The sequence below is a fragment of the Cololabis saira genome, chromosome 3 (genome assembly GCF_033807715.1).
Source record: "Cololabis saira isolate AMF1-May2022 chromosome 3, fColSai1.1, whole genome shotgun sequence".
In the NCBI taxonomy this organism is placed as follows: Eukaryota; Metazoa; Chordata; class Actinopteri; order Beloniformes; family Belonidae; genus Cololabis; species Cololabis saira.
Window position 1 is genome coordinate 52,814,932 of NC_084589.1, and position 106,514 is coordinate 52,921,445.

At 46.4% G+C, this 106,514-nt stretch overlaps 2 protein-coding genes across 2 annotated transcripts in view; one reads left to right on the forward strand and one right to left on the reverse strand.

The window, feature by feature from the left end:
• Nucleotides 1-6,328: 6,328 nt before the first annotated feature.
• LOC133440515 (collagen alpha-6(VI) chain-like) lies at nt 6,329-77,510 on the forward strand. Its single transcript, XM_061717788.1, has 42 exons — nt 6,329-6,393; nt 25,165-25,254; nt 29,314-29,922; nt 31,654-32,241; nt 34,977-35,549; nt 38,889-39,343; nt 40,372-40,537; nt 41,817-42,377; nt 43,201-43,747; nt 45,625-46,214; nt 47,808-48,133; nt 49,523-49,775; nt 51,365-51,717; nt 53,475-53,553; nt 55,114-55,259; nt 57,358-57,450; nt 57,534-57,587; nt 57,667-57,738; nt 57,812-57,838; nt 57,935-57,979; nt 58,870-58,923; nt 59,390-59,452; nt 59,584-59,649; nt 59,817-59,870; nt 60,494-60,529; nt 61,287-61,412; nt 63,175-63,237; nt 63,344-63,406; nt 63,474-63,524; nt 63,622-63,657; nt 65,873-65,935; nt 66,036-66,098; nt 66,908-66,943; nt 67,097-67,133; nt 67,212-67,223; nt 70,048-70,541; nt 71,846-71,942; nt 72,114-72,770; nt 72,854-72,941; nt 73,491-73,660; nt 75,151-75,348; nt 77,031-77,510. The coding sequence occupies exons 2-42, from the start codon at nt 25,179-25,181 to the stop codon at nt 77,204-77,206; spliced, it is 8,316 nt and encodes a 2,771-aa protein (XP_061573772.1). The 5' UTR covers nt 6,329-6,393; nt 25,165-25,178; the 3' UTR covers nt 77,207-77,510.
• A 4,849-nt stretch (nt 77,511-82,359) lies between these two features.
• Nucleotides 82,360-106,514, reverse strand: part of LOC133441201 (phosphoinositide 3-kinase regulatory subunit 4-like) — a 35,825-nt gene continuing 11,670 nt past the window's right edge. Inside the window, 18 exon segments of the mRNA XM_061718603.1 lie at nt 82,360-82,530; nt 83,105-83,225; nt 84,224-84,312; nt 85,877-85,977; nt 86,055-86,186; nt 88,250-88,461; nt 89,773-89,937; nt 91,999-92,164; nt 92,233-92,511; nt 92,546-92,689; nt 92,836-93,040; nt 93,231-93,434; nt 96,314-96,459; nt 98,909-99,082; nt 100,189-100,410; nt 101,075-101,209; nt 101,356-101,766; nt 106,108-106,315. Of these exon segments, the coding sequence (XP_061574587.1) occupies nt 82,360-82,530; nt 83,105-83,225; nt 84,224-84,312; nt 85,877-85,977; nt 86,055-86,186; nt 88,250-88,461; nt 89,773-89,937; nt 91,999-92,164; nt 92,233-92,511; nt 92,546-92,689; nt 92,836-93,040; nt 93,231-93,434; nt 96,314-96,459; nt 98,909-99,082; nt 100,189-100,410; nt 101,075-101,209; nt 101,356-101,766; nt 106,108-106,315 (3,285 nt within the window).

Sequence of the window (106,514 nt, forward strand, 5' to 3'; positions counted from 1 at the left end):
TAAAGAAGACAAAAAATAAATAAGACAAAATATGAAATGGACGTTTCACATTCTAGAATGTTTTTGATAATATACTTTATAGTTATAGTGTTTTATATGCCTAGTCCCGTCTAAAATAAACTTTCATTTGATTTGATTTGATTTGATTTGAACAATGTAGGACCAAGTCCATCTGTCTTTTATTCTCTAGGGTCATTTATGCGTTAAAGCACGACTTTAAACAACTTCCATGCTTGAAAAGCTGAAAGTAGAATCATATCTGAGGTTATAGTCGCCCGGGTGGTGATGAACATCTGGAATAACTTTAAATGTTCAAACTTGGACTTCAGTACATTTTTCTTTAAAAAAATCTATAAGATAACAGCAGACTTTCAAAATAAAAGTACCCAAAGTGTGACCTCTTCAGTAAAACAACAGGGAGGTTTAAAGATGTGGAAAAGGACTTAATTCTGAGTTGTTCTGCTGACAGTTTGCATGTGCAGGTTGAGCTCTGGGGTTTGGAGAAAAAAGTTAAAATTTCTTGAATAGAGTTGAAATGTTGAGAAAAAAGGCGAAATTTCAACTTTATTCATGGAATTTCGACTTTATTCTTGAGATTGTATTTCAACATTAATCTCGACATTTCAACTTTTTTCTCAATTAATTTATGCGTTAAATCATTTTAAACTTTAAACAGTCGCCCGGGTGGTGATGAACATCTGGAATAACTTTAAATGTTCAAACTTAAGACTTATGTACATTTTCCTTTAAGAAAATCTATAAGATAACAGCAGCCAAAAGTATGCAGACTTTCAAAATAAAAGTACCCAAAGTGTGACCTTTTTTAACTCTTCAGTAAACAGGGAGGATGAAAAAGGACTTAATTCTGAGTTTCTCTGCTGATGGTTTGCATGTAGATGTGCAGGTTGGGGTTTGGAGGGGTTCTTGGGGGGTTTTTGTTTTTTTTTGGGGGGGGGTCCTGTCTTTTGTCTGTTCCGGAGACGAGTCTGGAGTTATTTACGCGGTCCGGGTTCATCAGGATTATCTGAGGTGGTAAAAGCTGCTGGAGTTATTTACGCGGTCCGGGTTCATCAGGATTATCTGAGGTGGTAAAAGCCGTCGTCGGTCGGTATTTCAGATGAAGGGGAGACAGTTTAACGGCCCGGAAACATCTGCAGCCGAGTGAAGATCAGAGCCTTTGTTCAGGAACGGGGGGATATGAGGACGAGGGGGTTGGGGGTAACGAGGATCTGGTTCTGGGTCTGGGTCTGGTGGAGGGAGAGGAGACCCTCCAGCTGGTCCATCACCTTCACCAGTGGAACTGTGGGTAGAGTCTCCTCTGCAGGGGGTCTGGACTCGGGGGGGAGTCCCAGTGTCTCCTTGAGGAATGTCCCTCCAGGAGGACCAGAGATCAGATCTGACAGATGACAGATGACAGATGACAGAACGCCTTGGTATTCCCCTGGACCAGCTGGGGGAGGGTCTCTGATGTAGGGATAGATGTAGAATTGGATGGAGGGATGAGGGATAGGTAGGTGGGTGGATGGATAGATGTAATAATAATAATAATTAAAGCTGCAAGCAGCGATGAACAGGAATGGGAACAGGAAAATAGGAACTATGAAATATGGACCCATCAGATGAAGGGTACTATAATGATCTGATTGGTTGTTAACTGTGGTATAATGATCTGATTGGTTGTTAACTGTGGTATAATGATCTGATTGGTTGTTAACTGTGGTATAATGATCTGATTGGTTGTTAACTGTGCTATAATGATCTGATTGGTTGTTAACTGTGGTATAATGATCTGATTGGTTGTTAACTGTGGTATAATGATCTGATTGGTTGTTAACTGTGGTATAATGATCTGATTGGTTGTTAACTGTGGTATAATGATCTGATTGGTTGTTAACTGTGCTATAATGATCTGATTGGTTGTTAACTGTGGTATAATGATCTGATTGGTTGTTAACTGTGATATAATGAGTTTATACCACGGCCTTTCAGGATGACTTTTTTCCTGCCATTTTGAGAGTGGATTTCTTTTTCCTCCGAGTTATTTGCATCACAAAAGCAAGATCCAACATGAGCGCTAGCGCCGTATGGTTCAACGGGTTGAGCCGGTTGAGGAACCGGTACCAGAACCAGAACGGCTGAGATCTGTGGGGTTTACTTTTAAAATACTCAGACGACAAAGAGAAAATCTGTCATGAAGTTTAGACTGGTTGGTGAGATGTGTTTAGCTCCAGGAGCTGCCTCTTCCTCCTCCTCCTCTTCATCATCCTCCTCCTCGTCTGTTCATCTCAACGTTCGTGTCAAACAAAAGCCGGGAACGTTTAAACACATTAATCCAGTTCTGTCACTGATGTTGTTACCAGTTACCAGCTTTATCTTCCAAGATAAACAGTTTTTGGTTCTTCTTAAACCAATTTGACAATTCTACATCACAATGGCTGCGTTCAGGTCTTGGGTTTGAGTCCAGCCCGGTCTGGTGAGACAGTCCCGTCCCGGGAGGAATGTCCTCCGTTTGGAACTTTGAAGAAAAGAGTTTATAAGAGTTTATAAACCTCTTGATAATGAAAACTCTTCGTTGGCACACACACACACACACACACCCACACACCACACACACACACACACACACACACACACACACACACACACACACACACACACACACACACACACACACACACACACACACACACACACCCACACACCCACACACCCACACACACACACACACACACACACACACACACACCCACACACACACACACACACACACACACACACACACACACACACACACACACACACACACACACACACACACACACACAAACACACACCAGGACCAGACCTGGATCAGTGTTTATTTACATCATTCCTCTGCGGTGCATCATAGATCAGCTGTAGGTGTGTGTGTGTGTGTGTGTGTGTGTGTGTGTGTGTGTGTGTGTGTGTGTGTGTGTGTGTGTGTGTGTGTGTGTGTGTGTGTGTGTGTGTGTGTGTGTGTGTGTGTGTCTGACAGCTACAGCCTTGTTTGGTCAGCGTTTACGTTTCCCGTAGCTCGGGACCGGCAGGACCAGCAGGGATTCAATTCAATTCAATTCAATTAACTTTTTACTTTATTTGTTGAACAGGAACTGTACATATTAATAGACACAAGTGTAAATATTCACGGTTGTAGCCAGTAATTTCCACCATTCGTCCCCGCGGCAAATTAATGCCAGACACAGAATCAGAACCAGGAGACAAAGGAGACGAGATATGACATCCATACCAACAAAAACAACATTAAAAGATACGACAGAAATATTTATTTATTTTCTATTTTTTTTGCGTAATTAATTCTTATCCTGCTATAATTTTATATATATTTATTTTTATTTTATTTTTATGTTTCTATGTTGGAGGGGTTAAAAAAAAAGGGGGAAAAAAAATCTTTGACTTGTGATTTTCTTTTAGTGATACTTGGTACACTACGGTCACTGAATGGAGTGATCTTTCTATTGGTTTTTTTTCTTCTAAATAGTTATGAAGATGTATGTACCATTGTTACTTTGGCTATTGATCTCAATAAAAAAAAAAAAAAAAAGATACGACAGAAATAGATAAAAATCATTAAGCAATAAAACATGTTACCATTGATAAACCGGTAATTAAGTGACCATAAAGTTAAAGTGCTAAGTGCTTTAGTGCTAGAGTTTGTAAAGTGCTAATGCTTATTGCAGGGATCCGGGCCGCCCCCCTTCAGAACCAGGACTCGTCTGCTGCGGTTCTGCAGGACCAGCTGATCCGGTTCTGGGTTCTGGGGAATCCCACAGTATTTTCATATTTCACCCCAAACAGAAACCAGGAGAGCTTTGAACGGGTCAGGATGTGGAACCGGAGGAGGATTAGCAGCTAATCAGGCTAACCGTCAGCAGATGAGAGGCATTATGGGTAATAAGAGATTGTCTGAGAGAACCGGGGTCTCTGACGAGAACGAGTCTGGAGAGACGGCGGCTCCATGTGTCACAGCCGATCTAAAGAGATTACAACCGATCTAAACAGATTACTCCAATTGATTTAAACAGATCACAACTGTGCTGTCCAGTGCTGGTTTTCTTCTGGTTTTACTGATCCAAGGAGACCCGTCTGGGAGCTCCAGATGTGGCGGTCTGAAGTGGTCTGAAGTGTTTCCAGGCAGGTGTTCTGGCGGACCCGGGACCTCTGAGTCAGTAAACAGCTGAGCCAGTCCTGCGCCGGCCCGCCTCGCCGGCCCGTTTATCTGAAGAGCTTTGTGTATAATTAGTGTATAAAGTTTATGAGAACTTCACAAAGTCTGCTGGCGCTGAGTCAGATTCTTGTGGAGGAGCTGGAATCCATCCTGACGGAGACGAGCCCGGGCCGACCGGGTCGACCGCAGACACCCTAATAAAATAAAGCTGCTATTACCGACTGTGTTCACAGAGAAATAAAGGTAATTACAAACCTGTGAGTGGAAAGATGTGGTCTATTTAGTCTAGTGTTGTTTCTGGGATTAAAGGGTTGAAATCCCCATAAACATTCAGCATGAAACGCTGAAACGTCGGGCTGGAAAAACGTCTGGATGCAGGAACGACAGGTTGCAGGAACATTTCGATTCAGGAACGTCCAGCTGCAGGAATGTCTAGATGTACAAACATCCGGCTGCAGAAACTTCCATCTCCAGGAACTTCTGGATGCAGGAACGTCTGAATGCGGGAACGTCTGTATGCAGGAACGTCTGGATGCAGGAACGTCTAGATTTAGGAACGTTGGGCTGCAGCAACGTCTGGATGCAGGAACGTTTGGATGCAGGAACGTTTGGATGCAGGAACATCCAGATGCAGGAATGTCCGGCTGCAGGAACGTCTAGATGCAGGAACGTCCGGGTGCAGGAACGTCTGGATGCAGGAACGTCCAGATGCAGGAATGTCCGGCTGCAGGAACGTCTAGATGCAGGAACGTCTGGATGCAGGAACGTCTGGATGCAGGAACGTCTGGATGCAGGAACGTCTGGATGCAGGAACGTCTAGATGCAGGAACGTCCGTATGCAGGAACGTCAGGATGCAGGAACGTCTAGATGCAGCAACGTCTAGATGCAGGAACGTCTGGATGCAGGAACGTCTGGATGCAGGAACGTCCGGGTGCAGGAACGTCTAGATGCAGCAACGTCTAGATGCAGGAACGTCTGGATGCAGGAACGTCTGGATGCAGGAACGTCTGGATGCAGGAACGTCTAGATGCAGGAACGTCTGGATGCAGGAACGTCTGGATGCAGGAACGTCTGGATGCAGGAACGTCTGGATGCAGGAACGTCTAGATGCAGGAACGTCCGTATGCAGGAACGTCAGGATGCAGGAACGTCTAGATGCAGCAACGTCTAGATGCAGGAACGTCTGGATGCAGGAACGTCTGGATGCAGGAACGTCCGGGTGCAGGAACGTCTAGATGCAGCAACGTCTAGATGCAGGAACGTGTGGATGCAGGAACGTCTGGATGCAGGAACGTCCGGGTGCAGGAACGTCTGGATGCAGGAACGTCCGGGTGCAGGAACGTCTGGATGCAGGAACGTCCGGGTGCAGGAACGTCTGGATGCAGGAACGTCTGGATGCAGGAACGTCTGGATGCAGGAACGTCAGGATGCAGGAACGTCTGGATGCAGGAACGTCCGGCTGCAGGAACGTCTGGATGCAGGAACGTCTGGATGCAGGAACGTCAGGATGCAGGAACGTCTGGATGCAGGAACGTCCGGCTGCAGGAACGTCTGGGTGCAGGAACGTCTGGATGCAGGAACGTCTGGATGCAGGAACGTCTGGATGCAGGAACGTCTGGGTGCAGGAATGTCCTGGTGTAGGAACGTCCGGCTGCAGGAACGTCTGGGTGCAGGAACGTCTGGATGCAGGAATGTCTGGATGCAGGAACTTCCAGCTGCAGGAACGTCTGGATGCAGGAACGTCTGGATGAAGAAACGTTTGGATGCAGGAACGTCTGGAAACAGGAACGTCCGGGTGCAGGAACATCCGGGTGCAGGAACGTCTAGATTTAGGAACGTCTAGATTTAGGAACGTCTAGATTTAGGAACGTCTAGATGTAGGAACGTCCAGCTGCAGGAACGTCCGGGTGCAGGAACATTTGGATGCAGGAACATCTGGATGTACGAACATCCATCTCCAGAAACTTCTGTATGCAGAAACTTCTGGCTGCAGGAACGTCCACCTGCAGGAACGTCCACCTGCAGGAACGTCCGGCTACTCGCGTTTGCGTCTCGGTGTTTTGAACCTCGGCTCTGATTTAGCTGTTGACGTTCACGACTTCCTGCGTTTTGTCTTCCAGGATCGTGGGAGTCCAGCTGTCGACCCGCTGAAGTGCTGCTGAGCCGGACGTGGAACCCGCGGCAGGTAAGGGGGCGGGACCGCTGCTTTCTCCTCCCACCTCCCGGCCAGTCTCGGTGCTCTGCCGTTGCCGTAGCAACGCCTGCACGTCTGCCGTGGCCCACGTGCGAGCAGCCGTGCTCCTTCTCAGGCCTTTTAAGTACATTAATCTGGTCCACTCCTGCGGAGGATGTTCCGTAATGAGGCCCTTCCTGTGGATAATTGTGATGTTTTCCCTGCTGGTCCTGATAGTTTCAGCCTCCACGATCACGTCTGGATCTGGAGGACGAGCTGACGGGAAGCTGCTCGGCGACGCAACGGGAGTAAAACCATTCAGGGGGACGTGCCGCATAACTCCATGAGTTATGAAGCCCGTCGGAGCGTCGGAGCCGCGGTCTAATTCATAAGTTGTTGTTCCGTCCCCCGGGATCTAAGTCACGACACCAGACTAAACAAATCAGACATGGTTCCTCCCTCCTTATCACGCAGACCAGACACCGGCTCCTCCAGTCTCCCTACACAAGTCCTGTAGAGGACCTGCAGGTCTGGATCTGGTCAGGTCTGAAAATGTGTAGAAAAAAGTCAAAATGTTGAGAAAAGAGTCAAAAGGTGGAGAAAAAATGTCAAAAAGTAGAGAGAAAAAGTAAAAATGTGGAGAGAAAAAGTCAAAATGTTGAGAAAAAAAGTCAAAATGTGGAGAAAAAAGTCAAAATGTTGAGAAAAACGTCAAAATATTGAGAAAAGAGTCAAAATGTGGAGAAAAAATGTCAAAATGTGGAGAAAAAATGTCAAAATGTGGAGAAAAAAAGTCAAAATGTTGAGAAAAGAGTCAAAATGTGGAGAAAAAATGTCAAATTGTGGAGAAAAAAAGTCAAAATGTGGAGAAAAAAGTCAAAATGTGGAGAAAAAAGTCAAAATGTTGAGAAAAACGTCAAAATGTTGAGAAAAGAGTCAAAATGTGGAGAAAAAATTTCAAAATTTGGAGAAAAAAGTCAAAATATGGAGAAAAAATGTCAAAATGTGGAGAAAAAAAGTCAAAATGTGGAGAAAAAATGTCAAAATGTGGAGAAAAAAGTCAAAATGAGGAGAAAAATGTCAAAAAAAAAAGTCTGGATCTGGACCCTAGTGGTCTGTAGAGGACCTGCAGGTCTGGATCTGGACCCTAGTGGTCTGTAGAGGACCTGCAGGTCTGGATCTGGACCCTAGTGGTCTGTAGAGGACCTGCAGGTCTGGATCTGGACCCTAGTGGTCTGTAGAGGACCTGCAGGTCTGGATCTGGACCCTAGTGGTCTGTAGAGGACCTGCAGGTCTGGATCTGGACCCTAGTGGTCTGTAGAGGACCTGCAGGTCTGGATCTGTGATTCCAGCTGGTGGTGAAGACGGTTGTTTTTACGCGGGAGGATAATTAGATAAATGTTTAAAACAACACACTGAACTCGTTAGAGTTGACAGTTTAATCATTTTGGGCAAACAAGAGTTTTTTTTCTTCAGGTTCAAGAGAAATAAATGTCAGTTAGGTCTCGACTACAGTTAAAGTATCGTGTTTACATCTAAACTACAGTTAAAGTATCGTGTTTACATCTAAACTACAGTTAAAGTATCGTGTTTACATCTAAACTACAGTTAAAGTATCGTGTTTACATCTAAACTACAGTTAAAGTATCGTGTTTACGTCTTTGTCGGCACATTTGGTCGTCCAAACAAAGGGCTGGTGGTTGTTTGAGCAGCAGCTGGACCAGGACCAGGACCAGGTCCAGGTCCAGAACCCGGTTTCTGCGGTGAGCAGGACCAGCGCTGGTCTTTGGACCAGGACCTGGACCTGGTCCTGGACCAGGACCAGGTCCTGGGTGGTTGGAACTATAACAGACTGTCAAACATTTCCACTTTAGTTAAGGATCTAGCTGTAACTGTAGCCATGAACAGTAGTTCTGTTTTAAACACTGCAGGGATAAATACATCCGTCAGCCGGACGTCCCAGTCCCTGGTATTTTTTTTATTTATTTTTTTATTTCACCTTTATTTAACCAGATAAAAACCCATTGAGGTCCAGACCTCTTTTCCAAGGGTGACCTGGCCAAGGAAGGAGCAGCACACGTCCACACACAAATAACAGCAATCACATAATAAACATTAAAATGAGAGTGCAAACTATTAGCGAATAAAGTGCAATAGTGGTGACTTCAATAATATGTAAAAACAACTTCAGAAATAATTTTAAATTTAAGAACACGGGCACATGTAGTTTAAAAACCCAGGCACTGCCGAAAGGATTCCCTTTGTCGTTTTTTCAGAAGTGAGCGGAAGGCTTTAAATGAAACAAGTTCAGGCATTTTCAGTTCATTTTGTAAGGTATTCCACGCAGACGGTGCAGAGAAACTAAAAGCTTTTTTTCCTGAGTTAGTCCAAACACGAGGAACAGCAGGTGCAAAGTGTCATTCGACCTTAAAGCATAACTGCTTTTAGTTCTCTGGAGAAATAAACATAAATAAACAGGAACCAAGCCAAGAACAGCCTTACAACCAGTTATGAACCGTAGAGCTCAGTGGTAGACAGGAGTCAAGGACTGTAGACAGCTGGCTGACGCACACATGTACACAACATCGCCGTAATCCAGAACAGGCAGAAAAGTAGCCGAAATCAGAAACTTTCGTGCTTTGAGGGAAAAACATGCCTTGTGGTATGGTAGTCCTGGTCCCTGGTAGTCCTGGTGGACACATGAATGTGTCTTTACGGGTCATTAAAGATACTGCATGTTGTTTTGGATGCGATAGAGCAAAACGGGAGACTCAAACACAGAGTTCAGGTCCAGAAAAACCAGGTTCAGAGACCGGATTTACTCCAAAAATGTCACTTTACTCCACTTTACTAGTCCATCCCCAGGCAGGTAAAATGGCAGGTAAAAACTCCCCTAGCGGGAGAAAAGCCTTAAGCCAAACAGTGGCAAGAAAAACTGGGGGGGGGGACGTCAGCAGCACACAGCAGACATCCACGTAGGCAGGTGGAAGCAGCAACGGGATGACCAGAGGGGGGACAGGGAACGCAGGCCAGCACGCAGCTCCCGAGGCTCCGGCCTGCAAACATGCACAAAAGAGAGAAAAGGGGGGCCGGCACAAGAAACTACAGGAACGATGGACAAAAATGATAGCTATGAGATATTTATAATAAATAAAAATGGAAATGGAGAAGAGAGGAAGGGAAGAGGAGAGGAGAAGAAGGGTGAGAGGCACCGCCCAGCGGATCATGTCGGTGCCCCCCTGCAGCATAAGCCTATAGCAGCATATCTACCACCAAGCTATATTTGAGACTAACTATTATAGTCTTGTTCTATAGCTGCAACTATGACTACTGACTCTAACACACTAGAGTTTACACTACCTAGAGATTTACCAACACCAGCTAGAGGTTTACTAAACACTAACTATAGGCTTTACTAAACAGAAATGTTTTAAGTTTAGTTTTAAAGGTGGAGGTGGTGTCAGCCTCCTTAACCCAGATTGGAAGTTGGTTCCATAGTAGTGGTGCCTGATAGCAGAACGCCCGCCCTCCAAATCTACATTTAGATACTGTAGGAACTACGAGTAAACCTGCACTCTGAGAACGGAGAGCTCTGCCAGGAACATAAGGCACTATCAGGTCTTGCAAATAATGCGGAGCTAAGCCATTTTGGGCTTTATATGCAAGTAATAAAATGTCTTGGGTTAGTCTTACCCCTGTTAGTCCATCTGTTAGTCGTCCCCTTGTAAGTCGTCCTCATGTTGGACCCTCCCTTGTTAGTCCAGGAATACCAGAGCGTGGGCCTGTAACAGACTACCGGACTGGTTTATACCGTCAGAACCGGAGAGCAGACGGTCCCAGGGAGCCCAGAATCTTCTTTGTGAAATCGATCCATGTTTCTTAGATTGTGTGAAGTTTTTCTGAACTGCAGAGTGAAGGATCATTAGCTTTTATGTTAACAGTCATTTCAGATTAGACTTAAAGCGTGAAGTGAATTTATTGCCCCTGATCTAAACGGGTGGATTCTTGCTTTGATCCAGCCTAAAATTTCAGGATGACGTCAACCTTTTTTCTGGTACTCCAGTCCACAGACTTTCGACAACAACTCATCAACAATAATTTGGCATTTTGCAAGTGGATCCCTTACCTCTGAAAGTTTAGATAGGAGTCGCTGGTTGTGCCGTTGTTCTGGAAAGAGGAGTTCCCATCAAAGGTCAATTGTCAATCCGGGTCACGGCAACAAATTGTTGAGGAATTTATCAAAACCAGTTCAGAAGTCCGCTTTGTGGTATAGTGAGTTTTTATTCAGCAAGCCGGCGGTGAGCAGACCTACACAGATCATGTCTGAGTTGGTGTGCCGACCCCGGGTGATTGTGTCTTGACTTTTTATACAGTAAGCTTCAAGGTACAGAAGGCAGGAAATACACAAACCAAGTGAGAGACAAAAAGTAATTTACAATCAGATGTGATCTGTGGCCAAATGGGCCTGTAACAGACTACCGGACTGGTTTTTCCCATCAGAACCGGATTGGAGACAGTCCCAGTGAGCCCAGAACGTCTTCTTCGTGCCTGAAATCAATCCACGTTTCTTAGATTGTGTGAAGTTTTTCTGAGCTGCAGAGTGAAGGATCATTAGCTTTTATGTTTACAGTCATTTCAGATCAGACTTAAAGCGTGAAGTGAATTTATTCCCCCAGATCTAAATTCTTGCTTTGATCCAGCTGGTCTCGCCCCCCCAAACCCCCCTCAAACCTGGACCGGCTCTCAGCTGACCCACTCCAGGCCTTTCCTGTTTGTGACATACCTTCACCGGCATTGTGATGTCATCGTGTTTGAACTCCGTTCCTGCCTGCACATGTATAGCAAACATCAGTAAACACATCTGCTTGCACTAAGTTTACGAACTCGAGCTCATATATGATGTTTAATTGCGGTTGATGGCAGGACTGCGGGACTTGGTGGGGGTTTGTTGGGGGGTTCGCGGGGGTGTTGAGGCCCCGAACCCATGAAACCATGAAACCAGAGACGAGGCTGTTTCCTATCAGCGCTGCTCCGCACATATGGCTCCATACGATCAGTGTTTAGATAAAGTACAGCGCAAACATCTGCCTTTCAAACACAGCAATCTGTAACGTCTCCTGGGAGGGAACGTATCCACGTAACCGAGGGGGGTGGGGTCGGCCTGGGAGGGAACCGTTGGAGTAACCTGGGGGAGGGGTCCGGCCTGGGTGTCCTCGCTGTGCGAACAGAGCGTTATGACAAGCAGCTGAGGTTGATGAGGGCTCCAACAAGAATGTATTTTCTTTTTCCCAGAGCTGGTGAACACATGTTAGTGTTTTAAAGGGGCGGTATAGATCCAGAAAACTGGTCCTGGTTCAGTTTCTGGAGGTTGTTGGGTCCCGTGTCTGTGTTGGACGCTGGTCCTCCTCATTCACAAGGGACTGAATGGACGTCAGATACCTGGACCACCCGGGTTCAGTTACGTCTGGATGGTTACCGACACGCCAACGGCACCAGAGATGGAGAAGATGTTGCTCTGTTGACGGACGATTGTAGGGTTAACTTGGTCTTTAGAGGTTTAACCTGGTCTTTGTAGGGTTAACTTGGTCTTTGTAAGGTCCTGGTTGGAGCTCTGTAGGGTCCTGGTTGGAGCTCCACAGGGTCCTGGTTGGAGCTCTGTAGGGTCCTGGTTGGAGCTCTGTAGGGTCCTGGTTGGAGCTCTGTAGGGTCCTGGTTGGAGCTCTGTAGGGTCCTGGTTGGAGCTCCACAGGGTCCTGGTTGGAGCTCTGTAGGGTCCTGGTTGGAGCTCTGTAGGGTCCTGGTTGGAGCTCTGTAGGGTCCTGGTTGGAGCTCCGTAGGGTCCTGGTTGGAGCTCCGCGGGGCTCCGGTTTCTCCCCCGTGGTTGCGTAGACACCCCTGCTCCCTTAGCCGTTGGTCATGTTTTCATTGCTTTCATTGTTTTGCTCGTTAAAGGAGCTTTGTGAGTTTCTGTAACCGCTGAATGTTTTGAGGACGGGGAATCCCGCCCAACATCTGGATCAGAACCGCCGTAGCTGCTCGGCGTGAGCCTGAACCGAGACCTTGAACCCTCGGAGAATCCTGCAGCGATGAAAAGCTGCAGCGCTGAAAAGCTGCTGATGTCACGGCTGCGTCTGATGGCTCCGTGAGACCGAACTGTCTGTTTCCATTTAAGTCACTTCGCGTTTCGACTCCGAGTTTCAAGGAAAAGTCTCTGTTGCTGCTTTTCCTCAGAAACGCTTCCAGCTGTCAGAACGCCACGTTCTCGTGTAGAAAAATGGTTTAAAATCACACACTTTGTTTTCACTTCTTTGCATTTACAGTTGTTGTGTCTCTTTTTAATCGCTGGGGGAAAAGTCTAAACAGACGGCAGAGAAAAAGCCCACCGGGACTGGGCCGGAGACGGGGCCGGTGAGGGGGAGAACAACTCCATTTTTGAAAAATTTCAATCTGTGTTTAGGCCTCGTCATAGCACTGAGTCTGCCTTATTAAGGGTGCACAATGATATTATCACTATCTCTTGATGCTGTTGAGGAATTTATCAAAACCAGTTCTGAAGTCCGCTTGTGAGTAGTGAGTTTTATTCAATAGCCGGCGGTGAGCAGCTGCAGACCTACACCGACGCGTGTCTTGGTTGGTGTGCTGACCCAGAGGGATTTTACAACAGGGTTTTTATACAAGAAGTTCAATCAACAAAAAGTAGGAATAAACAAGCCAAGTGAGAGACAAAAAGTAATTTACAGTCAGGTGTGATCATTCTGTTTGGAACTACCCCCTGAGGAGTCAGGAAGTCCATATATGGCATCTCCGTGGATCAAGTCCTCGTCTCTGCAGGAGCTGGAAGTCAAAGCCACTTCCACGGTGCCGTCCCAGCAGGGATTCAGGACGCCGGAACTTGCGTGACAATGTGTCTCGAGCATTGTATGTATGTCGTGACAATGGGCCCGATTTACTAAGATCCTAAATAAAGAGTACTAAATTGCGTGTGCACTGAAAAAGTTTGCGCGTGCTGTTGTTGTGTGGTTTGCGGGTGATCAACTAAGATTGCGTGCGCAATTGATAACAGGTGCAAACCGCAGTATTTAAATGAGGTGTTGCGCGTCTTACCTTTTGCGAGCGCAAAATGAAATTTGAGTTAGAGATATTAGTGGACGAGGCAAATTGTTGTGCCGTATTCAGCACCCCTGCCGTGAAAAGCACCCCCTCGTATATTCAATGATAAGTAGACCAAGAAAAAAAACAACACACTGACACTTCAATATATTTATATATACACACTCACACAAACACATACTTTGGAGTTTATATTATATATATTTACAAATATTATGGAAGACAACACAGTAAGCAGGCTATTAATTAATGACATCAATAACCATTTACCCGATTTTTGTTATCTGTGACTGTGATTGTGGGAAAGTATGACTATTGTGGAATCCATGAGCACATTTAAACATGAATCATTAACACAAAACTGGACGCTAAACAGAACGTGACACGGAATGAGAATATCATTTTTGTCAGACGAGGGGGTGCTTTTCACGGCAGGGGTGCTGAATACGGCACAACACTGGGGTATGACAACTGCAGAACAGGCGCACAATTGGAAACACTTTTTTCTCCATGAAAACACGTGATTTATTTATTATCACAAATACAAAAATGAATGTGCCTCCTGTGGCAACCTTTTGCTGAATAATACTCGATTTAACATTCAAATAAAATATTTCTCCTTTTGCATGTGGAGAATCCCCACCTCAGTCCTCAAATCAGGACCCAACAAGCATCCCTGCGTAATGCTGGGCAGATTAGCACCTTCCTTTCGAACGTATTAAATACAGACGCAATCACAATCCCCGCAATTACTTTTAGGCTTGGTAAATCTCATTGCGCGTGGTAAATGGACATATTTGCATTTTTCCCTCCCAGTATTTAGCGCTTTCTGGCGGGTACGCCCCATATTGATTATTCATCAGGGCAAAGGTACTAAATGAACAGCGTGTGCTATTTTGCTCATTTGAGAGACGCAGTCCTCTTTGCACGCTGTTAGTAGATCAGCTTGCACATTGGTTTGCGGGTGATGTCAAGTTTGCACACGTTTTTACGCACGCAAACCTTTAGTAAATCAGGCCCAATGTGTCTTAAGCAGGGGTGCAGGGGTATGAGGCTGGAACCCCTTGTGAGTCGTCTTCCCTGCAGGGGGTAGGAAGCTGGAACTTCACGTGACCATCTGTCTCGACAATGCCAAGTGCCCAGTTGTTTTAGTACTACAGATCTCACAGTAGCATTTGATACGGTGGATCACACATTCCTCCTGTCACGCCTGAACAATTATGTTGGCCTTCTGTACACTGCACTCGAGTGGCTTACTTAGTATTTTTTTATGATAGAACCTTTTCTGTGATGATTGGTGACTCCTGTTCCTCTAGTGCTTCTCTCTCTTGCGGGGTCCCGCATGGTTCTATTCTTGGTCCAAATCTTTTCTCTTTATAAATGTTACCACTTGGGTCTATTATAGCCAGGCACAATCTATCATTTCACTGAAACGCAGATTATCTGCAAATCTATCTGCCATTGAAGCAGAGATATCGATGCATGACGTTCCCTGCTAGCATGTTGCTAACATCAAGCAGTGGTCGGCCCAGAACTTCCTGCACTTATGCTGCGTTCCATTTACCTCGGAACTGGGAACTGGGAATGGCGTCACAGCCGAGTTATCAGCGTTCCAGTTACAAAGTCGGAAAACAAGATGGCCACGTCCACGAAAGCTGTTCTAGCGCTTGCCTTGTCCGAATACAAGCAACTTCTGGACAAATATGCTTTTCCTTCTGCAACTTTCCAACACGGTGGGTGAAGAGGAAACAGAAAGGAGCACAGCTCTCTTCTACTTCCTGTTTACAGCCGGGGCAGCCATCTTGGAATGTTAACTTGGGGGTGGTGAAGATTCTCCGACTTTCAGAGTAGGAAATCTCACTTCCAGGGGCGTTCCAGTTGAAAATTCCAACTCTGTATCGGAAATTCCAACTTCTCGAGGACAAATGGAACGCGGCATTAAACCAGGACAAGACAGAGTGCATTGTGTTTGGGGAAACTGTCACGACTAGCTTTGGCTTTGGCGCCTCGTCCTCGACTTTTAGTCCTAATGTCAGAAATCTGGGTGTGATTTTTGATAGTTTTTACAAATTTGACAAACAAGTTGATAACGTTTTTATCAGTTACGCCTCTCAGCCAAAGTGAAATCTTTTTTAACTCGTCACGACCTGGAGAAAGCTGTTCCCGCTCTAACCAGCTCCATATCAGACTATTGTAATGCTACATATGTTGGCGTCTCCAAGTCCTCTATTCAATTAAATTCAATTTTATTTATATAGCGTCTAATACAACAGAATCTCTAGACGCTTTCCAGAGACCCAGAACCAGAACATGAACATAAACCCCCGAGCAATTATTACATAAACAATGGCAGGTTAAAACTCCCCTAGTGGGAGAAAAACCTTAAGCCAAACAGTGGCAAGAAAAACTCCCCTTTAGGAGGAAGAAACCTGGACCAGGACCTGGATCATAAGGGGGGACCCTCCTGCTGAAGGTCAGACTGGTGGGTCAGGGACGTCAACAGCACAGCAGGCAGGTGGAAGCAGCAACGGGATGACCAGGGGTGGGGGCGGGGGCCGGGAACACAGGCCAGAACGCAGCTCCCGAGGCTCCGGCCTGCAAACATGCACAAAAGAGAGAAAAAAAAGAGAAAAAAAAGAGAAAAAAAAGAAAAAAGAGAAAAAAGGGGGGCCAGCACAAGAAACTACAGGGCCAATGGACAAAAATGATACCTATGAGATATTTATAATAAATAAAAAATGGAAAAGGAGAGGAGAAGAAGGGTATTAGCCTTCAGCTAGTGCAGAATTCAGCTGCCCGTCTCTTAACTGACACTAAAAGACGTGAGCACTCCGGTTACTCCAGTCCTCTGTTCACTCCATTGGCTTCCTGTCCATTTTACAATTGATTTTAACCCTTTAATGTTTGTTTTTAAAGCCCTCAACGGCCTTGCCCCGCCCTGTTTATCAGAGCTTTTAACGGAGCGTGAGCCTGGCAGGGCTGAGATCCTCAAACCAACCATTGTTGGGGGAGCCCAGGTCAAAGTTCAAGCGCTGGGGGGACCGAGCCTTTTCAATTGCGTGTGTTTTTATTCTGTAAAGCACTTTGGCGCATTTAGAGGTGGCTGTAAAGGGCTATATAAATAAAGTACATTTACATTTACTGGGCCGGACACGGGACCCGTGAGGGAGATGCTCGGCTGTGACTGGCGGTTCAGGGTCTGTTGTGGATCCTGGACCGGGTCCAGGCCTCCGTCAGCACCTTGAATCCTCCTCCAGGGCCGTTCTCCAGCCTCCTGAGAACCATCTGGGCTGGACGGGCCCCGGTTCAGCCCCGGTTTCAGCCCCGGGTTCAGCCCCGGGTTCAGCCCCGGTTCCAGCTCGGAGCTCTAAACATGGAGGCCCTTCATCATCTCCGCCGCTGCTACATCAAACGGAGCTGCAGAGACGCAGCTCTTGACTAAATAAAGGCAGGAAGTTCATGTAAATACAGTTGATGGATCCGTAATGCAGAGAGCTGGTTCTAATCAGCGGCGCAGCTGAGCCTGCAGTGATTAACCCTCCTCCCCCCCAACCCTCCCTTCCCTTCCAAACCCCTCCAGGCGCTGGCGGGTGATGAAGAGCAGCCTTAAACATGCCTGTGGAGGCGGAGAGGCCGAGACACATTCTTATACGCTCCAACACAAAAGAACTCTTGAACATTTTAAAGGTCCTTCTTTATTCAATTTACTCTCTAGGAATGAATCGAATTAAGAAAACAATGTTTCAAAGCTGGGCCAAAACCAGCTCTCTTGTGGCAGTTTTCCACTAGAACCTACTCAGCTCAACTCGGTTTCTTTTCCACTACAATCAGCAGCCGGAGAACAGTGTTGTCCATGAACGAGTTCATTTCTGTGACAACGTTGAACTGAACGCAAAATATTTGCAAATAAAGAACTTGAACTTGTTCATTCTGCAGATCAAGAACTGGAATTTGAGTTTCAGCTTCACTGTTTAGGTCCAATTATTACAGAATACATTTCACCACCAATAATTGGACCAGTGGAGAGAGAGACGTTGCAGACGCAGCGTCAGCGAGACGTCACATGATGATCCTGATCTTTATCTGCAGGAATTTTACACATCGTCTCCCAAAGAGTCCGACGGTAGAAATCTGACCTTTCTGTGACAATGATGTCTGAGAAAAGTGATCAGGAAAGAGCAAGAAGACCCAACAGCCCCGAACGAACGAAGGAACAAGCAAACGAAGGAACAAACGAAGGAACGAACGAAGGAACGAACGAAGGAACAAGCGAACGAAGCAACGAACGAAGGAATGGACGAAGGAAGGAATGAATGAAGGAACGAAGGAACGAACGAACGAACGAACGAACGAACAAACGAACGAACGAACGAAGGAACGAACGAAGGACCGAACGAAGGACCGAACGAACGAACGAACGAACGAACGAACGAACGAACGAACGAACGAATTAACGAACGAAGGAACAAACGAATAAAGGAAGAAACAAAGGAACGAATGAACGAACTAACGAATAAAGGAACGAATGAACGATTCGATTATCCATCTCATTTCAAAGGAAGAGAAGTGTGAGTCCTGTATTCCTGTTGTTGAGCCCAAGATGCCAGTTTTGCAGAGATTTGGAACCTTTTGTGTAGGAATTCAAATATAATCTTGTATATCGTTCCACCAGTCCTTAAGCATTGGGCATGTCCCCAGTATATGTCATATAGAGGCAGCACTTCCTTCGCACCTCCCGCAGGAGTACTGGTATTAACTTCCATTTATAGAGTTGTTGTGGTGTTCGTATAATCTTCAGCTGAATAAATCTGCTAGCCGTTTCTTTGTCGTTGTGTTAATGTTATTCAAACGTGAATTCCAATCCTCAAGAGATACATCCATAGCTCGGTCTCTTTCCCAGCGTTGCTTGACGTTGGACAAGGAACATAATTGTTCCTGTGGTCGATCACATATCTGAGGAGTTATAACTCTACCTGAAGTCGAGCCGATCAGCAGTTCTTCAATCGGGCTTCCCACGGGGGAGGTGAGCGGGATTCCCAACCATTTAAATAAAGCACTTTGCATTTGAGTATATCTCTAGAATGGATTACCTGGTAATTAGGGCCTTCGCACTGTAAGTGCGAAGGCCCGATTGTATCGTTAGGAATTGTTTTTCTCGTTTTTCTTCCGATGAAATGAGGGTCTTTTTTCCCCCTAAACGTGCCCCAAAAGTCACCAAATTTATCACCAAGCCAGGCCTGGTGATAAATGTGATATTTAATGGTTTGCATTAATGGGCGTGGCCTAACGGCTCAACAGAGCCCCCTAGAAAACTTTGTTCCTCAAGCCCCACAATACGGTTTGACGAACATGCACGGAAAATCGGTACACACCTGTATCATGTCACAACTTAAAGAAAAGTCTCTTGGAGCCATGGCCCAAACCCAACAGGAAGTCAGCCATTTTGAACATTTTCAATTAATCGTGTAATTTTGGCACAATTTATGCCATTCCTTCAGCAGTTAATACGGCCCGAACCGTAACGTGCACCCAGGTGTGTTACACATCAAAATGTGCATCTCCATCCTGCGACTACGCGCATTACTTTTCTCTTTCAAAAGCGTTACCGTGGCGACGCTAGACGCCAAAAAGCGCCCACCCTTCATCTGATTGGTCGATATTTGATAGTTCCTACTTTCTGCCAGAACTTTTGAATGGTTTCACATAGGGAGTCGTGGGTGGTGTCATCAGACTCTGTATTGAGTCCTTGATCTTTATTGGTTAAAATTGCACGCGCGAGGGCCCGTTCATCGCTGCTTGCAGCTTTAATTTATATTTATCCACGAGTTGGTTAAAACTAAAAAAGTGCTTTGGTTTCATCATCAAATAAATGTAAAATGTAGATTATTCCAGCTTTTTTTGCCAAATCGTCCAATGAACCGTTCTGCCTCCAATCAGAATCTGGTTATTATTCCATAAAGGAGCATGAGGGGATTTAAACAAGTCCAGATGGCTCTGTGTGTTTGTGCCACAATAATTTAGTGTTTGTGATGATAGCATGGCAGCTAGTAATGGAAGCTTTATAATAAATAACTCAGACCAGTTTCTATTTGGAACCGGCTACGTTTATCTCTTGTCTTAATATTTGGAAATCCAGCTCTTACATATTTCATATTAATAGCCCAGCAGTGCTGTCTAAAGTTGGGAGGAGAAAATCCTCCTCTTTTTGTACGAGTTTGTCATTTCTTTTTGCTTAAGCGATGATCCGAGTTTCCCCAAAGAAAATCCAAAATAAGTGAGTCAAGATCTCTAAAATAGAGATACATAGAATACATTCATACATGCACACATACACACACATAGCCACCCATACATATATATATATGCCCACACACACACACACACACACACACACACACACACACACACACACACACACACACACACACACACACACACACACACACACACACATAACCACACAGACATATACATACACGCACACACACACATACACACTGGCTTGTTCACCTGCATGCTTGCTCTGTAGTTTTTGGGGTTAGGTAGCAGTAGCTTAGCCTAGCCTAGCTTAGCTTAGACTGTGATCAGATCTGGAGATTTGGGTCGATTGCTGCTCGTGTTTTGGTCGGCTCCGTGTCGGTTTTGTGTTTTAGTTTGTGGTTTTTGTTGCAGATTTCCAGTGCTTGACGTGAGGCCTCCGTGTGTTCCTGCTTCCTGGATTGGCAGTGGATGTCACCCCCCCTCAAAAAAAAGCACCCTCTTCCTCTCCTCTCCCTCTGCTCTTCAGGTTTTTATACAAGCTAATGGACATTAGCATTAGAGATAGCCAGTTAGGTTAAGTTACAAGTTTGGAAAACGTTGTAACTGTTTCTTACCTTGCTCTACGCTGACTTTATTAATTCCAGCTTCACCATCACCACCTTTTTAAAATATTGGTGTAGAGAATCTCTGAGGCCTCTATTTTCTTCTTCTCTTCTTCTCTTTTCTCTTCTTTTCTGAGCACCGGACTTGTGCTGACCGGACATTTTGTCCATTCTAATGGTTCAATTAAATGATAACGTCAAATTCTGATCAGCGGCCAAACCATTTTAGTGTTGGGGGTTCTTGACCACAAGGACAATTAGGAAGAAAACTAATAACAAGCTTTTATGTAACTCAAATACTACATTTCCACAAATAGGCATATTTTGAAACATTTTGAAAAATGATTCCATAATTTAATGAGAATATTTTTTTTTTTTCAGTTCTGAGCCCCCCCCCCCCTACCCTGGGCCCGGGACAACAGATCCGTTTGTCCCCCCCTATTGGCGGGCGTGGGTATATATGTATTTATATTAAATATAGCAATAATGCACATATTTAGGCCTTAGGCTTTTACCGGCATGGTATCAACCATTAATATGTGCAGACAAGGTAAAAAAAATATATAAACCCCACAATAGTGGAAAAGCGCCAAACTGGGCCGAGTAGGTACTAGTGGAAAAGTGTCTGTCCCAAGCAGGTCTGGATCTGGACTTTGGTGGTCGTTCATTTCATTTATTGATTCCAGACATGTCAAATTGTTGTATAACAACGAATATATGAATCTATTTCAACTGAATGTATTAATAAATTCATAAATATTTGGATATTCGTCTGTATCCAGATGTGTGGTCCTGCAGAGATCTGTGCTGCTCGTGGAGGCCGAGGCCGAGATTAATGGCTCTTTACTTCTGTTTATTTAAGAGATTAACATCTGGCGACCCGTACGTGTAAACTCCTGCGTCCAAATAAGAACAGATGTGTTGGGAAGTGGGGAGCCCTGATGTTTCCACTGCTGAGTGAAGTTTCCAGCTCCTCCTCTTCATCAGCGAGGACGAGGAGGAGCCGGAGCTCGGGGAGGATTCTCCCTCCGGCCGGTCCCGCCGGGCCGGGATGTGGCCGGACGGCGTCTGCCGCCGCAGATCTCCAGGAAATGGAACCGGCTCGCCGGTAAACGTGGCCAGATGCTGCAGCTAAGCCGCTCTGATCCCCAGATACTGAATATTCATCACAGTCCTCGCAGCAGGAAGTGCTGGGTTCCCGTCGTTCTGCTCGAGGAACCGGTCAGGAACCAGTCAGGAACCAGTCAGGAATATATATATACATATATATATATATTAAAGTAACCTCATAGTTGTATCAACATCTGCATCTGACTGTTATATTAAAAAAGTACATACCGGTATTTGCCCATTAACATGTGTAACTTGAATTACACATATTTTTTTCTCTTAAAAATAAAATAGATTTTATTTTATTTTTCAAATGCTATCTTATTTTATTTCTTTACCAGCAGTTTGAATTTCCCCTTTTCTTTGTTAATTGTCTCAACACATTTTTATAATAAATTAATATAAACACATCTTAACAATTGAACAGTTTTGCAGTTTTTCTTTCTTCCCCTTATAATCTTATGCCCCCACTTTCTGTCGTTCAGTGAGAGAACTGAGCTCTAATTTCTCCTGCCAGGACTTTAAATCTGGGCTGGATGGTGTCAGGTTCTCATGAGAAGGTGCTCATTGATGAGCCTGGAACGATATTTAGTTTTATTTAGCTTCTCATCTCTGTAAGAGTCAAGCTAATTACTTACTAAGTAACTTACTAAGTTTTATTTACATTAATAAGTTGTCAGGACTGCGCGTGTCGGATTTCATCCGAGCCTGATCAGCTGAGACGGCCGGGCAGAACCAGCAGCTCTCTGGCCGCTGCAGCAGAGTCACTTTCCGATGCTTTTGCGAGCCCGAACAACAGTCCAGTCCAGCAGACACATCTACATGTACAATCCTTCAGCAGTAACGACGGAGCCGCCCGAGCGGCACCGACCTCCAGACCGCGGGGACGCGCCGGGATAAATGATCAGGCCGCGCTCGCTCGCTCTGGGCGCAGACCCAATTAATCGATCCCTGATCCTGGCGGATCTAAACCTACTCTGTGCAAAATGAAGGATTTTCTCTGTAAAGACACACCATTTCTCTTACTATTACACGTACAGCTAGCTGAGTGTCTTCTTCTCCTCATTTGGTCGGGAGTTGCTATGCAGTCCCGCGGCCCCCGCGGCCCACACGTACAAAACTGATTTTTTTTCGCGGCCCACTAGATGGCGCTCGCGGCCCAAGTGTGGGCCGCGGCCCTATGGTTAAGAATCACTGGTCTAGTTGGTTGTTTTTAGGGAGGGGGGGTCTTCCCCCCCGGGTCCTTCCCCACCCGGGTCCTTCCCCCCCCGGGTCCTTCCCCCCCCCGGGTCCTTCCCCCCCCGGGTCCTTCCTCACCCGGGTCCTTCCCCCCCCGGATCCTTCCCCCCCCCGGGTCCTTTCCCACCCGGGTCCTTCCCCCCCCGGGTCCTTCCCCCCCCGGGTCCCCCCCCCCCCCGGGTCCGTCCCCGCCCTTTACCGGCACCGATCCTGACACTGATGGAGTGATGCACGAGGGGTTAATCATTCCCTCCTGTTCCAGCGATGCGTTGGGCCGCCCGTTGCCGTGGTTACGCTCCTAACGTCCCCTCGGGGGAGACGAGTTTCAGGGAAGAGACTCCTAATTGAGGTTACTGTACTCCACGACCCAAAAACCGCCCAATTAAACTGTCTCTGCCTGAAATGATTTGAAAGTGTTGAGATGTGTTGAGACATCCAGAGAGTCGGCTCGGTGCGTGAACCGGGCCGGTGGAACATCTGGCGCTCCAACAATCCCACCATGTGTGAGCGCTCAAGCCCGGGACATTTTCATATTCATGCTGGAGACGCACGGGTGGACTTTTATTTGAGAAATAAAAGGTTTGATTTGTTCCAGAACTTCTCAGGTTTCAGCGTCAGATCTGGATCAAGTAAAGATTTACGTCCACACCCACGAGTCACGGGAAGGTGGTGATGGAGCTCTGGTCTAAATAATAATAATGATAATAACAAATAAGAAGGTGGTGATGGAGCTCTGGTCTAAATAATAATAATGATAATAACAAATAAGAAGGTGGTGATGGAGCTCTGGTCTAAATAATAATAATGATAATAACAAATAAGAAGGTGGTGATGGAGCTCTGGTCTCCAGCTGGTGACATCAGTACCAACCCCCGCAAAGAGCGCTAACAAAGTTACTTTGAAGAATCTCTTAAATACTGACCGTTATTTTGAGATGACGACCAAGGTAACTACCAAGATTCAGATTCAGACGACTTTATTAATCCCTTTGGGAGGTTTCCCTCGGGGAAATTGACAACCAAGTTGACGAACAAGTTGACGACTAAGTTGACGACCGAGGTAACGACCAAGGTGACGACTCAGGCCACGTTTCCACATAGCCGGGTATTTTCAAAAACGGATATTTCCCCCTCTACGTTTTGACGTCCTGAGGACGTCCTACACCAACATATGTGGACATACTCAAGAAGGATGCCGGGGCCCAGAGTACCAGCGAACTGGAAAGTTGTATGGAGAATCGGGATGACTGGAGACAACGATGGACGGCTCGTCTGAGGACGACCTAGTAGTAGTAGTAGTACGTTTTGAAAAATTCCATCGTTTACACGAGATCGTTTTCAAAATCTCTTCATTTACACGAATCCGCATAAATACGCTGTTAAGGTGCTATGAGCCAATCAGAATCCTGGAAAAAACATCAACAAATGACACGTGTAACTTCCAGTTAAGGCTGATTTAGGGTCCCCGTTACACCAACCCAGAGCCTACGGCGTAGGCTACGCGGCGACGCACACCGCACGGCGCATCGCAGCGTACCCTACGCCGTAGGCTCTGCGTCGATTTAACGCGGGACCATAAATCAGGCTTTACTTCCAAGATGAACGAGAGTCTTTGGTTTGGAGTGACAGAGAAGTGGAGTTACTTTTAAGTGTGACGTTAGAATATAAAACAGGTAAAATACAAGAAAATATTGACGGTTACAAACTAATTGTAACCACAGGTGTCACTCATGACGCTGGTGACGTTTCTGTCTCATAATGTGACGTTCTGAAGAATAAATGTCCGTTTCTCTCCGTTTACAAGCAAACGTGGAGACGGAGGTTTTAAGAATCTCCACTTTGGCCGGAGTTTTCAGAAATGATGGTTTTTGGAGACTTTGAGCTTCGTTTTCGTGTAAACGAACGGACAAAACGCATCAAAACACCAGCGTTTTTGCTACGTGGAAACGGGGCCTAAGGTGACGACCAAGTTGACGACCAAGTTGACTACAAATGTAACTACCAAGGGGACAACTGAGTACAACAAAGCCTTAAAAACGATGCTACAAGGTTTGATAAAGTGTTTCATTCAAGTTTGATCCCCTTGTCAGTCTCAATGAAACAGTGGTCGTAGTATTTCCCTCTCTGGCTTGGGCCGGTATGTACAGAGATGGAGTAAAGCTGGTGCCCACCTTTACGGAAATGTTACGGAACGTCGCTATGGAAGCGTCTAAAGACGGGTCAGGTATTTTCCTCCAGACCTCGACCGGAGCAGGATGAAGGTTTTAGTGAGGAGACAGTCTGAGGTCAGGAGTTTCTCTGAAGCATCAGGCTGCTCTGACTCGTTGTGCCGCTCCGAGGGCGTGACTGTCGCGGTTTAGAAGCGTTTTGAAGTTTTGCTTTTATGTCTAGAACTGAGCCGTTGCCCGCTGTGCCGGTCCAGATGCTCGGCAGATTTACAGATCTGTGTGTCTGTGTTGCAGGAAGAAGTTCCAGCATGGAGGGGGGGCGGAGCCTGCTGCTCTGCCTCGTCACGGCGGCGTGTTTCTACGGCAACGCCGCCCAGAGGACAGGTGGGTGTCGCCGTCGGCTCGGCTTCCCGAGTTTCCCCTCACCGCCACCGCATAACCACCACGCAAACCACCACCCTGGCAAAACCGTCACGGCGCTCACGCTTCAGCACCAACGCTTTAACGTTCACTCCAGTCCAGACCCGAGACCACCAGGGTCGCCCTCCCGGCATGGACAAGGTTTTTACTAAATAAAGCCTGTGTTTTACTAAATAAAACCCCGGTTTTACTAAATCAAACCCCAGTTTTACAAATTAAAACTCTGGTTTTATTAAATAAAACCCCAGTTTTACTAAATAAAAACTCAGTTTTACTAAATAAAACCCAGATTTTACTAAATAAAACCCAGATTTTAAGGGCTGTTGTGGTGGGAAGGGGCCGTTTTAGCAGGAACGGTTTTTTTTAGCGGGAGCGGGTCGTTTTAGCGGGAAGAAGTCGTTTTAGCGGGAAGTCCTCGTTTTAGCGGGAAGGGGTCGTTTTAGCGGGAAGGAGTCGTTTTAGCGGGAAGTCCTCGTTTTAGCGGGAAGTCCTCGTTTTAGCGGGAAGGAGTCGTTTTAGCGGGAAGGGGTCGTTTTAGCGGGAAGGAGTCGTTTTAGCGGGAACAGGTTGTTTTAGCGGGAAGGGGTCGTTTTAGCGGGAACAGGTCGTTTTAGCGGGAAGGAGTCGTTTTAGCGGGAAGTCCTCGTTTTAGCGGGAAGTCCTCGTTTTAGCGGGAAGGGGTCGTTTTAGCGGGAACAGGTCGTTTTAGCGGGAAGGGGTCGTTTTAGCGGGAAGGAGTCGTTTTAGCGGGAAGTCCTCGTTTTAGCGGGAAGTCCTCGTTTTAGCGGGAAGGAGCCGTTTTAGCGGGAAGTCCTCGTTTTAGCGGGAAGTCCTCGTTTTAGCGGGAAGGGGTCGTTTTAGCGGGAACAGGTCGTTTTAGCGGGAAGGAGTCGTTTTAGCGGGAAGTCCTCGTTTTAGCGGGAAGTCCTCGTTTTAGCGGGAAGGGGTCGTTTTAGCGGGAACAGGTCGTTTTAGCGGGAAGGAGTCGTTTTAGCGGGAAGGGGTCGTTTTAGCGGGAAGAGGCCGTTTTAGCGGGAAGGAGTCGTTTTAGCGGGAAGTCCTCGTTTTAGCGGGAAGTCCTCGTTTTAGCGGGAAGGAGTCGTTTTAGCGGGAAGGGGTCGTTTTAGCGGGAAGGAGTCGTTTTAGCGGGAACAGGTTGTTTTAGCGGGAAGGGGTCGTTTTAGCGGGAACAGGTTGTTTTAGCGGGAACAGGTCGTTTTAGCGGGAAGGAGTCGTTTTAGCGGGAAGTCCTCGTTTTAGCGGGAAGTCCTCGTTTTAGCGGGAAGGAGTCGTTTTAGCGGGAAGTCCTCGTTTTAGCGGGAAGTCCTCGTTTTAGCGGGAAGGGGTCGTTTTAGCGGGAACAGGTCGTTTTAGCGGGAAGGAGTCGTTTTAGCGGGAAGGGGTCGTTTTAGCGGGAAGGAGTCGTTTTAGCGGGAAGGAGTCGTTTTAGCGGGAACAGGTTGTTTTAGCGGGAAGGAGTCGTTTTAGCGGGAAGTCCTCGTTTTAGCGGGAAGTCCTCGTTTTAGCGGGAAGGAGCCGTTTTAGCGGGAAGTCCTCGTTTTAGCGGGAAGTCCTCGTTTTAGCGGGAAGGGGTCGTTTTAGCGGGAACAGGTCGTTTTAGCGGGAAGTCCTCGTTTTAGCGGGAAGGAGTCGTTTTAGCGGGAAGGGGTCGTTTTAGCGGGAAGGAGTCGTTTTAGCGGGAACAGGTTGTTTTAGCGGGAAGGGGTCGTTTTAGCGGGAACAGGTTGTTTTAGCGGGAACAGGTCGTTTTAGCGGGAAGGAGTCGTTTTTGCGGGAAGTCCTCGTTTTAGCGGGAAGTCCTCGTTTTAGCGGGAAGGAGTCGTTTTAGCGGGAAGTCCTCGTTTTAGCGGGAAGGGGTCGTTTTAGCGGGAAGGGGTCGTTTTAGCGGGAACAGGTCGTTTTAGCGGGAAGGGGTCGTTTTAGCGGGAAGTCCTCGTTTTAGCGGGAAGGAGCCGTTTTAGCGGGAAGTCCTCGTTTTAGCGGGAAGTCCTCGTTTTAGCGGGAAGGGGTCGTTTTAGCGGGAACAGGTCGTTTTAGCGGGAAGGGGTCGTTTTAGCGGGAAGGAGTCGTTTTAGCGGGAAGTCCTCGTTTTAGCGGGAAGTCCTCGTTTTAGCGGGAAGGGGTCGTTTTAGCGGGAAGGGGTCGTTTTAGCGGGAAGGAGTCGTTTTAGCGGGAAGTCCTCGTTTTAGCGGGAAGTCCTCGTTTTAGCGGGAAGTCCTCGTTTTAGCGGGAAGGAGTCGTTTTAGCGGGAAGGGGTCGTTTTAGCGGGAAGGAGTCGTTTTAGCGGGAACAGGTTGTTTTAGCGGGAAGGGGTCGTTTTAGCGGGAACAGGTTGTTTTAGCGGGAACAGGTCGTTTTAGCGGGAAGGAGTCGTTTTAGCGGGAAGTCCTCGTTTTAGCGGGAAGTCCTCGTTTTAGCGGGAAGGAGTCGTTTTAGCGGGAAGTCCTCGTTTTAGCGGGAACAGGTCGTTTTAGCGGGAAGTAGTCGTTTTAGCGGGAAGGGGTCGTTTTAGCGGGAAGGAGTCGTTTTAGCGGGAAGGAGTCGTTTTAGCGGGAACAGGTTGTTTTAGCGGGAAGGAGTCGTTTTAGCGGGAAGTCCTCGTTTTAGCGGGAAGTCCTCGTTTTAGCGGGAAGGAGCCGTTTTAGCGGGAAGTCCTCGTTTTAGCGGGAAGTCCTCGTTTTAGCGGGAAGGGGTCGTTTTAGCGGGAACAGGTCGTTTTAGCGGGAAGGAGTCGTTTTAGCGGGAAGTCCTCGTTTTAGCGGGAAGGGGTCGTTTTAGCGGGAACAGGTCGTTTTAGCGGGAAGGAGTCGTTTTAGCGGGAAGGGGTCGTTTTAGCGGGAAGGAGTCGTTTTAGCGGGAAGGAGTCGTTTTAGCGGGAAGGAGTCGTTTTAGCGGGAACAGGTTGTTTTAGCGGGAAGGGGTCGTTTTAGCGGGAACAGGTTGTTTTAGCGGGAAGGAGTCGTTTTAGCGGGAAGTCCTCGTTTTAGCGGGAAGTCCTCGTTTTAGCAGGAAGTCCTCGTTTTAGCGGGAAGTCCTCGTTTTAGCGGGAAGGGGTCGTTTTAGCGGGAAGGGGTCGTTTTAGCCGGAACAGGTTGTTTTAGCGGGAAGGGGTCGTTTTAGCGGGAAGTCCTCGTTTTAGCGGGAAGTCCTCATTTTAGCGTGAAGGAGTCGTTTTAGCGGGAAGTCCTCGTTTTAGCGGGAAGGAGTCGTTTTAGCGGGAAGGAGTCGTTTTAGCGGGAAGGGGTCGTTTTAGCGGGAAGTCCTCGTTTTAGCGGGAAGTCCTCATTTTAGCGGGAAGGAGTCGTTTTAGCGGGAAGGAGTCGTTTTAGCGGGAAGGGGTCGTTTTAGCGGGAAGTCCTCGTTTTAGCGGGAAGTCCTCGTTTTAGCGGGAAGGGGTCGTTTTAGCGGGAACAGGTTGTTTTAGCGGGAAGGGGTCGTTTTAGCGGGAAGGAGTCGTTTTAGCGGGAAGGGGCCGTTTTAGCGGAAAGGGGTCGTTTTAGCTGGAAGGAGTCATTTTAGCGGGAACAGGTTGTTTTAGCGGGAAGAGGCCGTTTTAGCGGGAAGGGGTCTTTTTAGCGGGAAGGGGTCATTTGAGCGGAAATATTTTCCACAGGACAGTCATCCACCCTAACAGTAACCCTAACCTTAACCACAAGTATGAAGATGTACCACGTTATCAACGATAAATTCAGACTTCAATCAATAATATCCGAGACGTTTGGGTCAATTTTAACATAAAAGTGAGAACAGGATCACAGCAGGAATCACGCCACGCTTTTCTTCTTCTGTATCACCAAGAACCATCACCTCCACCTGTAGAACCCTCACCTCCACCTGTAGAACCATCACCTCCACCTGTAGAACCATCACCTCCACCTGTAGCCCCACCTCTCTTCCACCCGGCTGCTTCACCTCCTCACAACCACCTCTGCTTGGAAAGGACAGTTTCTTTTCTCCTAGAAACCTGTGAAACTCCTCCGTGAACTTCCACCCCCCTCCCAGTTTGCACCCAGAAAGCCGTGGCCGACATCGTCTTCCTGGTGGACGGCTCCTGGAGCATCGGCAACGAGAACTTCGAGCAGATCCGCCAGTTCCTGCACACGCTGGTCAACTCGTTCGACATCGGGCCGGACCGCGTCCAGATCGGCCTGGTGCAGTACAGCAACAGCCCGCGCACCGAGTTCCTGCTGCGCGAGTACAAGACCAAGCCGGACATCCTGGACTACATCACGGAGCTGGACTACATGGGCGGCGGCACGCTGACGGGGCAGGGCCTGGACTTCCTGCTGAAGAACCACTTCACCGAGGCGGCCGGCAGCCGCCAAGGCAAGAGGGTTCCGCAGATCGCCGTGGTGATCACGGACGGGAAGTCGCAGGACAACGTGGAGGCCAACGCGGAGCGGCTGAAGAGGAAGGGCATCAGCCTGTACGCCATCGGCATCAAGGACGCCGACGAGGACCAGCTGAAGGAGATCGCCAGCCAGCCGCACAGCCAGCACGTCTACAGCGTGTCCGACTTCGCCGCCCTGCAGGGAATCTCGCAGAGCATCGTCCAGACGCTGTGCAGAACCGTGGAGGAGGCCAAGAGGAACATCCTGAAGCTGTCTCAAGGTAACAGTGGTCCGATTCCTGCAGCCCTGCAGGCAGGTGGTGGTGGTGGGATCTGAACGATGGAGGAGGCCGAGAGAAACATCCTGAAGCTGACACAAGGTAACGGTGGTTTGATCCCAGGTGGTGGTGGGATCTGAACGATGGAGGAGAATCCCCCGGTTTCATGTCACGTTGTCCTGAACAGCCAATGAGTCAGGAAAGTGTTTACTCTCATCACGGTGTAGAGAATCCTTTCGGGACCTCCACATAATCTAAGTTTTTTCCTACCCCTAAGTCTAAGGGTGCTTTCACACCTGTACCGTTTCAAGCAGTTGATTCGAAACAGGGAACGTTTCCCCCTAAAGATCGGAACGTTTGGTATATGTGAACACAGCAATCACGCTCTGAAACGGTACAAAACAAGCGAGCCGAGATCCTAGAAGAGGTTAGGGTTAGATTCTCGGCCCGACTCTGTGGATGTGGGGGATGTGTTTAGCAGCTGGAATTAAAGAGCAGCTTTGGGTAGCTTTGGGGACAAAAGTAGCTCTCCTCCTCTCAGTCCTGCAGGCGACGCAGCGCAGGCGCCTCCTGGAGGGGAGCCACTGGAATGCAGGGTGGAGTATGTGGGAGGGGTCCTTCATGATTTTAGCTGCCTGGCTGAGGGCCTGCTGGTTGAAAACCACACACAGAGTTCTGACCGGCAGGCTGATGATTTTAGAGCACAGTGACGCTCTGCAGTCTGTTCCTGTTCTGGTGCTGAGGGAGTGGAACCAGCAGGTCATGGAGAAGCTGAGGGAGTGGAACCAGCAGGAGAAGCTGAGGGAGTGGAACCAGCAGGTCATGGAGAAGCTGAGGGAGTGGAACCAGCAGGAGAAGCTGAGGGAGTGGAACCAGCAGGAGAAGCTGAGGGAGAGGAACCAGCAGGTCATGGAGAAGGTCATGATGCTTTCCAGGAAGGCGTAGTAGAAAGTCATCATGATGTGAGTGCTGACTCCGAAGGAGTTGAGTTTCCTGAGGAGGTACAGCCGTTGTTGACACTTCCTGAGAATTTTGAGAATTTTTGAGAACTTTGCACACCGAGAGCGGAGCTTCTCTCAGGAGCCGCGTGAGCTCCTTCCAATCTGAGCCGAGACAGGCAGGTTTTTACAGCAGACAACATTCCTTTACATTGAGCAGAGATGCAGAGATTCTTTACAGTCACCAAAGCTTTAAAAAACAACAATGATTATATAAAACTCTTAATCAATTTTTACTACAAGGGAGGTGCAGATGGGGAGAAAGACACACAAACTGATAAAAACACCAATTCCTCTACAACGGTTCCTTTAAACACTTCACAGATTTATTGCTGTAATGTCCAAAAAACCCCAAATGAATCAATTATATTTCACTGAATTTGTTATTTTACAACCTTTTCTTTTATTTTCCACCCTGCAACACATTCCTGAAGAGATCAGGGCAGTAACGGTCGGTGGGCCGGTGTTTTTGCCCCATGCATACGGTGGTGTTGTCAGACTTTTGGTTTTATCATTTCCCAACATTCTCGTGTTCAACTGTCTCTGAGTTTCAGTATTATTTATTATAACTTTTTCAGTTTTTAGTTGTTTCAGTGACGATTTTGGGTTTTTCTTCCGTCAATCGATACCAACAGATTTGTCCACCAGTTCATTGTCGGATCGTCAAACACACTTGGTCTTTCTGAATGTAGCTCGTCTCCTCGTTCTCTGACTCCTCCGTCTCCGTCCTTTGCAGAATGCGCCGTAGCAACCGTGGCCGACATCGTCTTCCTGGTGGACGGCTCTTCCAGCATCGGCATCGAGAACTTCCAGGAAGTCCGGCGTTTCCTCCGCAGCGTCATCTCCGGCCTCGACATCGGCGCGGACAAAGTCCGTATCGGCTTGGCTCAGTACAGCAACGACCCGCACAAGGAGTTCCTGCTCAACGAGCACCTGGACGCCCAGTCGCTGCTGGCCGAGGTCGACCGGTTCCCCTACCGGACCGGCGGCACCGAGACGGGCAAGGCCATGAAATTCCTGTCCAAAGAGTTCTTCACCGCGGCGGCGGGGAGCCGCATCGATCAGCGCGTGCCCCAGATCGCCGTGGTGATCACCGACGGAGACTCCGCGGACGACGTCCTGGCGCCGGCGCAGGAGCTGCGCAGCAGGGGTGTCATCGTGTTCGGCATCGGGGTCGGTCAGGCCAACCTGAAGGAGCTGGAGTCCATCGCTAACCGGCCGCCGCAGCGCTTCCTGTTCACCATCGACAGCTACCAGGCCCTGAAGAGGCTGTCGGTCGGCCTGCTGCAGACGGTCTGCGTCTCCATGGAGGACCAGCGGCAAGGTGAGGTCTGGGGGGGGGACCAGAGGCCTGGGGGGGCGGAGGTCTGTATGGGACCAGGGCAAGGTGAGGCCTGGGGGGGGGGGGTGGCTAGAGGTCTGGGGGGGGGAACAGGGGTCTGAGCTGGACCCTGAACTGGACCAGCGGCAAGGTGAGGCCTAGGGGGGGACCGGGGTCTGAACTGGACCGGTGAGGCCTGGGGGGGGTACCAGGGGTCTGAACTGGACATGTTTGGACTCACCTGCTCGGTCAGAACCAACGAGGAGGTGTTTCCAAACCGGTGACTGGTACCATATCTTGTAATTGGAAGCTATAGCGCCACCAGCCGCCAGACTGACAGTGTCAGCAGTCACGCAACAGGTGGACGTTTCTACATAGGGCTGGTGAACGATTGAAATGTCAAGAATCGATTCAATTCCAATTCTTAAGATTCAGAATCGATTATTGTTGAAGAATAATACAAAGTCCAGTTCAGGAATCCGCTGTGGGATGAGAGATTTTATTCAGCCGGCGGTGAGCAGACCTACACAGACGCAGTGTCTTGGTCGGTGTGCTGACCCAGATTGATTGGGCCACAGGGTTTTTATACAAAGGTTCAACCAACAAAGACAGGAGACAGTCAGGTGTGAACTTTCAGTTTTGGGACTACCCCTGAGTAGTCAGGAAGTCCATATATGGTCCTCGTCTCTGCAGGGGCTGGAAGTCAAAGCCACTCCCACGGTGCCTGTCTCGGCAGGGATACAAGACGCCGGAACTTGTGTGAGACAATAGGTCACAGACGAAAAGTAATTTACAGTTGGATGTGATCTGTGGCCAAATGTCCCTATCGGGCATTTGGCATGACTGTCACTAAGTTCCAAATCACCCCATGGGGTGCTCTAGTGTTCAAAGTCTGTTTGAGGCAACTTCCAAGGTGTCGTCTTCTGCAGGGGGGGTAGGAAGCTGGATAGGAAGTTGAAGCTACCTCAAAAGGTGTTGAGTCCAGTTCAAAGCCCTGCAGGCGGGGGTATGAGGCTGGGGCAACCTGCAAAGCGTTGTTGTCCCTGCAGGGGGCCACGTGCTGTCAAAATGCTTCATCATTATCAAGATCCGATTCGATTCCGGTATTGATTTGGGTTTCCCTTCTTTAAGGGCATGGCTGGGATTTGACCCTAAATGTAGACCATTTTTGCCACTTTTGAGCAAAATCCCTTCCTCTAATTCTCAAACAAAAAGTAAATTTTTCCATGGCTTATATTTCTTCAACAATGTCGAGCCATCGTCTCAGTCCTGGGGGATCGCTGCTCATCCAGAGTCTTGTCAGGGCCTTCTTAGCAGCAACAGTCAATATTTTGAAGAGGTAGATGTCTCTCTTTTCAATTACTTCAACCCAGTCCCAGATATACAGTCCTTGGGTCTTTAGGTATTCTCAGATTTAGAATTTCCTCCATTGTTTGGATAACATTATCCCAGAATAATTGTATTTATGGAATTGTCCAAAAGATGAGAATGATTGGCTACTACATGATCACACCCTTGCCAACAATTATGTTGTTGTTGTGTTTGTTTAGTCTTAATGTGTGGAGTGATAAGTGAATTGCCGCTTTTAACGTTGATGTAAAACCCTTTGAATGACCTTTTGAATTGTTGTTGAATTGTGCTGTACAGATAAACTTGCCTTTATTGTGACAGCAGAACTTAAAGCAGCACAACGTAACTTTCAGCTTTTCTGAGTTTGGCGGCATCTTCTGGACAAAATCGGTAGTGTTTTACCAGAAAGAACACTACGTTTCCCATGAGCACCAGCGCGTACTGCCGGAAAACTCCTGTCCCGTCGCTGCATTTGTTTTGAGAGAAGACGGGAGGCTTTTCTGTTTCACCAAGTAAACAACGGAACGCAAAAAAAAGATGTTAAACTGCTGGAAAGGAACTGGAATTTACCGGGATACCTTAAACAAGGAAGCCAGGGAGCGTTATATATGGAGAAAATAATGATTATTAACGGTCTGGATCCATATGAAATCCCTACTGAAGAATGGAGCTCCTCGTCGGAGCTGCACTCTTTAGAAGGATTTACTGCCGCAGTTCTGCAGAACCACCGTCTCCGGCTACCTTGTTTAGGAGTGTTTGGCAGCTGCTTTGGTAAATGTTTGACTCGCCATGTGTTTCAATAAATTAGTATAATAGTACAACATACAGTACATGTTTTGTATTACTCTTACTTCTCTTTTCTTTTTTTTGACTGCTATATTATGCTGAAGAGGCTCCGAGGCGTGAGCAATATTTTTTTTTCCTCGTGAGATTATTTTTTTCCTCTGCAGCTACAAATCAAATAGTTAATATTTTTTCCTCAACAAAATTAATGGCACCGCAGAGAGCTGGCCAACAACTGTGTTTAGCTGGAGAAGTGGGGAATAAAACCCGTTTGAATGATCCGACCCTGGTCTGTGAGTGTTTGTTTGTGGTTTAATAAACCCGTGTTTTGATCCGACGCCCGTCTGCGTGGGGGGAAGTGACGTATGCCGTAAAGCAGTCAAAGCCGTAAAGATTTGTAGTTTTTTAGTGTGGCAGGGTTCCTACCATGCTCCTCAAAGTTACATAGTGCCAGTGAAGGTGATACAGACCCCTCAGACCATGACAGAGGTTCATTAAACCTGTTGGAAGTTGATGTTCCATCACAATGATGATGATGAAATATTAGATCAAGGTGGAAAAGTTACGTAGTGTAGCTTTAATGGTTTGATCCGATTGTGTTCCAGCTCTGCGACAGAGGTTTGCCGACATCTTCTTCCTGGTGGACAGCGGCATCACGCAGGAGAAGTTCCAGCAGGTCCGGAACCTCCTGTTCCGCCTGGTAAACCAGATGGACTTCAGCGCCGGCGGCTACCGCCTGGGCCTGGCCCAGTACGGCGACGACGTCAAGGTGGACTTCCTGCTCAACGAGCACGAGGGCAAAGAGCAGCTCCTGGCCGCCATACGGCGCTTCCGCTACCGCGCGGTCCCGCCGGGGGAGCCGCGCTACCTGGGCGCGGCGCTGCGCTACGCCAGCAGGAACTTCTTCTCCGCGGCGGCGGGGGGCCGGGCGGACCAGGGCTTCCGCCAGTTCCTGGTGGTGCTGGGCGGGAGGGACTCCGACGACGGCGTGTACCGGGAGGCGCGGGAGATCAGGAAGGCCGGCGTGACCGTGGTGGGGATGAGTCTGGGCATGTCCATGAACGAGGTGCGACTGGTATCCAGCGCCGGGCAGGACTACGACATCCCCGTCATCACGGCAGCACCGATACTGAAGATGGTGTTTGAAACCGAACAAGGGGGGAGCAACGTGACGCAAGGTAAACACGCTTTTCATTCATATATTCAAAATAATAATAATAATAATACATTTTATTTAAAGGCGCCTTTCTTGGCACTGAACTGGACCGGGGACAGGTTTGGACTCACCTGCTTGGTCCAGGGCAGCAAGAGACGTATACTCTGAATCTGAATCTGAATCTGTATGAAATCGTTTTAATTTTTTCCATTTTCGGTCTATTTCGGCTTTTAATTTTTGGAGAATTTGGTTTTTAGCATTTTATGCAAATGTAACCCCAGGACAGTATATAAAGTAATGAAATATAGACAATTTATGCAATTATAACCTAACACTTTAATGTTTTCATACCTTTAAACATATTTAAAGGCAAAAAAATGGCACCAGTTATTCTCGTGTCCAACAAAACATTCCTTTTTTGGGCATAAACAAAAAAATACCAAAGGTTGTAATGATGAAAAAAATCTTATCTCTAGACTACAAGGAATTAATATGAGAATGGATTTAGAATTGGAAAATCGATTTTATTCAACACAGGCCTACTAGTGATAACAGCTATAAACACCAGCGGCAGGACGTACGTGGGTGGAACGCATCAACGATTGGGTTTTCTTCAAATTAATGGCTAAAATTAGTGGTTTTCTTTGCTTGTTGTTCCTTTCAGTTTAGTTTCTGCTCGGTTCATTAGCGACGTGAGCGCCGCCTGCTGGCCGCGCCGCCACCTCACCAGTTTGGTCCTGCAGAAACAGAGCTGCAGGAAACCCCTGTGATGTAATTCAGGTTTCTGAGGAAACCCCTGTGATGTCACTCAGGTTTCTGAGGAAACCCCTGTGATGTCACTCAGGTTTCTGAGGAAACCCCTGTGATGTCATTCAGGTTTCTGAGCAGAGTTTTTGAGGTTTTTTGAGGTTTCTGAGAGAGTTTCTGAAGTTTTTGAGGTTTCTTTTACGGCCTAACGGCGTGTTGCAGGATCCGGAGGAGAAACATCTGGCCGCTCGGCTGATGCGGTTCAGAAATCCATAAACAGCTAATTCCCCCGACGCAGCAGCCGTCTCAACACCGGCTGTAATCTCTCTGCAGAATCTGGACCCGTGAATAAAGACCTGGAGGAGAATTACTGTTCTCTGAACGGTTCCTGCAGGGGGATTGTTGAGACGCATCTTGTAAAAACGGTGCATTTTGTAATAAACGTCCAAAATGTAATAACTTTTTCATTTCATTTTGTAATAAAGCTGCATTTTGTAATACAGTTTGCCACATTATGTAATAAGTTATTGCATTTTGAGAAGATTATTATAAAATGCACTTGCAACTTTTTTATTTTCTAGGAAATGTAATTAATGCATTTACAGGACTGTCTCAGAAAATTTGAATATTGTGATAAAGTCCTTTATTTTCTGTAATGCAAAAATGTCCTACATTCTGGATTCATTACAAATCAACTGAAATATTGCAAGCCTTTTATTATTTTAATATTGCTGATTATGGCTTACAGATTAAGATTAAGATTCCCAGAATAGTGTAATTTTTTGAGATGGGATATTTGAGTTTTCTTAAACTGTAAGCCATGATCAGCAATATTAAAATAATAAAAGGCTTGCAATATTTCAGTTGATTTGTAATGAATCCAGAATGTATGACATTTTTGCATTACAGAAAATAAAGGACTTTATCACAATATTCTAATTGTCTGAGACAGTCCTGTACACAAGAGTGACTTTTGTTGTTTTTTATGTAATTTCTCTCAGAGCTTTGTAGCCCAATAAATCTATGTATAAAACTCCAAATATAACTTTAGTTTCCTATTTGAAGTTTGGAATTATATCGGCCAATAACAAACAAATAAACTATGTTTTACAATTGTTATTACATAATGCACCATTTTATTAGATTTTCTAGAGAATAAAAAAGTTGCAAGTGCATTTTATAATAATCTTCTCAAGTAGAAAAACGTTTTTCCCACCGGATTTGCAGAAAGTCGCGTCGGAGGAGGAAAGATGCAGCCAAATATAAAAAGGAAACTCCCGCACACCTTCTTCTCACCGTGCACTCGTTTATTAGGCCGTTAGAACGTTTGGGTCATAGAACTTTTTCAAGGCATGTTTTTGAAAAAATGTTTTGCCTTGAAAAAGTTCCATGACCCAAACGTTGGCCTAATAAACGAGTGCACGGTGAGAAGAAGAAGTGCGGGAGTTTTCTTTTTATATTTGGCTGTAATAATCTTCTCAAAATGTAATAGGGTCAATGACGTGACGCCTATATTTTCTGAAAAACAGATTTTTTTTTTCAATTCAAAAAAGGTTTAAATGGATAAAAAAATACCAGATATATGAACTACCTGTCCCACATATGGACTCACTTGAATTTTACAAAAAATACTAGTTATTTGTGATTTTGTTGTTGTTTTAAGCGTCTAAATGTCATGTGGTGCAACCGTCCGACCATGACTCTTGTTCTGAAATCACTCTAAATGTTTTTAAATCAATCTTCTTCTATCTGGCATGATTTCTGAAGTTTCTTGTAGTGTGTAAGATTGCAACACATATGTATTTATATTTCCATCATAATATACAAAGTTCATTTTTGTCCATTTTATGAAATATCATGTGGCGCGACCATAAAAAAAAAACAATTTTTGTATAATACTGAAAACTTAAAAAAAAGATGTCAAGATGTTAAGGAAATGTATTTATTTTAATATGAATCATGGTTGCACCACATGACATTTTTTAAGGCTAGTGCCAATTCATCTTGACAAAAAACTCAATTTAAAATTTTTATATGAATGTATGTGTACACAACATTCTTAATATTTGAACTACTGCCATAGATGTTCTTTTTTTATTATTTTAAAATTGACCTGTTGAAAATCCTTATTCGTCATTGACCCAATAACTTATTACATAATGCAGCAACATTTATTACAAAAATGCGTTGGGGTAGTTTATTACAAAATGAAATGACAAAGTTATTACATTTTGGACGTTTATTACAAAATGCACTGTTATTACAAAAAGCGGCTGCGTCAGGTCTTGGTTGGGTTGGAGGTTCGGCGCCTGAACGGACGTGTCTTCACCGCAGTTTTCAGGGCTGTTGGTCTGGGTGACGCGGTAGTTCATCTTTACTTCCTCTCTCAGATGTAAAGCGTCTGCTAAACGACAGTACTAGTAGTTGCTCATGGCGACATCAAATGGTTAAACATCTTTCCGCTGATCAAATGCACTCATGATCAATCGGCCTCTTTGACGCAGCAACTGGTTGGGACTGTGGGACGTACGTTGAATAACCGGAGACGAGTCTTTGTGTCCTTCCTTCCACATGTCTGACTGATTCATTGTTGATTCTCCGGTTCCTTCCACAGACTGCAAAGCTGCCAAACTGGCCGACATCGTGTTCGTGGTGGACGAGTCCGGCAGCATCGGCGTGGCGAACTTCCAGCTGGTCCGGACCTTCCTGCACTCCATTGTGAGCGGGCTGGAGGTGGGGCCGACCCGGGTCCGGGTGGGCATCGTGATGTACAGCAGCGCCCCGACGGCGCAGGTCTACCTGAACACCTTCACCCGCAAGGACGAGCTGCTGAACTTCATCAAGATCCTGCCGTACCGCGGCGGCCAGACCTTCACCGGGGCCGCGCTCAAGTTCACCCGCGAGCAGCTGTTCGCCAAGGAGCGCGGCTGCCGCAGGGACAAGAACGTCCAGCAGGTGGCGGTGGTGATCACCGACGGGGAGTCCCAGGACAACGTGACCAACGAGGCGGCCGCGCTGCGCCGCGCCGGCGTCACCGTCTACGCGCTGGGGGTGCAGAACGCCAACCAGGTGGAGTGACACTGAACAGTTTGGAGCAGGAAATGAAACAAAGTACTAACATAAATCTGTTTAAGGCCCCGTTTCCACGGAGCAAAAACGTTGGTGTTTTCCTGCGTTTTGTTCGTTCGTTTACACGAAAATGAAGCTCAAAGTCTCCAAAAACCATCATTCCTGAAAACTCCGGCCAAAGTGTAGATTTTTAAAACCTCCGTCTTCACGTTTGCTTGTAAACGGAGAGAAACGGACATTTATTCTTCAGAACGTCACATTATGAGACAGAAACGTCACCAGCGTCATGAGTGACACCTGTGGTTACAATTAGTTTGTAACCGTCAATATTTTCTTGTATTTTACTTGTTTTATATTCTAACGTCACACTTAAAAGTAACTCCACTTCTCTGTCACTCCAAACCAAAGACTCTGGTTCATCTTGGAAGTAACTGGAAGTTCCTCGTGTCATTTGTTGATGTTTTTTTCCAGGATTCTGATTGGCTAGCATGACTTTATCTTCTCGTTACACTGCCCCCTGTAGGTTTGGCTGCTCTTAGCACCTTAACAGATATTTATGCAGGTTCCTGGAAATGATGGGATTTTTATAAACGTAGAGGGGGAAATATCCGTTTTTGTAAATCCCAGACTCTGTGGAAACGTGGCCTAAAAACCGATAAAAAAAAAGATTTATAAACAGGTTTATGGAAGAGGAAATGGGTTAACGAGGAGTGTGGGAAACTAAATAAAATAGGGAAAAATTGAATATTATACTTAGACTAAGATATGTTTAAATATTTATGTGGATATTTATGTAGTATATATTATATGTTTTCTTTATATTGATATAATATTTATGTAATATTTATATTTTCTATATACTTATATGGATAATTATGTAGTAATAGGCATGTTTACATAGTATTTATATAGACTATATTAATTAATTAATTAATTAATTAATTAATTAATTAATTCATTCATTCATTCATTCATTCATCCATTTATTCATTCATCCATTTATTCATTCATCCATTCATCCATTGAAGGCGGAGCTGGTCCAGATCGCCTCCCACCCGCCCAGGAGACACGTGTTCGTCGTGAACAGCTTCGCCGAGCTGAAGTCGGTGGAGCAGAGTCTGAAGGACACCATGTGCACCAACATCATCCGCCAGGCCGTGTCGGTCAGCACCCGCAGGACCGGCATCAAGCAAGGTCTGCACAGCCCGCTGCTAACATAACTTTTTCTCTTTTGTGTATGTTTGCGGGCCAGAGCTTCAGGAGTTTCATGCTAACCTGCAGCCCCCCCTCTGATCATCCCACTGCTATATGCTTGCTGACATTCTGCCCCTCCCTAGACTCCCTAGAGTCCCTTGACTCCCCTAGACCCCTTAAAGCTGAATTCTGATTCTGCGTTAAACCTACGCCGTAGGGTACGGGGGAGTCTCTCCGTAGCTAAACCGTAGCCTGACCGACGTAGCATCTCCCAAAAAATGGAACTACGACCCAATGCAGACCGAGAGGGCTGTGATTGGTTTGCTTGGTAGCAATGCATTTCTGGTTCTGTTATGATTGGTTAGATGAGGACCCAAACGCAGGAGAGAGAGTAGGAGGCCGGAGGCAGGAGTTCAACAAAAAGGGTTTATTTACAAAAAACAAGAACTAAAAGCGCTGCAGAGCAGGATTAACAAAAACCAGGATCATGAAAAACTACGAGGAGACATGGAGGTAGAAACAGTACGGACCGACAGGGAACAAGGGAATGACAAGACCAGATATACTCAGGGGATAACGAGACACGACGAGACACAGGTGCAGACACAATCAGGGCAGATGGGACACAGGCGGGACAGAACTAACCTGACAGGTTCCAGTTCGTGAAGAAGTCGTGAACTTTCAGCGCTCTTTTCTTTATGTGTGTGTGATTATTTTTTTATTGGGTTGTTTTGGTTTTTTGCACAATAGTTTTCCTTATCTCTTTGATTCACTGTGACTGGAAAAGCCGCATAACCTTAAATAGAATAGAATAGAAAGCCTTTATTATCATTAAACTGGCACAATGAGATTAGGCAGCAGCTCCATAAAAGTGCACACATGCAAAAACTCTGGAAACAACAAAATGACAAATCAGGCTTTAGACTCCCTAGACCCCCTAGACCGTCTAGATGCCCCCCCCCCCCCCCCCCCCCTTTTTCTCTTTTGTGCATGTTTGCAGGCCAGAGCTTCAGGAGTTTCGTGCTAACCTGCAGCCCCCCTTCTGATCATCCCACTGCTATAAGCTTGCTGACATCCTGACCTGCAGCCTTTTTACCTGTTATTGATTATGTAATAATTGCTCGGGGGTTAATGTTCATGTTCTGGGTCTCTGGAAAGATCCTAGAAACAACTTCTGTTGTAATAGACGCTATATAAATAAAACTGAATTGAAATGAATTGAAACCGGAGCGTTTATTACCTCAGGGGTTAACGTGTGTTGTTTTCGTTCCCTGTGCAGGATGCCGGCAAACGGACGAGGCCGACATCTTCTTCCTCATCGACCACTCGGGGAGCATCTACCCCACCGACTTCAAGGACATGAAGAACTTCATCAACGAGTTTCTCGACACTTTCCGCATCGGGCCGCAACACGTCCGCATCGGCGTGGCCAAGTACGCCGACGCGCCCAACCTGGAGTTCGATCTGACGGCCCACTCGGACGGGGCGTCGGTGCGGCGAGCCGTGGAGGAGATCCGGCAGGTGGGCGGGGGGACGGAGACCGGCCGGGCGCTGGCCTTCATGGGGCCGTACTTCCAGAGGGCACAGATCACGCGGGGCGAGCAGGTCCCGGAGTACCTGGTGGTGATCACCGACGGCAAGTCCTCCGACGACGTCACGGGCGCGGCGGCGCAGCTGAGGGCGCAGGGCATCACCGTCTACGCCATCGGGGTGAAGAACGCCGACAAGGACGAGCTGAACGCCATCTCCGGCAACCGCAAGAGGACCTTCTTCGTCAACAACTTCGACGCGCTGAAACCCATCAAGGACGAGATCATCACGGACATCTGCTCTGCCGAAGGTGAGGGGAGGTGGAGGGGAAGGTGCTGGTCTGCAGGATTCTGGGGGGGGGGACGAGGAACCGTGGAGGGGAAGGTGCTGGTCTGCAGGATTCTGGGGGGGTTCGGGATGGCCGGACCTTCGGTGGTCGTCCCTTCCGTGGTTGACCCTTCAACGGTCGACCCTTCAACGGTCGACCCTTCAACGGTCGACCCTTCAACGGTCGACCCTTCAACGGTCGTCCCTTCAACGATCGACCCTTCAACTTTAACCACCGAAGGGTCAACCGCAGAAGGGATGGCCACCAGAGGGATGGCCACCGAAGGGTCGACCGTTGAAGGGTCGACCCTTCAACGATCGACCCTTCAACTTTAACCATTGAAGGGTTAGATCGTTGAAGGGACGATCGTTGAAGGGATGGCCATCGAAGGGTCGACCCCCGAAGGGTCGACCCTTCAACAGTCGTCCCTTCGGTGGTCGTAGGTTCAGTTTAGTTTCAGGTCAGGAGTTACAATCTGTTACAAATGACCACCCGTAACGTGTGTGTTACTCCCCCCACATCCGTAAAACTCTGAGAATTTATGCCCGCACGGCGCACAATAATAGAGAGAATGTCGCTGACCGACTGCTGGTCCCAATCCCAGAGACGCTATCGTGCATGCGGGACTTTCGGCGGAGATTGTATTGAAGTGAGACGCCTTACTCCGTTGGAAAAACACGTCTGGCGACAATTGTTGACAATGGAATTCATTGTCGACAATTTTGATTATCGCTTTTTGTCGACGAATCGTTGCAGCCCTACTAACTACTTTGTGCTGCTAACTCGTTGTTGCCCGTCTCCACAGTCTGCAAGGACGTCCCGGGCGACGTGGTGTTCCTGGTGGACAGCTCGGGCAGCATCCACCCAGACGACTACAACACCATGAAGACCTTCATCAAAGACCTCATCGGCAAGTCCCACGTGGCGCGGGACGACGTGCGCGTGGCCGTCATGCAGTTCAGCGACGTGCAGCAGCTCACGTTCCCCCTGAACCGCTTCTACTCCAAGAACGACATCCTGGTGGCCGTGGACGGCATGCAGCAGATCGGCAAGGGGACGCTGACGGGTCAGGCGCTCGCCGGCGTCTCGCAGTTCTTCGACTACTCCAGGGGGGGCCGACCCGGCCTCCCGCAGCGGCTGATCGTCATCACCGACGGAGAGTCCCAGGACGCCGTCCGGGGGCCGGCCGAGGCTCTGCGGGCACGAGGGGTGGAGATCCACGCCATCGGCGTGGCCTACGCCAACAACAACCAGCTGCGCGAGATCGCCGGCTCGCCGGACCGCGTCCACTTCGAGAGGCAGTTCAGCGACCTGAGCGAGCTGGAGAACCAGATCGCGCTGGCGCTGTGCGAGACAGGTGAGAGCAGCCCTTTGCATTACTCATACCCCTTTTCCACCAAGCTGGTTCCAGGGCTGGTGCTAGAGCTGGTGCTAGAGCCGGTTCGCGGCTGGTTCTAAGTAAGAACTGGTTGAGAACCGTTTGCTTTTACACAAGCTGGTGCTGGCCAGAGAGCCACGTCATCACGTTACTGCAGACGTCTGTGTACGTCACCATTTCCTGGTACAACTAGCACCAAATTCAGTCACCACAACCAGGCGCGTCATTTCCGCCGGGGACGGTGGGGATGCGTCCCTACCACTTTGTCTGACGAGCAGATTTGTCCCCACCACTTAAAAAAAAAAATAAATAAATTAAGTAGAGAAAGTGCAAACGCCGCTTTTGGTGCAGAAGCTGAATTTTGGTTCAGAAGCTGCTCAAGAACGCCCCTCCCCTAGCCAGGCCTCGCCCTCCTAGTGACGCAACACCTTCAGCAAGTCGCGAACAGAAGTATACGTATTTGATCCACTCGCAGCACCAAAGTGGGTCAGCAGGCGAGCTGGGAAAACACACGCTCGCAGCAACAAAAGGCCTCGCTATGAAAGGACTTTTAAACAAAAGCCTGGCGTGATCGAGTCCACCAGTGGTCACGTCCAGGTAAATGCCAAGCTAAAAAAGCCCAAATCGGCTCAGCAGCCGTCTGTCTGTCCGTCTGTCTGACCAGGGTTGTCCGTCCTGCGGCGTTAAGGCTGATTTATGGTTCCGCGTTACACCAACGCAGAGCCTACGGCGTAGGTACGCGGCGACGCACACCGTACTGTGTGCGTCGCCGCGTACCTACGCCATAGCCCTACGGCGTAGGCTCTGCGTCGATTTAACGCGGAACCATAAATCAGGCGTTAGCATCACAATGACAGATTTGTTGGTGTGTCAAGGGCTGTGCAATTACCGAAATCGTGTCTTGTACTGAAATGCAGATTTTGAAATACGAATAGGGCCTACCCATGACGAATTGTCCCAACCCATGATGTTTCCGACGACCTAAATAAGACCGCGCAGATGGCTTTTAATATGGGGACAATATCGCGTCAATACGCATCATCTAATGCAATGCCTATTATTTATCATGAAACCTCAATTGGGAAGTAATGGGCCTAGCTCGTACCCAGCACTTTTCAAACCTTACTCAGGTTGATGGTAAATGTCCCCAGCACTTCTGAAATCAAACTGACGCCCATGACCACAACAAAGATGGAGGACTACGGGCTGGTGCAAGTGTTGCTGCTGCTTCTCAAGCCTTTCTTGGACAGCATATTCTATGTATTTAAAGTTTAGGTTTGCACCAATCAAGTAAAAATCATCTAGTTAAATTGTAGGTGCTATTTTAAGGAAAATTTGACATTTTTGACTAGAACTTTATGATAATTATATATAGGTCAGGGCATTGGGCTTCCCTGCAGTTTAACTGTCTTAGGAATTTAGATTTATTCTTAGCTTACGTTAAGTTTTACAACAAGTCTGCTAACTTAACCGCCGTCTTCAACGCTCCGTTGTTTAAACATGGCGCTCTTCCGTGTTTATTCTGCTTTGGTTGTTCAGTAACACCGCCCCCAGCCCTTGACGTAAGCACGTAGCCCCCGACGTAACGTGGTTCTTTACTCTAGACCAGCAAAGAGTTGGTTCTCCTGTAGCACCAGTTTTGACAGCCAGGAGCCGGTGCTTAGGCTGTGTAAAACCAAAGAACTGGTGCTAAGTCTGGCTCTAGCCCAGAACCAGCCCTGGCACCAGAACCAGCCCTGGAACCAGAACCAGCCCTGGAACCAGCTTGGTGGAAAAGGGGTATCAGTGCCCTTGAAGTAGCTCCAGTTCCAGGAAGGTTGGTGACCGCTGCTCTAACACTCTCCCTCTTTTCCCCTCACCAGACTGTAAGAAGACAGAGAAAGCCGACATCATCTTCCTGATGGACGGCTCCACGAGCATCAATCTGACCCAGTTCGCCAGCATGCAGAAGTTCATGCAGTCCGTGGTGAACCAAACCACCGTGGGCAAAGACCTGACGCGCTTCGGCGTCATCCTGTACTCCACCGAGCCCAAGTCCAGCTTCACCCTGAAGCAGTACGGCACCAAACAGGACATTCTGAAGGCCATATCGGCCCTGCGGTCGCCGTACGGAGACACCTACACCGGCAAAGCTCTCAAATACTCCCTACAGTTCTTTAACGGCCAGAACGGAGGTCGGGCGGAGCAGAAGGTTCCTCAGATCCTCATGGTGGTGACGGACGGAGACGCCACCGACCGGAACAACCTGGTGGCGCCGTCTCTGGCTCTGAGAGACAAAGGAGTGGCCGTCGTGAGTATCGGCGTGAAAGGAGCCAACGAGACGCAGCTGGAGATCATGGCCGGCTACGACAAGTCCAGAGTTTTCTACGTGAACGACTTCGACGCCCTGGAGAATCTCTACAGGAACATTTCTAAGGTGCTCTGTAACACCACCAAGCCAGGTAAGAGGAGACGGGTTTACGTAAAGATGAATGAAACACACTAGCTCACACTAGACGTCTTTATATATGCCGAGCCACATTTATAGGACGCAGAAAAACAGGTAAAAGTTATTTGGAGTGGAAACACAAATATCACACACAAATTGGGTCTTGAAAGGATAAATAAAAATAGATACAAACAGTGTGCGAAATACCCATCTATATTCAGGGGGGGTCCCCGTTTTTTTTTTTTGTTTTTTAAACAGTGTGGCCCTATGCAATAAACCAATACAATCAGCCTACTATCGCCTATGACAAATACACGCACACTTTTAACCATTTTAGATGCACGTTGTTTTACTAAGAGGAGGCAAAATTGTGCATTACGATGCAGAATGTTATTTACAAATTAAATCTGATAATTAAAATAAATAAGACATTAATTGGCACCACACTGGTGCACAGTGCACTTAATGAATAAATGCCAGGTATAGGACACTGGCACACGACCAGTGCATTGCAGAAACGAATAAACAAATAAAATAGGCTAATGTATTTTTTTAGATAAATAAAAAAAAATACAATGAAAATGAATTGTGCATTCAAATAACAGTAATAACAACAAATGCCACTATCGGAGACGAGCAATCAGTGCACTTAAACAGATCCTCAGCCTGCACAATGATGACTGATTATTTAACGTTATTATTAACGGAAATTATGTTTTAACACAGCTGTGTGAACACATTCACAAATCACACTCATAACAGGTCATCACGCAAAATTAAATAAAAAAACTTGATGGGTGTCAACAGGTGGGTTCACGCAGCTTACACATTCACAAATCACACTCATAACAGGCCATAACGCAAAATAATAATAAAAATAATAATAAAAAAAACATTATCTTTCAAGTGGGTTCAGGCCATATTAAGCAGGCTGGCCTCTTACCTTAAGTTAAAGCAGTCACTGCAGCAGCGGCGGCGCAGTAGCATCTGCCCCGGAGCACTCGGCCTCGACTTACCTTTCTTCACCAGAGGGGGGAGAGGAACGGGACTGTTGTGACATCGTCTCTCTCCTCATCTCTGGCTGACACTGACACCTTTTTTGATGTGAACCCAAAGTGTGCAAGTGACACACTCTGAGTTAGCTTCCGCTTAGCCATGTTATTGTGGCATCTCAACCAGCCAGCCTAGTCATTGCGCTGTGCTGGCGCACATGGCTAATTAGCATACATAAAGGTGCAGGACTTGTGTTAAACCAATAAAAGTTTTGAATTGTGAATACTTGATATGGCGATCTCTTAAACATATTTAATTGACCATTAGTGACAATCAAATTATCATATTATATTATATAGCCTAATTTATTTATTTTTTGACAACTTTGAGACCCCCCCCTAAATTTGGCTTTTGAGTCCTTCAGGGGGGCTCAAGGGTTAATCGGGGGTGGGGGGTCCGACACCCCCGAACCCCCCCGTATTTCGCACTCTGGACAAATCCAAAACATTAAACACAAATAACACCATCACTCTCTGATGTGATGACACTTAGTGGCCATCACATGTACGGCCTTCTCTCTGAACACGTGCAAACGTCCCGTTTGTGTGTGTAGTCTGCAGGAAGCAGAAGGCCGACCTGGTCTTCCTCGTGGACCAGTCCGGCAGCATCAACACCACCGACTACTCCATCATGAAGAGGTTCCTCACCGACCTGGTGCGCAGCTTCAACGTCACCAGGGACCTGGTGCGAGTCGGACTCGCCCAGTTCAACGCCGGCTTCCAGCACGAGTTCTACCTCCTGGACTTCGAGTCGGAGGACCAGGTGGCCCAGAAAATCCTGTCCATGAGGCAGCGGGGCGGAGGAACCCACATCGGCGCCGCCCTCGACTCCATCAAGGATTACTTTGAAGCCTCGCGCGGCGGCCGGCGGGACGCCAAGGTCAGTTTACGCTGAAAAAAATACATCCAAGCGCATGTAAATGTAACATATTTAAATCTGTGATATTAACAATTAAAAATGAAGTTTGTTGCTTTGCATGAATACATCTAGTTTTGAACTTAATCTGCATTTGTTCAAAAAACAAGACATTGTGCATTTTTTCTTTAAAAGTTATTCCCAAAAGAAAACGGCCAAAAAACCCCATTCAAAGTGGATGGGAAGAGGTAAAAAAAAAAGGCAAAAATTCACCTTTTCTCTGAGTCACCTAGCTTTCTCATACCTGCACGTAGAAATGTGATCCAAACTTCAAAACGGAGGAACCAAACAGTTTTTTCCTAAGATGTAAACTTTTCAAAATATGAGCACTCAAGTGAGGACTAGAAATCACTTTTTCGTTAAACCTAGAGTGTGGAATGTCGGTTGGTAGAGTGGGAGAAACAGTAAAAAAATTACCTTAATTTTTATTTGTAACTTGAGCTCACGGCCAAACCGTAAAAAGGAGACGAATAATTTTTGGTCAGAATGTAGACATAGGTGTTGGGATTCATAAAATGTGACTTTGACAGGCGGGGTCTGCACAACATTTAAACGGGGGGGGATAGAGCGGCGCCAATACCTGTCTCAGTCCCCATTCACTATAATGTAATCAAACGTTTTCTTCAAAAGAATCTCACTCTGTCTTCGCACTGAGCTTACTCAATCATTTTGAGGAATATCTGAATAAAATTAAGATTGTCAGAATCTGCCGGGTTCTGTGTCTCTCACGATGTTTTCGTTTTTCTGCTACGAGCTACGGTTTGATCACAAATCGGAGTGATTTGAGACCTTGTCAGAAGCCAAAATCTGGGTTTTTCTCACAGCCAAACCGGAAGGTTCTGAAGAGGTTCTTATTGCCGGGGCAACCAGAAGTCACTACTAACTCATTCGGCCAGAACTGGTCACATGACTCAGTCAATAAAGACTTCATATATTTTAACCTGTAAAATGGAGACGCCTCAAAGAATTCTGGGAAATCTGACCCCTGACCTTTGACCTTAGTCAGTATTGAGTCCTTGACCGTAATTGGTGCAAATTAGCCCCGGCCCTTCTTCTGATTGGTTGATATGTGATAGTCCGATAACTTTTGAATGGTTTGACATAGAGAGTCGTGGGTGGTGTCATCGGACTCGGTTTTGAGTCCTTCACCTTTATTGCTGAAAAATGTACATAAATGGGCAGCAGCCCCCCGAGGCACTCTCCAAATTTCTGCGAGGAAATTTTCTAGTGACAAAATGCGACTTTATTACAAAATTAAATGAAAAAGTTATTACATTTTGGAGGTTTATTATAAAATGCACCATTATTACGAAATTCTGCTCAACAATCCCGCTTTATTTGCGCTGCGTTCAGGTCTCCCAGAACCTGGTGCTGATCACCGACGGAGACTCGCAGGACGACGTGGAGGATCCGGCCGACCGGCTCCGCGCTCTGGGCATCGACATGTTCGCCATCGGCGTGGGAGACGTGCACGACCTGCAGCTGCTGCAGATTACCCACGATCCCCAGCGGCTGTTCACCGTCGACAACTTCGGCAGCCTGGACCGGATCAAGCACAAGGTGGTCGACACCATCTGCGACACCGAAGAGCAAAACCCTCCTGGAGGTGAGGAAAGCTGCTGTCGTCCACCAAAATTAGGACTAAATATCGTCGTTGATGAACCTTCATCGCCTGAGGAAAACGAGACGAAAACGCTGGTCATGTGACGATAACGATAATTAAATATATAATGCAATATCGTAGAGGAATAAAAACCAGATTAAAATGATCCTGGACAATTCTGACTAAAATAAGACTAAAATGCCATCTTGGAAGTAACTGGAAGTTACTCGTGTCATTTGTTGATGTTTTTTCCCAGGATTCTGATTGGCTAGCATGACTTTATCTTCTCGTTACACTGCCCCCTGTAGGTTTGGCTGCTCATAGCACCTTAACAGATATTTATGCAGGTTCCTGGAAATGATGATTTCTTTTTTCTTCTTTTTTTCTCTTTTTTTCTCGACATTTCGACTTTTTTCTCAACATTTCGACATTCCGATTTTTTTCTCGACATTTCGACTTTTTTCTCGAAATTTTGACTTTTTTCTCAAAATTTTGACTTTATTGTCAACATTTCGACTTTTTTCTCTAAATTTTTACTTTTTTCTCTAAATTTTTACTTTTTTCTCGAAATTTTTACTTTTTTCTCAACATTTCGATTTTTTTCTCGAAATTTCGACTTTTTTCTCCACATTTCTTCTTTTTTCTCAAAGTGCATAATGAAAAAAATAAATCTCCTCCCAGTTCTAACTAATATAGAAACATGCAGCATGTGTTGCCTTCATTCTAAGGCTTATACAAGACTTTTCATCTTTTGCGGCTCCAGACATATTTGTTTTTTGCGTTTTTGGTCCAATATGGATCTAAAACATGTTGGGTTGCCGACCAGGACTCGAGCTCACGGTCAAACCGTAAAAAGTAGACAAATCATTTTTGGTCAGAATGTAGACATAGGTGTTGGGATTCATAAAATGTGACTTTGACAGGCGGGGTATGCACAAAATTCAAACGGGGGGGGGCTAGAGCGGCGCCAATATCTGTCTCAGTCCCCATTGACTGTAATGTAATCAAACGTTTTCTTCAAAAGAATCTCACTCTGTCTTCGAACTGAGCTTACTCACTCATTTTAAGGAATATCTGAATAAAATTAAGATTGTCAGAATCTGCCGGCTTCTGTGTCTCTCACGATGTTTTGGTTTTTTGGCTACGAGCTACTATACTATAATGTAACCGTGTCATAACCCGTCTCCTGCAGACTGCAGCGTGGACACTAGTTTGGTAACTCTGTAACCGTGTCCTAACTCCCCAGACTGCAGCGTGGACACCGTGTTTGTAACTCTGTAACCGTGTCCTAACTCCCCAGACTGCAGCGTGGACACCGTGTTTGTAACTCTGTAACCGTGTCCTAACCCCCCAGACTGCAGCGTGGACACTGTTTTTGTAACTCTGTAACCGTGTCCTAACTCCCCAGACTGCAGCGTGGACACCGTTTTTGTAACTCTGTAACCGTGTCCTAACCCGTCTCCTGCAGACTGCAGCGTGGACACCGTTTTTGTAACTCTGTAACCGTGTCCTAACCCGTCTCCTGCAGACTGCAGCGTGGACACCGTTTTTGTAACTCTGTAACCGTGTCCTAACCTCGCCCGTCTCCCCAGACTGCAGCGTGGACATCGCCCTGGGCTTCGACGTGTCGGTGCGGCGGGGGGATCTGGGCGAGCAGCTGATCAGCGGCCACCCCAAGCTGCAGGCCTTCCTGCCGGAGGTGGCCCGGTATCTGTCCTCGGTGTCGGGCCTGTGCTGCTTCTCCGGGCCCGTCGAGACCAAACTGGCCTATCGCGTGGTGGCGGCCGACGGCCGGCTGCTCTACGACACCGACTTCGCCGCCTACGGCAGCGATGTGGTCACGAAGGTCATGACCCTGAACCTGGCCCAGCCCACGCGCTTCAACGCCGCCATGCTGCGATCCTTCGCCGACAAGTTCAGGACGGAGTCACAGGCCGGAGTCAAGGTGAGGAAATAGCAAATAAAATAAACGCTGCAAACAAATAGAAACGCTGCTGCAAATAAAATAAAAAACGACGCAAATAAAAAAGCCACAACGGAAGTGAATTACCCGGGGCTGTTTCTGCCGACGCACCGGTGTTTTTATGTGAGAGGTGTTGTTGTTTTTGTTGTTTTTATCATTAATAATAATGCCAAGAATAATCTAAAGTGTGGGTAACAGTAGTTATTTGTATGAATGTGAAGTTGAAGCTGTGTGTGGTGGTCAGGGACTTCTCCTCTCACGTAAAAAACACCGGTGCATCAGCAAAAACAGTCCCCGGTGATTCACTTTCGTTGTGGCTTTTTTATTTGCGTCGTTTTATTTGCAGCAGCGTTTCTTTTTATTTGCAGCGTTTATTTAATTTGCAGCGGCGTTTGTTTCTGTTTGCAGCGTTACCCTTATTTTCACTAATGGCGGGTCTCGGCCACCGTAGTTTTCTGCACCACGAACAGCAAGAGTTAGAGAGCAGAAAAAGCGTATCTGACAAACGCAATTTAACTCATTCTGTTCACTTTATTGACTATGTCAGTGCAACAATATCACAACATCCCAGTTTAACTGAACAAGGAGCAGAAGAGAGAAAGAGAGAGAGTAAAAAAAAGTAAAATATTTCCCTTATACAGATTTATAAGAGGGTGATTTGATATCTTGATCTATTAAAATGATAAAATGATATATTAAAAGAACTTGCATAATTAATCCATCAGTGGCTAACAGCCTCGTTAATAGCCCGACTCCTAGCTTCGCTAACATTGGACCAATCATTTGCCATCTTTTGTGGAAAAAAAAATTGCGTTGTCTGCTTCCTTTTCATTTTTGTAAGTTAGTAACACTGTAGAGCTAAAAACCAGATTGATAGCGACCGCTGTCGTCAGGGACGCTGGGACATCACATTTCCAGATATGAGGGGGTACAAGTGTTGGGAAAGATAATAATAGAATAATCAATACAAATATACACAGAGTAATTCCATAAATGTATTAAAAAAAAACAGTCCGGTTGTAAGGCAGGGCAAGTAGGCCTGTGTTGAAAAAATCTTTTACATTTCGATTCAAATTTTACGATTCAAAATCGATTCTCATATTAATTCCTAAAAATTGATTTGTATGTCTAAAGATCAATTTTTTTTCATCATTACATTTCAACTTTTGGTATTTTTTTGTTTATGCCCAAAAAAGGAATGTTTTGTTGGACACGAGAATAACTGGTACCATGTTTTTGCCTTTAAATATGTTTAAAGGAATGAAAACGTATTTTTATACCTTTAAATCAGTTATAATTGCATAAATTGTCTATATTTCATTACTTTATATACTATGTATTATATACATTTGAATCGATCCCCAGCCCTAAAGGCAAGGCAAGTTTATCTGTACAGCACAATTCATCACAAGGTAATTCAAAGTGCTTTACATCAACATTAAAAGCAGCAAGACACAATTAAACAGTAAATAAATTAAATGAAATAAAATTATAAGAAAAGAGTTAAAATAATACAAAGTAAGGGCAGTAGATCCAGCAGGTTCATCTCATTCTTACAATGGTAAGAATTACGTTTCTCTACGGTCAAAACGTACAAAGACCGGGTCTAATACAGTATAAATAAATAGATGTTGGGTGCGTTGAGGAACCGGTTCTGAAAGCGTCTAAATAAATAAATGTTGGGGTTGTTGAGGAACCGGTTCTGAAAGCGTCTAACGTGTGATTGTCTCGTCCTCCAGGTGCTGGTGATCTTCTCAGACGGACTGGACGAGGACGTGATAAAGCTGGAGTACGAGACGGAGCAGCTTCGCCGGGCTGGTAACGGAGCCTTGTCTCCATGACAACGAGGGTGTCACAGTCTCGGGGTTCCACGGGTTCCCCTGGTTCCCCAGGTTACCCGGGTTTCCCACGTTCCCTGAGTTCCCCGGGTACCCCTGGTACCCCTGGTACCCCAGGTTCACCTGGTACCCCTGATTCCCCTGGTACCCCAGGTTCACCTGGTACCCCTGATTCCCCTGGTACCCCAGGTTCACCTGGCACCCCTGGTACCCCGGGTTCCCCTGGTACCCCAGGTTCACCTGGTACCCCTGATTCCCCTGGTACCCCAGGTTCACCTGGCACCCCTGATTCCCCTGGTACCCCTGGTACCCCTGATTCCCCTGGTACCCCAGGTTCACCTGGCACCCCTGGTACCCCGGGTTCCCCTGGTACCCCGGGTTCACCGGGTTCCCCTGATTCCCCGGGTTCCCCTGGTACACCTGGTACTAGAGGGCTGCATTAGGATTGGATCCCGCCGGTTCCCACGGGTCCCAACCCAAATCTCGCGCGGTTTGAGCGGGCGATTTGAATTTTGCTGCGGGCGGCCAAAAAGAAAACTACTGCAGGATGGGGATGTAGCCTAGCAACCAGATGTAAATCAATGAGGTGGAAAAGAACCTCAAACAATGTCTTTACAAAACAAAGACAAAGTAAAGACGTCTAAACTGTGTTTAGTGTCTGTGGAGAATGTTGGAAGAGAGACGAGGGATTGGAACCAGTAGTCGCTCAGCAGCTTCTCTTCCTACACAGCAATGGAATGGACAAGTGATTCATTTGTTAAATTACAGTAATTTGTTTCATTCATTAACATTGTTTATTTTGTTATTTTGCGAAGGCCCTATTGTATCTGTAGGCGTTCTCGTTTTTATTTTTTTTCCGACTAAATGAGGGCCTTTTTTCCCCCTGACGTACATGGACAAAACCGGTACACACCTGTATCATGTCGCAACTTAAAGAAAAGTCTCTTGGCGCCATGGCCCAAACCCAACAGGAAGTCGGCCATTTTGAATTAATCGTGTAATTTTGGCGCAATTTATGCCATTTCTTCACCGGAACCGTAACATGCACCCAGGTGTGTTATACATCAAAATGTGCGTCTCCATCCTGCGACAACGCGCAGGATCGAGGATTTTCTCAGTCAAAAGCGTTACAGTGGCGACGCCCCCCCTTCATCTGATTGGTCCATATTTGGTAGTTCCTACTTTCTGCCATAACTTTTGAATGGTTTGACATAAAGAGTCATGGTGGAGTCATCGGACTCAGTATTGAGTACTTGACCTTTATTGGTGAAAATTGCACGCGCGACGGCCCGTTCATCGATGCTTGCAGCTTTGATTTATTAGTGTTATTTGAGCCACTCACAATCTACTCTCGTTGCTGTAACCACAATCACTTAATTGATGCGCAAAAGGCGAGTTTTGCGGAAGCGGGCGGGAGTGTCACACATTGCGGTCGGTAATGGTCAGAAATGCATCGGGATGAAGAAAACCCCTGGTACCCCTGGTACCCCGGGTTCACCATGTTCCCCAGCTTGACCCGGTTCCTGTGTTTGGCCCCCAGGCATCAGCGCCCTGCTCACCGTGGCCCTGGAGCAAACCACCAACCCGGCCCAGCTGCAGAGGCTGGAGTTCGGCCGAGGGTTCGACTACCGGCTGCCCCTGAGCATCAGCATGCCCAGCATCGGCAGCGCCGTCTACAAGCAGATCGTAAGTCCATCAACGGCCAATCAGAGCTCTTAGGATTAAAACCAGGACTAGTAGAAACCAGGACTAGTAGATCTGAAACCAGGACTAGTAGAACTCTGCTGGAGCCAGCGGTCTCTTGGAGCCGACGTCTGACTAACTTTGGTTTCCATCTTTCCCTAATTTATCCGCTGTGGCTTCCGGAGGAAACGTTTTCAGGTCGTTGAACGTCTCCAGGGGTTAAACCGGTTCTTCCCGGTTCTTCCCGGACTCTGCTAACGGTTAAAGCTTCCACGTGGACTCAGATATGACCAGAAGCTAAAGAGCCGGTGTCGTATCAGAGCATCGTCTGCTAGCCAGACTCTCAATTACAGGAAATGTTGACCAAGACTTCAAACAAGTGACTGAAAAATGTAAACTCATCACCCGTGTTTACAGAGCTAGCCGTCGTGTTTCCATTACCTTCAGATTGGTGCCAAGCCAAATATCTGGGATTTACAAAAACGACCAAATATGGATTAAACCTGTATTTGGCTTAAACTTGTATTTAGTTTTCAGGAGGGTTTTCAAGTGATTCGATAAATAAACCACTTAATGACAAACGTTTCATGGAAACGTGACGCGTGGAACTCCCTCACTCCAACTACCCATGATCCCTCACTCCATCAACTAATCGAGTCAAGTAATGGTGCCTGATAGCAGAACGCCCGCCCTCCAAATCTACATTTAGATACTGTAGGAACTACGAGTAAACCTGCACTCTGAGAGCGGAGAGCTCTGCCAGGAACATAAGGCACTATCAGGTCTTGTAAATAATGCGGAGCTAAGCCGTTTTGGGCTTTATATGCAAGTAATAAAATTTTAAATTGGATTCTGAATTTTACGGGTAACCAATGGAGCGACGCTAACACTGGAGAGACGTGGTCTCTCCTGCTGATTCCTGTCAGTACTCGTGCTGCTGCATTCTGGATCAGCTGGAGCCTATTCAGCAAATTACTTGGACATCCTGCTAATAACACATTACAGTAATCTAGTCTAGAAGATACAAACGCATGAACTAGTTTTTCTGCATCACTCTGCGAGAGGATTTTCCTAATTTTTGCAATATTACGGATATGGAAAAACGCTACTTTACAAACCTGATTAACATATGGTTTAAACGACAAATCCTGATCGAATTAATGATCTGGTATAATGGTCTGATTGGTTGTTAACTGTGGTATAATGATCTGATTGGTTGTTAACTGTGGTATAATGATCTGATTGGTTGTTAACTGTGGTATAATGATCTGATTGGTTGTTAACTGTGGTATAATGATCTGATTGGTTGTTAACTGTGATATAATGATCTGATTGGTTGTTAACTGTGATATAATGATCTTATACCACGACTTCTATTCTAAGAACTCATCACAGCAGATCATTCCACGTTAGTTCGTTCGTTTGTTCGTTCGTCCGTCCGTCCGTCCGTTCGTCCGTTATTTTCAGTCAATTATAAGCATAAAAATCAACAAGCAAGACAATAAACATTTACAGGTTTTTCTTTGGTCAACATTTGGTGATTATTTTGACTGAAAAGGTCTGGGCTTGAAGCAGAAAGATTATCTTGCCTTTTAACATAATAGAATATGCAAAAAGAACAAATGAAGTATCATGAGGCTGCAAAATAAAATAATAATAATAATAATAATAATAATAATAATAATAATAATAATATCATAATAAACAATGATAATCATTATAATAATGAAATATTGAAAAACTCAATCCTAAACACTAAATTTGCACAACCAAACACTATTTTCCATAAATTAAAAAGATTGTTCAGTTGTCACCGCAGAAAATATATTTATTTTTCTCCAGTGTTTTGGGAACTCAGAGCTCAGATGGTTGTGATTCATCAGCAGGACACAGCTGGAGGTGACTGGAAGACGAGGACCATAGAATAAAGACGTCCCCGTCCTGACGCGTCTGTTGGCCAGAAACCAGAAACAACTGAAAAACCGCAGATTAATGAGCAGGAAACAGAGCAGAGAGTGACGTCCATTTGCTCTAAAATGAAGCATCTTTACCCATAAGTGTCAACTTATGAGTGTCAACGTGTCGTCTCTTGTCTCCGCAGGACGCCGTGACGGACCGGGTTTGCTGCAACGTCATGTGCAAGTGTTCGGGCCAGGAAGGCATGCGGGGGGGCCGGGGGGGCCCGGGGTCAAAGGTGAGGTGAAAAACCAGGATTACTGTCCGTGTTTGTGTCTCTGACCCGTCTGACCCGTCTAACCCGTCTTCTCTGGTCCGCAGGGCGTCCCCGGACAGAAGGGCCACCCCGGCTTCCCGGGCGAGGAGGGCATCGCGGTAGGTCCGCCACACCTGCGGGGGGCGCTGTGGTGACCCGACCCGCGATGGCTCACCTGTGTGTGTGTGTGTGTTGCAGGGCGACAGGGGCGGTCCCGGGCCCAGCGGGCCGGCCGGCCTGCAGGGTTGCCCCGGGCTACGGGGCCAGAAGGTAACGCTAGCTAGCGGTGAGTCACATGACCGGTCTCTGGTGGGGGTTTAACTGCTGCTGCTTGTGTCCGCAGGGCTTCCGCGGTCTCCGTGGTGACAGGGTGAGTGACATCATCAGCCAGGGGGGCGGGGCTTGGAGGGGGCGGGGTCTGTAGGGGGCGGGGCACCAGTCTGATCAGAGTTTCCCTGATTTGTAGGGCGAGCACGGCGAGGACGGGCTGGACGGGGTGGACGGAGAACAGGTACGTCCTCACGCTGCACCTGTTACATCCCATCATCACATCTGTTACATCCCATCGTCACACCTGTTACACCTGTTACATCCCATCATCACACCTGTTACATCCCATCATCACACCTGTTACATCCCATCATCACACCTGTTACATCCCATCATCACACCTGTTACACCCGTTACATCCCATCATCACACCTGTTACATCCCATCATCACACCTGTTACATCTGTTACATCCCATCATCACACCTGTTACATCCCATCATCACACCTGTTACATCATCATCACACCTGTTACATCATCATCACACCTGTTACATCCCATCAACACACCTGTTACATCCCATCATCACACCTGTTACATCATCATCACACCTGTTACATCATCATCACACCTGTTACATCCCATCAACACACCTGTTACATCCCATCATCACACCTGTTACACCTGTTACATCCCATCATCACACCTGTTACACCTGTTACATCCCATCATCACACCTGTTACATCCCATCATCACACCTGTTACACCTGTTACATCCCATCATCACACCTGTTACACCTGTTACATCCCATCATCACACCTGTTACATCCCATCATCACACCTGTTACATCCCATCATCACACCTGTTACATCCCATCATCTCACCTGTTACACCTGTTACATCCCATCATCACACCTGTTACACCTGTTACATCCCATCATCACACCTGTTACATCCCATCATCACACCTGTTACACCTGTTACATCCCATCATCACACCTGTTACACCTGTTACATCCCATCATCACACCTGTTACATCCCATCATCACACCTGTTACACCTGTTACATCCCATCATCACACCTGTTACATCCCATCATCACTCAGGTGTTCTGGTTTGTGTTTCAGGGAGCGACGGGCCGAAACGGATCTCAAGGGGAACTGGGACACCCGGGAAACCCGGTAAAGCCTTCCTCCTTCTCCTCCTCCTCCTCCTCCTCTTCCTCCTCTTCCTCTTCCTCCTCTTCCTCCTCTTCCTCTTCCTCCTCTTCCTCTTCCTCCTCTTCCTCCTCTTCATCTGTGTCAGTCTGTTGAAACTCTGGTTCTTGCAGCTTTAACCTCAATAGCACACTCCTCTTATGTGTGTTTGTGTATGTGTGTGTATATTTGTATATGCATGTGTGTGGATGTGTATGTGCGTGCGTGCGTGCGTGCGTGTACTGCAGCCGGAGGCGGACACATCTGACTCCGGTTAATTGTTTGACAGCTGGGGTGATTGACAGCTGGGGTGATTGACAGCTGGGTTGATTGACAGCTGGGTTGATTGACAGCTGGGGTGATTGACAGCTGGGTTGATTGACAGCTGGGTTGATTGACAGCTGGGGTGATTGACAGCTGGGTTGATTGACAGCTCCTCTTGTCTCCTCAGGGAATCCCAGGTATTGCCGGGCTGCCGGGGACGGAAGGACAGCGAGGACTGAGAGGAGATCCGGTGAGTTTCCTCTGACTCCACAGGGCGGCTGCAGACCCGGGAAGACCCGGGGTGACCCGGGGGTGACCCGGGGGTGACTCGGGTCTTCCCCCCGGAGGACCTGAGACTGACCCGGTTCTGTTGTCTTACAGGGGGAGTCCGGCTTTGACAACACCCGCCCAGGACCCAAGGGCGACCCGGGAAACCCTGGTTTACCGGTAAGAGACCCGGCTGATCGCTGGCGTCAAACAGGGGGTGGAAACAGGTGGAAACAGTTTCTGTCTGGGGGATTCAGGTTCTGGTCCGATCTCTAACCGTCATGAGGACTGATTAACAGACATCGGCCCAGAAATGTGTGGTTAACGTTGAGTGTTTGGACCAACAGGGTCCACCGGGACCAGACGGGCGTCCGGGGGAGAACGGCATCGTGGGAAACCAGGTGAGACTTCACGCTGCAGGAAGTAGGATGCTTTTTTGATGAGGATCTTATTTTTATGCGAGTATCTTATTTTGATGAGGTTTTTATTTTCGCGAGGATTTTATTTGGACGAGTTTTTTCTTTTGATGAGGATCTTATTTTGGTGAGGATCTTATTTTGGTGAGGATCTTATTTTGGTGAGGATCTTATTTTGGTGAGGATCTTATTTTGGTGAGGATCTTATTTTGGTGAGGATCTTATTTTGGTGAGGATCTTATTTTGGTGAGGATCTTATTTTGGCGAGGATCTTATTTTGATGATGATCTTATTTTGGTGAGTATCTTATTTTGGTGAGGATCTTATTTTAACGAAGATCTTATTTTGACGAGGTTTTTATTTTGGTGAGGATTTTATTTGGATGAGGTTTTAATTTTGATGAGGCTCTTATTTTGGCGAGGATCGTATTTTGGCGAGTATCTTATTTTGGCGAGTATCTTATTTTGGTGAGGATCTTATTTTGGCGAGCAGCGACTAGTTTCTAGATGAAGGCGGATCAAAACAGTGACCTCACCAGAGGGAGGAGCCTGTCTGATGATGTCACGGTGTGGGCGTGGTCACATGACTCCTGTGTTTCTGCTGTTCAGGGTCCGGATGGAAGAAGAGGCCCCTCGGCTGAGAAGGTACGAGAACTATTAGTATTATTATACATAGTAGTTTTATTCTCTCATTCATTCATTTTCATAGTGTATATATATATTTATTTATATTTATATTTCCTGTTTCTTATTTTGTTCTTTACATACTCTTTGCATGTGTGCACTTTTACGGAGCTGCTGCCTGATCTCTATGGAGGATTTTTTGTGCCAAAATTAAATAAATCATCATTAATTAATTAAAATAAATGGGAATGAAATATATCATTAATTAATTAAATGTGTCATTAATTAATTAAAATTAGAATGAAATATGTCATTAATTAATTAAAATACAATTCAATTCATTTTAAGTAAAAATATATATTTATTATTTCAGCATTTAATTAATTAATGACACATTTAATTAATGATTTTGTGTTGCGTGTGAATCATGAAATGTAAAACTGCATTTAATTAATTAATGACACATTGATGCAGCAACACGAAATCATTAATTAAATGTGTCATTAATTAATTAAATGCTGAAATAATAAATATATATTTTTACTTAAAATGAATTGTATTTTAATTAATTAATGACATATTTAATTCTAATTTTAATTAATTAATGACACATTTAATTAATTAATGATATATTTCATTCCCATTTTAACTAATTAATGATGTATTTATTTATTTAATTTTGGCAGAAAAAATCCTCCATAGATCTCATTGTACCAGATAACAAATGCTTTCTATTCTATTCAATTTTATTCTATTCTATTCTATTCTATCTCTTTAGGGCCCGGATGGACAACCCGGGTCCCCGGGACCCCAAGGGACCCCCGGAGCCGCCGGTCCACAGGGAACCAGAGGAGTCCGGGGCCAACCGGGCCAGAGAGGGATCCCGGGCCTGCCCGGACCCCAGGTACGCTAGCTGTTAGCTTTAGTTCAGGTACCAGGGCCCCAGGTACGCTAGCTGTTAGCTTTAGTTCAGGTACCAGGGCCCCAGCTACGCTAGCTGTTAGCTCTACGTTTAGTTCAGGTACCAGGACCCCAGCTACGCTAGCTGTTAGCTTTAGTTCAGGTACCAGGCCCCCAGGTACGCTAGCTGTTAGCTTTAGTTCAGGTACCAGGGCCCCAGGTACGCTAGCTGTTAGCTTTAGTTCAGGTACCAGGGCCCCAGGTACGCTAGCTGTTAGCTTTAGTTCAGGTACCAGGGCCCCAGCTATGCTAGCTGTTAGCTGTACGTTTAGTTCAGGTACCAGGGCCCCAGCTACGCTAGCTGTTAGCTCTACGTTTAGTTCAGGTACCAGGACCCCAGCTACGCTAGCTGTTAGCTTTAGTTCAGGTACCAGGGCCCCAGGTACGCTAGCTGTTAGCTTTAGTTCAGGTACCAGGGCCCCAGGTACGCTAGCTGTTAGCTTTAGTTCAGGTACCAGGGCCCGGACCCCAGCTACGCTAGCTGTTAGCTCTACGTTTAGTTCAGGTACCAGGACCCCAGCTACGCTAGCTGTTAGCTTTAGTTCAGGTACCAGGCCCCCAGGTACGCTAGCTGTTAGCTTTAGTTCAGGTACCAGGGCCCCAGGTACGCTAGCTGTTAGCTTTAGTTCAGGTACCAGGGCCCCAGGTACGCTAGCTGTTAGCTTTAGTTCAGGTACCAGGGCCCCAGCTATGCTAGCTGTTAGCTGTACGTTTAGTTCAGGTACCAGGGCCCCAGCTACGCTAGCTGTTAGCTCTACGTTTAGTTCAGGTACCAGGACCCCAGCTACGCTAGCTGTTAGCTTTAGTTCAGGTACCAGGGCCCCAGGTACGCTAGCTGTTAGCTTTAGTTCAGGTACCAGGGCCCCAGGTACGCTAGCTGTTAGCTTTAGTTCAGGTACCAGGGCCCGGACCCCAGCTACGCTAGCTGTTAGCTCTACGTTTAGTTCAGGTACCAGGGCCCCAGCTACGCTAGCTGTTTATACAAACGATTAGTTCAGGTAAAAACATTATTTTCAGGTGGAAACATTTAGTTCAGGTGGAAACATGGTGGGATTAGAGGGTCCAGTTAGGGTTTTGGTGAGATTATTATCATATGTATCTCCAGGGTGTCCCAGATTCTTGCTGCTCTGACTCTGACTATGTTCTGGTTCTGGTTCTGGTTCTGGGCTGTTTTGGGAGAAATCTCACTTATGGTTCGGGAGCGGTCGGCTGTGCAAAGATAGATATGAATACATTTATTAAAAGCAGTGCACACAAAAAGACTCACACACAATTGCCCTTTCGCTAGGATAACTCTGTGTCAAGTTATCCCCCGCAAATGACAAAACAACAGACAATTACACAGGGGCTAGGCGATGTAGCTCTTACCTTAACACAGAAGGACTGGAGAGCCGGAACAGTCCAGGTAGAGTAGCGATAAAAACCCCGGCTGGGCGTCCGTGCACTAGACCCACAGCTGACTCTGATCCGGATTTCCGGCTCTCGCGTCTTTATACCTTTCTACTCAGAACCTTGCGGAGGGAGTTGCCCCTTCAACCCCCTCCTGCCAGTTCCCACGCTAAGGCTTGGCTCACACGGGACTTAGCTTCCCGTGTGAACAAGTGCTTCTCTCACAGTTACATTAAACAACAGGTGCATAGCTGATATGACTGTTTTGAGAATCAAGGACATTTCAGGACACAAAACTTATTTTTTCTTCCTTCAAGGGCGGACCAGGAACCGCTGGAAACCCCGGATCATCCGGACGGCGCGGTGGAACCGGACAGAAGGTGCGTGACGTCATCTCATCAGATCTGAGGTCATAGGTCAAAGGTCACAGGTCCTACTGGACCTGGGGGGCCTCTAAAGCTGAGTACTAACGTCTGGTCCTTGCAGGGCCAGCCCGGAGACTCCGGGGACAAGGGGGTCCGAGGACCACGAGGACCCCGAGGAATGCCGGTGAGCAAGTTTCCACAGGTTTGTTTACGGCTGATGTTGAGTTTCTGACGTCTGGGCTGTGATTCAGGGGGAAGACGGACGGGACGGTTACGGACCCGCGGGAACCAAGGGGGCGAAGGTACGAGTCCCCGGAGAGACCCGGGTCAGGAACTCTCAGAAACTCTGGTGTTTAAAAACGGTTCTGGTAACGGAGACGTGTCGCTGTGTCTTTACAGGGAGATCCTGGTTTCCCCGGTTACCCCGGTCTTCAGGTGAGTCCCTTCCCCCATGATCAGAGGGGGACTGCAGGCAGGTGGAAGCAGCAGTGGGATGATCAGAGGGGGAAACTGCAGGTGGAAGCAGCAGTGGGATGATCAGAGGGGGGGCTGCAGGTGGAAGCAGCAGTGGGATGATCAGAGGGGGGGCTGCAGGTGGAAGCAGCAGTGGGATGATTAGAGGGGGGGCTGCAGGTGGAAGCAGCAGTGGGATGATTAGAGGGGGGGCTGCAGGTGGAAGCAGCAGTGGGATGATCAGAGGGGGGGCTGCAGGTGGAAGCAGCAGTGGGATGATCAGAGGGGACTGCAGGTGGAAGCAGCAGTGGGATGATCAGAGGGGGGACTGCAGGTCATTATGAAGCTCCTGAAGCTCCGGCCTGCAAACGCGCACAGAATAGATTCCAGTCAGAATTATGGTGATCAGCTTCCCGACTGAAACCTACATTCTTAAGTCCTGCAGGAGACCTAAGGGGTCATTCTTAAGGTCCTCATGATTTAACTTTTATATAATAAAATAATCAGGGCTGTCAAAGTTAATGTGTTAATAACGTGTTAACTTAACGTCCTCTTAACGCCAACAATTTTTTTAACGCGCGATTAACGCGCAGGATTAAAACAAAAAACAAAAAGGCGCATTCTATCATTTCTGGTGGTTGATGGCACCGTAGTTTGGGGAAAAGTATGGTGGATTACTGCGAGAACTATTTTGAAAAGTGAGGAAAGATGGAGAATGAAGAGGGACTTTTGAACGGCAAGTTCACTTTCAAAAAGATGCCAGATGTCGATTTGAAATGAATTACCATTGAAGTACGTCGAGTCTCAAATACCACTTGCAGCCAAACACACGACCGATGCAGAGGTCTGGGACGTCCCCGTCTCTGGTGGAGGTCTGGGACGTCTCTGGTGGAGGTCTGGGACGTCCCCGTCTCTGGTGGAGGTCTGGGACGTCTCTGGTGGAGGTCTGGGACGTCCCCGTCTCTGGTGGAGGTCTGGGACGTCTCTGGTGGAGGTCTGGGACGTCCCCCGCCTGGTGTCGGATGTGAAACTGTGGACGAGCCCTGGAGAGAAGAGAAAACAGGGAGGAGGTGGAAGAGTAACCTCATCTGAGGTGCTTAGGTTGTTGTTTTTAATAAAGCCCCGACTGCACAGGGGAGCTGTGGGATAAAGCTATCCGTAGCATACGATCTAGCACGCCTTGTGCTAGACTAAAACTTATTCAATTCAAGGTGCTGCATAGAGCCCACCTATCAAAATCCCGATTATCTGAAATATATCCGAATGTTGCAGACCTATGCGACAGATGCCAGGGTTCTCCCTGCAATTTAAGTCACATGTTTTTCTCCTGTCCTAGGTTACAGAAATTTTGGAGTGATTATTCTGTGATCTTGTCTAAAGTTCTGGGGGAAAAAGTTGTTATGGCCCCTCTCTTAGCAATATTCGGACTCTCTGTTGACTCCTCACATATCAGCCCCACACAGTCAGAAGTATTGGCTTTCACATCCCTTTTAGCTAGACGTCGTATCCTACTCTCATGGAAATCCCCCAAGTCTCCGTCTATTTCTCTTTGGCTTAGTGATGTTATGTTTTTTCTCAAATTGGAAAAGGTGAGATACTCAGTAAAAGACAACTCAGCTAAATTTGTTCATAAATGGCAATCCTTGGCAATCCTTCATAGATTACTTTAACTCGTTGAAGACTCTACCCAATTTTCTTTTCATTTCTTTTATTTGTTCTTATTATTGTTATTTATGTTGCATTTTATGTTTTATTTATTTCCATTTAATGGGATATCAGTGATGGGCATTTGCATTTACCACTGCATTTGTTTTTTTGCACGCCACTTTTGCTCATCCATTACTTTCCTCCATTGATCATTTCTTGCTCATCTGTTTATTTATTATTTAACGCTACAGAGACTCTGTTCCTTAGTTAAGTTTTGTGTGTTTAAAAAAAAACGGGACAATGTATAATGTATAACGTGTATCTTTGATTACATGTTTCCATGTTATCATTTTATGTTGTTTTTTCTAAAAAGATCAATAAAAAAAATAAATAAAAAATAAAGCCCCGACTGCAGGACGCCGGCGGTCCATATGTGTCCAGATGTGTCCAGATGTGTCCCGGGGCTGCTGGGAGATCCTGCAGGGATTCCTGGGCATATTCATGTTATGAAAAGGAAACCTGAGTCCACGTGTTTGGTTTTGTTCTGCAGGGCGAGGACGGCCAGCAGGGACGCAAGGGACAACCGGGAAAAAACGGGAACCGCGGTCGCAGGGTGAGTCTCTGGTTCTCTGCTGGGATTGGTGATCGTTTCCTCGGCGCCGGGATTGGTGAGCGTTTCCTCGGTGCTGAACTCTGTCTTCCTGTCCCTGCAGGGAAACTCAGGTCTGCCGGGCGAACAAGGGACGGGCGGAGATCCGGGACATGATGGACACCCGGTGAGTGTAGAGGACAAACCTCCAACCTGACCTTCGTCATGGTGGGATTACAGGTTCCAGTCAAGGTCAGGGTTTTGGTGGGATACGAGAATACTGGTTGGAATCATAAACCAGAGCGTCATCCACATAGAACTTGACGTCAGTATTAACTAACACCAGATGAATCGGAGCATGTGGGAGTGAAGAGTCGGGGGTCCTTACACAGAACCTTGTGGTTCTCCTTTGCTGGTACATTCCATGTTTCCATGGTGATGGTCGGCCCCAGATTCCTCCGAGTCCAGAGATGGAAAAACAACTAAAAACTTGACTCATAAAGTTGTCATTTGGGAACGCCTCCTTATCATTTATATTCACCGTACGAATTGTTACAGATTACTTTGTAATACTGAATTTGACCCGGTCTTTGTAAGTTTTGACCGTATAGAAACGTAATTCTTGCCATTGTAAGAATGAGATGTACCTGCTGAATTCTACTACTTTTTAACAACTGCTGTTTTTTATTATTTTACCTCTTTTCTTATCATTATTTCATTTTATTTATTTACTGTTTAATTGTGTCTTGCTGCTCTTGCACTTTGAATTACCTTGTGTTGAATTGTGCTATGCAAATAAACTTGCCTTGCCTTATAGTTATAACAGGTTTCCATGGTAACCCTTGTCCTGAGAGGGATCACAGGTGTCCAGTTTATACCAGATTAAAGTTTAGGGTTAGAATGTCCTGGTCTTCAGTTGTGTAGAGAATCTGCAAGTCTCGTTTTTCTTTTTGAGGATAATTGGTTTGAAACGTTCCGATTATTATCTCTTCGTAGGGCCAACGAGGACCTCCTGGAGTCAGAGACATGACGGTAAGTCCTGCTGATTTTCTCACCTGTCGGTGCTCTCACCTGCACACACTAACAACCTCTTCACCTGTCGGTGCTCTCACCTGCACACAGTAACACCCCCTCACCTGTCGGTCCTTTCACCTGTCCACAGTAACACTCTCTTCTCTGTTGCAGGAGTGTCAGCTGGTTTCCTACATCAGGAAAAACTGCGGTGAGTAAAAACCCCCTGGCGAGTTTCAGGATCTCCGGAGGAGGAACCTTCATCTAAAACTCTGTTTTCCTCTTGCAGCTTGTTCCTTCGGTACGTAGAGACGTCCAGAACCAGAACCAGAACCAGAACCCACAGAACCCGCTGCTCTCCCTCCATCTGTGTTCTTCAGACCGGGTTTTGTGTTCATGGCTGAAGGCGTTGGGGCCCTCAAGGGCCCTCAAGGGCCCCGACAGAGGTGCCCCCCCCCACCTTGTTGCTTTTCAGCTCGCTAAAGGAGGGAAGTGGAAAATTCCTACGACTGAAGGTCGACAACATTGTTTACATTCTATGACGACTATTTCCAATCCAGTTTCTCCATTCCTCCAGATTCCCTAAAGCAGGGGTCACCAACCTTCTTGAAACGGAGAGCGACTTCAAGGGCACGGAGTAACGCAAAAGGCTACCACTTTGATAAAACACTTCTGAAATAAGAAAGTTATACATTTTACCTTTAATTTAACATTATTATTAATGGAGACACTAATCGTTAATGATTCATCAAAAATGATTATTAATTAATATATTAATTAAATTAAATTAATATGTAATTTCTTATTTACCTTTTCAAGAGTTTCATTTTCAAATGATCACTTCCACAACATTTTGCAGGAAAGTTTTTTTAATTTTCAAAAGCCACAGTTTTGATCAAATTATGAACTCTGAACCATGTTTGTAAAAATGATCAATAATATAAGATTTAACAAAAAATAACTCCTTTTAAAATAAATCTTATCACATTTGTACTAATCACTACATTTGCAGCCATTAAAACAAATTATCATGTCCGTTAAACTTAGTAACACATCTGTAACAGTTTTTCAATATTTTACTTTTAATGGTACGTTTTCTTCCTTTTTTCCGTCATTTTTTGTCTGCAGAACCCGCTTCTGTCTGCTCCGCGCTCCGAGCTCGTCTCAACAAAGCTGTGGTTGTGCGCGCTAGACGGACCACTTATGGTTCCGCGTTATATCGATGCAGAGACTACGGCGTAGGGCACGCGGCGACGCGCAACGTACGGTGCACGTCACCGCGTACCGTATTTTCGCGACCATTCGGCGCACCGTGTGGAAAGGCGCACCCTCATTTTTGTGTGTCATTTTTAGATTTAAAACATACATATGGCGCACCGACCCAAAAGGCGCAGTCTACAGAGCAGAGCTGCACACACGCGTGCCGCAAAACACGCCGGCCGGAAAACACACACACCCGCTGCAGAACGCACACACATGCAGAACGCACACACAAGCACACAAGCGCTTATTTAAAAAATAGAGCGGGAGCAAAACCTCTGTTTCTGCATTAAAGAGCTCCACCAATTCAGCTGCGCCAGTCCGAATTTCCTCGGTGTCAGTCACTTTCTGCACAACAGTAAATAAACTTTTCATACCCCGTTGTGCGGATCCTCCACCGCGCAGAGCCCGTCTCTCCCCAGCGGGGTGGAGCAGCGCACAGCGGCTTTAACCGGGAATGTGACCTGTTCGGACCGAAGCCCCCCACCTGTATGGGAGCAGTGGCTCCCGGGGAAAGATCAGCGGCATTTCGGCCGGATCTGCCCCGGGGATGGTGTACCCTGGCCCGGCAAACCCGCGGCGGGAGCCTGGCGGCTCCTGAGCGCATCCTCTGCATCTTGGTTACCGGAGATCAAACCGACAGATTTGCCTGAAAATCTCGCAGGGTGAAGTTGATCCGACCTGGGACAGACCCCTGAAATCTCTGCTCGCAAAGCGGCCGGGAACCAGGTCATCGGACCCCGCTTGGGGAACCAGGAAGTCGGCTGCAGCAGCGCCCATCACCGCGCTGCTCCAGCCGCTGCTTTAACCGGGGAACGTGGACGGTTCCGACCAGCGGGGACCGGAGGAGCCCGCCTGCACTGTTGTAGGGGCTCCCGGGGAAAGAGCACCGGAATTTCAGCCGGATCTGCCCCGGGGAACCGGCGATCGGACCCGCAAACCCACGGCAGGTGCTTCCTCGGTTCCCGACATGCAAAACACACGCGCGCTGCAGAACAAGTGTGCTTATTTAAATAGAGCGGAAGCAAAACTTAGTTTGATTGTATTTTATTTCACTTTACACATCAAGCAAATCCTTAAACGTTTTCATCATCTGTTTCGCATTAATCAGCTCAGTGGAGTCTCATTCACGTCGCAACTCACCGGGGCTTCCCCCGCCCCCTTCTCTTTTTACCATTCACATGGTGGCCGGCCTTACATTACCGTAATTCAGGTAATAGACATGGCGCACCGTTTCTTAAGGCGCCCGGCACATTTGAAAAAAAAAAAAAAAAAAAAAAGTTGCGCCTTATGGTCGCGAAAATACGGTACCCTACGCCGTAGGTTCTGCGTTGGTGTAACACGGAACCCTAAATCAGCCTTGACCCATATTACGTCAGCGTACTATGGTACGTACTTTTTTCATGATTTATATATATCCTTTTTTTTAATATACGTTTTTATGTATTTATTTTTGAATTTACATCACTGTGAATGTAATTTCAAAAGAATAGCAACACAATTAAAGACAATTTTAGACAGAGCTAGTTCGTGATTAGTGCTATTTTTAGAACTGGCCTGCGGGCGACTGATGTGGTCGCTGCGGGCGACCTGGTGCCCGCGGGCACCGGGTTGGTGACCCCTGCCCTAAAGAGTATTTCCAATCCAGTTTCTCCGTTCCCTCCAGATTCTTTGACGACTATTTCCAATCCAGTTTCTCCGTTCCCTCCAGATCCTCTGACGACTATTTCCAGCACTGTATATAGTTATAACAGGTTTCCATGGTAACTGGTAACCCTAACTGGTAACCCCATGGTAACCCTTGTCCAGACTGGTTCCAGATTCCCTGACGATTATTTCCAACCCCGTTTCTCCGTTCCCCCCAGAACACTCGGGCTGCCCCGCCTACCCCACCGAGCTGGTGTTGGGTCTGGACATGTCTGACGACGTGACCCCGGCCGGGTTCGAGCGGCAGCGCGCGGCCCTGCTGGCGCTGCTGGAGGACATCACGGTGGCCGAGAGCAACTGCCCCACCGGGGCCCGCGTGGCCGTGGTCGGCTACAACGGCCACACCAAGCACCTGATCCGCTTCCACGACTACCGCCGCAAGGCCCAGCTGGCCGACGCCGTCCGGAACATCGCCCTGGAGAGGACGTCCAGCCGCCGGCACCTCGGCGCCGCCATGCGCTTCGTCGGACACAACGTCTTCAAGCGGGTCCGGGCCGGAGTCATGATGAGGAAGGTGGCCGTGTTCTTCACCAGCGGGCCGGCTCAGGACGTCAACGAGATCTACACGGCCGTCATGGAGTACCGAGCCCTGAACATCATCCCGGCGGTTATCTCTCTGAGGAACGTCCAGGAGATCAGGAGAGCCTTTGAGGTGGGTGGTGTTGTATAAACAAAACTGAATTGAACAGAATCAGTCACTACGTTTACGTGCAGTATCAGAAAGTGGAATTGTTGCCTTAATCTGGCCGATATTACGTTTATGTGCATAAGCATCAACAACCGTCACCGGAAGAAATGCATGCCACAAAGTACAGGCACTGAGCCGGTGGGCAATAGGTTTGCCCACCGGCTCAGTTCCTCTCTCCTGGGGCAACTCCAGGGTGGAACAGAGTCCAACCCCTCTCTAGGAAAAGCCTGAGCCTGAGCTATGTGTCCAGATGAATCCGTCTATATCTAGCCAGGACTTTTCACTTCTGCACCAGCTCAGGCTCCTTCCCCACCAGAGAGGTGATGTTTCTCCTCCCTAGAGCCAGTTTCTGCAGCTGAGGACCAGACCGTCAGGTCTTAGGCCACTACCCAGCTCACAACCCGACCCCTAAGGGCCCCCCCACAGGTGGTGAGTTCATGGGAAGGGGGACCAACGTCTCCTTTTTGGGCTGTGCCCGGATGGGCCCCCATGGGTGCAAGCCATGCCACCATGCACTTGCCATCAAGCCCAAACCCCAGGCCTGGCTCTAGAGAGAGGCACTTTTTGTCTGGCTCCTCACCAAGGACTCGTTTGTCTTGGGTTGACCCTACCAGGGGCATAAAGTCCCGGACAACTGAGGTCCTGGGATCACTAGGAGGTTCAAACCCTTCCCCATGGTAAGGTGGCGACTCAGTCGTCATGGATGTGGAGTCTGACTATGGAGATGTTGAAGAATAATACAAAGTCCAGTTCAGGAATCCACTGTGGGATTGAGAGATTTTATTCAGCCGGCGGTGAGCAGACCTACACAGACGCAGTGTCTTGGTCAGTGTGCTGACCTCGAGTGATTTTGTAACAAGGTTTTTATACAAGAAGTTGAAAGAACAAAAGGCAGGAATAAACAAACCAAGTGAGAGACAAAAAGTAATTTACAGTCAGATGTGATCTGTGGCCAAATGTCATTATTATTTGGCATGACTGTCACAGACTTCTAAATTACCCCTCGGGTGTTCTCGTGATTCATGTCTGTTTGAACCAACTTCCAAGGTGTCGTCTTCTGCAGGGGGGGTAGGAAGCTGGGTAGGAAGTTGAAGCTACTTCGAAGGTGTTGAGTCCAGTTCAAAGCCCTGCAGGGGGTAGGAAGCTGGAGTTTCCCGTGACAATGTGTCTCAACAGAGACCAACACTGTTTCTTGGACCAGACTGTAAATACGTTGACTGTCATATTTATAGTCCTATTTTGGTGAAACGTTGTCGTCTTCCTCTCAGATGGACGACTCGGGTAACTCCATCTTCAGCGTGTTGGGGAGGCAGCAGGACCTGATCACCGACCTGAAGAGGGTCAAGAACTGTGCAATCTGTTACGGTAAGAACCGCCGAAGCCCCCAACTTCAACACCACGACAAGAGGGAAAGACATCAGCAATGGCCTTAGAGAACCTGTTGACATTGGCTACGGTTACATGATGTTTTTTAATTCTGAATTAATTATTCCGAATTAAATAATTCCGAATTAAACTATTTCCTTTCGTCCCCAGACCCCTGCTCGCGCCCGGAGGAGTGCTCCTTCATCCAGAAGGTGGAGCAGCCCCAGCAGGTGGACCTGGACCTGGTCCTGGTCCTGGACGGGTCCAGGGAGGTCCAGGCGGACGAGTACGCCGGCACGCAGCAGCTGCTGGGGTCGGTGGTGGAGCGGCTGGCCGTCGGCCCCTTGAGCAGCCGGCCGGGGAACCGGGCCCGGGTGGCGGCGGTCCAGCAGGGCTCCGGCCAGACCACCAAGCTGGAGTTCAACCTGCAGCGGTACCAGAGGCCGGAGCAGGTGAGGGAGCACCTGCTGGGGAACACGCGGCAGCAGGGCGGCGCCGCGGCGCTGGGCCGGACGCTGGACTTCGCCCTGAAGGAGGTGCTGCTGAAGGCCGGCGGGCCGCCGCGCCGCAGGAAGGCGATGCTGGCCGTGGTGGGCGCCGAGACGGCCTACGGGGACCGGGCCCGGCTGCGCTACGTCTCCCAGAAGGCCAAGTGCGACGGCGTGGCCATGTTCGTGGTGACGGTGGGCGACCGCTACAACCGGACGCAGGTGGAGGAGCTGGCCAGTCCGCCGGTGCAGCAGCACCTGGTGCACCTGGGCCGGCTGAGGCCGGAGGAGCAGGGCTACGCCCGCCGCTTCTTCAGGGTCTTCCTCTCCACCATGCAGAGTAAGATGTGGGCGACGTGCCGAGGTTCAACTGCACGTACTTTTACTTGAGCCAGACGTCTGAGTTGTTGTGTGATGTTCCAGGTGGAGTCAACTCGTACCCTCCACCGTCCTCCAGACGGACCTGCGACCAGCTGAGACCCCCGAACGGAGGACAGGTGTTCGTCACCGGGTAAGTTCCTGATCGACGGAGTCTCCTGTGGACCGAGTCCGTCTGAAGGAACGTTTGACTTTTCAACTAAACTTCCTTTTATTGCCACACGGCTCGGCCGGTAGAATTAGCTTCACGGTGCAGGTGGAGCTGCAACAAAACACCACAACGTACAAAAGACCGACGTTCTTCAGAGGAAAAATACAGAGCAATAACAAGCAGACAAAACTGGACAAGGAACACAACAACATATCAGACAGGACCACCGAAACAGGACAAGGAATTAAGCGTTTAGTAGTTGTACGGCCGAGGGAAAGAAAGAGTCGTTGTATCTCTTCTTCCTTTTACCCAGTGACTTATAAATAATCCTCCTCTGGGAGGATAGTTAACAGGGTGTGACGGGGTTAAACAGATAGTTAGCAGGGTGTGAGGTCCTCGGTTATTCTAGTTAGTGTGATGGTTGGTGTTTGTAAAGGGAGTCCAGTGTGGGGAGTGATTTTGGAACCCGTTTTAATGATCCTGTCCAGTCTGTGTAGTGTATGTTTGAACTGATGACGTGTTTGTGTGCAGGCAGGGACAGGTGGACATAGACGACTTCAGGGAGGAGGAAGTGGCGGAGGAAGAAGAGGAGAGGTTCGAGGAGCAGTCGAGGGGACAGACGCAGACGGGACAGCTGGACGTCATCGAGACGCTGATCCGGGGAGACATCGGGACCCAGATCGCCACCGTGGAGTTTGAGGGTAATGAGTTTACGAGCTCCGTCCTCGTCAGACTGCAGGATTCTGGGAACGTTTCAGACCAGGATTAGAAACAACCACCGATGTGGATCTAGAGACGATCCTGGAGTCCTGGAGACGGTCCTGGAGATGGTCCTGGAGACCAACCGTCCGACCTCGGTGGAGGTTTGGAGCCTGAACGGCCAAAAAAACACGAAAGAACCACATCGTCTGCAAAAAGTAGATACCTAATCCTGAGGCCACCAAACCACCAAACTCTGCTCCTCGGCTGCTCCTGGAAACTCTGTCCAGTAAATTCAGTGGAGAAAGTGGATTTTTGTTGCCTTAATCCAAACGATATGAAGTTTTAAAAGTCATGTATACACCTTATGGCTTAATTATGGTTATTAGTGCTGGGCGGTATACCGGTTCATACTGAATACCGGTGTTTATTTTTCTTATGATATTAATTTTTCATATACCGAACAATTAATAACGGCGTTGTAATATAAGGAAATAGACTGGCCACTCCGTAACTGTTGCACCACAAACATAAATCGTTGGCCAACCAAAAAGTAACCACATAAGAATTTTACCAACATTCACCAGGAGGTGGAACCAAAACTTATGGCTGAATTCTGGTTCTGCGTTAAACCTACTCCGTAGCTACGCCGTAGCCTGCTAGCACCTCCCAAAAAATGGAACTACGACCCAACGCAGACCGAGAGGCTGTGATTGGTTCGATTGGTAGCAACGCATTTCCGGTTCGTGAAGCAGTCGTGAAATTTCAGCCTCTTTTCTTTCAGCGCTCACCGCTTTGGGGTTGTTTTTGTTTTTTGCACAATAGTTGTCCTCATCTCTTTGATTCACTGTGACCAGAAAAAAACGGAAGCTAAACAAAGTATCAAATAGTGCTCTGGGGGGTTTTTGCACCGCGGAGAAATGGAGTGATGGAGAAGTCTGAAGGTTCACGACGGCATCACGGTGACGGCGTAGGCTCTGCGTTGGTTTAACGCAGAACCTTACATCAGACATTAGCCGGGCTCTAGTCCAACCAAACTGAAGCTCTTGAGATCGGGCTTTTAGTGTCAGATAATGCCAGTTTTTCTAAATCAGATTTTGAACCATGTCCACCCCGGTTGACGGCCCGGAACCTGAAAAGATAATTTCATGTGGAACCAGTTTAATCCAGGATTCTCCGGTGATAAACCCATAAACCCACCCAGCAGGGTGCCGGGGCAGAACTGGACCCGGGTAGTCCGGCTGCAGGACTCCATTGGTTCTGGTCCACTGGTTCCAGACACCTGGAGCCAGATCTCAGACGGTCGTCTTACAGAACGAACACTAACTCCCATCAACAGTTTAGGACTCTGAAGCTTCCTGGAATCCTGGTAACCTGGTAATCATGCAGGTCTGACCTCTGACCTCTGTTCCCCTCACCTCTGACCTCTGTTCCCCTCACCTCTGACCTCTGTTCCCCTCACCTCTGACCTCTGACCTCTGTTCCCCTGCAGACGCTCTGGAGACTCCTCAGGTCGTCGTAGACCCTGAGGTCGAAGTCGACGTCTCTGACGTCTCTGACGTCTCTGATGTCTCCGATGTCTCCGATGTCTCTGACGTGTCCGACATTTCCGATGTCTCCGCCGCGGCCGCCTCCCCCTCCGGTCCCACCGGGTCGCTGCAGGAAGGCCAGGCCGCCTTCGTCTCCAGAGGTAAACTCTTCTCTCTGCCGCCGCCTCGTTTTGGTCCGGTTTAACCCGGAGAAACCTCGGGGCTGGACAGGGCCCGGGTCGTGGAAAGGTTCGGGCGTTGAACAGAAACCGTTCTCGTAAAGACACCTCAGGCGTTACCGGATCAGCCCGAATATAAGACGACCCTGATTATAAGACGACCCTGAATATAAGACGACCCTCTTCTTGAAGACTCAAGTTTGAAAAAAGACTTTTTGAACAGCAAATTCAATTTTTATACAGAAAATAATGACAGTACATCTGAAACAAATGATTATAACAATATATTCGAGAGAAAGAGCCTGTTATTTTGCCTCATTCCAACCATCATTTTGAAGTTTGCATCATAACTTCTCCTCAGCTGCCGGTTCACCTGCCGATCTTCCACACACTTTTCTCCAGATTGGAGAAACTACGTTTCTACATTTTCTGTTATCTCTTCTCTTTTTTTCTTCTCTTTTCCTTCTTACCGCTATTTTTTATTTTTATTCTTCGTGACGGGGGTTCGCTTTTACGACGGAGTATTAGGGCCAAACTAAGACGAAAGAAAATTGGAAATTACAAACTACTCTTCCACAAAACTTTATTCTCATAATATTAGGACTTGTTGTGATCGAATTGAATCACCCCGGGTTCTTTAATTGAGCTGGAAAAGGTAAATAAAGACACAAAAGACTGAAGACTGGGATAGAATTAAAGAAGGCCTCATGAGGGAGGGAGATACAGCAGAGCAGAGCTCTGGCAGCCTGCTTGTTCAATCGTCCTGCTGAATATCTGCCCCTTCCTGTCCTGAGAACAAGTTTTATTGCTCTTTAGAGAAAAGGGGAGAGGGGTGTGGCCCAACTTTTACGGCTGGGGCCCCTCTTATCTGTATCTGGTACAGCATGGTACTTTTCAGTGAAAGTCAGAGGAATGCACCTTATTTTTTCATACATAAAGATTTAGTTAACAGCACATGGAGTTTACATATTCAGTTTGATTTTAAACTATTCTTTATATAATCAATCATAACAGACTTTATTCTCATAAATTACGACTTTATTCTCATAATATTACGACTTTATTCTCGTATTATTACGACTTTATTCTCATAATATTAAGACTTTATTCTCATAATATTATGACTTTATTCTCGTAATATTACGACTTTATTCTCATAACGTTACGACTTTATTCTTGTAATATTACGACTTTATTCTTGTAATATTATGACTTTATTCTCGTAATATTATGACTTTATTCTCGTAATATTACGACTTTATTCTCATAATGATACGACTTTATTCTCGTAATATTATGACTTTATTCTCGTAATATTACGACTTTATTCTTGTAATATTACGACTTTATTCTCGTAATATTATGACTTTATTCTCGTAATATTACGACTTTATTCTTGTAATATTACGACTTTATTCTCGTAATATTATGACTTTATTCTTGTAATATTATGACTTTATTCTCATAAAATTGACTTTATTCTCGTAATTTCCCATTTTTGTTTGTCTTATGGCCCTAATACTCCGTCGTACGCGTTGACCTGGGGATTTAAGTTCAGCAGATATCTGGCGTTGTTAATGGGTATAACGTCGGTCACCGCTCTGTCGACCCGCCGGTCACCGCTCTGCCGACCCGCCGGGTCACCGCTCTGCTCTGTGTTCCAGACGTGTGCCAGCTGGGCGAGGACTCGGGCGACTGCCAGGATTACATCATGAAGTGGTACTTCGACGGCGAGCAGAACGACTGCGTCCGCTTCTGGTACGGCGGCTGCGGCGGCAACCTGAACCGCTTCGACACGCAGGAGGACTGCGAGAACCTGTGCCTGGTGGAGGCACGATGAGCAGGACGGCGGGGGAACGGCCCAGGAAAAACACGGGTCTTCAAGGAGAACCGGCGTTCTCCTTGGACACGCATGTTTGAGTCCAACAACGGTCCGCGCCGCGGACGCTACTAGACCCTACATATCTTCTTCTTTTAATACCAAACATGTCAGCGTGTGCAGCTGCTGACGACACGATCCGGACCCTGGCGGGTTCTGGTCGGACTGCAGCTTAGAGCCGTTTCTGGTTTAAACCCCATCAGATGATCAGTGGTCAATAATCAGAACTGATCTGTGAAGGTGAAGTTTACACGTAGCAGAACTAGATCAACTGGACCACCCGGACTGCTACCAGAAGAACTGTCACTTGTAAATGTTTGCAAAGGTAAATACGATGAACAGTTGTTTCCCGAGAAGAAACTACCGAACAATCGCCGACGTAAACTTGCAAATTTGTGAGAATTCGGGACTTTACAAACGTCAGAACACAACAACAACTACAACAAAGATGACGTAGAATTCGGGGCTTAATGAACAAAATTCCTTAACTTTGGCTTCTCTGGATTTGCAATTTGCAAGGAAACATTCACAAACTTATTATAATTATAAATGGCGGAGGCCATGAGTGCGAGGGCCCGATCAACGCTGCTCGCAGCTTTAATTATTATTATTATTATTCTTCCGCTAAATTAATTGCTGTTTTGGAGGCCTTAATATCCTCGAAAACTCACCAAATTTTGCACACACTTCAAGTGTCGCACAATAACAACAATAACAAAGATGAGGGAGAATTCGGGGCTTAATGAACAAAATTCCTTAACTTCGGCTTCTCTGGACTCACACATTTGCAAGGAAACATTCACAAACCGCGATTAGAGAGAATAAATGTGCCGTTTGTGAGTTCATCAAGTATTTTCCTGCACAGTCACCAGCTCAAGTTCTGACCCAAAGCCAGAAACGGCGCTGCAGCTGCAGATGTTTCCAGCTGTGCAGCTGAAAAGCTGCCACCATCACCTGCGTTTCCACTTCAATCCGTCACAAACCTCTCCGGAGGTTCACGCACCGCCGCTGCAACGGTTCAGGAGCAGGCGGGGGGTCGGGTTCTGGTTCTGGTTCTGGGCGGCACCGACCCGGGCGACAGTCCGGACCCACTGCAGCCCGGACTTTCAGCACCGGGTCTCATCTGCACCGGACAGGAACGATGACAACAATCGGACGATAATCGGACAATAATTGGACAGTAATCAAGGACAATAATGGGCCGGTAATTGAACAGTGGCAGCAAGTTTCCCTGCAGGTGACCCAGCCCTCAAGGGTTGCCGGTTCGACACCGTCCCAGGAGCAAAGCAGCAGGATGGTTAAAAGGGAAAAAAAAAACAGGCGACGTAAAGAAAACTGTCCGGTGTAAATCTGTTTTTCGGTGCAACGGCGCCCCCTGCTGCCGCCAGGACCCACTTCTGTTCAACGCTCAGTAAAACCCCCCACCTCCTTCACTCCCACCGGGACAAATGTCTTGTTTTTGCAGTATTTCAGGGTTTATTTTTGTCAACTTGTGGTGCTTTTTGCTGTACAAAGTTAGTATGTGAATAAAAAACCATGTGAACGGAAACCAGACTGAAGCGGTCGTGTCACCTGAGCCGCCGGGATCTGGGCGGGTTCGAGGACGAAGTCCAGCAAGACAACCAGGAGACTACACCCAGACGAGCGTCTGGGCTTCAGTCAGTCTGGTGTTAGCAAGACGACGATGTGAGAATTAAAGTTTATGACCAATAAAGTTTGTACAGCTTAGAAATAAAAGTATTTTACTCATAACGAGACTCCAACCTGTCATTCAGCTTCAGGTATACATGAAAGCAGCTGCTTTAGTTCACCACCGAGGAGCAGGTGAGTCCAGCTGTGGAACAGGTGAGTCCAGATGTGCAGGATTTGACCCGAGGATCAGTAAAAACTCCTTCATAATCAGCAGCATCGAAATACAGCCGGTCGAGCTAACCCAGCTAGCCAAGCTAACTCCTTTACAGGAGCCACGTGTGGTTTTATTAGGGCCCGAGCACTGAGGGTGCGAGGACCCTATTGTATCTGTAGTGCCTATAGAGGGAATGCGCATGATGTCACAAATGCGACTTCACAGCGGGTTTCGCCCACCGAGTGGCAAAAAGAGTGGCAGCGTAAACTTTCAGTTTGAGCAACAGGGAAACATCTAAAATGGGAAAGAGCTGTTGTCCCGATCGGTGCATCTCTAGCCAATATCCTCAGAAACTCCTAGCTGGCTCGCCAATATCCTCAGAAACTCCTGGCTGGCTCGCCAATATCCTCAGAAACTCCTAGCTGGCTCGCAAATATCCTCAAAAACTCCTAGCTGGCTCGCAAATATCCTCAAAAACTCCTGGCTGGCTCGCCACTATCCTCAGAAACTCCTGGCTGGCTCGCCAATATCCTCAGAAACTCCTGGCTGGCTCGCCAATATCCTCAGAAACTCCTAGCTGGCTCGCCAATATCCTCAGAAACTCCTAGCTGGCTCGCCAATATCCTCAAAAACTCCTAGCTGGCTCGCAAATATCCTCAGAAACTCTTAAAACCACTCAGATCTGAAGCAGAATGCGTGTATGTTTCAGATCTCGAGCCGACTTTTCTGATTTGATTTGATTTTTTAACATGATGCAAAGTTTGCATCGCAATAGTTTCCGAGACACTAATTAAAAAAGAGATGAGCCTCATCCACGTTTCACAGTAGCAACAGTCCTCTTTTCTCTTTTTTGCTTCTTAGACTCGTCAAAAAGCTCCAGGACATTATTATCGTTTAAGTGTAATTTTTTGAGTTCAGTTCCATTTTTTTCTCTTCTAAAGATTATAGAGGGAATGCGCATGTCACAGATGCAATTTCATAGTGGGTTTCGTCCACTGAGTGTCACAAAGACTGTCAGAAAGACTGAGTGGCAGCGTAAACTTTCAGTTTGAGCATATGGAAACCATCTAAAATGGGAAAGAGCTGTTGTGGGATCGACTGTACTCATAGATTTAGCAAGAAATCGGAGTTATCGTTTTACAGACTGCTGAAAAATAAGCTTAAGAGAGACAAATGGATTGCTGCAATTGGCAGAAACAACTAGATTCCAGGCAGTGAAACGTGGATTTGCAGTTCCCATTTTGTATCAGGTAATGTTGGATTTTTGGGTAACTAACGTTAAACGGTCAAATCATAAAGTTCGGTGTCCTCATCACTTTAATTTCACCAACAAATCCTGCCTTGAAGTCGGACCAAGCGTCAAGACGTTTGTACGCCTTCAAGCTTTGCTTCGTGTATTTCCCGGGCATAGAAATTAAGTCCATATAAAAATCAGGAAACTGGATTTGTGTCCAAATATTAATGTCCATGGACCACTGGTTCTTGGTAACTGTACCAAATATTAATGTCCATGGACCACTGGTTCTTGGGGTAACTGTACCAAATATTAATGTCCATGGACCACTGGTTCTTGGTAACTGTACCAAATATTAATGTCCATGGACCACTGGTTCTTGGTAACTGTACCAAATATTAATGTCCATGGACCACTGGTTCTTGGTAACTGTACCAAATATTAATGTCCATGGACCACTGGTTCTTGGTAACTGATGCTAATTTGAGCCCAGAATTGGCTGTTATCCCGTCTTCTCCACTAGTTGCAGACATTTTTGCTGATGTTTTGCCACTCAGTGCGAGTAAGGAGGTGTATTCCAGTGCGAAAGTGACGTCCATGCATATCCTCTATTATTATTATTATTATTATTATTATTATCATCATCATTATTATCGTTATTTTTATTATTATAAATGGTGGTGGCCATGATTGCGAGGGCCCGATCATTGCTGCTCGCAGCTTTAATTATTATTATTATTATTATTGTTCTTCCGCTAAATTAATCGTCTTTTTGGAGGCCTTTACATCCTCGAAAACTCACCAAATTTTGCACACGCTTCAGGTGTCGCATAAAATTACGTATTTATGGGCGACAGGCACGGGTGTACAAAAATGGGCTCGATAGCGCCACCTAGTTCATGTTTTTCGACGAGCCCCACAATATGCTTTGACCTACAGCAATGACATTTATGTGTCTGTTGTATCAGACAAAGCCCTACAAAAAAGTCTCTTGGACCCATGCTCTAACTCACATAGGAAGTCCAGCATTCTTTACAGAAAGTCATTTTTCATAAATTTTGGTCATTTCCAGGCCTCGTACTTTAACAAACTCCTCCTAGAGATTTGATAAGATTGACTCAAAACTTTGTTTGTACAATCTAAACGCATGGTTGATGCTAAATTACGAAGCTTTTAAGTTTCTACCAGAGGGCTCGACCGTAATGATGCAGCAAAGTTTGAGGTCCTTTTGAAGACTCGCCATGAAACACCAATGGGCTGTAACTGTCTGAACTTATGAATAAAAGAAACACAAGAAAGATTTTAATAATCTTTGCTGCTGATATTCAGCTGCTACTGACACAAAGGGTAAAAAAATAAACAATATGTTCCGATTTTGGTCTATAAAATGGTGATTAACTGTGAAAAATGTTGATCAAAGCCCATACTCGGATTTAAAGAAAAACACATTTAGCCCCAAATGGGCCCTGTGATGGTTGTGTGTGTTCTGTTCTTGTGTTTGTGTGTTTTAAGAGTGATGTGTGTTATAACCTCGGCTTGGAGCGGTGGCCGTGAGTGCGATGGCCTGATCAACGCTGCTCGCAGCTTTAATTATTATTATTATTATTTTTACCCTGAATGACGCGCACACGTTCCTGCAAAGAAGCAGAACAATCCGGACTATTTTCAGAGCCTCTTAGCTTCTTCTTCTTAGTGACCTTCAACCAGACATCAAACACTTTAGGGACAAAACTGAATATATTTTTATTCATCTCACAGACACTTAAACTCCACATTTACAATCTTGACACACAACTTCACGTGAAAAGCAGAAACGTTTGGTCGCACCTGAACTCAAAAGTATATAAAGTGCAAAAATTTGTCGCGTTGAGGCCGAATTTAAATCATACTGAGCTCAAGGTTTGAGGAGGAAGAGGAGTTACGTGATGTCAGAAGTTTCTCATTTACATAAAAGTCCAAAGTCTGTTGGGGGTTTGGCCTAGGATTAGGGGCGGGGCCAGGGCTGGGGGCGGGGCCAGGGCTGGGGGCGTGGCCTCACTTCCAGACCTTGACGATCCCGTCCCTAGACGACGTAACGATAAACCCCTGCGTAGTCTGGAACGTGGCCACGTCAGTGATGATGTCATGGTGGCCGACCGGCAGCTGGTCCGGGCCGCGGCGCGGAGAATCCTCGGCTGCTCCGCTCTTCTGCTTGCTGTGGATCTCCTGCAGGAAACACCGGGGGGGGGGGGTTAGCGGAGGTTAATACCGGGGTTAACGGGTGCTGGACCCCACACACACACACACACATGCTCTTCTGCTTGCTGTGGATCTCCTGCAGGGAGACCTGGCGGGGGGGGGGTTAACGGGGTTAACGCTGGGCGATTTTGGACAAAAATAAAATCCCGATTTTATTTCTCTGAAAACCCGATTTTTGATTTCGACAATGGAATAAATTGTTTCAAATATTTTATCTTTATTTTTAAAGAAAAATAGCAAACAAATTTCCCTATTGGGAATGAAGTGCAATTGAAAGATACTGTAAATCCTCCTTGAGTTTAGTAAAGTGACAACATTTACAATTTTCTTGACCAAACAAAGACTAGACGAGCTCTGTCTGTAATGCAGCCAGCTGCAAATAAGGAACATCCATTTTCCCATTTTCCTTTTTTTAACATCGTCTTGATTAATAAATCTGATTTAGATTTAAAATCGATTAAACGCACAGCCCTAACGAGGGTTAACGAGGGTTAACGGGGCGGTGGACCTCACCCCCCCCCCCCCAGGACCGGTTCTTTACCTGCACCACCTCGGTTCCCTCGATGATCTTGCGGCTGTACAGAACTGACGGACAGTGCAGCGAGTCGTTGGCTCCGCCCACCACGATGTAGGACCTCTCCGGATAGGCCAGATCCCAGAACCTGGACGGGGGGGGCACAGGTCAGATCAAACCACATCTTTATGCTAATTCATGTTAGCTTACATTTACTCTGATCAGATCTGTCAAACATCCCTGTTAATGCTATTTTATTTTATTTATATAATGTTCGGTATCGGGGCCGATACTGCCCTCATAAACTCGTACTCGCACAAATTCTCCGATACCACGCACTGATACTTCATTGTTGTTGTAGTTACTGATTAGTGACTCTAGGGGGAGATGAGAAGAGAATACGCGACCTGCAGTGCCGCTCTCTCCCCCGGTCTGATACCAGCTAGTGACGACCCAGAGGTCGCTGGCGCCGTTTCCTTTGGCGAGATCGCAACCAAAGCAATGTTATAATCTCCTCTTCATGCAATGGTGTCATGGTAACTTGTTCATTGTTCTAATCTGCTACTGCTACTAAATATTGAATCCCTTTTCCAACTGTTGCTCTGCTTACTGCCCCCTATCGGTCGCCGCCGGTACGACGCGCTCTCCTCACGTACGAGCGGCGTTACAGTTGGTGGTGCACGTGAACGCAAGCTCAAACTTAGTAAGGTGTCATGAGGAGGAAAAGGAGAATACGTCGTTTAACACCAGCAACTTGATAAAACATCTCAAGACGCATCATAAAGCTGAGTATTGGAGTTTACTAATGCTACTGGAAGAACCCAACAGCAACATTAGCTCAGGTTCTGCTAAAGCCACAGACAAGAGACGACCGTTAAAATACCGGAGGCTGATGTTTCATTGATATGTTTGATATTTTCTTAAATGTGAAGACAGTACCAGTGTGGAGACTTTTTATTTACACATAAAGATAATTTTTTGTTTAAAATAGTTATTCTACTTGTTTTATTTATTTTTATTGAATTTATCTGTCGCAAATAAAACCTGTCTTCCAATTCATTGCATTTTTCATTGAATTTTTAGCCTAGTTATTTTTCTACCAGAACTGAAACCAGCCCAGAATGACGAGTTCTAGTGTTTCCAGACCTGATCCTCATGTCGGAGCCGGCCGTCAGCAGCAGGGGATTCCCATCAGCAGGACTGCAGTAGATCCCATGAACGCTGTGGGGAGACGGCTGGAACACACACACACAGAAACACACACACATGGAAACACACACACACATATACACCAGAGCATGTGAGCGGAGTGGAGCTGCGAGAATTTCCGCTCCTCGCTCACAAAGGTTGTCACCGCTCCGCTCCGCCCTCAAAGTCGCAAAATGCCGCTCCAGCCATAACCGCTCCGCGCTCCAGTAACACTGCAACCCGCTCCGCTCCGCGCAGCGCTCCACGCTCCGCTCCAAAAATGTTTGCATGCATATAAAATGCACATGTTTACCTGAAGCCTTAGATCTAACCAGAGGTGGATGAGAGAGAGAGAGGGAGACTCAGCAAAGTTACGTTCCTTGCAGCCAGTCACGGAGCCGAGAGGAACAATTACGCAGAGCCGACATAGTTTTAAAGTCCAAAAAATAGATATTTACTGACAAGAAAAAATAAGAAAATAATTTCACCTAATGGAATTATCTGGTTTAATACACTTTTGTTTATTAACCTTTCCCGAAACAATGTTTCATTCACTGTGTGTTCGGGTGTGTGTGTGTGTGAGACGTGTGGGTGCAGCGGAGGAGAGAGAGGGAGATGCAGGTGTGCGCGTGTGGAAGACCGGTACACGTGTTCAGTTACTTTTCAGTGTGTCCTCCGTTAGTTTCAGTCGTCGGCCCTCACGCGTTTTGTTTGCTCTTATTACATGTTTGTAATAAATGTGCGAGGTTGCACGGACAGCATTTTTCCTCCGTCCTTTTTTCCCTTCACTTTCCCCGGACTCCTAACGCCGGTTACGAGCCAGAGACCGAATTAAAATACCAGCTCTCCCAACTACGGTTCAGAGATAGGACTGGAAAAGAAGAAAGGTAACAGGTAGTTTGTGGAGAGGTGGGATATGTTTGGACACGCATCGGGGCCGTGATATGAGGGGTAACGGAGCGAAACTGGAGCGGGATGACGCCCCGCTCCAGCCAATCATCCTAGAAAAAAAAATCCCGCTCTGCGCTCCTTTCAAAATTCGCCGCTCCGCTCCGCCGCTCGCTCACGCTCCGCTCCGCTCACATGCTCTGATATACACACACATTAGTAGGGGAGTAAGTGAGTATCTCTGCCTCCTGCTGGACCAAACCTGCTACTGTTGTCTGATACCAGCATCTGTAGTTAAGAAATTTCATCAACGATATATCACGATCTATGTCACTGAAAAAGAAAAAATACCCATAAAAAGGAAAACGTTTGTAGTTATACATTTATTCAATGTACAAAGAAAGGGCATTTGTATAGAGCTTTACTGCCTGCTAGTCTGGTAAATGTAAACACTGAACAGCTGGACAAACTGAAGTTTATGAACAATAGTGCGGTGACAACCGCGTAAATCCATTATGTGTTGTAATAAAATATCCATATTTGCCGTCAGTTTATCGATTATTTATTGCGACAGAGATGCAACAATATATTGCAATATCGATTTTTTTCCCCACCACTAAAATATATATATATATAAATATATAACATATATATATATAACACACACACACACACACACACACACACACACACACACACACACACACACACACACACTCCTACCTGCATCTCGGAGAGTGGGGGGGCAGAACTCGCCCACAGGGTGAACTTCCTGTCCCCGGTCTCCATGTCCCACATCGAGACCTCGTTGTTGCCCTGGACAGCTGTGGATACACACACAAGCGTGAGTCCGGATCAGAACCTCCTGGTCCTGGTTCTGACCCGGTACCGGGTCTCTCACCTGCGATGACGGAGGACTGGTACAGCGGGTGCATCAGCAGCCTCCGTACCCGGGCCCGGGCCGGGTGTGAGTGGTTGGAGATGGGAAGCTGGAACCGCATGTCCCAGCAGGCCATGGTGCCGCTGCTGGTTCCTGCAGGGAGGAGAGGATTAATGATGATTAACGATGATTAATGATGATTAATGATGCTGGTTCCTGCAGAACCAGAGAACAGAGAGGATTAATGATGATTAATGCTGATTAATGATGATTAATGATGCTGGTTCCTGCAGAACCAGAACCAGAGAGAGAGAGGATTAATGCTGATTAATGATGATTAATGATGATTAATGCTGATTAATGCTGATTAATGATGATTAATGCTGATTAATGATGATTAATGATGATTAATGATGATTAATGCTGATTAATGATGATTAATGATGCTGGTTCCTGCAGAACCAGAACCAGAGAGAGAGAGGATTAATGCTGATTAATGATGATTAATGATGATTAATGCTGATTAATGATGATTAATGCTGATTAATGATGATTAATGCTGATTAATGATGATTAATGATGATTAATGATGATTAATGCTGATTAATGATGATGATTAATGATGCTGGTTCCTGCAGAACCACAGAGGATTAATGAGGATTAAAATTGATTAATGCTGATTAATGATTAATAATGATTAATGATGCTCTACCTGCAGAACCAGAACCAGAGAACTGAGAATGTTGATCTGGAATCCCATCAGGATGGAATCACAGCTGAAATCAGGTTCAGGTGCTAAAACCTCACATTTATTTACCGTATCGGCCCGAATATAAGACGACCCTGATTATAAGACGACCCTCTTTTTCAAGAATCAAGTTTGAAAAAAGACTTTTTGAACACCAAATTCCACAGCACAACCAGGTGATCGCCGCGTCTTCGTGGCACTCGAAACCCGGAGACTGCGTTGGGGGGGGCTGATAAGAGGGGGGGCCGAGGAAGGCGTTGACAATGAGGGAGGTGGTTATCAGTAAGTGTGTGTAGCGTTAAGTCTGTGAACTTCGCTCAGAGCTGCTCTCAGCCAATGTCCTTGATGTTATCAGACGGCTCGGTCAGTTCTGATCCAGGTCCACAGATGTTCCTGAGAGGGGAGGGCTAGTGGGGGCAGAGCCATCTTGTTTACATTCCACCAGGGAGATTGTGACCAGAGCGATCGGCCAAACCGCCCTGTCAAGGCCAGATTATAGAATCAACAATTGTATTGAAAAGAAACAGACAGACTCAGTAATTTTCCGTCTGCCTTCAGTCTCTGGTCCAACAGACACAGTTTTCGGCACAGTCTCTTCAAAGTCCTAATACTGATAACTACACCGTCTTTATGAGCTAAAAGAGAAAGAATTTCTTTGTTACTGAAGCCAATTCTGAAGTAGTTTCACCAGTTCATCTATGAGGCCTATAGGAATTTCGCCTTTTTTCTCGACATTTTGACTAAAATATTTGTATTTTTCTCCTTCATGGCCCTAATATCTTCCGTATCGCCTTGACCTGGGGAGTTCAGTTCAGCATTTAAAGATACCTGGCTCCTTCTAGCGTTGTGATGGTCTAACGTCTAGACCTGAATGGAAGACGACGCCCACTTTTTCAGTCTGATTTCACTGCAGAAAACACCGTCTTATACAGCGGGGAAAATAAGTATTGAACAAGTCAACATTTCTCTCAAAAAACATATTTCTAATCGAGCTATTGACATGAAATTTTCACCAGATGTCGGCATCAACCCAAGTAATGCACACATACAAAGAAATCCAAACATTTATGTCCATAAATTAAGTTATGTGTAATAAAGTGAAATGGCACAGTGAACAAGTATTGAACACATGAAGAAAAGGAGTGGTAAAAAGGTCTGGAGAGCCAAGAAAACAGCTGGAGTTTGTCAGTATTTAGAAAGTTAACCTGTCCCCTATTAGTGCAAAGTAATATCAGCTGGTTTAGTCATGATTGATGCGTTGATGTATGTGTGCATTACTTGGGTTGATGCCGACGTCTGGTGAAAATTTCATGTCAATAGCTCGATTAGAAATATGTTTTTTGAGAGAAATGTTGACGTGTTCAATACTTATTTTCCCCGCTGTATTCCGGTTAATACGGTACTGGTTTAAAACCCAGATATCTGTGTAAACCTGGTTCTGGTTCTGGTTCTGGACCGGTACCGGTACCTAGGCAGAGCCAGCACTGGTGCATGTCCACGCTGAAGGACGTGATGAGTCCGAGCCGCAGGTCGTGTCGTAGCGTCCAGGCGTTAGCGTTGCAGCGAACGTCCCAGCCCACCAGAGAGCCGTTGACGGTAGCGTACGCTAACACCGACTGGTTCCCCGAGTTGAAGTGGTGCAGGTCGACTGCACAGCCGTCCTGCTGCAGGTCCAGGGCCCTGGAACCAGACAGAGAACCGTTAGACCCGTTAGCATGACCAGAGACCCGTTAGACCCGTTAGCATGACCGGGAACCGTTAGCATTACCGGAGACCTGTTAGCTCCGGGGCGGCGGCAGGTCCGCCTGCAGGTGAGTCGCCCATAGGGATGTAACAATATATATATCGTGCCACAAAATTTCGCGATACAAAAACATCACGAAACGTGTCGTGGAGGTGACAAAGTGTATCGTGATATTGGATTATTAATATTAATCTATTGTGTTGACTAGTAACGACCGACCGCGCCTCGACCTGCGGACCAAAATCTTCCTCCGCTCAGAAGAAACTAGTCCCGTTTTGGTCCCGAACACGGGACTCTTGGGGGTTTGAGCTCTGAACTTTTACTGATGTAAGGCTGGTGTAGAGTTAAGCCTTACCTTATTAAATTAAACCTTTTTGGGGTGGTGAGTAGGATAAACACGGGGACAACTTCTGCTGAGTTCCAGTGTACTTTACTGTCCGCTCAACAGTGTAGGATTTTAGAACATCAACACAGCACCTAGTGCCGTACTGTGGCGTATCACTCCGCCCAATCTAAAACAGACTAATCACTACAGATAAACTGACTAGTGTCATTATAGTCCCTGATTTACATCAGAATATAAAGAATATATTTATAAAATAATGAAATAACCTTCTTAACAAAAATACATCTCCTCTTACACTTATAAGGTGAGCATGAATCAATCTGTTTTATGATGTAGAATTGTATGTAATTATTTACTTTTATTTATTTATTTATTTAATTTTAGTTGTTACATTTCTGGAAAATAAAAAAGTCAAATCATACGTCAGAGAAACTATTCAGTTTGTGTCTAAATATTTGTACTTGTATGAAACTGAAGATCATAATGCAAACCTGACATTTACTTTTAGTTCAGTTTGTGGGAAATGGTTGGCCTGGCTTTCTCTTTAAAACTTAAACAGTTATAAAACATTATAAACTGTAACAATAGGGCAAACGTACAGTATTGTTTTGTAGGGCTGCACCTTGGTCTCACCTACACCTTGGGGGTCTCACCTGCTCTGGTAGGGCTGCACCTGCACCTTGGTCTCACCTGCTCTGGTAGGGCTGCACCTTGGTGTCACCTGCACCGTGGTGGTCTCACCTGCTCTGGTAGGGCTGCACCTGCACCGTGGTGGTCTCACCTGCTCTGGTAGGGCTGCACCTGCACCGTGGTGGTCTCACCTGCTCTGGTAGGGCTGCACCTGCACCGTGGTGGTCTCACCTGCTCTGGTAGGGCTGCACCTGCACCGTGGTGGTCTCACCTGCTCTGGTAGGGCTGCACCTTGGGCGACTTGGGCGGCTTGTTGGCCTCCACGGCCAGCAGCTGCACGGCTCCGTTGTCCGAGGCCACGGCCAGATAGTGAGAGCCCTGGCAGAAGGAGAGCGTCTTCACGTGGCCCCCGATCCGGGAGTAGGTGAGGACCGACCTGGAACAGAACCAGAACCATCAGAACCCACCAGAACCACACCATGAACCGGGTCTGCAGGACCGACCTGGGGACCAGAACCAGAACCATGAACCACATTAATGATCCGGGAGTAGGTGAGGACGGACCTGGGGACCAGAACCACACGGTGAACCACCAGAACCACTAGTGATGCACCGATTGTTCAGTAACCGAAATTATTCGGCCGAAAATGGCAAAAAACACTTTCGGTGTTCGGTGGAATAAGTGGGAAGAAACCCGAACAATTAATAACGTTGTAAAATAAGGAAATAGACTGGCCGCTCCGTAACGGTTGCACCACAAACATAAATCGTTGCCCAACCAAAAAGTGACCACATAAGAATTTTACCAACATTCACCAGGAGGTGGAACCAAAACAACATAACGCTGGAAATTAAAACATGTTCAGTTTTTTATGTTCAATAAATATTTTCTACCTTGTAATTTTGTAAAAGATTTTTTTCTTTGAAAAGCCTAAATCAAATTTATTTGATTTATGCAATGGTGAAAAAATTGGCAATGAAAAACTGCGAAGAACCATGTTCGGTATTCGGCCAAGTGTTTATTATTATTTTCGGTTTTGGTTTCGGCCACAAATTTTAATTTCGGTGCATCACTAAGAACCACACACTGATCCCCCAGAACCACACGATGATCAGGGCATCTGCAGGTCTGACCGAGGTAAATTTAAGACTTTTTAAAACTATTTTCAACCTAAACCTAAAGTTTTTTGATGAGTTTTTCAACCTACTGTCAATTATGTGATGGATTTTGATTGTGTTGTTTTAGTGGGTGATTTTAACATTCATGTTGATAATCCCAAAGATGGGTGTGCTTTTAAATATTCTGGATAATTTGGGGCTTTCCCAGCATGTCACAGATACAACGCATAACAGAGGACATGTATTAGATTTAATTATTAATATCTCAGAGGTTGTGGTGAACGATGTTGCTCGGTCTGATCACTACTGTGTTTTGTTTAAAATGACCACCGTTGCCAATCCTATGAAAGGTGAAGTAGAGGTAATCAGAAAGCGTTATATAAATAGATAGATAGATATACTTTATTAATAGACTCAGGGTCCATTTAAAAAAGACAAACACACATACAAATTTAAACAAGACAATCATGCCAGTGTTTCCACATTGCTGATTGATTCTCACAGCACTCAGTCCAGGATAGGTCAACAGCATTAACACAGAGTTTTGTGTGTCATTCAGTCGATAAATGAATCTATACATTAGTTTTCTCAACAGAGCATGAAAAGTGTTTATACGCATTTGACAGAATAACTCACTCGCACTACACCACCTGGGTTTTCCCATCAAAATACGTAATGATAACAGCTGTGCATTATTCACCCAGGGTTTTACACCATCACCAACCCTTCCCTCAGCTCTAGTTAATGACCTTGTTAACAGTCAGTTTTAATCCAAAGCCTCGTGCCAAATGTCACACAGGTTCCTTTATTAACAGAGGTCTGCACAATATCAAAATGTATAAAACAAATGAAATAAAAATAAACTGCCTGCATATATAGAATAAAAATGCTTCTTGAATAAAATAAAACAAATATCCCTTTCCTGCATAACAATTAAATTAAAATACACTGTAATTAATACAATGTAGACAGTAACAGGCAGACTTTTCCACTGAGGTTGACAGTTGTGCAAATAACAAAACATTTGTGACAATCTCAAATAAAACATTCAAGTCAATTTGTCACAAAATAAGCTATATCAAAATCGTAAAAAAAACAAACAAAAAAAAAAATTTTAATAATCGATATAAACGATATGGTCTCGTATCATATCGTGTTTGAAAATATATCGATATATATTAAAATTTCGATATATCGCCCAGCCCTACCCTGACCCAACGTTAGTTTGGGGGGATTATTTGAGCAACACTGTACATTACGACAGGTCGTGGTCTACGCTCATTATATCACAGCTGAGGGCTGTTCTTCGCAATTACATTTATGTGTCTATTGTATCAAACAAAGTCCTACAAGTTTCTTTTCCTCAAAGTTTCCTCACCGGGTGGTGGTGGTTTTTCCCTCCATCTTCTGACTGTCCCAGACCTTCACCGACCCGTCGTTAGACGCCGTGGCAAAGATGGCGTGTTCGTCCGACACGCGGATGCGGTTGACGGCGGCCTTGTGCTCGTGCAGGTGGGCGACCAGCAGCCCCTTAGGGTGCCACCCTGGAACGAGAGGGGGGGCGATGAGGGCGAGGTGGGGGCGGGGCTTAGCTAGCGGGGGCGGGGCCTACCTGGCGGGGGGGGCCGGCTCTCCCACTCGGCGCTCTCCATCATCTGCTTGGCCATGCGCTCGGCGCTGCACTGCTCCCTCTTCTGCTGCACCAGCTGCTGCAGCTCTGCCTTGCAGGTGTTGATGCGCCGCTGGTAGCCGCCGCCGCCGCTAGCCGCCGACTGCAGCGTCGGCGCCGCCGCCACCGACGTCTTCTTCAGCTGCCCCGCCGGACCGTCCGCCGCCTGCACACAAAAAACCTTTATTGGTCGGCTGCAGGGTGACGACGACGGTTAGCATCACAACGGGGGGAGGGAGGGCTCAAAGGAGACCCAGGACATGCTGGGGGGCGTTACCGTGGGAGGGGCCTGAGTGGGCGGGGCTTACCGTGTTTGGCGCGGAGGCCGGCGGCTCCTGGGATCCAAACATGCTCTTCCACTCCTCGTTCATGGTGGAGTCCTGCTTGGTGTGTTTCCTGGCTGGAGAGAGAGAGAGGTAGAGAGAGAGGGAGGGGTCAGGGGGCCCTACTCCTAGTTTACACGCCTAGCTGAGGCTAGTTAAGGCTAGTTAAGGCTAGTTAATGCTAGTTAATGCTAGTTAATGCTAGCTTAGCCCCCTCTCCTACCTCTCTTGTCGTCGGTGTCGGGCCGGGCCTTCACCAGGTCCACCTGCCGGCCCGGCAGGCCCAGCTGGACCAGGTCCAGGACCCCCCCGGCCTGGTTCTCCCCCCCCAGCTGGTTCTGCTCCCCCATGGACGCCTTGGCCCGGCTGGACTTCAGCATGAAGTCCTTCAGCGCCAGGAGCTGGTCCTCCTCCGCCTCCGTCATGCCCTGCAGGGGCAGCAGGGGTCAGAGGTCAGCAGAGGTCACCAGAGGTCAGAGGTGTCAGAGGTCACAGAGGTCACGGGGGTCATGGAGGTAAAGGAAGAAAAACAGGAAGAGGAGGAGCCGTAGGAAGAAGAGGAGGAAGGAGTCACAGAGGTCAGAGGTCACCAGAGGTCAGGGGTCAGGGGTCAGGTACCTGCGACAGCAGCTTCTTGAGCAGCTGGGCGATGGCCGGGTCGTCCGGCGCCGGGCATTCTGGGATGGATCCGGCCCGTTTCTTCTGCCGCAGCAGCAGGTGACGGAACAAGCTAGCGATGTCTTTAGAACGCAGAGCGTAGTCGAAGATGGAGCGGCTGACGGGCTCTTTCAGAACGCTGAGCAGAACCAGCTCCCGGTCCATCTGGAGAACCAGAGAACATGTCAGAACCAGAACCAGAACCAGCTCCCGGTCCATCTGGAGAACCAGAGAACATGTCAGAACCAGAACCAGAACCAGCTCCCGGTCCATCTGGAGAACCAGAGAACATATCAGAACCAGAACCAGAACCAGCTCCCGGTCCATCTGGAGAACCAGAGAACATGTCAGAACCAGAACCAGAACCTGGTCCATCTGGGGACACGGAGGACGTCAAGCTAGCATCAGCTAGCATAAGCTAGCCCCAGCTAGCATCAGCTAGCATAAGCTAGCCCCAGCTAGCATCAGCTAGCCCCAGCTAGCATCAGCTAGCAGAAGCTATCCCCAGCTAGCATCAGCTAGCATAAGCTAGCCCCAGATAGCATACACTAGCATAAGCTAGCCCCAGCTAGCATCAGCTAGCATAAGCTAGCCCCAGATAGCATACACTAGCATAAGCTAGCCCCAGCTAGCATCAGCTAGCATAAGCTAGCCCCAGCTAGCATCAGCTAGCAGAAGCTATCCCCAGCTAGCATCAGCTAGCATAAGCTAGCCCCAGATAGCATACACTAGCATAAGCTAGCCCCAGCTAGCATCAGCTAGCCCCAGCTAGCATCAGCTAGCATACACTAGCCCCAGCTAGCATAAGCTAGCATAAGCTAGCCCCAGCTAGCATGCGCTAGCCCCAGCTAGCATAAGCTAGCATAAGCTAACCCCAGCTAGCATCAGCTAGCATAAGCTAGCCCCAGCTAGCATCAGCTAGCATAAGCATAAGCATAAGCCCCAGCTAAAATGTGTTAGTGGAAATTTGTTTTGTAACCAGATTTCTGCAGAAGAATTTGTGACTTATTGGTTTTAAAACACACTGAGACACTGAAGCCTTATCTAGTGCAAGTTTAAATTTGATAACAATACCACAAATTAGTATTTTACACATGTTTTTGTAAGAGTTTTATTATAACAATTATGTCCCATGGGCATAACTTTTGAACCGTTGACTGTAAATGACTTTTTGTCTCTCACTTGGCTTGTTTATTCCTACCTTTTGTTGATTGAACTTCTTGTATAAAAACCCTGTTGTAAAATCTCTCTGGGTCGGCACACCAACCAAGACACGCGTCGGTGTAGGTCTGCTCACCGCCGGCTACTGAATAAAACTCACTACTCACAAGCGGACTTCAGAACTGGTTTTGATAAATTCCTCAACATTCTACAATTGCACCATCTTCCTGGCGAATGCTGCAATTGTCTAGGTTTTTCTCATGACAAAAGCCGGACGTGCTCGTCCCGCCCCAACACAGGCCTCATTCGCTATGAGGGGACAGGAAGCTCCTGATTGGCCGGATTACCTGTCAATCAAAGGAGAGCGTACGCTCCATTTTAGCATCGCACTCTCCCCTCTGAAAACGTGCAGGACGGAGGAGTTACAGACGTGTAACAACATGTGCTTCTCCGACCACGGTCGAGATGAAGAGCGGCTGTTTGTGGATATTTACTGGTATAATAATGTATTTGTGGATATTTACTGGTATAATCATGAATTTGTGGATATTTACTGGTATAATCATGTATTTGTGGATATTTACTGGTATAATCATGAATTTTTGGATATTTACTGGTATAATCATGTATTTGTGGATATTTACTGGTATAATCATGTATTTGTGGATATTTACTGGTATAATCATGTATTTGTGGATATTTACTGGTATAATCATGTATTTGTGGATATTTACTGGTATAATCATGTATTTGTGGATATTTACTGGTATAATCATGTATTTGTGGATATTTACTGGTATAATCATGTATTTGTGGATATTTACTGGTATAATCATGTATTTGTGGATATTTACTGGTATAATCATGTATTTGTGGATATTTACTGGTATAATCATGTATTTGTGGATATTTACTGCTATAATAATGTGTTTGTGGATATTTACTGGTATAATCATGTATTTGTGGATATTTACTGCTATAATAATGTGTTTGTGGATATTTACTGGTATAATCATGTATTTGTGGATATTTACTGCTATAATAATGTGTTTGTGGATATTTACTGGTATAATAATGTATTTGTGGATATTTACTGGTATAATCATGTATTTGGGACTAAATACTTTACTGGATTGGATCTACTGGACCTTTTCTGAGTGTAACCAGACCATTTTTGTGGGAATATTTTTGCCTGGACTGTTCCAGAAGACTCAAAGTGTAAGTTGCGTCATTTGCGCAAATCTTTCTCTGTTTGTTTGTCGTGTGGATTTGTACCAGCTGCTATGATTATAACCTGGAATGGTTTATATTGCTGGAATCACAAGAATCTTAGCTTAGCTCCAAGTTATTATTATTATTATTATTATTATTATTATTATTATCATTATTATTATTATTATTATTATTAGCTTTCTAAGCAAGATTTGTAAGATTTGTAAATGACCTAGTTTTGTAAATTTTGGAGTAAGTGTGGACTGAATATGGGCTGGACGCCCCACGGGCGGGCCGTCGGAGCGGCAATGACCAGGGCCTAACCTGGATTTAGGGGGCGGGGCTAACCTGTATTAGGGGGCGGGGCTAACCTGGATTAGGGGCGGGGCCTCACTTGGATTAAGGGCGGGGCCTCACCTGGATGATGGGCGGGGCTAACCTGGATCTAGGGGGCGGGGCTAACCTGTATTAGGGGGCGGGGCTAACCTGGATTAGGGGCGGGGCCTCACTTGGATTAAGGGCGGGGCCTCACCTGGATGATGGGCGGGGCTAACCTGGATCTAGGGGGCGGGGCCTCACCTGTATTAGGGGGCGGGGCTAACCTGGATTAGGGGCGGGGCCTCACCTGTATTAGGGGCGGGGCCTCACCTGGATGAGGGGCGGGGCCTCACCTGGATGATGGGCTGCGTCAGGAAGGCGTTCAGGTGCGGCATCAGTTTGCAGTAAACGTCGGCCACGTTCAGGTGCTGAGCCACCACGGTGATGAAGCCGACGGCGCCGTAGCGGATCCACAGGTTGGGGTGGCAGAGGAACGGAGCTGGAGGGGAGAGGAGAGGCTGAGACGGTGGACCGGGACGGACCGGGACGGACCGGGACGGACGACACCAGCCCGGATCAAACATTTGGATAAGAGCCTAAAAGTGCTGAACTGGACTCTGGTTTAACCGGACCGGTCAACGCGGTTCAAACACTGACTCGTGGTTCAGAGTCCTCCGTTCCGACACGAGTCGGAGCAGAGACTCGCGAGGCGGCGTCAATAAAAAGCGGCCCAGGCCGTTAAAACGGGCCGACCCTCAGCAGGGATCAGGATCACACCTTCGCCCGGTTAAACACCAGACCAACGTCGGCGTTACCGCGTCGGACCGTCTTACCGATGTCGCTGACGAACTCGTAGATGTGTGGGTTCTTACCGATGTTGATGAACTCGTAGATGTGCGGGTTCTTACCGATGTTGACGAACTCGTAGATGTGTGGATTCTTACCGATGTCACTGATGAACTCGTAGATGTGTGGGTTCTTACCGATGTTGACGAACTCGTAGATGTGTGGGTTCTTACCGATGTCACTGATGAACTCGTAGATGTGTGGGTTCTTACCGATGTTGACGAACTCGTAGATGTGTGGGTTCTTACCGATGTCACTGATGAACTCGTAGATGTGTGGATTCTTACCGATGTCACTGATGAACTCGTAGATGTGTGGGTTCTTACCGATGTTGATGAACTCGTAGATGTGTGGGTTCTTACCGATGTTGACGAACTCGTAGATGTGTGGGTTCTTACCGATGTTGATGAACTCGTAGATGTGTGGTTTCTTACCGATGTCACTGATGAACTCGTAGATGTGTGGGTTCTTACCGATGTTGATGAACTCGTAGATGTGTGGGTTCTTACCGATGTCACTGATGAACTCGTAGATGTGTGGGTTCTTACCGATGTTGATGAACTCGTAGATGTGTGGGTTCTTACCGATGTTGACGAACTCGTAGATGTGCGGGTTCTTACCGATGTTGATGAACTCGTAGATGTGTGGGTTCTTACCGATGTCACTGATGAACTCGTAGATGTGTGGGTTCTTACCGATGTTGATGAACTCGTAGATGTGTGGGTTCTTACCGATGTCACTGATGAACTCGTAGATGTGTGGGTTCTTACCGATGTCACTGATGAACTCGTAGATGTGTGGGTTCTTACCGATGTCACTGATGAACTCGTAGATGTGTGGGTTCTTACCGATGTCACTGATGAACTCGTAGATGTGTGGGTTCTTACCGATGTTGACGAACTCGTAGATGTGCGGGTTCTTACCGATGTTGATGAACTCGTAGATGTGTGGGTTCTTACCGATGTCACTGACGAACTCGTAGATGTGTGGGTTCTTACCGATGTTGATGAACTCGTAGATGTGTGGGTTCTTACCGATGTTGATGAACTCGTAGATGTGTGGGTTCTTACCGATGTTGATGAACTCGTAGATGTGTGGGTTCTTACCGATGTCACTGATGAACTCGTAGATGTGTGGGTTCTTACCGATGTCACTGATGAACTCGTAGATGTGTGGGTTCTTACCGATGTTGATGAACTCGTAGATGTGTGGGTTCTTACCGATGTTGATGAACTCGTAGATGTGTGGGTTCTTACCGATGTTGATGAACTCGTAGATGTGTGGGTTCTTACCGATGTTGATGAACTCGTAGATGTGCGGGTTCTTACCGATGTTGATGAACTCGTAGATGTGTGGGTTCTTACCGATGTTGATGAACTCGTAGATGTGTGGGTTCTTACCGATGTTGATGAACTCGTAGATGTGTGGGTTCTTACCGATGTTGATGAACTCGTAGATGTGCGGGTTCTTACCGATGTTGATGAACTCGTAGATGTGTGGGTTCTTACCGATGTCACTGACGAACTCGTAGATGTGTGGGTTCTTACCGATGTTGATGAACTCGTAGATGTGTGGGTTCTTACCGATGTTGATGAACTCGTAGATGTGTGGGTTCTTACCGATGTTGATGAACTCGTAGATGTGTGGGTTCTTACCGATGTTGATGAACTCGTAGATGTGTGGGTTCTTACCGATGTTGATGAACTCGTAGATGTGTGGGTTCTTACCGATGTCACTGACGAACTCGTAGATGTGTGGGTTCTTACCGATGTTGATGAACTCGTAGATGTGTGGGTTCTTACCGATGTTGATGAACTCGTAGATGTGCGGGTTCTTACCGATGTTGATGAACTCGTAGATGTGCGGGTTCTTACCGATGTTGATGAACTCGTAGATGTGCGGGTTCTTACCGATGTTGATGAACTCGTAGATGTGTGGGTTCTTACCGATGTCACTGATGAACTCGTAGATGTGTGGGTTCTTACCGATGTCACTGATGAACTCGTAGATGTGCGGTTTCTTACCGATGTCACTGATGAACTCGTAGATGTGCGGTTTCTTACCGATGTCACTGATGAACTCGTAGATGTGCGGTTTCTTACCGATGTCACTGACGAACTCGTAGATGTGCGGTTTCTGCAGCAGCCCCAGCTGGCACATGCAGGTCAGAGCGTTCAGGGCCTTGTAGATGACGAACTCCTCCGTGTCGCTGAGTCCCTGCTGCAGCAGCGGCTTCAGGATGGACGAGCTCTGCCAGCCCACGTAGGCCGCCACGCCTGCAACCACATCAACCTTTTCATACTAAATAAAAAATGCAACGCAAAGCTCTTTACATCAAACTTAATAATGGAGGCTCCTCATGAGGAAACACTGGAGCTAAAAGCTACAAGATAGCAGGAGAAGAGGCTATGAAGTTAAAATACACACTAAAATAGTTTAAAAGTGTAACATAAAATCCTAAAAGTAGGTCTAGAAAGCAAGACCTGCTAAAACAAACATAAGAACAACTTAAAACTTAAGAGCTTAAAACTTGGGTTAAAACAACAAGAACAGCTAGTTTAAACAAGGAGATAGGAAAAAGACTAAAAGGAATCAGCTAAAAGCCAAATTAAAAAAAGTGAGTCTCTTGACAACATTTTGGAAGAATATTTTCGATGCCTTCATATCCATTTGTCATATCCTGTAATTATTGAACCCAGTCCTATAACTTCTATATTTGGAGTTTCCACGGATGATGCACCAGTTTCCTCCTCGAGCCAGTTTTATTGCATTTTCTTCTCTCGTAGCCCGGAGACTTTTATCCTCCGCAATTGGAAATCTGACAAACTCCAACATTACGGAATGGGTCAAAAGTGTGATATCTTTTATACCTTTAGAAAAGCTCTCTAGAATGTTTAAAGGCCTGGTCCCCTTTCTTAGAATTCGTCCTTACGCCGTTTTTCCATCATGTAGCTTAGCATTTATTTTTGTCATGTTTACAGTTTTACTTGGATGTGTGGAAACTCTCAATTGTAACTAACTGATGTTTAGACTAATGTGTAACCCTTAATCGTCCATGTGTTATTCATCTATTTATTTATTTTATTATCATTATTGTTGTTATTATTATTTGATTTATGCATTTATTTTATCCAACCATCCATCCATTATCTATACCCGCTTTATCCTTTGCAGGGTCACGGGGGTCTGCTGGAGCCTATCCCAGCTCATTTCAGGTGAGAGACATACTGTTTTATTGCTATTATCTTCTTTGTATGTGGGAACCGTGGAGGGTGGGATATATGCAGGGTTGTTTGTCTATGTCTGTCAATAATGAAAAATCTTATAAAGTTATTTAAAAAAAAAAAAAAAAAAGGACGGCCGGGGTTCCCCGGTTTCTCACCCACGATGCTGTCGAAGAAGGCTCCCCGCAGGTGCCAGTCGTTCTTGTCGTTGAGGAAGGTGATCATGTGCGACAGCAGCACGTCGTTGGCTTTCTGCCGACCGAAGAACACGCAGAGACGCGTGATGCCGTTCTCCATCAGCGACTGTTTCACGATGTTCTCCGAGTCGCTGAGCAGCGTCACCACCTTCTGCTGCACCATCTCGTGCAGCGCCTGCAGCTCTAAAACCATTACAGTTATTGATTAGTTATTAAAACTGTTACTGAGCAGCGTCACCACCTTCTGCTGCACCATCTCGTGCAGCGCCTGCAGCTCTGGAACCATTAATGTTATTGATTAGTTATTAAAACAGTTACTGAGCAGCGTCACCACCTTCTGCTGCACCATCTCGTGCAGCGCCTGCAGCTCTAAAACCATTACAGTTATTGGTCCTAGTTCTTTACCTGAGTCGTAGTTCTTTACCTGAGTCGTAGTTCTTTACCTGAGTCGTAGTTCTCGTAGTTCTTTACCTGAGTCGTAGTTCTTTACCTGAGTCGTAGTTCTCGTAGTTATTTACCTGAGTCGTAGTTCTTTACCTGAGTCGTAGTTCTCGTAGTTCTTTACCTGAGTCGTAGTTCTTTACCTGAGTCGTAGTTCTCGTAGTTCTTTACCTGAGTCGTAGTTCTCGTAGTTCTTTACCTGAGTCGTAGTTCTTTACCTGAGTCGTAGTTCTCGTAGTTCTTTACCTGAGTCGTAGTTCTTTACCTGAGTCGTAGTTCTTTACCTGAGTCGTAGTTCTCGTAGTTCTTTACCTGAGTCGTAGTTCTTTACCTGAGTCGTAGTTCTTTACCTGAGTCGTAGTTCTCGTAGTTCTTTACCTGAGTCGTAGTTCTCGTAGTTCTTTACCTGAGTCGTAGTTCTCGTTGGGGTGGTTTGTCTCCTCGTTGTCTTCTCCGCTCACGTCGTGCTCCGTGTTCACGTTGTTTTCCTGCACCAGCTCCAGGAATCGCAGCGCGCTCTCCGCCAGGTGGGCGATGTTTTCTGCCCCAGCGAGAAGAGAAGACAGACCGGTTCCTACACCTCTCAACGGACACACTCAGGATCTTTCCAGCAGCTCCACTGACCAGGTTCCTACACCTCTCAACGGTCACACTCAGGATCTTTCAACCCTCTTCGCGTCCACTGACCTGCGTAGGCCAGCCTGACGATGGTGGCGTCGTCCTGGGCCAGGTGAGCGATGCCCGGCAGGATGTACTCGGGGTAGATGTTGATGTCGTTCCTCGGCACCTCCTTCACCAGCGCCAGCACCTTGGTGAGCGTCCGCACGGCCTGGGCTCGGACCCGCGGCGCCGGGTCGCTGCAGAAGTGCAGCAGGTAGGGCGTGATGCGGTCCAGCAGCACGTCCACCGCCAGACGCGGAGCCAGGTGAAGGACGAGCTCCAACGCCGCCAGCTTGGAGTCGCAGGAGTGCAGCGTCTGCAGGCAGGACGTGATGACGGACACCAGCACCGTCAGGCCCTGCTCCTCCCGGGAGGAGGGGACGCCGTCGTCCTGGGGGGAGGACGGGGAGGACGGGGACGACGGGGACGACGGGGAGCCTGGGGGGGCAGGGGCAGGAGACACAGAAAAAGAGACAAATTAAAATCTAGAAAACAGAGGACTGCTGAGCTGCAGGGACACGGTGGAGGGGTGGTAGTCTAGTGGCAACAGAGGGGTCTGGAGGTCTGGAGGTCCCAGGTTCAAGCCCCAGAATGGCAACCAACATGAACAACCTTGGGTCCCTGAGCAAGGCCTTAACCCTAACACTGTTTTTGTCTCAGATGTAAGTCGTTTTGGATAAAAGTTTCTGCTAAATGACAGTAGTAGTAGTATTAGTAGTAGTAGTAGTAGTAATAGTAGTAGTAGTAGTAGTAATAGTAGTAGTAGTAGTAGGTTTTGGAGAGACGACTCTACTCTCGTCTCCACCGGTAACTTGTTCCTCCGAGGAACCAGGTGCAGAACCGTCTAGTTACTTCCCTGGAGGAGGACGAGTCCAGTCTGTTCTCCTTACTAGACCTGATACTAGACCTGATACTAGACCATTACTAAACCATTACTAGACCATTACTAGACCATTACTAGACCATTACTAAACCATTACTAGACCATTACTAAACCATTACTAGACCATTACTAAACCATTACTAAACCATTACTAGACCATTACTAAACCATTACTAGACCATTACTAGACCATTACTAGACCATTACTAAACCATTACTAAACCATTACTAAACCATTACTAGACCATTACTAAACCATTACTAAACCATTACTAGACCATTACTAAACCATTACTAGACCATTACTAAACCATTACTAGACCTGATACTAGACCATTACTAGACCATTACTAAACCATTACTAGACCATTACTAGACCTGATACTAGACCATTACTAGACCATTACTAAACCATTACTAGACCATTACTAGACCATTACTAGACCATTACTAGACCATTACTAGACCATTACTAAACCATTACTAGACCATTACTAGACCATTACTAAACCATTACTAGACCATTACTAAACCATTACTAGACCATTACTAGACCATTACTAGACCATTACTAGACCATTACTAGACCATTACTAGACCATTACTAGACCATTACTAGACCATTACTAAACCATTACTAAACCATTACTAAACCATTACTAGACCATTACTAGACCATTACTAAACCATTACTAAACCATTACTAAACCACTACTAGACCATTACTAAACCATTACTAAACCATTACTAAACCATTACTAAACCATTACTAAACCATTACTAGACCATTACTAAACCATTACTAAACCATTACTAAACCACTACTAGACCATTACTAAACCATTACTAGACCATTACTAGACCATTACTAGACCATTACTAAACCATTACTAAACCATTACTAGACCATTACTAAACCATTACTAAACCATTACTAAACCATTACTAAACCATTACTAGACCATTACTAGACCATTACTAGACCATTACTAAACCATTACTAAACCATTACTAAACCATTACTAAACCATTACTAAACCATTACTAGACCATTACTAAACCATTACTAGACCATTACTAAACCATTACTAGACCATTACTAAACCATTACTAGACCATTACTAAACCATTACTAGACCATTACTAAACCATTACTAAACCATTACTAGACCATTACTAAACCATTACTAGACCATTACTAAACCATTACTAAACCATTACTAGACCATTACTAAACCATTACTAAACCATTACTAAACCATTACTAAACCATTACTAAACCATTACTAGACCATTACTAAACCATTACTAAACCATTACTAGACCATTACTAAACCATTACTAAACCATTACTAGACCATTACTAGACCATTACTAAACCATTACTAAACCATTACTAGACCATTACTAGACCATTACTAAACCATTACTAGACCATTACTAGACCATTACTAAACCATTACTAAACCATTACTAGACCATTACTAAACCATTACTAAACCATTACTAGACCATTACTAGACCATTACTAAACCATTACTAGACCATTACTAAACCATTACTAGACCATTACTAGACCATTACTAAACCATTACTAGACCATTACTAAACCATTACTAAACCATTACTAGACCATTACTAGACCATTACTAGACCATTACTAAACCATTACTAAACCATTACTAGACCATTACTAAACCATTACTAAACCATTACTAGACCATTACTAGACCATTACTAAACCATTACTAGACCATTACTAGACCATTACTAGACCATTACTAAACCATTACTAGACCATTACTAAACCATTACTAGACCATTACTAGACCATTACTAAACCATTACTAGACCATTACTAAACCATTACTAAACCATTACTAGACCATTACTAGACCATTACTAGACCATTACTAAACCATTACTAAACCATTACTAGACCATTACTAAACCATTACTAAACCATTACTAGACCATTACTAGACCATTACTAAACCATTACTAGACCATTACTAAACCATTACTAAACCATTACTAGACCATTACTAGACCATTACTAGACCATTACTAGACCATTACTAGACCATTACTAGACCATTACTAAACCATTACTAGACCATTACTAGACCATTACTAGACCATTACTAGACCATTACTAAACCATTACTAGACCATTACTAAACCATTACTAAACCATTACTAGATTACTAAACCATTACTAAACCATTACTAGACCATTACTAGACCATTACTAGACCATTACTAGACCATTACTAGACCATTACTAGACCACTAACTAGACCATTACTAAACCATTACTAGACCATTACTAGACCATTACTAGACCATTACTAAACCATTACTAGACCATTACTAGACCATTACTAGACCATTACTAAACCATTACTAGACCATTACTAAACCATTACTAGACCATTACTAGACCATTACTAAACCATTACTAGACCATTACTAGACCATTACTAAACCATTACTAGACCACTAACTAGACCATTACTAAACCATTACTAAACCATTACTAGACCATTACTAGACCATTACTAAACCATTACTAGACCATTACTAAACCATTACTAGACCACTAACTAGACCATTACTAAACCATTACTAAACCATTACTAGACCATTACTAAACCATTACTAGACCATTACTAGACCATTACTAGACCATTACTAGACCATTACTAAACCATTACTAGACCATTACTAGACCATTACTAGACCATTACTAAACCATTACTAGACCATTACTAAACCATTACTAAACCATTACTAGACCATTACTAGACCATTACTAAACCATTACTAAACCATTACTAAACCATTACTAGACCATTACTAGACCATTACTAGACCATTACTAAACCATTACTAAACCATTACTAAACCATTACTAGACCATTACTAGATTACTAAACCATTACTAAACCATTACTAAACCATTACTAGACCATTACTAAACCATTACTAGACCATTACTAAACCATTACTAAACCATTACTAAACCATTACTAAACCATTACTAAACCATTACTAAACCATTACTAAACCATTACTAGATTACTAAACCATTACTAAACCATTACTAAACCATTACTAAACCATTACTAGATTACTAAACCATTACTAAACCATTACTAAACCATTACTAAACCATTACTAAACCATTACTAAACCATTACTAGATTACTAAACCATTACTAAACCATTACTAAACCATTACTAAACCATTACTAAACCATTACTAAACCATTACTAAACCATTACTAAACCATTACTAGATTACTAAACCATTACTAAACCATTACTAGACCATTACTAGACCATTACTAAACCATTACTAGACCATTACTAAACCATTACTAGACCATTACTAGACCATTACTAGACCATTACTAAACCATTACTAGACCATTACTAAACCATTACTAAACCATTACTAGACCATTACTAAACCATTACTAGACCTGATACTAGACCATTACTAAACCATTACTAGACCATCCTTGTCCAGATCTTTCCGGACCACCAGAACCCCCCTCACCTCTCAGGTTCTGCAGGATGTTGTCCAGGTCCTTCCGGACCACCAGGACCACCAGAACCCTCCCTCACCTCTCAGGTTCTGCAGGATGTTGTCCAGGTCATTCCGGACCACCAGAACCCCCCCTCACCTCTCAGGTTCTGCAGGATGTTGTCCAGGTCCTTCCGGACCACCAGAACCACCAGAACCCCCCCTCACCTCTCAGGTTCTGCAGGATGTTGTCCAGGTCCTTCCGGACCACCAGAACCACCAGAACCCCCCCTCACCTCTCAGGTTCTGCAGGATGTTGTCCAGGTCCTTCCGGACCACCAGAACCACCAGAACCCTCTCTCACCTCTCAGGTTCTGCAGGATGTTGTCCAGATCCTTCCGGACCACCAGAACCCTCTCGTCGGCCGACTGGAACGTCTCCTTGGCGAACTGGGCCATGTACGGCTGCAGGAAGGTGTAGAAGATGTCGGGGAAGGCCCGGCCGCGCTGCTGCTTCAGGTGCTGCTCCGCCGTCAGACGGAGGGCGGGGTCGCGCTGGATCATCTGGGTCACCTGAAAAACACACATATATAAATATAAATATACACACACATATATACACATTAATACACACACACGCTGGATCATCTGGGTCACCTGGAGTACACACAAATACACACATATATATAAATATACACACATACACATTAATACACACACACCGCTGGATCATCTGGGTCACCTAACACACACATACACGTTAATACACACA

Excerpts from the sequence above, each read along its gene's own strand:
- LOC133440515 (XM_061717788.1), top strand. The coding sequence starts at position 25,179 with ATGGAGGGGGGGCGGAGCCTGCTGCTCTGCCTCGTCACGGCGGCGTGT. Across the intron at positions 39,344-40,371 it reads GGGTGCAGAACGCCAACCAG|GCGGAGCTGGTCCAGATCGC; the intron begins GTGGAGTGACAC and ends CATCCATTGAAG. Across the intron at positions 63,238-63,343 it reads GCGGTGGAACCGGACAGAAG|GGCCAGCCCGGAGACTCCGG; the intron begins GTGCGTGACGTC and ends TGGTCCTTGCAG.